The sequence below is a fragment of the Cricetulus griseus genome, chromosome 4, assembly GCF_003668045.3.
Source record: "Cricetulus griseus strain 17A/GY chromosome 4, alternate assembly CriGri-PICRH-1.0, whole genome shotgun sequence".
In the NCBI taxonomy this organism is placed as follows: Eukaryota; Metazoa; Chordata; class Mammalia; order Rodentia; family Cricetidae; genus Cricetulus; species Cricetulus griseus.
The window spans coordinates 44,154,786-44,298,964 of NC_048597.1; the positions used below are offsets into that span (position 1 = coordinate 44,154,786).

The following is a 144,179-nucleotide window of genomic DNA, read 5'->3' on the forward strand; positions in this document are numbered from 1 at the left end:
CTTACCTTATTCCTCTATTCTCCTTGATCAGTTTTGGCTCGCTATTACTTTCCTTCTAGCTTCTAGTCCCACCACTGGCTGATGAGCTGCACTGGAAGTGGGGCTGAGCTCCAGAGGACATAGTGGCAGCAATGTAAGGGGTGATGACTCACGTACTGCCCAAGCTTCCTTCTTAGTGCCAGATGTGGGGGCTCATATCCGGTGTCTCCATGAATAATGTTCTCTGAATTCCCTCCACAGCCAGATTTGGGCTGCAATTTGATTTGTTACTCCTCCCAGAGGTGACTCTCTGCATTTGAAATCTGTTTTTATTAGCCATTCTTGGTACTGGTCTTTAGATTACCAATGTTGCTAAGTCATTCTAATTGGTTCTTTGTAAAAAAAAAAAATCATGTCTTTAAATTTTATAATACATTTTTTTCCTTTTTTGGCAAAGGTCTATTCTACTAGTGCAGCTTTCCTTCCATATATAATTCAAATATTTCCAGCTCTGAGAGTAAACTTTATCTTTCTGAGGCATGTTCATAAGTAATCTCATATACTTATGTGATAGAAACATAGAAACTTTATAGCTACCTTGGACTTCTTTCCTTCCACCATCTAAATTCAACCAATCCTTTTCTTGTATTCACTTAGCTGATTGAATTCAGGTGATTCATTTATTCACTTAAGTGATTCCTCAGTCTAGTTAATTCTATTTCCAGAGGTAACTCCTACCCTCTGTGCTCATGCTCTCTCTAGTCATCAGGTATAAAAGATTATAAATGGAAAACTGATGATGCTATTTCTCAAGTGAGAATTCTTTAAAGGGTTGTTTCCCATTACTGATGGCTGATACCCAAAATGCTAAGTATGACTTTAAGAACTTCTTTTACCTGGATCCTTTCTGCATTGCTAGGCTTTCTGTGTGCTATTTTAAAGATTGTTTTATTTTTTTGTCTCTGCAGTATCATTCTTGTATATAATATACTGTGGCTAAAGGACTCCCCCCCCATACATACAGATCCTTTCATTTCCCTGAGCAAATGGCAGTGGAAGGATGCTCTAGTAGAGGAAGACATCTTCTTCATTGATGTAGTCACTGGTGAGTTACTCATACTCCAGTGAACAGCTTCTTACAGTCATGTTCCTGAGAGAGGCCCTGGTTAAATCCAGTGAGTCATAAGGTGAAAATGAATAGGCCAAATAACACTAAAATTGAATAGAACAGAGACTTTGGAGAGGGCAGGTTGGTAGGGGTGAGAGGAGGATAAGAGTAGGAAATGTGACCAAAGCATAAATGTATATACAATTGTATACTTGTATACATGAATACAATTGCCAAAGAATAATAGTGAAAATAATAAACTATGTTATTATTTTATGCTGGATAGTCATTATAGAGCAAGAAAAACAATATCCAATGACTATTTGGCCAAGCAGGATACCATATGGACCAGGGAACTGCTTTTGTCCCTGAACTGGTGCTCATAGCTTTTCCTTATCTTTCCCAGAGATGCTGTCTGCTTTATCTCTGCTGGAGCTACATAGGCACATGCCTTTCTAGAGGGGCTGTTAAAAATCTCTGTTGATCAAACCACTTCTTGTGTGGCTCCAAAGGCTCCCTAAGAATCAGGAAAGGATAAATGACTTTTTACTTTCAAATTCTTCTGCCAGTGCTGCCAGTGTCAGATATTAACAGATAGTGTTGGCACAAGAATCTGTAGATTTCAATTTGTAGACTTCTAGCCCCTATGATTGAGATGAGAGCACAGTCAAGAATAGAGCTGGCAGACATATGTTCCTGCTCTTAACTTTGCAAGCTAGTCAAACTCTTGCTGTCTGTACATCAACTCTTTCATGATATGATCTTATACACCAAGTTTTTGTTGTTGTTGAAGAGTTAATGCTAATGTATTGTAAACATCCTAATGCAAATAACAGTTCATCAGTAAAGCCATTTTAGGCCCACATTAATCTGGATCCATCAGTATATACCCTCTGCCATTCTGTCTCTTATCTTCTAACATGGATAAAAATGACATTAACTAATGAATTACATAATTATTCATTTAATATCATTCCATGCTAACCTGAAAAGTCATTGAATGGAAGAGACTATATGTCTTATTCATGACTGCCAAATGAAGCATGGAGAGTCTATATTAAATATTGTTGAATACATGAAGTGTCTCTTTTATCATAGAATTTGAAAGAGTAGTTCTCTCCTTCATTGTCAGTGGTCCTTCTAGGGACAAAACATTTACTAGTTCGGAACAGTTACTTATCATTAGGCAAAAGGGTCAGTTCCTCAAGGATTTCCCACATGTTATTAATTCAGAGATAGAAAGGATCTATTAGTTTTTCTGGATAAGTTGTATTGAAGTTAAAGTAAAACATCTGTATATTTTTCAGGAACCTAATATGTTCCAAAGTGTAACTCACTGTGAAGATGGAAACAAAGTATGGAGGAAAATTCAAGGAGTTAGACCACATTTCTGTGAAGGAAACATAGTATGAAGAAACAAAATTCAAGAATAAAAGCAAATCCTGAGATTTCCACACATCTATTTATTGATCATAGCAATGCCAAAAGCTATTTGTCATTTACATATATTTACATATATGTGAGATATTTACATAAAAATGATATTTTCCCACACCAAATGGTAGCAGCTAAACTTGAAGTTACTGGTTCACAAAACAAACAGAACTCATGGCCTTGAGGAGCTGCCTGGTTGCTCTCTAATTTGTTGTAATCATGAAGCCAGCTGCTTTGGCTTGCCATTCCAATAAGAGAAAGACCACAGGGCAGCTGAACTACCAGCCATCAGTTACCTTTGAGTCTGGTTTCCAGGTTGTGACATATTGTGAAAATTTTAGTACTTAACTGATCTGTTTTTAAGAGGTGAGTTTGCACAAATGCTCTTCATTTTTCCTCAGTTGTAGAGACAGTAATTATCCATGGGGAATGACTTGTGGGGATAGTGGGAAATGGTGTTCCCAGCAAGGAAGGTTTCAGTTCCTTCAGAGAAGGGTTGCATGTTAAATAGAAGGCCATAGCTAGATCATCCAGAAACATCTCAATATTTTTCCAAGGAATTTGAGAAAAACCCGAACTGACGAGAGAATATGCAGGATTGAAGAGAAAGAAAAAAAGTTCTGCGTTGATCTGCAAAGATCTCAATTATGCTCACAAGAGTGCATAGCTTTGAGAAACTGAAGCGGGAGTGTGCTAGCACAAAATTGCAGGAATTAAGCCTGGCATAAAGTTGAGATTTTTATCAAACAACTTGACCTAGGGCAGGAATGTTGACTGCCATTAGTGAGGGGCAGCAAAATGCATAAATTTTGCTGAGTGCATTTTTGGAAAGTTTGCTATGATGTCGGTTCTGGACAGGAAGACAGAGAAGCAAGAACGAGGTTAAGAACATGGAGATTCGTCAGAAGGCAAAGCACGGTAGATAGAGAGCAACTCGACACTGATAATTGATGGCAAAAGGGGAAGTAAGTTTGAATACAATCTTAAATCAGAATTTTTTGCTAATCCTAAAGGTTCACACAGTGAAAAGGTACTGAAGCACTAAAGCTAAGTAGTGTGAGAAGCAGCAGAATAACAGAGTGGGCTACGGACGAGTGCTGTAGAAATAGACTCAGCCCTCTTCTAGGAAGCATGAGTTGAAGGCCATGAAAAATAAGCCAGAAGCTCTCTGAGGATAGGAAGCATAAGATCTTAAACTTCTGAGACACTAATTCATGCTTCATTTCATTTTGAAAGGAAGGAAAAGCAAAGGCAAAGCCATGAGGATGCTTGTTCCCAGTGGCATGATGACCCTAAAGGGGTCAAAGACAAAGATGGCATAGAGTATGCTGATAGATAGTTGTGGTTAGAAACAAGCTGAGGTGCCTGTATAAAAAAGAGGTGGAATAAAAAGAGGTGGAAGGTGCAGTAATATTAGTACTGATACGACATTCAACATTGAATTATAGTTTTGCAGGTTAGTTAGTGCAACAGGGACCATACATGACTAAAATCAAGGTGGGAGGAGATGTATATCTCTTTGGTAGTTCCAGGAATAATGCTCGTTTTGCATTCTCAGTCTTCTAGATAGTGCACTATTTCTTGGTGCATAGTCTCTTTTCGTCAGTCTTCAAAGTGGGGACACAGCCTCTCTCTGATCATTCTGAGGCATCGTCTTCTGTCTCTTGTCTTCTGACTTCCTTGACTTTTAGGACCCTTGTGATTACACGTTGCCCACCCGGATAATGCAGGGGCACAAAGCCAGCAGTAGCCTGAATTCCAACCAGTCCTTTCATCTTTGCCATGTGTCCTGATGTGTTTCTATGTTTCAAGGATTGTCACGTGAACATCTGCAAACTCCCTGAAGTAAATTGATGAGTTTTGTAAATCATAAAGATGCACATGATTATTAACAATACTAGGTATACAATATCAGAGCAGTTTTTAAGATCTGAATGGCATTGTTGGGAACAGGAACCTGAACATAAGTTCTCCTAGTTTGTTGTGATCAACAAGAAATTTCCAAGTTTATGTTCAAAATGCCTCAATGACTAACAATAATACTAACAATCAGAATGAATGTCTCTTGGGTTTCAGACCAGTTCTTAAGTTGTTACCTAAACTAAAGCAGGCTTAATACTTGGAGGAATGAATAACTGTTTTCCTTACTTTCACATGAGGACACTGTTGTTATCCAGTCAAGGTACCAAATGTTGTTATTTTGTTTCAGGCGATGAAACAGGAACCACAAAACTCAACAGAACCCACGTGGAATTTATTGGGGAAAGGGAACAAAGGGAGGGATAAGTGTTGGCTAACAGGGGATGGAGATAAAAGGGGAAAGGAAAGGGAAGGGGGCAAACAGAGATGGAAGGGGGGAGAAGGGGAGGGGAAGAGGATAAGGGGTGAACAGGTGGGAGGTAGGTGCTCACTTAAAAGGGAAAGCTTGCACATGCGTACAGAATCCTTAGGCAGCTACATAACACATAACACATGACATAGCCACTCAACACAGGGCTCTTTGAGCTGTCTAAGTATCTGCCTGAATACCAGTGTGCACAACCTGCCAGTTGTCGCAGGGCAGGGTCATGGTAATGCCAGGATACCAACAGACACTAAAGAGAATTAGTAACTTACCGAAGACCACAAGTGTGAGGCCATGAACTTAATCCCTTGCTGCAACATGCTTTTAACATCAACTACAATTGTGTACCCTTATGTGCATCTTTCTGGGCTGGTATGCATGGAGTCACTGATGAATATTATTATATTATGAATTAGATATCAAAGGACAATTTAGAAACAATGCTTTAGCTTGGACAGAAACTAGTGAAATCCCAAGGGAGAGCAAAGTGGCTTTTCATTACATAGCCTATATGAATGGATGATATGACAATGGGCTTGTTCTTTCAGTATGATTGAAACACAATAGCAAGAGCACCGACAGGTCTAGTCTTTCTCTTTTTGCATTCCATTGAGAAAACAGCAATTAATTATTGGCAGTTGGAAAGAAATTGAATAATATGTGAGATAGCTAATTAAGACTTTAAAAGTAATAAATTTTACCCTAAACTGCTTAACAATGCATGAAACCACCCATTGCATGGCTACAGTTTTTGTACTTTGTTCCTCTCCAGATTTTCCACTACATTCACTGGTTCAGTGATCTTCAGCTATCCCCCACCTCTACACACATTTTCTTGCTTTCAGTGCATCCCCTTTTGTCCCCTGCCCCCTCCCCCCAGCAACATTTCTTTCTTTGTCCCTTTGATTATTTCTCTCTACCATCTGGAGTATTATTTCCTATCTACTCATAGAATATTCAAGCCTCTGTGCAGATCCAGAATTTTGTTTTAAAACACTATAAAGTTTTTCTCAATTATTTGTTTTGAGGCAGGGTCTCCTCTCTCTCTAGACCATGCTGACCTCATATTCACAGGGATCCACTTCACCTGCCTCCCAAGTGTTGGGATTAAGGCCTGTGCTTCCACACCTGTCTTCACTAAACTACTCTTTGTTTCATCTGAGTGAAGTTCATTCACTTGCTGCTTTTCAAAATTCTCTTGCTAAATTCCTACTTGCAATTTCCCCCACATGTTCCTATGCCCCATTCATCTTCACCTTCACATTTTTCTGTCACTTCCTTAGCAAATATAATCTTGTCATTCTCTTACTCAAAATTCTTAATTCGTTCCTATGGTCTCAGATAAAATCCAGTGTTCTTTACAACATTTAGAAAATCCTAACCAGGTGTGGTGGCTCATGCTATCACTCTTGGGAAGGACTGCCAAGGCTAGTTAAGCCTGGGCTACAGGGTAAGAACCAGTCTCAAAAAATCCCAACCCCAACCCAAACCAACCACCCAAACCAGACAGAAATCTCTGCCAACCTCAATTCATTTTAATCTTATTTAGTCTTATTATCCCTTATATGCTACCCTCTAGCAGCACAGAAATGCTTAACATATAATGACAATGCCACATGTCTGTAACTTCCTACTGTCACTCCTCTTTTTGCTACTTTTATCTTTGTGACAAACTCCCAGCTACACTTTAAGACTGTCCAAACATTGTTTTTACTGTTAAGCTTTACCAGTCTTTTAAAGGTAGGGTTTTGCCTTTCTTGTCAGTTCCCTTTATAGTATACATCTTTAAGTGAAAACTATCATTAGTGTTAGAGCTAGATAAATTATGCCTGTTAATTATATTTTTTATTATTTAACACACCAATTTTGTGGCATAGTTCTTCTTTCTGCTTTCTCCTTTCAAGATATATTCTTTGGAATGCTAGAGTAGCAAAGCATAATTACGGTCTACTCAGATATATGAAAAATGTTTGTGGTCACTGTTGGTTGGAGAAGTCCAACTGTTTTCCAAATAATCTATTATTTCCACAATGATTCATGAATGCAGTCAAAATGTATAAATGAAAGAAATCACTGAACCACATAAAATGAGAAGTGTGTATTTGATTTTTACCATATCTGGATAAAAAAAAAACAAAAGAACTAACCTATGTTTTTATCATAGTATCAACCTAATTCCACTGCTCTCAAGATTACCTCTGATAAATGTAGGGTACTTACAAGGAAATGGAAACTGTCTTGTTCTTTTGACTTGTGGCTTTTATTTACATCTATTGGTTTATTGATGGATTAATGTTGGCTCTGTGATATTCAAACAGTTTTATGTAGAGAAAAACAACTGTTATAAGTTAAGATGTGAAGAAAAACTGTCACTTGAGGTCTAACCAGGGAGGCAGAAGCTATTTAGCATAAAGAAATTAATAGAGGAAAATACTGCACAGGGGTTTGAAGAAGTCTCTACATTAAAAAAAGAGGAAGTGAAATCTCCTAAAGTCAGGGGCTTATCTTCTAGGAAGGAAGTTATTATCGCCTTTAGAGTCCTAGGAACAAAAGTGGAAGCTTGTTCTCAGAACTCAGAAGTCCAGAGAAAAACATGCTGAGCTCAGGACTGGTCCTTTGAGGAATGGGAACAGCTTGTCTAGGGCTAGTATCTTTGGAAGTCTGTGAAGAGTCTGATATTATAGTTTTAAAAAAAGTCTGGAAGCAAGTCTTAAAGACAAGTGTGATAGTGTATAACCACCAAGGTGATGCTGTTAGGGACAAGAAATGAATGCAAAAAGACAAGCCCTGGAATCCAGTGACTTACTGGTAAAGGAGACATGTAGACTGCAGAATCCCAGCCTTAGTATTATAGCCCCAGAATGTAGAATTTTGTGAATATACAGTGGAGAGATATTGGTTGAAAACACAGCACCAGAGCTGGCTAAATTATTAAAGTGCTTGCTGAGCATACAAGAAGACCTGAGTCTAGATCTCCACCACTGATAACAAAAAGCCAAGAACCAAACTCTTTGTCCCAGTGCTAGAGGAGCAGACACAGAAGATCCCTAGACCTTCCTAGTTAGGCTGCTTAGCTTTAGATGAGTTCCAGTTTAGTGAGAGGTCCTGTCTCATTAATAAATAAGTATTAAAGAAGATATCTAATTTTGACCCCTGCATCCACATGCATACACACACATGTATATATCACCCCAAATATAACACACACACACACACACACATACACACACACACACACACACACACAACACACACACACACACACACACACACACACACACACACACACACACGCATCATTAATGGCAATTAAATCAAAGTCAAGCAATGGTCAGAACAATCATTTTCTAGCTTAAATATTCAACAACGTGATCAATACATGTTAAAGTCTTGAAAAATTGAGTATTAATTAATTATGTTATGCCACATTGTTATAGTGATCATTGAAACATCCAATCTGGGATCTGCCAGGTATTCTTTTAAGTGTTTCTGTATTGGTAGTGAAAAAATAGGAAGGAACCTGTGTGTCCTTATAGAACTTTCATTTTAAAGGGAAAGGATGATAGACATGTCTGGAGAAAATAAACTGAATTAAGTAGACAGAATGGTATGGAGGTGGTCCTCGAAGAGCACAATGACAAAGTAAAATCTGAGCAAACTCCCAAAGGAAATATGAGGGGGGAAACAAAATAATGATCTTTTTAGTTAGAAGAACTGAATTTGATAAAACATGAGATTGAAACTTCTCAGAGTGGTAGACTCTTTTGTGGCTTACTAGCTTGTTGGTAAGCACTTGCCTAAATCTTTTTCAGAATCCTGGGAGTCTAAAAAACTAATATCACCTATAATGTCATATAGGTGCCAATGTTCAAACATTCTATAAATCATTGTTCATTTCCTCCACTAAGGAAAGGTTAGGCTTCTTTACATAGGTTAAACTTGCTTACGGTAGGGACAATTAGTTAATGCATACACTGTCCAACCTGTTCTACAAAGGACTGACTTCGTCACCGAATTTTACTGGCCTCAAACTTTTGAACCAATTTAAAATCCCCAGCACTTCACATAATTACTTCATTGTTAACACAACAATCTTTGTTTTTTAGTTAAGAGTTAATGAACTCCGATAATTGGCAAACAGCCTTTAAAACTAAAAGTGGGATTGAACCCCACCAATACTTTATGTGAAACAGTGAAACTACTGTTGGCATTAGAATTGTGTTACCTTTACTTCAGATGCTTTTCCTAGCATGTAAATATATATTTCAATATACAACGGTGTCAAAAATCTTAATGAACTGGTTATAATTAATTTTCAACCATATTCTTACTGTGAGTTTATCTGTAAGAGAAAATTAAAATTTTTATAAAGCCAGTAATGGTCATTCTAGTTTTGGGGGTTAGGGAGTTTTACTACAATATGTAAAATCTTTTTGTGTGCCTAGCAATAATTTCCATGAAGAAAACTAGAACTCGTTAAGACTGGACATTTAGTAGGCAAAAAATCATATTCCCTAAATACAGTTTTTACTGAAAAGAGTGTCCTGAGGACTCAGTTGTGCCCACTGGAAGACAAGAAGGCAGTCTGGCAGAAAAAAATTAAATAAAACTCACATGTCTGGCAGGGTTTGCAGAGCACTTAACCTCTGTGCCTAGGTTCCTCCAGCTGTCAAGTCGGGATAATAGTAATTGCCACTTTCTGTGTGATAGGAACATGAGCTTTGACATCTCCAGCTGAAGATGCCACATCGACACAAATTATTATTATTAGAACATAATGCATGTATTCACATAAAAACACCAGCACAATGCTCTTTTACTCATTATATCATGTCTATAAGTACTGTTGCTCCACGTTCCTGTTTCATTTTAGGTGAGAGAATATGATCACAGCAAGCCACTATTCACTGTCTACATATGTGAGGAAATAGTTTAGAAGTTCCACATCACCCTTGAGATATCCTCAATCTGTTAATTTCTTATGGTCTTTTCAGCAAATTGCACAATAGCCACCCCTGAAGCCTTTGGCACCTTTTAAAATGTTAGCGAAATTACTTTTCCTGGAATCTGGAACTATCAGGAAAGACTGGGGGTGGGGGGGATGAAATTGGCTAACGATATTAAATTTTTGGTTGTTTAACATTTAACTGAATCGCAACATTGTGTTAAAGTGCTATCTAAACAGATAATTAGCTAGTAGTTGCAGCAGTGGGCTCTGTCTAAATTTAGCAGTGAATTTAGATTTAGGGAGTGTGAAACTAGGGAAAGAAATGTTCTCAAGGGAAACAGTGGTGTCAGCACAGCTGAGGAATGTCACAATAGCTACATTTTGTCAATTATGAGCATCATCAGGGGATCTCCCCAGCAATGCAGGGCACGGTTTATTCATAAGTGAACCTTGAGGATATGTGTAGAGAGTAATGACTGCATGAAGATGGGGCAGGAGAAAGAAGGAGAAGCAAGGGATGGTGGTAATGAATAGAAGTTGTCCTAGTGCTAGGAGACAGGTGAGGAGGAAGGGGAGCCAAAGGGAGAGAGACTGAGAGGCTGACTGGATACAAGGCTATGTGGACATGGAGGTGAGTAAAACATCATAAATCAGTGATTCAAAGTCTGAGCACAGCATGCTCTTGGGGACAAGGCAAGCTTTAGTTTAGTTGCCACAGGCTCATTTCTGGGTGTCTTTCTCATTCTTTAGAGAGAATCTGTGGCTATCTGGTGGGGACTGCAGGACCTAGGTAAAAATTAATGGTGTCAGGCCTTAGGACGGTGTCCTCCGCTTCCACTGCCCCGCAGACAGCCAGAACCATCCATCCTTCCCCTTCTTCCTACAGAGAGCTACAGTGGCTGGGGCTTCAAGGTCAAGTCACTCTGGCTGTGTGTGGTGAATAGATGAGGAGGGCAGGGAGACAAACATTGGGTGTTGAGGGAGGGTTATGGTGAATCACAGGCGTTCCTCTTAAGGGCAAATGTTTAATACTTCCTGAGGTCACTTTTCTGCGAAGAGCTCAAAGAGAAACAAGCAAGAAAATAAAATTACAGTGCGAACATGCAAACAATCAAAGAAAAAAAAAAAAAAAAAAAAACACGACCGCACTCGAAGCCTTCGGGTGGGAGAAATCCATGGCCTCCTGTTGCCGGTCGCCTAGCGCAGAAAGTGGACAACCCGGCGGCCCGAGAGAAGCAAGAGCTAGAGAGCAAACCTTCCGGGGCCCCTTAGTGTCCTCCGCCAGCTCCGCTGACCCTTCCACCAAAACAGCCCTCCCAGAGAAAGGAACAGGCTAAATGCCGTGGCTAACGCAGGCCCGGGACAGCGGAGAGCCGGGATGCCCCGGGGAGGAGGAGGAGGAGGAGGAGGAGGAGGAGGAAGAGTGGTGTGGAGTGTGTCTCCTTTCAGTCCCGGTGCCGGGCTGAAGAGGGAGAAGGCTGGTCCAGCCGGCGGCATCCAGCTTCCCAAACAGGCATCTCCCGCTCAGCCCCTGGAGAGCGGGCATCCGAATCCTGCCTTCCCCGCATCCCCCCCCCCCCCCCCCCTTGTCGTCCCTCGTCCCGCTGGGGAACCCAAGCACGCGGGAGAAAAGAGAGCCAGGACTGGGAGTCCCACAGCCCTCCGCCTGGGTGAGCCTCGCTCGGTGTGCCCCGGCGGCCCCGGCCCCGCGAGGGGCGGAGTGGGCGAGACCATCTCAAGCTCTGCGAAGGGGGAAGACGAGGCGGGGCCGAGGGGCGGGGCCGCCTACCCTGGTCCAGAGAGCTCTGCCTCGGGAGAAGCCTGGTTTTCCAAGTGGATGAAGTTTCTTTTTTTTTTTTCCTTTTTCCTTTTTTTTTTTTCTTCCTTGAAGGGGGAGGAGCGTGGGGGGAGGGCGGGTGGGAGGGGACTCCGCGGGCGGCTGGGCGTCCCGGCAGCCAGGCGGCGGGGAGGGCGGGCTTCGTCCCGGCGGTGAGGGTCGGCGGCGGCTCCCCCTCCCGCAGGGCGGGGTGGTGCGTTCCGAGTTCCCAGGAGTTCGCGGCGGGAGGGGGACCGCGGGGAGGGGAGTGGCGGCGGCGGTGGCGGGCGGCTCCCGCTTCAGCCTCGCAGTGGCGTCGGCGACGGCGACGGAGTCGAGGCGGCCGCGAGCGCTCGGCCGAGTGGCGGCGGGCGGCGACGGCGCAGGAGCAGGGGGTTGAGGACACGCGCGCTGGCCTTCCGCGCCGCGGCCGCCGCCCGCCGCCGCCACCCAGAGCCTGAGGCGCCGGGGCGCGGGCGAGCGGGTGGGCCGGGGCAGGGCGGGCATGGCGCGGACCCCGGGCCCGGCCCCGTTGTGTCCTGGAGGCGGCAAAGCACAACTTTCCTCGGCTTCTCCTCCCGCGGCCGGGTTGTTGCTGCTGCTGCCGCCGGCCCCGACGCCGCCGCCGCTGCTGCTGCTGCTCCTTCCCCTGCTGCTCTTCTCCCGGCTCTGTGGTAGGTGAAGCGTGTGGGCGCGGGGCAGAGGGAGACGCGGCCGGGCGGGCGCGGGCCGCTTGTCCGGACGGCGAGGCGAGGCGAGGCGAGGCGAGTCGAGTCGAGGCGGTTGTGCCGGGCGGTTGGCTGCGCGAGCGGCCGCCGCGGACTTTGCCTGGAAACTTTTCGCCGCGCCCCCGGGCGAGGCCCGGGAAGGGCAGAGAGAGCGAACGAGGCGCCGGCCGCTGGCTTCCCGCCCCCGAGGCCGCGCGGGTCGTCGCGCTTGGGCCCCCGGGGCCGGCGGTGGAGCTCCGTGCGCGGAGCCCCGCGCGCCCCGGGAACCGTTACTTCCGAGCTGATGCGCTGAGGAAGCGGAGAGCGTGGACTTGTGGGCTGAGGTTAGGATGCCGGGATGCGCGTTGCCGCCTCCTCCTTTCTCCCCGATGAAACTTGAGCCGAGAGTCCGGAAACCCTTAGGACACTAGCCCTGAGCTCTGAAGCCTTCGGGTCCACGCCTCCTGGCCTCCCGGAGAAGGAAGGCACCATCTTAAAACCCACCCTGCGGCAGCATCCCCCTCCAGCCACATTTGTGCCCTGGCAACCTTTGGATCTTTGGGTTGAGCCCAGATGCTGTCCACACTCAGCCTTCCAGTTGCTGGACGTCCCTCACGCTGCCCCTGCTTAGTTTAGAGAACCTTGTTCTCGGGGACCCAAGATTTACCTTTTAAATACGTATTGCATCTGCTGTCCCCTGGCTGTTGAAACAGGGAGCCCCGGGCTTCTCGCGTGTGTCTTTTTTCACTCCGTGTTTAGGAGCTAATCCCTTTGTAAGTTCTGTTCCCGTGATCTGAGACTAGTTTAGAGACCTACTTTTAAAGGATGATGGAAAAAATGATAAATTCACTTTGCATGCAAGAGAAGTAGGCGCGATAATCAGTGAATGGCACTGATTTGGTAAAATACAGCTACCAGTCTAAGGAGATTAAATGTCTGGATAATATCAGAATGCTGCAAGATGTTCATTTGAGGATTGCTTGATGGGAAAGGTGGAGGGAAAAACTTACTCAGACACTGGTTCTCAGTGCATCATTAAATCTTAAAGCTGATGTTCTGCCAGTATTTATTTAAAAAGGAGAGACACGTACAAATTTCTTTAGATACATACAAATGTCTGCACTGGAATGCAGAAGAAAGAAAATCGTGTTATTGGTAGGTGAGTCAGGGTAGTTGGTTCTGAGGGAGACGAAATTATGTTGAGATTGAGTGCCACTTACAGACTGAGAATTTCAATACGTTTCCAGTGCTGTAAGGCAAGTTTCTGATCTCCATAGAGTGCAGTGTGATAACTGGCATCCTATCCAATACACAGTTTGCATGCCCCTGCTCTCCAGATGTTTGGTTCTAAGACATAGTTCTTAGCCCTGTTACCCCCTTTTAAGTTAAAATGAGATTCTAGATTGAATTTGTACGTTGTTCTTATGTGCCATTAAGGAGAATTGTAGACTGTGCTTATCATTTTGGGTCCAGGATACTGCAAGTGGGGGATGATAGTATTGAAGGAGTATTTTTAGGTCTAGAGGGCTTTTGGTGTAAACAAAACCCAATGGGAGACTGCAGCTATGTAAAAGTTGATACTGAAAATAGTGTACATTGGAAATTTTGTAGTGGCAGTGAGTAGGTTAGTTTTGGGAAGAAACATTAGTTTTTACATGGAAGGAGGAGGTAAGTTTCAAGGAAAACTTGTATGGTGTTCTAGTGGAGAAGGATGATGGATTGTTTTAGAGCCGTATAAACTAAGAAGTGTACTGTGATTTAGAGGAGGTGTAAGATGGAGTTTTTAGAGTCAGCTCTGCTTGCTGTTTGTAGACGTAAACAGTAGTTATGTTAATATGCATTGCTCATTTAAAGGGCTGCCTTTTGGGGTTTCTGTTAAAAATACCCTAATTGGTGAGTCCTTCTAAGACTTAAAAAAATGAGCCTTTGTTTTAGAATGCAGGCTTTGAATAGAGCACAGTTGTCTTGACTTAGGGATGCTAATGAGTATAGTAACAGAACTTTGCTTCATGTAAGTGCCCCCCCCACCTGTTGATCTACCAATGACATTAATATTAACATTTCATAGTACTAACAAGATTTGGCTCATACTTATTCTCAGTTGAGTAGACTAACTTTTAAGAGTTGAAAGATTTTCAGACTTTAAAAAGATGACCGATGACCCTACCTGATTGTTAATCAGAGTGCTGTTTGTCTTATCATTTGCAGTTTTGTTTTTCTATATTATTTGAATTTGAAGAACTAAACTTTTTCTCTCCTGGGGTAGGGAGCCAGGGTCTGTCTCACTCTGTAGTTGAGATTGAACTCAAATTCCTGATCCACCACTTTTACCTTCCTAAATTCCGAGATTATAAGTACTCAGTACTCAGACCCTTTTCTGATTTGAGAGCTAAGTTTTTAAAATGAGAGCTTCAGAGGTGGAGAAATTGCCAGTTGTTTTCTTTCTTTCTTTCTTTCTTTCTTTCTTTCTTTCTTTTCAAATTCTAACACTTTTCTAGTTATAAGGTCCAAGGGACCAAGTTTTATGTGACATTTGACTCAACAAACCTAATGTATTTAATTCTGAAATTTTATATTCCTTTGTGATGATAATTACCAATTGATTAATTATCATGTCTCACTTTTTGTTCCTACATGTTTCCTGTGAGGTTGAGAATATTGTGTTAGCAGGAACGTGGCATTGAACAATTAGAAGATGGAAATTTTGACCATTCTAGGGCCCCATTTGTCTTTGGGATTTGGCCACAATGCCTCTGCTTTTGTACCAAGACTTTATCATATGATAAATGTTTAGAAGATGGTAGAAAATAGGCTATCATATAGCACAAATCTTTAAAAACACTTTGAATATTTTAGGCACTTTATAAACACTTGGGAACACATGCTTGGCAGTGTCTTGCCCTCAACATGCCTGAAGTATTCTCATGGACAGAAAGAAAGTAGATGATTTCAGGACAGTTTGGTGTTTCTGTAGAAATGTGTATGGTGTCCTGTAAGTTTCTTGGGATAAGAGAACATAACTCCTTAGGGGGAAAAAAAAATCACTTTGTTGTTTTGTATACGTGTGAAGGGGTGTATGTTTATAGTGTGTTCTACGGATGGAATCTAGGGAGTTGCATATTCTAAGCAAGTACATTTACCACTGAACTTTAAAAATCCTTACTTTAAAAATAACTTAAAAAAATCAATTGAGTCAGATCTTCTTGAGATTAGACAGTTTAATGGTATAAGATGTCTGTTTCTCCTTTTTGCTCACTCTCTCACTGCAGTTTATGGCTTAATCACTAAAAAGTCAGTCTGATTCTGAATAAAGACTGCCACTTAACTACAAGTGAATCACTGGCAGAGTATTTCTATTACTAATAGGGTTCTTAGGATAGTAAAATAATAAGCTAAAATACTTAAGAGCACATGGGTGTGGTAGCTCCTGTGTGTTAGCTTTTATTACATTGTACATCCTTGCATAGGTGACTCTTAATCCTAAGTAGTTGAGTTTTCTAATTGACACTTTGCTCGTTCATGACTGTGTAACATAATCAGTAGTCCAGAAATATTTATGAGATATACTTTCTATAAAAGGTAGCTATTTCAGAATATTAAAATATAGCCAAATTAAGTGTGTACTAGTGTGGAAACTACTTGAATCTTCTCTCAGCAATGTTAAATATATTTTAAGATTTGGGAGTTTTCCATAGGGTCACCTAGAAAATTAGTGATTATATTGAACATGTGGGGCTGGAGAACAGAAGGGAGACAGAATTTGACTCTTTCTATCCATACCATTAAGTTAGGGTCTGTATGAGTCTATATTGTAAACATGAATTATTGGAATGTCGACCAAAGTTAGAAGCAAATAAAATAAAAGCTTGTCTCTATAGCATCAGAAATAGGCATAGCTATAGAGTTGTATGCATGGACTTGTATAATGTATATTTATTGGTGTGCCTTATTTATATCAGCCTTGTTTATATTATGATGATCTCTTATTTGAAATGTTTGGGATATGGTATGTTTTAGATTTAAGATAAGAAAATTAGGTTTTATCTTATGTGGATAATTTGCTTGACTGTCTTTATGAATACCATGTGTGTTTTCATGGAGACCAGAAGAGGTCGTCAGACACCCTGGCACTGGAGATAAAGATTGTTGTGAATTTTCCTGTGGATGCTGGGGACTGACTGATATTGCATCCCCTACAAGAGCATCAGATGCTCTCAACTGCTGAGCCATCTTTCTGGCCTCTGAGAGTTGAGTATTGGGTTATGCTTATAGGTAATGTGGCTAGATGCCATCATGATAGCACTGAGATTCTAAAAGTGAAAAGTTCTCCACTTTCATATATTCCTCATACACTTAGCTTAAGGTAATTTTATATAATGTGTTCAGTAACTTTGTGCATAGTATTTTATTCCTGAGGTATCATGTGCAAAGATTTTTTTTTCTGTTTTGGTGCATTTTGAATTGTAGTTTTTTGGTTAATGAATAGGGCCAACCTATTCACATTTACACACACAGGCATGCATACACGCACGAATGCACCAACGCACATGCATACTTAGTAGCTTACAAATTCTGGTATTCACCTTGCATCTGTATAGTTAGAGAAATAAAACTTTTCAGTTATTACTAGTCATTAAAAACTAATTGAAGAGAAGCTAGCTATTAGCGTTTTATTTAAAAACACAGTATTTGACATGCTGTAATTTATCTATTAAAAGTAGTAAGTCTATTTCTATAGATTGTTGTATTAACTCTTAATGTCTTTCATAAAAGTTGACAGTAAGGGCTATATAGTTTTCAAAAGAAAAGACATTTAATAATTATTGTTAGTATGTATATTGGGGTAAAATCAAATACTGTTATTAAGACAATAATGGAATTTTAAACATTCTTTATACCAAGCATTCAGAAAACACTTTACTATCCAAACACTATTAATTTGTCTTACTTTTGGTTTTTTAAAATATATTTTTGCTTAAAATTGCCTTTTAATTCTTAAACACATAAACTTTCCTGGAATTCATTAAATTTGTAATTTTACATTTTTAAAATTTATTTATTTTCTTTGTTTTTGGACACAGTCTCACTTTGTAGCTGTGGCCAGCTTGGAACTCACTATGTAGACCAGGTTGGCCTTGAACTCAAGAGAACTTCAATGTACCTCTGCCTCACAGGTGCTGGGATTAAAGGCATGTGCCACCCCACACATTATGTATTTTTCTATGCGTATGTATGTGTGGTATGCATGTATGTGAATGCATGAATATATGCAGATGGGTGTGTATGTGGAGGCCAGAGGTAGAGATTGGCATTCTTCATCTGTTCTCTGTGTTATTCATTGAGGTCTCTCACTTGAACCAAGAATTGGGAGCTAGGACTGGTCTGGCTATCCTGAGATCCCCTTGCCTTTTCCTCTCAAGGCTGGAATTACAACCTCCCTTCATTTATGTGGGTGCTGGGCATCTGAACTCGCATGCAAGCACTTTAACAATTGAGCCTTCTCCCAGGCCCCATACAATTTTTCTTGTTTCTAGTAGATTCTGACAGTTTAGTCATTGATTTAATGACTTTGATGGCTTTCTTACAGGCCATCAACTTAAAATTTTAGTGAGTGGTACCTCACATTTGTCTTGATTCATCTATATTTTACTTTCTGTGGTTACCTTAGAAAGGATAATGATTTATGCTTATATTGTGAATTTCATGTGTTTGCTTTAACATGGTGTCAAGGAGGGTTATTTTTCTTGTAGGCTTATTGATTGATTACCGTCATTCTACTAACTGGGTAAGTAGGGAAGAGCTGTTGTATTGTGAGTAAATCCTAAAATGGAATAGCAGATGTATAAAAACATACCAGCTTGTAATTGGATTGAATAGCTAAGAAATGGAAGTATAGATTTCAATACTTTATGATTCTTTCTCTTTTTTTTTATGGTTTTTCGAGACAGGGTTTCTCTGTGTAGCTTTGGAGCCTGTCCTGGCAGTCGCTATGGAGACCAGGCTGGCCTCGAACTCACAGAGATCTGTCTGCCTCTGCCTCCCGAGTGCTGGGATTAAAGGTGCGCGCCACCAATGCCCCGCCTACTTTATGATTCTTTAGGCCAAAAGTAATTCATGCATGTGATTCTATAGATTAAAAAGATAGTTTTTTATAATGTTATTTGGTTTCCTTTAATAGTGCTTTAAAAAGGCATTTTCATAGGTTGGCTATTTAGGTTCTTCCCAGAAGAAAGAAATAAAATGGCTAAATTAAGGAGAGAAGGCCAGTATGAGTAACTGCTCAGATGGTCAGGCTCAGTGAGAGTGGAGTGTAGAGTAGAGTATGGGTGGTTTCCAATCTCAGTCACTAGGGAACCTTTCTAAATCCCACTGCATGAGACTCCACTGTGGACATGAGGTCAGCACTTTTCAGGAGGGTTGGAGAGCCTGGGGTTCTGAGGTATTTTGAAAGACACCTTCAGATTCTTCTCCCAGATTATTCCACTTTGTTTACTAACTTACCACATGTGAGCACTTTCCGAAAGAAATACACTGTATTTTCTTGTTCACTATTTTGTACTCTCTTGTGCTTGTAATGCAGGGACACTCAAATTTCTTTACTTCAAAAGGTTAGCTAGCAACAAGATCAAGTTTAGTCCTAAGTAGCATGTGTATAGTAGAATACAATAGGACCACATAGTTTTGTTTTCCTAATATTACATTAAAAGCTTTAAAAAGCAAACATGACATGAGATAACAAAATTCCATTTCAGCATATAATTGATAGTAAAATTGTAGATGTTTTGTTTTGTTACAGTTTTTGAAGTCTTGTTGGCATTTTACACTTACAGATCATTTCAATTTGGATAAGCCATACTTAATGCACTTAGTAGTTCGATGCTTTGTGGCTGCTGGCTACTGCATTGAAGCACTAAACTATAAATTGTCTCTGAGGTAGGTTATGCACTTTGGATTTAGAATCACATTGTTCTACCAACTAAGAGCCTAAAGTGTATGCTGTAAGAATGGCTTTCCTCATTAAGGCATCCCTCGGCACTGCTTACATACAGTGCGAATATAAATCCAGTTTTAGGTTTAGAATAGTGTTGATAGTTTTCTATGGAACATTCATCTTTGGAAGAAAATACCATGATTGATGTATTGGGAATGGGAAAAGGTATATACTATGTATTAGTACCCCTCACAAAAAGTCACAGTGTGCATTAGATTATTAGTGGTCTAAGCAATTGTTTTACAAAATATTCTATTTTAACTCACTTTTTGTGAAATGCTATTATTACGTTGTAAAAGGTATGCTATACATAACCTATTATGGGAGATAAGAAACTGTTGGGGAGTACTTTAAAATTGAGGTACAAACTAGGGAAGAATGATAGACCTGGCTTTGTTAACTTAGATATTTTGCCATCGTGGTTTGTTTAGTTTTGTGTGTTGATCTCTAGTTAGTATTCCCATTTTGAATTTGAAGAGGCTCAAAATTTACCTTTTGGAGAAATAGAATTTTCTTCAGTGGTACTGTAAAAATCAGCTATATATCGTTTAGCTACAGTGATGTAGTTTAAACAGCTTTTAGTGGGGGCATACCTTTATGATGTGCCATGAAAAAGGTAAACTTATAATTGATGGCATAGTATCTTATAATGGAAATATAAGCCAGAGCTGCTGTTGAGAAGATGATAGTACCAAGTGAAGAATATAAATAGGCTCATAGAGCTAGCCCTTCAACTCAGTAACTAAGGAAATTACAATAAAGAGTGAGCTGTACTCTGTTCAGAGAAAAAAGTATTAATGCAGTATTGGTAGACTGTGACAAGATCAACTTTATACACAAATTATTTCTGTGAATTGGGCATGATAGAAAGGATTGTCTTTAAATAATATTTGGACCATTGCTTTTGAAGAGAGAATAAAATTTCTCAGGTATAGTTAACACCGAGGTAGATTAAAATTCATTTCAAAATGGTCTTGTCATTGTGGATTCAGTTTGATTTAAACTGGATATAATTGTTTATAGCTTTAAGTTCAGCTGGCTAAGAAATCTGTTAGATCTTTTAGAAAAAAAAAATTTTTAAAATGCCTTTTACTTAATGTTTTTGAAGAGCTTATGGCTCAGGGGGTAGGGTGGGGAGTATTATACACAGAACACTTGAACCTTGGTTAAGTATGCTACATCAGCATTTTTTCACTAATTTATAAGTCTGCTTGTGTTAATAGCTAGCTAGCATAACTACTCTGAATCTTTGCAATTCATATACATCTTGAAAGAGATGAGCAAATAACCAGATTCTAGAAACATGGGAGTTATGCATTGTATTTAATAGCAATTGTCATATTAGCTTCCTCATTCTTAATAAGCAATACTCAAAAGGAATAAAATTTGACACAGAAATGGCAGTAAAGTTGCAGTTTGCAAGTTTTCTTCTGTTTGTTGTATAGTAGTATAATGTCAAAGGTTTCATTTTTTGTTTAAGCTGCTACAGACCCTATAGTTGACTGGTCTTAAAATTTAAAAGGTATATCAAGTCTAGGATTGGCAATAGTAATTATTACATCTTCCTTAGAAAAATAAGGCTTCATGGTTAAACATATTTTTTTCTGCATTTAAGAAGATAGTTCAGAAGTTAAAATGTCATTTTCATAGTTTTAGTGAGAAAACTGGAAGTAATTAGTATTCTGGTACTGCATTGTTTATCAAATTTATGTATGTATACACACATACATGGATCTGCATGTATATGAAAACGTTTGCACATATAAATAACCTGCTAATTTTTAAATAACATTCCCAAAGTCTCTTGTCCTCCAAAGCTTTAATTTTGATGATATATTTTAAGAGGCAGGTTTTCTTGGAGGACACTTGTGTTGCTCTGCTGCCCTCTACAGTCATCTGGAGCAGTGGCTGTGTTTGTATCCATAGCTGTTTCTCTAGGACGTGGTTAGATAGTGCCCTTGTTGATTTGTGAGCTTTAAGTTTCAAGAATGGATTGAGTAATATTTATTGTTTTTATGATAAGGCTTAGATAATTTTAACATTTGATCTTGTTATGCAGACATTAAAGGGCTTAGAAAGGAGTGGAAGGTAGATGTTGGTCACTGATGATTAACCAAACCACAATACCATAGAAATCATGCATGTGCTATGGTGGATTCAGGATAGCTACTCTTAGTCTTATAAACTCAGTAGTCAGACTAATAAAAAATTCATGCACATATATGCACAAAATGTGACATCTGTAAAAACATACCAGGTAGAGCTTATAGTATGATCAATAAGTAGAGTTCAACTGGGTAAAACTGTGATTTCACACAGGAAAAAGACTTTTCCTTCCTTTTGTTGGACATAGAGCATCCCTTTGTAATACTGCACTTACAAATGTACAGTTTGTTTCTTTTACTTTTTGCAGTGTCTGGGGTCAAATGTCAGACCTTGAACATGTTAGGCAAACACTTTCCCACTGAGTTGTATACACTTGACCTGAGGGAGGGAGAGAGAGAGGATAGAGAGAGAATTAGTTACTTTATACCTGTTACAAAATCTGCAAAATTGACTAAATTATATTTCATTCACAAATTTCTGTGAAAATCAAGTTGCACTCTAGATCTACACAAAACCAGTGTAAAGTGCTGAGGGGTAGGACCTGATGGTACAGGTCTGTAATCTCAGCTACCCAGGAGGCTGAGGCAGTAAGATTTTAGTCACAAGTTCAAGACAAGCCACATAGCAGCACAGTGAGACCTTGTCTTTAAGGAAAAGGTGAAAAGATATTTGAGTATATAGCTCAATGGAGTGCACATGTCTAGTTCAGGAGGCTTTTATTTCTGTCTCCGGTACCATAAAAATAAATGAAAGCTAAGTGTGGGATTATGAAAAGGAATATTTTTTTTTTAATGCTGATAAAGGAAGACTTGAAAAGGAACTAACATTTTTAGCTGAATTGTGAAGGAAAATTTTACATTTCCCTTATGAGGGAATCTAGTGAGATAGAAGATAGTTGAAAAGATCACTGGTAAGAATTCCAGACAGAATTAGTATTACTGTGTCATTCAGACATGAACCTTATAGAGGCAAGTGATTATTTTTCTTGGCTGAGATTAGACTGGTGGGCAATTAGGAACTATGGTGGTTTGAATTAGAAGTGTCCCCCATGGGCTCATGTATTTGAACACTTGGTTGCCAGTAAATTTTGTTTGGGGAAGTTATGGCAACTTTAGGAGTTGGGGCCTTGCTGGAGGAAATCCGTCACTTTCTGTTCCCACTCCCTCCTCTCTGTGTATAGATGGAAATGTCATCAGTTGGCTTCCTGCTCCTGCCACCATGCCATTCCTTCCCTGCCATTATGGACTTTATTCCTCTGGAACCATTAGCCCTAATACACCAATTTCTTCCTCAAGTTGCATTTAGTCAGAGTGCTTTGCACAGCAAAGGAAAAGTGACTAATTAAGAAATTGGGCCGGGTGGTGGTGGCGCACGCCTTTAATCCCAGCACTTGGGAGGCAGAGGTAGGTGGATCTCTGTGAGTTCGAGACCAGCCTGGTCTACAAGAGCTAGTTCCAGGACAGCCTCCAAAGCCACAGGGAAACCCTGTCTTGAAAAACCAAAAGAAAGAAAGGAAGGAAGGAAGGAAGGAAGGAAGGAAGGAAGGAAGGAAGGAAGGAAAGAAAGAAATTGGTACCAGAGGAAGAGGAGTGTTATGTGAAGAACCTGACCACATTGTTTTTAAGTTTGGACTAGCTGTTGAATGCTGTAAAAAGAGCTCAAAGAGCCATTGTTATAGGAACCTGCAAGACAATAGTGCTGGGCACCATTGGACAGGGAGACCTGGTCTGTGAGGTTTCAGGGGAGGAACAAAGACTCTTGTTAGCAATTGGGGTACTGACCATTTGTGTGATACTTTGGCAAATTATCTGGTTACATTATGCCCTTGTCCTGAGAACTTGTCCTGAAGCTAAATTAAAAAGTAACAGACTAATTTGGCAGAGAAAATTTGAGGATAGTTGGTTTGGTGTTGAGTCTGTGGCAAGATTATTACTCTTAGGCAAGTCTACATTGAAAAAAAGCATGTGGGGAAAAGACAAAGGATGGTTTGAAGAACAAAATATTGGGAAGGTTAGTATTGCAGTACAGTCATGGGCTGAAAAGGCAGTGCAGTAATTGTTAAGAGATTAGGGTCTTAAAGAGGACTCTTCTCTGCACTAGTGTTTCCTGAGGGCATGACCCCACCCTACTAAGCCTCGAACTTGTAAAAAAGATCCAGGGGTTTTTCTGCTCCTAGAAAGCCATTGCATACAGAAATTTTCTGTTCATCTTACAGAAACTGCTGTAAGTGTGGTCCCTGTGGGGCACAGTCCATCCCAACTTGGCAGTGTCATACACATCCTGCTGTTTTTAGAAACAAAAAAGATGAAAGACCAAGAGTAGTAGATCCTTCCTCTGCAGTTTGAGAGAACCATTGAGTCCAAGCAACATATGACAGGTTGATTTTTCTTATTCCCTACTTCAGTATGACTATATAAGTTACTTGTTATTTACATGTGTAGATAATTCTGTTTCCAAATAAAGTCACATTTACAGTTACTAGGCCTTAGATCTTCAGCATATAATTTTCTATGGCACATTGAACCCATAACAAAAGCATGATAATTTTTGTTTTGATAGTATGAACTGAGATTTGGGGTTGATTCAAGTCAAAGTGCCAGATAAATACAGTATTTTCAAGATACTAAGTGTGAGCTGGCTTGGACAAAATTTCAGACAGATGAATGAGGTGTTAAAACTTACATATGTAAGTGTGCAGTTAGATGGACTATAATAGAGTCAGTATATCCATGAAACCATAACTCTTGGCCAAGAAATAAAGCATTGGCAGTATTCCAGAGGTTCCTCTCTTTTTTAATCATAAATCTCAAAAAACTAACCACAATTCTGTTAACACTAAATTGCATCTAAACTTGCACAATACTTTTTTACTGATACTAGTGGGTTGAACCACATTATTATATACAGAACAGTTTTTTTTTTTAAACCATTGCATATTGCTCTTTGTCCTGACTGTTGGAAAATTTATTAGGGTTCTGATGTTCCTTTGAGTTGTTTTCACTTTTAAGGCTTTTATGAAAAGTACTGCTCTGAGCATCCACATTCTCCTGTTGTGGCAGTAGAATTTCTGGGCACACTTAAGCATCCTTTGCTCTGAAAACTCTTATCACAGTTTATACTCTTACCAGTGGAGTATGAGAGTTTCCTTTATAATATCAGAGTTTCTTTTAACCATCCTCATTGTTGAATAGTATTAAGATATGAGTTTAATTTGTATTTCCCTAATGTCTAGGGTCTCAGGAGTATGGACCATGTGAATACTTATTTTTGTGTGTGCTAGATTTGAACTCTGTTAGCTTTATGTATTGCAAAAACATTCTGTGCTTTTCACTTACTAATGTCATCTTCATAAATGGAAGTTTAATGTTTGTTCAGGTCACCAAAACCAAATGTTTTTCTCTGATATAGTACCATAAAAGATTTGCTTTTAGTGAAGTGGAATTTACTTCTGTGATTATAATATGTATTAGGTCCTATATTTTATTTTCTGTTGGCTGTCTACTGTCACCATTGTCTTGTGGTGTGTATGATCAGTCAAGTTGCTCTGTATACATTTTTCACTTTAATTAGACAACTAAATAGTGGTAATTTTTTTATTATCAATATAAATACATATGAACTTAAATGTAGGAAACTTACATTTACGACTATTGTACCCATGAGCATACTTAAAATCACTTGTGAATTTATGAAGAGCAAGTTGAACATATTTAAAGTTTTCCTATGACTTCCTCACATTGTATCTTTTTGTTACTTTTTGTTGTATGCACCATGATTTTTTTTTTATTATTGCTATTTTATTTTTCAAGGCAGGGTTTCTCTGTTTTAGTGCTTTAAAAGTTCCTTGATCCTTCTTTATTTTTCTTTTTAAATTTAGTTTTTGATATTATAACATCAATTCCCCATCTGCCTTCCTCTCTTCTGGACCTCCTGTGTACCTTTCTCCTTGCTGTCTTTAAAATTCATGGTTCCTTTTAATTTTTGTTGTGTGTATGACGTGTGTGTGTGTGTGTTCCTAAATACATAATAAATATCCTAAATAAATACAACCTGTTCAGGCTGTATAATGTTACTTGTATGTATGTGTTTTCAGGCCCCAGGGAAGAGCATATCTACTGATGCTTTCTTATTTAAAGATTTTTGAGTGCTCTATCTGAATGTTCACCTTTGTTCCAGAAGAGGGCATCAGATTCCACTATAGATGATTGTGAGCCACAGTGTGGTTGCTGGGAATTGAACTCAGGTCCTTTGGAGGAGTCAGTACTCCTAACTGCTGAACCATCTCTCCAGCCCCGATGCTTCTTTTCTTAAAAGGTATGTTGGAAAGTTTCTCAGGAATTTGAGACTCAACCTGTTTTCATACTAAAGACTGTAATTTATTACAGCAAAACAATAAAAGCATTATTAGCAGTGGGTTATAAGGCAATCTGGGGAAAACCAGGCAAAAACTTCTGGAGTACCCAAAGTCCCACAGGGTGCACTTAATTCTCCCAGGAAAAGCTGTGATGGCAAATATGAAATGTCGCTAACCATTGAAGCTTGTTTGCACTGGAGTGGATTCCTTCCTTAATAGATGCCCAAATTCTGGTGTGCTTCTTTGCTGAATAGATGCCCAAATTCCAGGTTCAGCTGGGAAGCGGGTTGGTACACTGTAGAATCCAGCTAGTTTCATCTGAACCTCAAATAAATTTATGAATTCTTCCTGTTGCTTTGTTAATACTTGCTCTTATGTTTCAGTGGGTTTTTTGTTTGTTTTGTTTTTGTTTGTTTTTGCTGAAGCTTTGCTAGTTAGGTGGTGAGATTGATGTCTTTTAAGTGGTAAGATAAACTTATGTATTCAGTGTGTCACTAGTGATAATTTAGAGAATCTGTGTTTTGAGTACAGTTTAGTTTGGCATTGAAGCACTAAACTATAAATTGTAAAGTGTGTGTGTGTGTTTGTGTGTGTGTGTGTGTGTGGAGAGAGAGAAAGAGAGGGGGGGAGAGAGAGGGAGGAGAGAGAGGAGATGTGAGGGTCAGAAGACAACTTTATGGAGTTGGTTCTCTACCATGTGACCTCTGGAAGTTCACTCAGGCCATTAGGCTTGGTTGTAAGTGCTGTTAGCCACTCTCGGGCTTGCTGATCTGCACCATAGTTCTGCACCAATAGTTTGATATCTGAAAAGTATACCACTGAGCTGTGAGCTCAGAGTACTTTGGAGATTCTGCCTTAAGCACTGAATGAAGTTTTTAAGATTATTTGTTCATGTTAACCTGTTTACAAAACTTTGCATTTAATCATTCTAGAAAGCTAATATTTATAAAACTTGAGAGTAGATTAGTGTCCTGAAAGCAATGGTTCTCCATAATGTTTGGTGTTAATGAGATGAAAACTGCCTATTTGTGGACTACTGTTTTTCCTTTTACCTTCCTTACATTTAAGATCATAAATACAGAACCAAAATAGGAGGTCAGAAGTGAATTCCAAAATGTGGTTGAAAAATCATTTGGATGAAAATTGCTTACTGTTTATAATTATGATCACTAAAATATTGTGTTTACACATTTTACTATGAGTTTGTAACTAATTTCATTATTTAAAAATATAACAGTACTGTGAAAAAAATCTTGACAAGCTATTTAAGGAAGGAAGGAAAGAAGGACTTATTTTGGCTCCCAGTCCCATCGTGGTTTGGAAGTTATGACAGCAGGGCCTCAAGGAAGCTCATCGCATTGCAGAGTCAGGAAGCAGGGGAGATGATGCTGTTCTCAGCTAATGTTCTCCTTGAACAGTCAGAACCCCCAGCCCCTTCAATGGAATGCTACCATTGACATTTAGGGCGGTTCTTCCCTCTTCATTTAACCTAATCTAGGTGATCCCTCATAGACATGCCCATAGACTTGTTTCTATGGTGATTCTACAACCTGTCAAGTTGACAGTATTAACCATCTTAGGAGTCAAAACAGAGTCTCAGTAATTACTAAAATCCATTCACATTTGCCTGTGGTGGAAGTAATGCTTACTCGTGAACCATAACCTTTCCTTCTCTGCTTTTGTGATTGGAAGTCACCGAACTTTGGAAAGACTGGATAAGTAATCCAGTTTCTCTTTCTGCAAACTTTCCAAGTGTTCTCTTACTTAACTGTGCACAACATGAGGAGGGTGGGAAAATGTCCTCTCAACTCTAGGAAGCTGCTTTCCTGACTCTGTTTTTGCTTTGAACTGGCCATAATGAAAAGAACACCTTACGACACTGTAAAATAAGTTAGATCATATGCCCTGGATAATTTCCTTTTTGGTATTAACAGTTTACTTTTTAGAAACTGAATTTTATTTCATGGTATTTCATGAACTATTCCAAATTTTTCGAGAAATCAAATATTTATGTAGTAGGAAAATACAGACATGTTCTCAGAGGTAAATGAAGTGTTTGTAGTTCAGAAGCATAAAGTAAATAATTTCAGTAGTGAAATAAATTGGATGATTGTTTTTCAGTTTTCCTGTTAGTATTAGTGAAGTGGAAGCCTTAAGTGTTGTCATGACTAAAGACTGAAGGGTTTATTATATGGAAATGGTAAAGTTAATAAATAGGCTTTATACTTTTATTTTGCTAATTAATTTTAAATTTAGCATAGGAAGAATTGATTTCATTACTTCATACATGAATGCCATTACACTTTATTCATATACAATGCCCCTCCTCGGCCATCCTTCCCCTTCTGATTGGTCATCTTCCTTCATTAGTTCCTCTTCCTTTTCATGTCACAAGTGTCCCAGTGCTGTCTCTTATTTCGTCCTCTTTAATTTTTTTCCTCTCTAGTCAGTTCCCAGTCTCCTTTCTACTTTGCTGGTGTGTGTGTGTGTGTGTGTGTGTGTGTGTGTGGTGTGTGGTGTGTGTGTGTGTGTGTAAGATTATAACTGTGTGAGTTTATTTGTGGGTCCTTCTGTTTTACCCCATTTATTTAAGTGTCTGTGCCACTGGCATGCTGTTTTTGTTTCTGTGTGTTTGTTAGACAATCTGATGTCAGATATTCTGATAGCCCCAGAGTTGCTCTTATTATTTAGGATTTCTTTGCCTATTTGGAGTCTTTTGTTTTTCCATGGGAATTTTAGAATGATTTTTGTAATTGTGTCTAAAAGACATCACTAGAATTTTAATAGAGATAGCATTGAAGATAGTTTTTGGTAGCATAGCCACTTTACAATATTCTGCCAATTCATCAGCATAGGAGTCTTTCTATCTTTAACCATCTCAATTTATTCAGTATTATGAAGATTCCATTGTAGTGATCCTTCATTCCTTGGTTAGGATTGTTTTATGTATTTTATGTTTTTGGAAGCTGTGCTTAATAAGATCATTTGCCTTTGTAAACTATTTGACATTTTTCTCTTAGAGATAGATGTTTTTGGATATTTTCACTGCACTGTGATGTAAAGTGTTTCTTCTATGGTCAGGTGTATTTGGGATTTTAAGTATCTTTGGGAAATTTCTACTATAATCCTATTTAATAGATTCTGTGTCTCTATTTTTTTTTTATATCAATACTTAACTCCTGCATTCTTAGGTTTGAGCTTTTGTTAGGTTTAGTCTTGTTTTTGTTTGTTTGTAAACACCTGACTAATATTGTCTTGACTTCATTCTTTTTCTTATACTTAATCTTGCATGTTGATGCTTTCACTGCTTATTTTTATCTTTCTCAGCATCTCATTGTCCTTGCTGAATTTTTCTTCCATCGTTTTAAATTTCTCCTTCACATTGATGATCTTTTCTTCTCCTTTGTTAACTTTCATGACTAGTGTTCCTTCATCTACTTAGTCCTCTGTGTGATCATTGAGCCTTTTTTATTGTTAAATTTGTTCTTGGACAGTTACACACACACACACACACACACACACACACACACACACACACACACACACACACACACACACACACACACACACACCAACCAGTCTGATTACTCTTATTCCCCACCCTTTCTTCTGTCTCTCTTATCAAACCCATGCTAGTTTCTTTTCACGATTCATGTTTTGTTTACCACTAAGTTTAACTAGGGCCATTATGTGTGATCATGAGCTTGGAACTATTCAAATAGCTACACAACTGAAGACAATAATCCTTCTCCCAGCATTTATCAATAACCAGTGTTTCAGCAATAAGGTTCTGTTTGTGCTTGACTGTTAACAGGCCAATTCTTGTGCAGGCCCAGAGGAGGTAGCCCTTTGTTGTGTTGAGTTCATGATTACATTGACTTTTACTGCCCCAAAGATGGCTTTTTTCATCCCTCTCACTATCTTTTGGTTCTTACATTCGTTCCATCTTCTTTTCATCAACTTACGTAAACATTCAAGGGAGTGATACAAATTTTATGTTTAGGTCTGTACACTTAGCTGTCACTCTCAACCCCTTAAGCAGCCATGAGTTCCTCTATTTCACTGCCATTCACTATAAAGAGGCAATCTGATTAAGGCTGATAGTAGCATTTGACTGTGGGTGTAAACATGAGTATTTAGAAGGCAGCTTGATGTTATGCCTGTTTAGCTAAACAATAGCAAACCAAGGATGTTTGACTTCCTAGTCATGGGGTTTTGTCCAGGTTTATAGTGCTATGTATGGATTTCCTTTTGTGGAGCAGATGTCAAATCCAGTGAGAGTTGTAGGCTATTTCTAGTCATGCCACCACTGCACAAGTAGGCTTATCCAGTCTGGGTAGTTGGTAATTGCATTTGTATGATTCATAGCCAGATATGAATGAGCATTGGGGCCTCTTCTCCGCCAGCAGCCTATATAACATCTTGAACATTATGAAAGCTGCCAGAAAGAAGGAATTATTCAATGCCATTCCTAGCTAATTTCTTACATCTAAGATGTGTTGTGTCATCAGCAATAACATCTTACTAATTCTGGTGAGAAACTAAGAGAAGTGCCAACCTGCATTGTTTGGGTGCGCAAAGGCCCTCCCTGACCCTCAGTTGTCATATAGAGATACGCTACAGTTGGCACTGGAAGTTTTTAGTATTAACCGTTACACAGCTCTTAGGAGCAGAATTATCAAGATGTGCAGTTTTTATCCTTCAAATGCTTTTGTTGAAATTGTATTTTCTTAAAACTGAGTCACATTGAATATGTAGAATCTGTTTTCTAATAAGAGAAATAAATAAGGCATAGAGGTGGATAGGTGGGAAGGGAAAACCTGATCAGAATATACTATGTCAAGAAAAATTATTTTCAAAAAAGGTAGCATTTACAGAACACTGTTAAAATGAAATGTTCACATTAGAATCTACTCTTTCATGTACAAAGTCACATGCAGAAAACTATTAAAATCATGATAAAAGCAGAGAACTAAATAAATGAGACTTCCTACCTTCATGGATAGGAAGACATGATATTGTCAAAATGTTTGTTCTTCACAAATTGATATACATATTCATTGTAATCCCAATGAAAAAGGCTTGAAGTTTTATTACAGGTACTGACTGACAAATAGGTTCAAGTTTATATAGTCGTATGCTTTGTTTTGTAGATGTCTGTTCTCAAGTTGAGGAAATTCCTGTTTGTTTTTAGTTGGGTGTTCCTCTTTATTGCTGAGTGATATTTCATTGTGTAATATATCACAATTTGTTTATTTGTTGATGAACAATGGGACTATTTCCATTTGGGGGCTGTTTGGATTAAGTTGCTGTGTACATTTATGTAGAAGTTATAGTCTGTGGATAGAAGCTATCTGATGCTTCCAATGTGTATATAATTTTCATAGCCAGCCAGCATTAGGTGAGGGATTCCATTTCTCTCCAGCATTTTGAGTAGTCATTCTTTTTAATTTTTCTAACAGTAGTGAGCATAGAGTGATCATCTTATTATGATCTTAGCTTGCATTTTTCTAATGTACTTTTGCATATGTCTTTGGTGCTATTTCTTTTCAGCTGCACTTCTAAAAGTGTTGTCTTTTAAGCTGTGGAGTAATTGAGTTTGTATGTAGTTTGTTCTAACCAGATACCCCTTTTAGATAGATATTTTGTAAAGATCTTCTCTTGGTGGCTTGTCCAAGCTTGTCATAAGGAACAAAAATTTATTGGTGATGTTCATTAAATGTTCTTGTGATGGCATAGCTAAGAGATTATTGCCTAACCAAGATCACCTTTGCATTTCCATGTAAATTTTATAAACATCTTGTCCATTTCTCCTAAAATTCTAATAGCATTTTGATTGCATTGAATGTACAGATAAATTTAGAGACATATCTTACTATACAGTTTCTGACTCATGAATAGAGTCCATCTCTTTACTTAGATCTTTACATGTCTCTTAACATGAGTTTTCAGTTTCAGTTGGTACAGTGCTTTTCACACTTTTGGTTAGATTTATCCCCTTTTCTTCTTTTGGTGCTACCACTGACAGTATTTAAATGTTTATTTTATTTTATTTTTTTGACTTCTCATTGTTAGTTTTGTAGAAATTTAGTCAGTTACATATGTTACTCTTTTCATAAAGATGGCCATTGCCTTTGCTAAATAGTCTCAGTGTTGCTTGTTTTGGTAGATTAACATTTTCTATATAGATTTTGTGTATGTGTGTGTACATGTGTGTGAAGTAGTTTTATTTATTTCTAATATTGATGTCTTTTGTTTTTCTTGTTTGATTGTTCTAGCTAGAACCTTCAGAACTATTTTGGTTGTACAGGAAGACTGCCTGACCCAGTTTGGTTTTTCTCTTCTGGTGTTGTAAGCTTGAAATCTTTTCCATGTGGCAAATTAAGGCCAGACAAAGTACTCACTGTGTTTATTATCTCTCAAATGGAGTCTTAGTATTCTCAAAGGATTGATTCTGGGGCAGCTTACTTTTCCCAGGAGACCTCTAAATTCTCAGATGCTCAAGTTTGAGGTGCATATTTCCATATACTTGAAATTATTCTAAATCAGTTACTACTAATACAATGTATGCAATATGTAAATATTTATTATAGTATATTATTTAAGGAATAATGGCAGGGAAAATAGCTTGTGCATGTTAAGTATATAGCATCTGAGTGAGATGGAGGCAAACAGTAATTAGAAAATGAATGCTGAGGAGATAGTGAGAACCTATGAAGTGAAGGAAGAACTCTAACAGAATATCCCTACATGTCCTTCACTGTCATGGACTTTAGCATAATGTTCAGTGCACAGCAAGGTCAGTATTTGCTTTTGGGACTTTTTTTTTCTGTCTCTCTCTGAATATTTCTATCCACAGATAAAGAACTCCTGGGTACAAAAGGCCCATTATATTTTTACTGTGAACTACTTTCTGAAATGATGGTTTCGTTCAGGAAGGTGAATCCTTTTGCTTCTTTTTGTATGAAAGCAAAAGTCTCTGGCTGTATTTTAAAGGTATCCCAATCAGAGTTTTATGTTCATCACAGTTGCTGAAACAGTAGTTACTTCCCAGTCTTCCTTTCCATCTATTAGTAACATTTAGAATCTTTAGCACTGGTTTTTAGTTGTTACTTAGGTTGGTGTACAGAATCCTTACTCTTCCTTCTCCCCTACTCATTCTTCTGTCATCTTTGTGGAATTCTACTCTTCTTTAAACCTTTCTGTGCTTTAATAGACCACTGATAGTCTTCATGCCTCCTTCTCTTTGCTTGGTATCTGATAAGTGATTTTTAAGCAGTCTCATGTCTTCAAAAGCCTAGCTATTGTAAATTGATATTATGAATTTGCATGAAATCTGTCAGTTTGTCCAGAATAGCATTTTGTTAGATTTAGCTGCTTTTCCACCATGTCCCTCTGGTTATGAAATGGGCATCTCAAAACACAAGAAGTCTAAAACCGTGATTTGGAACTGTCTTCTTGCTCTTCAAAGAATTACCCTTGCTAAATCTGTTTGATAGATGGATCTCCTCTCCTTCTACATGCACTGACCAGAAGTCATGGAGTCATTTTGCCTTATCTGCTGCTTTTACACGCTTGCTCATCCTATCTGCAGTGCTTTTCAGAATGTACTTCAAGCCCACCTTCTGTATTAACTGATGAATAACTTCTGTGATTGATATTTGCTTTGTTTCAAGGAATGACCAATGTATAAATGTAACTTAGGACAGTGCATATTCCTGCTAGAAATTCCCCAGTGGTTTCCCATCTTAGTCAAGACAAAAGCCAGCTGATCTGATCCCTGCTCCCTTGGTGGTTTTATTGCCTGTCATTCTTGCACCCATGTACTCAATGAACCTGAATTGTTCTTTTATCTCTTTCACTTTTTAAAGTCTATACTACAGTGCTAACTTAAGCCTCTTTTATCACCCTTATCACTCATCTTTCCTAAAGTGAATCTTCTTGCCTTGCTTCATTTTCCTCCAAAGTTGTATTTAAAATGTGTGTATGTGTAATTTTACTTAACATTATTTCTGAATCAGAAGGTAGACTCAGTAAAGACTGGGGTTTCTCTGCTCTGGTGGTGTTCCCAGTGCCTAGAAATGTGTCACACACAAAATGCGTTTCAGATATACTAATGAATGAAGGAATGATTGGTTCTCTTAATTTTTGTATGTGACACAAATTTCTCCTTAGAATATAGAATATAACCTCAGAGTTCATCTTTTCTAGTAATGTCATGAGAAAAAAGAGATTCTTTCATATTAAAAGAATATTTGAGTTTGCAGTGTAAAAGTAGTGATTTAATTCACTTTACTTTTCTAATATTTCTGTTTAAGTAATCGGGGGATTTTTTCTTTTTTTCTTTAGAAACAATCATTTTACGTATCAACCCCCCCTCCTGTTCCCTTTCCCTCCCATCCTCCCATGCCCCCGACCAATCCACCCCTAACCCACCCCCACCCGCTTCCCAAGGACTGTGAGGCCATGGGGCATCATCAAAGTCTGTCACATTATTTTGGGGGAGGGCCTAGGCCCTTCTTCGTGTATCTGGGCTGAAATATTATCCCTCCATAGGGAATGGGCTCTTGAAGTCCATTTGTGTACTAGGGGTAAATACTGGTTCCACTGTTAGAGGTCCCATAGACTGCCCAGGCCTCCTAACTGGCACCTATATTCAGAGGGTTTAGTTCAGTACAATGCTGGTTCTCCAGCTTTACAACTGAGGTCCATGTGCTCTCACTAGGTCAGGTCAGCTGGTTCTGTAGGTTTCTCCAGCACAGTCTTAACTGCTTTGTTCATCCCTCTTCCCTCTACAACTGGATTCCAGGATTATGGCTCAGTGTTTAGCTGTGAGTGCCTGCTTCTGCTTCCATCAGCTACTGAATGAAGGCTCTATGGTTGGCATTTAAGGTAGTCATCCATCTCATTATAGGGGAAGGGCTTCAAAAGCAGCCTCTCCACTACTGCCTAGATTCTTAGTTGGGGTCATCCTGTTGATTTCTGAACATTTCCCTAGTGCCAGATTTCTCTTTAAACTTATACTGGCTCCCTCTATTAAGGTATCTCTTTTCTTGCTCTCCTCTGTTCCTCGGTCCCAGTCTTCCTGATCCCTCTTGTTTTCCTCCCCTTGTCCTGTTCTCCCTTTCTAATTTTTTAACCCTTCATCCCCCTCCCTAGTGCTCCCAATTTGCTCAGGAGTTCTTGTCCCTTTCTCCTTCTTCCAGGGACCATGTATTTTTTTCTTAGGGTCCTTCTTGTTTCCTAGTTCCTCTGATTGTATGGATTGTAGGCTGGTAGACCTTTGCTCTATGTCTAAAATTCATATATGAGTGAGTACATACCATGTTTGTCTTTTTGTGACTGGATTACCTTGCTCAAGATTCCATTGTTCCATTGTTTTTTCTGCTGAGAGTATTTCATTGTGTAAATGTACCACATTTTCTCCCATCCATTCTTCAGTTGAGAGCTATCTAGGTTGCTTTCATGTTCTGGCTATTACAAACAATGGTGCTATGAACATAGTTGTACATATGTCCTTGTTTTATGAATATGCACCATTTGGGTATATGCCCAAGAGTGGGATTGCTGGATCATGAGTTGGACTGATTTCCATTTTCCTGAGAAACCACCATATTGATATCCAACGTGGCTGCACAAGTTTGCACTCCCACCAGCAATGGAGGAGTGTTCTTCTTTTTCCACATCCTCTCCAGCACAGAGTATCATTGTGTTTTTGATTTTAACCATACTGCTAGGTGTAAGATGGTTTTTCAGTTGTTTTGATTTGCATTTCCCTGATGGCTAAGTATGTTGAGCCCTTTCTTAAGTGTCTTTCAAGCCATTTTAGATTCCTCTATTGAGAATTCTCTAATTAGTTCTGAACCCCCATTTTTTTTCTCTCTTTTTATTATTATTCAAGTTAGGGAACAGGCTTGTTTCACATGTAATTCCCCTCTCCCTCTCCCTCTCTCTCCCCTTACCCCCATTCCTTCTCCCCCACCTCCAACCTACCCCCCACCCCATCCACCCACCACTCCCCAGGCAGGGTAGGGCCCCCAACCGGGGCTCCACCAAGTCCACCAAATCTTCCTGTGCTGGGCCTGGGTCCCTCCCCATGTGTTCAGAGACAGAGTGCATCCCTTCAAATGGGATGGGCTCTCGAAGTCCCCCACATACACCAGGGCAAAAAGCCAGTCCACCTCCGGAGGCTCCCAGGAGTGCAGAGGCCTCCCTGATGGCATCCATGATCAGGGGGCTGGATTAGTCCCGTACTGGCCTCCCAAAGAGTGTCTGGGGTCGATATGCTTTCCCCTTTTCAGGCCAACTGTTTCTGTGGGTTTCTCCAACCTGATACAGACCCCTTCGTTCTTCATTCCTCCCTCTCTTCAACTAGGTTCCAGAATTCAGCTCAGTGTATTTCTGTGTATGTCTGTCTCTGCTTCCATCAGCCACTGGATGAGGACTCTAGGATAGCATAGAGAGTAGTCATCACTCTCATTCTAGGGGAGGGGCTTCTAGGCCATCCTCTCCTCCACTGCCCGGACTGTCAGATCGTGTCATCCTTATAGGTCTCTGGAGATCTTTCTAGTTCCAGATCTCTTCTCGGACCTATAGTGGCTCCCTCTGATATGGTATCTCTCATCCTGCTCTCTCTCCTCTATTCTTCCCCCAACTCAATATATCTGCTCCTCCATTTCTTCTCCTCTCCTCTTCTTCTTGTGCTCTTATTGTGGCAGCACCCACTCCCCTACCCTCATGCTCTCAATTAGCTCGGGAGTTTATGCCACTTCCCATTCCTGGCTGAACCCCAATTTTTAATTGAATTGTTTGGTGTTTTGGTGACAAAGGCTGAAGAACAAGGGAACTGCTACCTCTTCATACTTCCACCTGGTCCTGCACTATAATAGGCAGTGCATGTGCCCAGTTGTTTGCTTCTGAAGAATAATCCAAATCATTGTATGTTGAATTTCATTTTCTCTTCAGCTGCACGTTTTCAGATACCTTGTATCTGGGTACACTAATACTTATTGAATGACTATTCAAATATACAAGAATATGCAAAAGTTAACATTTTTGTGGCTGTAGTGCTTTCATGGATCAACTGGCACTCTCCTGTCTGAAATAATAGCGCATTCAACTTAATTAATTAACTAATGGTACAAAGCTTAACTGGTAAATGATGAAGTAATATAGAGCAGAAATATATATTAGTATTTAGCACAGTTTTCATGCCAGAAGCACTTATGACGAAGTTAGAGTTCTTGGTAGGAAAATGGACTGTTGGCTGTTCCTTAGATCAGACTCTAAACTTAAAGGTAATAGTAAATTTTAAATAATTGAGATATTTCATAATACGCATTTGTGTTTTACAAGGAGTCCTCCATTCTTTAGTTAAATCTAGCTTCATGTGACAAAGCAGGAGCTTACTAAGAATGAGCAGGGGAGGCCCTAGGAAATGAGGCCTCTGATAAGGAGTTTGGCTTAAGAATTGGAACAGAATATATGCTCCTCCGGGTTACAAATGGGAAAATCTGATTCAGAAGAAGTTTTTAACCTGTGAGTTTAATCCTGAAATGGAAACATGTAAAAGTTGTTTGCAAAGAAGCAAAAACAAAACAAAAGTACTACGATTTTAAACTCAGAGTCTTAAGGAAAATCAAAATTTCAGTGTTTGGTGGGTAGTGCAGAGCCTTCTCAGAGGTTTAAGGCTTTAAACAAAGAAGCACCAAAATTAATCTTTGTATGTGTACCCTATCCATTTTATTAAAATATATGATCTTTTTCTCTTGCATTTATAGTCTGTCTTATAACTTTCTTGTGGCCACTAATAAAACTGATACAAGTAGAGGATATACTTGGGGATTACTTTTTCTAACAGAGTATATCAGTATATCAGACTTTTTCATGTCTCTTTTTTATCTTTGTTTTCAAACAGTTTTTATTTTATTTTATTTAAATATTAAGTACTGTGCATGCTGCCATAGTCTTCGTGAGTTCATATGTGCATTTAGAGGGCCTTATTTCCTTGGTGTCTTCCATCCTCTCTGGCTCTTAAGATCTTTTCATCTTCTCTTCCTTAGTGTTCCCTGGGCCTTGAGGGCTAGGAATCAATGAAAATCCATTTAGCACTGGGTGTTCAATATGTCTTACTCTCTATTCACTATTGTCCAGTTGTGGTTCTCTGTATTTGTTCCCATTTCCTGCAGGATGAAGCGTCTCTGATGATGGCAAAGGAAGACCCTGATCTATGAGTATAGTAGAATGTCATTAGGAGTCATTTTATTGCTGTGTTCCTCATCAAAACAGTCATATTTGATTTTCCCCTAGGTCCCTGGCCTATCTAGTATCAAGTTGTTGGCCACCCAAGCATTGGTGGGAAAGGGTTCCATCTCATCCAATGGGCCTTAAATCCAATCAGATGTTGGTTGGTGAGTTCCACTACTAAAACTTGTGCATCTTGCAGGCAGAACATATTGTAGATGGAATAATTTGTAGTTGGATTGGCGTTTCTTTTTCCATTTGGTAGAGTGTCTGTACCTTCCAGTGCCATGAACATTATGAAGTCTCTAAAGTAAGCAGCAGCTCTACATTTCTATTCAGTGAGTTGTGTAGCTGTTATCTTCAGCAGTAGAGCCTCACCATCAGTTTGTGGATAGCCAGTAGCCTTCACAGTAGCTTGGGTTGTTTGGCCAGCAAGTTGATTAGATGCAACCCATTCCCGGAACTGGAGGCTTGATTTGGTAATGAGAGATGTCCAGCTGGGTCTCTTGTTTCCCCATTATTTAGCAATTCCATTTAGATTGCCTTCAGTTATGTATATATCTTAATAAACTACTACATTAGACTTCCATATAACTCCTCAAGTGGCCCTTAGCTTTAGCTGACCCTCCCTGTATTCCTTCCCTCACTACTCTTCCCTCCCTTTTCCATCTGATTGTCCTGTTCCTGTCCCCCAATAAAAATCAGTATTCGAGACCTTTTCATGAGTTTGCATACTTTCTGGCTTAGTACCTGACCACCCTTGCTGATGCTGAAATACCTGCCTGACTACACCCTCCTCATGCTAAAATACCTTAGAGTACTGCACATCATACATCTTGAGCTAGTTATTGGTAAGTTGGGGGCTTCTTGATAATGAGCAACAGTTTAAAGAACACCAAAACATTTTCTTTCATGGCTTTTTAAAGATATTGTTATAAATGATCAGTTCCTTTCTATAATATCAGTTACATGTAAATATCAGTTCATTAATCTAAGGCATCTGTTTAAAGGTACATTTTCCATCTAATTTTTTTGCAATATTTTCCCTATGAAAAGAGAGAAATAATATTGCTTAAAAGTGTTGTCTAGGACTGTTTGAAGAAAGCTGGGTGTGGTAGGGCAAGCACTGTGGGCTGTAACAGGAGAGTCATAAGGTGGAAGGCCAAATTTTTCTAGAAAACAAAGAAAAATTGTGTTTCAATACAATTTAATACTATTTTAAAACTATTTTTATTCCTTCTGTTAATGTATATTTAATTAAAATGTTAGAAATTACATTGTGTTAGTTAGTTTTGCAATTTATATTTTGAGAACTTATTTTGGCTTCATAGTTTTTGTGTTTCTTTGTCGGGTTACGTGTGTTGATCTCTATGAGGGCAGTTCCTTTATGTTTTAAAGCATTTATTGAGCAGTGTCTTCATTACAGTGATCCATCTGTATTGGTCTTCAGAATGATCATGATTATCTATGGCTTTTACGAGAAGTTTGGTGTCATTTCAGTTTAAACCAACCTGTGGAATTTTTCTTCACTCAGCTGAAAAAAATCAGTTTCATATTTATATTAAGCATTTCTTTAGTGTTTTCTGGATGTTGGTCTATCTTCAAAGATTGTTTTTTATACAGAATTTTGGCATGGAAGAATATTAGAAACTACTTTGATATTAGATCTTTACACAAATAAAGTTATCTATTGTTACATTAAAATACCTTAAAATTTAGTAATTTTGAAATAACATTCAGTCATCTTAGGTTTTTTTTGAGGTGGGCACATCTAGACATGGTTCAGCTGCATTCTAGTTTAGAATCTCACAATGCTGCAGTCAAGGTGGCAGTTAGGTCTGAAATCTCAAGTGAAGTCTTGATCTGCTTTTTGGCTTGCCTCCAGAGTAGTCCCCATTCTACTGAGCTGTTGAATGATTTGATGGTCATTTTAGTTCTGACTTCAAGATGAACCTGGATCCCAGCTCTTTGTAGTCTCTTATGGGTGTGTCTGTGTGTGTGAATGGGATGGGTGGGTGGAATGTGTGTGTCTGCAGAGAAAGAGGGAGAGTGACTATGTTAGCGTACATTTTCCATTATCAAAACTACAGTACATGTGCTCTGTGTTTCCTTTATAGGTGCCTTAGCTGGATCAATTATCGTGGAGCCACATGTCACAGCAGTGTGGGGAAAAAATGTTTCTTTGAAGTGTTTAATTGAAGTGAATGAAACTATAACACAGATTTCATGGGAGAAGATACATGGCAAAAGTACACAGACTATTGCAGTTCATCATCCTCAATATGGATTCTCTGTTCAAGGGGACTATCAGGGAAGAGTCTTGTTTAAGAACTACTCACTTAATGATGCAACAATTACTCTGCATAACATAGGCTTCTCAGATTCTGGAAAATACATATGCAAAGCTGTTACATTCCCACTTGGAAATGCCCAGTCCTCTACAACTGTGACTGTGTTAGGTAAGTGTGCTTGAGTTGTGTTTGATTATTATGATAAATATTATATTAAAATGTTTTCAAGAATATAAAATGAGGCTTTTTGCAAATTTGATATAAATTGAAAACATTCAGATATTCATTCTCAGATTCTGTCTTAATGCTGTATATTTCTAAGTTCTCTTAATATAAGCAATGTCTACCCATCTGTAATGCTGCATAGTTTTAGCTGTTTTTTCATAATAGAAGGCACTTTAATTATATTAATGGATGTGATTTTCATCTGGTCATGTTAATTTATACCTATAAAATTCCAATTCTTGAGAAGCTGAGGCAGATTATTGCCATAAACTCCAGGTTAGCTGGGGCTACAGCATGAAATCCTGTTCTTAAAACAAAATCTGAACCCCTATAACCTTTTTATTACTTCATTTAATTTTAAAACTTTAGTTATATATTCTTGTTTAAATTGTTCCTGGTTTTTTTTTTTTTGTTGTTGTTGTTGTTATTTTGTTTTTCTCCAGTGATTTGCATTGGCCTTCTTGGAACATTTTGTCACCTTTTATTTCCGCTTTTCACAATGATTTTTATTCCTGCCGTTGAAGGCTTGTGTACCTATATGAATTACACACTGTTTTCCATATTGAATTATATTTCACTGTTTCCTATACCATTAGAGTTTATGTTGAAACTTTGAATAACCCTGTTAGATTTGTGGTAATAACTCCCTGAAGTAGAATGTAAAACAAGTGGAAATGCAGAGGAGTACTGTGGTAGTCATTGATCTGGGACAGAGAGAGGAGTAACAGGAATCTGCAGCTGATGGGGAGGAGAGATGCTGCTCAGCTCCTTTCCTCCTCCAGAAAGCCTCATTGCTCTGCTAGAGGAGCCAACACCTTCTCCAAGTCCAGTTAAAATTTCCTTAGGAAGAAACAGGGTGGATTGGTGAACATAAGAAGTATTTTATAAAAGGAATGGTTGTTAGTCCTTAAGTAATGGGTAGTTTGGGTTTGGCATATGGAAGGAAATTTAGGGAAACCTTCCACTTGGATTGAACAGAGAGCCAAGTCTGAGACAGTGCAAAGTTACGTTAATTCTCAATTGTTGAATGTGAGAGCTAAAATTGTTGAGAACTCTTTACTATTCATCATAGAGTGCTTTGCAGATCCATGGTCTCCAACCCATCAAATGCCAGTAACACTCATTGTGATGAAAATCTCTCAACACACAAATGTCCTCTGGGAAAGTATAGTATAGAAGGAATTGATATGGTTGGAAATGGGCTTCTGGAAAAGTAATTTGTCAGTTGAGCAAAGTATTTGTATGAAGTATAAGACACTTTAAATCTGGAGCATATGAAAATAACTTGAATGAATGGGAAAATTGATAGTTTTATTGTAAATGGAAGCTTGTGCTCCTGCCTCATCTGTTCTCAAGCCCTTGCTGCTTAAAGTTAGTTAAAATAGCAAGTAAACAATATCATTAAAAATTGACTTTAAATATACCTGTTTCTCAAGAAAAAAAAAAAAGCTTTAGTGAATATTTTTTTCAGGCTAGCTCTTCTACTGGGTTGTTTGGAATCCTAAAGTATACAGTGAGAAGTATGACTACATTAATACTGGGAGAAGATGGTGTTGAAAAAACCTTTCTCTGAAAGCTGGTTCATCCTGGAGATACTGAATAATTAGGAAGAAACATTGTAATGCTCAGATGAGATTTGGTGTTTATAGAAGGGAGAGATGGCTTCTCAGCCTTTGGGCTAAGATCAAGTGAAGCAAGAGGCAAAATCTTCAAAGTGTAGTTCTGTCCAGTATGGAATGTCTTACTGCATGTGCTTTGTATCTCAAATATTTGCACTGTCAGAGTAGTATTAAACTCAAAGTAAATTGTGTTTGAAGAGCCATAGACCCAGTATATAGTACATAAGTGGGCTGAACTTGAGAAAATCTTGGCCTAGTTAGTTTATAGGAGCTTGGCATAAAGGAAGACATATTTCTGGAGGGGCTATCTTTAGTCTCAAAGTATTTCTCCATGAATAGTCCAGATGTAGTCTGTCCTCTACTTGAGGCCCACCAATCTTACAAGTGAGGAAGGTCAGTCTTCAACTCCCTATACAAATAAAACTACAGAAACTCATGTCTGGGGTATGGCTCAGTTGCTCAAGTGCCTTGCATACATGATGGCTGGTTTGGGACCGTAGCTCCATATAAATTGGTCATAGCATGGGGGCAAATTCTTGTAATTCCTGCATTCTGGAGGTGCAGACAGACAAAATGGAAGCTCAGTCACAGCAGGCTACAGAATGAGTTTGAACCCAGTCTGGGATGCATAAGACAGCCTTAAAAAGCATACAGATTGATCTATGCACACATAGGCTGCTGGAATTACCAGAGACTTTTAAACAATATTGCTTGTACCATTTGGGAAAATTTATCAATCTATAAATTTATGTAAACAACCAGACACAAACTAAAATCACGTAGTAGTTGGCCTCAAATTGGAGAAAGAGTATTTCTTGGTACATAAATAGTCAACCATCAAAGTAAATAATAACTCAGTACATTTGAATTAACTTTTTAAAAAGGACTAGTGAGGATAAAACTCAATGGCAGAATATCTACAGGATCTTGGTTCATTTCCTGAGCATCTCAAAACAAAGTGAACAGTAGAATGGCAAGCTGATAGGAAATAATCTGTGCTACATATAATTTAGAAGAAACTGTTTTCCAAGATTTCTGTACAACCTTCACATATCAGTTAGAAAAAAGTAACCTATATATTTGTCAGAAAAAGAAGTCGAAAATGACTCTAAAACATACAATACTCTCTACCCTCATCCATAACCTAAGAAATTTAAATCTTAATGATGTGTCATGACATATATGAGATTGGAATACTGAATAGTTTAATAACATTAGTTGGTGAAAATATGGATTCATATCTTAAGATTGCAAGTTAACTGGCACCTTGAGTAAGTTGAGGTGAAGTTGAAAATAATTATGCTAGAAGCAGTTCTAGTATTTGAGACAAACCAGAGAAAGTTGCAGATAAATATATTAAGATACATATATGAATGATGGTTATAAAACTAGGAAACATAGGGAACAACCCTAGTGTCTACCAGTAATAAATTTTGGTATAAATAAATGACTTACTATATAAATAAGTTCTACAATAATAAAAATTCCACATGTATCTAAATCATGGAAAAATAAGTAGTTGAAGTGAGTTTAAAAACAACAAAGCTAAATAAATGAATCTATTGAATGCAAAGTTGAATCAAAGAAAACATGCACAAATAATGTACAGCAGTTCTGTTTTATACTCCAGGTACTGGTAAAGTAAGACTGTCTGGTTTGGATTTGCCTTATTGATTCTAATGAGAAGATATTTAAAATTTCATTTACCAAGTTAGAGTTATGGTTCTATATTAAAGTAGATAGGATAAGGCAAGGAGAGATAAGGAACTTGTGAGTTGCTCATGTTCTTAGTTCAGATGGTGGTGGTTACCTGAATATTTGCTATCATTACATATGTTTCTTTTCTTTTCCCTTTGTTTCTCAGTGAGGAGGTACATAAGGAAATACTAAAAGCCTTTAAAGTAAAATATAGAGCAATAGTAGGTATGAATTAGAGATAGAGCAAAACCAGGAACTTATTTATTTAAAGGTTATTTACTTTAAACTTTTTGCTTAGAATGAAGGTATATATATATATACCTTTAGAAGTAATGGCTTTAATATCATGAATGAAATTATGATTGGGGTCATAGAAATCTTTTAATTGGGTTGTATTTCATTCACCTCAGAAGGTAAAGCTTTATCAGGGACAGCTATGATAATTTAAAACTTAACCTCTTATTTTGGGAATGCCCTCGATGTTCGCATTTAAAAAATAGTTGTATGATTTTATTTGTATGTGTCCCTATTATGAAATATTTCTAGATGTGGCTAGAACAAATTGTAAGTACTTAACTGAAGTACAACTTTTTCTTTTTTTGAACAGTTGAACCTACAGTGAGCCTCATAAAGGGGCCAGATTCTTTAATTGATGGAGGAAATGAAACAGTAGCAGCCATTTGTATAGCAGCCACTGGAAAACCAGTTGCACATATTGACTGGGAAGGTGATCTTGGTGAAATGGAATCTACTACAACTTCCTTTCCCAATGAAACAGCAACGATTGTCAGTCAGTACAAGCTGTTTCCCACAAGATTTGCTAGAGGAAGGCGAATTACTTGTGTTGTAAAACATCCAGCCTTAGAAAAGGACGTCCGATACTCTTTTGTACTAGACATACAGTGTAAGTACTGCCAGTGTCTGCTTACTCCACATATAGTGTAAGGGCACACCAGTGTCTATTTTCAGCTTAAGCTACACACCAAATTTTCTCCTGTTTGAGTTCTTGAATACTGAAGGTGCAGACATTTCCACAGCAGAGTTGCTCAACTTAAAAATGTTTAACCGTGTACTTCAGAGGTGTACTACTTAAAAGATAAGCAACTTTATTGTTTTTAACTGGGCTGCTAATCCTGCCCTGGGTCTTAAGTTTTTTCAGTGAGAATCCTTTACTTGGAAGGCAGAGTGAGTTCCTGGACAGCGTGATCTATACAGCAAGTTCCAGGACTGCTTCAGCTACACAGAAACCTTGTCTGGAAAAACAAAATATTACTTTCCAGATAAATTTTAGCTAGTTTGGAAATCTGTCTTTCTTCAGTATTGTTCTAAGTTGATCTTAACTGATAGCATCATACAATTTTTAGGTAGTTAAAATATTTTAAAGCTATCATTTGTAATGATAAAAATTATATACAAGAATCAAAGCTGCCTACTTTGTACTTAAAAGTTTTGAGGAGTTTTTTCACCTGTGTTTATATTTTCACGTGTATCTACAGTTCACTTTTCAGCAGTTTCTGGTTTTGATGCATTGTAATTTGTTTAGAATTTTAAATTTTTGAATAAAAATGGTGGTTGCTTTCTCTCAGCAACATTATTGTCTGCTCTCATTTCCATACATGCAGATTGAAGTCTTCTGTGTTAGAGTTTTGAAGTTGTTTTATTATTGTTACATTTTTGGTGAAATGCCATGCTTAGTAGTTTAGATTACACTGCTCATTACACTTAAATAAAATTGATTATGCTGTGCATATACTAAAGGCCCCTTAGACTGCAGTAAATAAATAGTTTTATTACCATTTAAGCCCTAGATGTTTATTGCACTTGTATATAGTCTCAAAAAATGTGTGCCACAGTTCTACATGTGCACTGAATATTGCTTAATTATAATGTATGCATCTTATTTCTCTTAGATTAAACTTCCTTTTCAAGACAGTTATATAAGGTACTTGGTACTAAGACAGTACCTTAATGTCATGTCTCCTTATTTAATTAAGTACTATAATGTATTTGCTTTGTTTATAAGTCTGTATCTTTCATAAAAGGACTTATGACGTCTTACATTCCACATCCCTGCTAAATAAAGCCATGGGTGATTTTGTTTATCTGGTATCTGAATACCATCCATCCACCCACCCACCACCCATACATTGTCTTAGTCAACTACTGTTAACTGAGTATTGTCTTCCTAGGTGATTATGCTGAAAGTAAGGAAAATAATTTCCATTCTTCTAAAGCTTATGCATTGCACTAATATATTTTCATTGTATAGTGTATTTACTCCTGACAGATGATGATTGTGATTGTGTTCATTGATTTTATAGATGCTCCTGAAGTTTCAGTTACAGGATATGATGGAAATTGGTTTGTGGGAAGAAAAGGTGTTAACCTCAAATGTAATGCTGATGCAAATCCTCCACCCTTCAAGTCCGTGTGGAGCAGGTAATACAGAATTAAATCCATAGTAGATGATTGTTTAAAGGAGAGAAGTATTCTTAAATGTATTAAGATTGATTTTAATCAGTGCAGTGCATAATTAATAGCTGAAGAAATTAAGCAGTATTTTTCAGTATTTTTCTACCCTCTTGGTGTCTCTTACCATCCTGTCCTCGAATTTCAGTTCTTTCCTGGCAGCAATGTTAGAGATTTTAGTGTTTTTCTTTTTTTCCTCTAATTGCTATCATAAGTCTGATGAAAGCTAGTCAGCAAAGAGGAAGTTTCCACTTCAGTTTCAGCTTGATTTCTCTGTATTCTATAATTAGGATGTATGATATCTTCAGCAATAGAGTCTTATCTAATTCAGATACACAGCCAAACGAAATGTCAAGAGGTTAGATTGTCTGGGGACTCTAGTTCCTAGCTAACTATAAAGAGGCATCTCATATCTAGCACTGGGATTGTTGTTTAGAGATTCGTGGCTTTTTGGAGCAGCACTATCCAAGCCCTTCAGGATGGCTCTTTTCTAACTCTCTCTCTTGTTTTTGGCCTACATTTAAATTAGTGAGACTCCTTATGGCTTTTTCATATATGTTTCATTGAGATTACTCCTTCCTGTCATTAAGATAAACCCATCCTTGATGCATCCCTACCTTCCCTACCCTTAACTTTCTTCAACTTTCATTCTCTGGTGTTCCTTCTGTCTACTTGCATATCACCCATGTTCTACTTCAGCCCCTTTATGGCACACCCAACCCCAGTGGCCCTTTTTGACTTTTCCTGGTACTCCAGGTTAAACACAAATCTAAAGATTGGGTGCTAGGGTCTGTATACAAGAGAGAACATGGAGTGCTTTGTTTCTTGGCCTGGATTACCTCACTCAGTTTTTTTCTAGCTTCATTTACTTGTAAGTCTTATTTTCTTTACAGCTGAATAAAATTATATTGTATCTATCAGCTACATTTTTACTATCCATACATCAATTGATGAACATCTGTCTAATCTGATTCCATGTCTTAGCTGCTGTGAATAGACCAACATTAAACATTTTTGAACAGACATCTCTGTAGTAGGATATAGAGTCCTTTGAGTATATCCCTAGCAGTGGTATAGCTGGGTGATATGATAGTTCTATTTGCAGCCTCTTGAAGAACTGATTTCCATAGTGGCTTCATTGCTTTACACTTCCACTAACAGTGACTAAGTGCCCTTCTTTATGTACATTCTTGATGGTATTTGTAGTCAAGTGATTTCTTTTACTTATCTTTATTTACTTTTTTGTGTATGTGCTTGTATATGTATATCATATTCATATAGGAGCCCAAAGAGGCCTGTAAAGGGCATTACAATCCTCAGGATCTGTACTTAGACACTTGTAAGGGAATATATGGGTTCTAAGAACCAAGCACAAGTCTTCTGCAGGAGCAACAAGTGCTGTTTCTTTGGTAAAACACCCTATGCAAAAGTAAATTAGAGGAGGAAATGTTTTATTCCCACTTATAGGTCACAGTTCATTGTTGAGGCAAGTTGGGGCAGGAATTGAAGCAGAAATCTAACTTTGGTGTACAGCTCAGTTCTATCTATCTAAGGGTGGTGGTGCCCGCAGTGGGCTGGGCCTTCCTATATCAGTTAGCAGTCAGGTAAATGCCAAAACCTTTCCCCAGTCATGCCCATAAATCCAGTCTGATCTAGGCAATCCCTCAATTGTGGTCTCACATGACTTACCCGACTGACAATTAAAGCAAACTAGGACTGACTTAACTCCATAGCCCGTTTTTAAATTAGATTATTTTCTTGATGTTTGTTTTATTTTCTTGTGTGTGTGGTATATATTAACTCAGTAGATACATAGCTGACAAATATTTTTTTTTTCCTGGTATGGGCTTTTCTTTGCTGTACACAAGCTGTTTAATTTCATGAGGTCCAATTTGTCAGTTGTTGGCTTTGTTTCCTAAGAGACTCAAATTCTGTTTAAGAAGCCCTTGCCTATGACTGTATCTTGTAATGTATCACCTTCCTTTCCCTGTAGCAATTTCATAGTTGCTGGTTTTATGTCTTTTATCCATTTAGAGTTGGATTTTGTGCCAGGACTGATCTACAGATGTAGTTTCCCTCTGCAGTGAATGTTGTTGAATATAGATCTCCATGGCTGCTCAAGGTGCTGAGACCAAGAGATAGTTGAATGCACAACCTTGAATAGGACATTTAGACAACCCCAACAAATGCTCGGGGAATATTTTGAAGAGTGGTTGGGAAATGAAAAGCAGAAAGATGGGGAGAATAACTGGCAGCCTATTCTGACCCTACTCAAGATTTGACTTGTCACCAATCAGTTGTTCATCAATAAGGGACTCATGGAACCCAGTCCCTGCTTACTGAACTATTGGCTATCCTGTATTCTGGGGGAAAAGATAAAATGTGTTGTCTTCAGTTAGGTTCCCACAGATGAGCCCAGTAGGCCCCAATGGATAATTACAAATCCATGGTCACACCAATAGACATGCATAAGACAAGTAACTCTTGAGGGGTGGAGGCAGAAGATTTGGAGCTTCAGAGTTGATAGACGACAGTTACCAGAATGCAGTGTATATATAATTGGTAAAATTGTGGAAGAAACTTAATAAAAGCTATGAAAATCTTCCCTCTTGTTATTTTGACCTATGTAACATACATAGATTAATTTTCTAAAGAAGTGGGTGTACTTATTGCACTTGGATAGTTCATCTTCTTTGAAATGAAATTTATCTGTATTCACAATTAATTATATCCAAAAGATAGGGAGTTTTATTGGGCATCTTAAAAGTTTAGCAGGTTAAATAATTGTCAGTATTTGCTATTTTAAACTATTTAAAATAATGTCATGCTTTTTAAACATCTAGGTTGGATGGACAATGGCCTGAGGGTTTATTGGCTTCAGACAATACTCTTCATTTTGTCTCTCCACTGACTTTCAATTATTCTGGCATTTATATCTGTAAAGTGACAAATTCCCTTGGTCAAAGAAGTGATCAAAAGGTCATCTACATTTCAGGTAAGCTATTGCCTCTTAGAGCAGTTAACGTAGTGCTAGCCTTATAATTACAGTATAATACTGTGCAGTAAATTTTATGCCCATAACATTGGATTCATTGATAGTAAAAAGCATTTAAAATATGTATATAAAATGCAGTTCTTTAATGAAATGTCAAAATGTGTATGCAAAAAGTTCTTCATATTTCTTTGACTAGTGGCATGCCTTTCTAAATTCTTTGGTGTTTAAATAATGAACAGTGGTTTTTTTTGTTTGTTTTGTTTTCTTTTTCTTTATTTTCTGCTTTACATGTAATTGTCTGATAAAGTGGGATATTAACTTTGTTAATTTGGCTTCAGAAATAGCATTGTTTGCCATTGGAGACGAGATGGCCATTTTTCGTTAATGAGGGATGAAAAGTAAAAATACTACGGTGTTTTAAGTGAAATTTGGTATTTTTTTGTCAAGTTTTTATTTTTTCATATACTGGTTGTTTCACTATGAAAGTTTTGTTAATTTGGTTCAGTACAAATTTGAGCATTCACAAAATATAAAAACAGAATCTACATTTTTTATTAATAACTATAAATTACCCATGAGGTACTAATGTAGGAAAAATACATTAAATATTTGAGTAATTCTTAATGATCAAAAGGATATAGCAGTCTTCACATCTGACATATGGGGAAAGAGGATGATCAAAAGGAGGACTTTGAGATGAAGGTTTGTATTATGGGATAGATAATAATAACGCTCAGTCTCTTCAAACGTATGACTAACTTACGGATTTTACAAAGCGTTTTGCTGGTGCTTTCAGTGCTGTGACCCTGTGCTTGTCCCTAGTGTCATTGGAGGTTAGGAGTGTGCTTATGTCAATGCTTACTTGCCCTCCAGGACAATCAGTGGATTATTGCCTAGCACACAGCAGAGTTTTCTTTCTGTATGATCCTCTAAAGGAACCTGAAGCTGTGTACATCCACATTCAGCTCTTTAGTAACAATACTCTGGTGGGCAGTTGATTAAAGTATGAGTTGCTTTCTTTCCTTAAAGGACAGTTCATTTGCTTGTGAGTTGTCATATTCACTCAAGATAGAGCCCTTTTTAGCAACTTTCTTTCCACTCTTTGCTTCACTCAGTCTATCAACAAACCTGTATCTATATGGGTATGGAGTATTACCCACTCTACACCTCTCTTCTGCTATTGCTGCTTTGATCCAGAACAACCAGAACTTGTAACCTATAAAACTGTTTCCCTCCCTCTGTGGCCCTGTCACCCTTCAGTATGTAATCAGATGAGCAGCCAGTCATCCTTTTAAAGGGTGCATTAGATTATGCCACTCTTTCTTGAAGCCTTTCCTGAATTTTACTTACCCCTGGTAAGAACCAGATGTGCACAGTGAATAACATCATCGTTTATATTCCTTGCTCACTGGTTCATCCATACTGGCCTCCTTTTTCAGTGAATCTAACAGGTATGCTTCTGCCTCAGAGCTTGCATTTTCTATTTATGTAGTCTGAAGTAGCTCTCCACTTGCTTTCCAAACTGTCATGTCACCCAACAAAATCTGCCTTCTTTCTATGATTCTCCTTACCCTTTTACTATCTCCTGTCCTCTACCTTATCCTTCTATTTGGTACTTGTCAATACAGCATACTATACATTTTTATCTATATGCTTATCTATTTTTATCCCCACTAGAAGTTAATTCTTAAAGGGCAGGGATTATTTATCTATTTTAATCATGGCTATTTTGCTGCCATATCCAATAATCTATGACATACAATAGGTTTTTGGTGCATTTTTGTTGCATGAGTGAAAAAAAATAGATTTAGGAAAGAAATAACCTTATTTTCTTTGTTTAGGGAACTGACTAATCCTTTTTTAAAATTAAAACTTAGTGTTATAAACTGGTGAGAAAACTTTGAGTAAATATAAAATGTCAGTTAATTACCTTGGAGTACCATTGAAGAAGATAACATTGTATGAGATGGTGTGTACCAAGTCATGAAGAATTATTACCTTTCTATACATAGTGTACGGTACTGTTTTCTGTGCCAGGGCTATTACTTTCTCTATTGCTGCTTATATTATGGTAAGCATCCTAGATGTGCTGATGCTTTTACAGAGGCTCCTTGTCATCAGTCTACTGGGTTTTTATCAGGGTAAGAGGCTGTAATTGACACAGTGTTAAATGAACATTTCAAATATATAACCTTATGTCAAGAGTCAAAGTTTTGCTTAGAAAAATAGAGTTAGCAACTCTGCAATTGTGGAATTAGGAAATTATTTTTACTATCTTTTATGTTCTCACATTAAAGGCCATCAGGCCTTGCACAGAAGTTCATGGGCTCATGGTGTAGTATTCAACTTAGGTTGCTGCATTGTATTCTAGCATAGTGTCGCTCTTGTGGCTATCAAGTGGTTTTTAATCCCAGACTAGCTGAGTGCTAGAAATTATATTTTTCTGGTTTGCTGTTTGCTTATACTTTCACATAACTGACTTATTACTTCTCTGAAAGTAGAACAGCAAATTATGACAGTTAACATCCTCACCCCATGCCAAGCATGCTTACTCCTCTGTGAAACTAAATTTCATATTATTGATTTGAGAATCCACGAATAAATTCAAGAATCTACAAATGACAATTTCTGACTTTAAGATCTTTTTAGTTTAAACAACCTACATATATTAAGAAATAAGTCGATATATGTAATTTCTAACACAGTTATCAGTAGACTGAATTGTACCTTATGGCTACAAGGACATTCCCGAATGTATTATATTTTGTACTATTTGGCAGAACTAATTAAAAGTTGGTGAAACAGACTTAAAAGGCCCTTCTTTTGGTGTCAATTTTAGAATTAATTGCAATTCTTTTTAATCTGTCATCTTCTCATATGTCAAACATCTAACAGAGAGTATCTGCAAAGTATATAGCAAAAAATGTCTGATTGAAACAATAGGAATGATGATGTGATATTAAATCACTATTGATAAGTAATTGTTAATGATTATTAGAACTTTTGACTCCATGCATGAGCTATGATTCATTCTAGATTAAAATAAAAAGATAGGTCTGCTATATATTGCCATATGTCCATTACTTAAAATGTTCAATGAAGTGTTAACTCCCTGTAGGCTTCACATGGCTATGCTATCTTCAACAATAGTTAAGGAGAACAGTGAACTGATAATTATCTAGGGCCACTAAAAAAGGCTACTAAAGTTTTTTATGTATTTTGTTAGATTGTTCTGAAATTTTTATTTTGTTAAATATGAGAAAAAGATCAGGTATCAAATTGTATACAGTTAAAAAATGTGGCAAGTTGAAATAAAAATGTCAAATTTTTATCAATGTAACATCATTGAGTTTCATATTTTCTACTTGGTTGGAGCTCTGATGTATGCACTGCTCTAAGAAAAACTAGGGAATCAGGAGCTGTCATAAGCCTTGGAAGTCTCTGTGTTACAGACAGGTATAGATGTAGAAGTTTTAAATAACTAATGTAGGCAGTTTGTATTTTTATTTTGATGTGCTAGTACATTTTCTTTTGCAATCATTACATATGTACCATTGAGTAACTTGGCCTCCTTGTTGCTCCCCTGAACAAATAGCTTTTCTCAGGAAGCAGTGTAGGTGCTTGTCTTATCTGTGTAGTACCTCAGCTCCTCAAAGCTGGATCATAGGAAGGTTTACTGCTTTACACTAACAGAATCCTTCAATTTCACAATTGCTTTCTTCAGAGTGAACTTGTTCAGCAAGAGAAGACTGTTATAAAGTCTTCAAAGTCTTCCTAGACTCACATACATCTAGCACTTGATAGCACCTGGCAATAGCTTAAAACCATAGAAAAAAGACTTCTATGGTATTTGGTAGTTTGTTGGGTTTTCTTTTTTTGTTTGTATTTTTTTTTTAATACTGTACTTGCTAAATTTTTACTACATTCTATACATATGGCATTCCGTGATGAAACCTGTTTCAGTAAGTATATTTCTTTAGCTTGTGATGTTAGAATAACTTACCCCATGTAGATTTAGTATTTTCTAACAATCATTTTAAAAAGCTCTGTCAGACCCACTCACATAAAAATTAATTTTAGGAGATTACCATTTGGGTCATTTGTTTTTATCTATGAAAAAATTCACCATTTTTATATTCATCTTTTCTTTAAATTATAGAATTTTATATAATATGGCCTACAGATACTATTTAATGGACAATTAACCAATCTTTAATTTTCACTATTTATGTTTAGTTGCTTTTTAATATTAATGTCTACTCTGTAATATAATATCAATAAATGGTCCATTTGCATCTAATATTTAAATTTAGAATGTTCTCTCTAAAATATTAGCTATTCTCTTTGACAGTCTATCTTGAAACAATGGCATGGAATTATGCAAATATAGTAGAAATTCTTTCATTTTATAACTTCATGTATATTACCTGTTGATTGTTACAGGCAATTATTACATTTTTATTTTGTGTCGGTTAGTCTCATTTGATAATAGCTCATTTGATTGACATTGTTTTCAATATATGCGCTTTGATTTTTAAAATTATCAAATAATGATCTTTACTATTACATACCATTCATATAAAAGTTGTAGTACTTTTTATTTAAGAAAAATATTTTTGAGAGAATTAATAAACCAACAACTTATGTAGTATGCTCACTTAACAAGATTCTATAGTTTTTCATTCTTTTAAAAGATAAGTTCTGATCTTATAAAGTAAAGATGCATATTAAGAAAACATTTCATTTTTATTGTCATTTTATTTCCTTTTGCTACTGGCTAAGAACATATATTTGAATACTTGATTTAATTGAATTTTTGTCTGATTATTCTTAAGCTGGCCATGTATATATCAGTTAAGTAACAATCTGCATTGAAATCATAACCATTCTTTAGAGAACAGTGTTACTGGGATGTAGATTGAATGCCTTTAGACTCAACGCTATCGGTTTCATTTTTCTCCCGTCATTGGCAACTGACTAAGTGTCAGTTCTTTTTTTTTTTTAATATTAGTAAGTAACACTACTTTCTAATCTTAAATTAAGAATGAAAAACTATTGTTACTGTGAATATGTATTCATTAACTACGCTGCCTTTTCAACTGCTGCTGAATCAGCCTCATTGACATTCTCTGCCTTTCTGTGTCTTGTCTATCTTTACTGTTTCCATTAGATCCTCCTACTACCACCACCCTTCAGCCTACAGTTCAGTGGCATCCCTCAACTGCTGACATCGAGGAGCTAGCAACAGAACCTAAAAAATTGCCCTTTCCATTGTCAACTTTGGCAACAATTAAGGATGACACAATTGGCACCATCATTGCTAGTGTAGTGGGTGGGGCTCTCTTCATAGTGCTTGTGAGTGTTTTGGCTGGAATATTCTGCTATAGGAGACGACGGACGTTTCGTGGAGACTACTTTGCCAAAAACTATATTCCACCATCAGACATGCACAAAGAATCACAAATCGATGTTCTTCAACAAGATGAGCTTGATCCTTACCCAGACAGTGTAAAAAAAGAAAACAAAAATCCAGTGAACAATCTAATACGTAAGGACTACTTAGAAGAGCCAGAAAAAACTCAGTGGAATAATGTAGAAAATGTCACTAGGTTTGAAAGACCAATGGATTATTATGAAGATCTAAAACTGGGAATGAAGTTCGTCAGTGATGAACACTATGATGAAAATGAAGATGATTTAGTTTCCCATGTAGATGGTTCCGTAATTTCCAGGAGGGAGTGGTATGTTTAACAACCACTAATGTGACTTCACTGTGTACAATGTTTCATTCATACTAGTTGATCATTTTCAGATTGTTCATACTTTTTCTTGAGGAAGAATAAGCTTTTTCAACTTGATTTCGAGCTTACTTTTTATATTCTGATCTGACAAATGAAAATGTAAAATCTGGGTTCAATGTATCTGAGCTGCTTTACAATTTTTTTCACTGCTGTACTACTGTCTCAAGATTTAAATTCTAATGCAGAGTACTTTATTGGTCTGAGGCACACAGGTAAGAAGAAATGTCAACGTTAAATGTATGATGTTTTTGGTACAAAAATTAAAAACAGAAAAAAATGAAACTACCTTGGCATTGTGTATTAAATGTTTACCTAAGACTATAATCTCAAGTATAATGTTTCTGTAACATAATACCTCTCAAAACGTATCACCACTATGTGTACTCCATCAAAATTGACAGTAAATCTAATTCAGAAATGCTTATATATTTTTAGTATGCTAAAATTATTCATCCTGATGGAGTATCTTTCATTTTCAAACATTATTTTCTAAGTTTCTATATAGATAGAATCTTTACCTCTGCATTTTAATGAGCCTTGCCATAATTTCTGTAGAGTGGCTTTTCAAAGATATTTTGTTGCACTAAAACTGTGGCCATAAACTCAGTGAATATGTGTAGAAGAGCATAATTAGCTGGTCAATATTTTTGTCCAAAATACATTCAAGAATAATAAAACATATGCCTCCTAACACAATAATTATTAATTTTTTCATCTCTGGAAGAAAATTCTTAAGTTGTTTTGTGAACATGGTATATGAAACATTGACCTTATTTTAGTGATTTATTTGCTAAGTATGAGACTAGTGATGAAAATTGGTACACAGATAAGTACAGAGAGGGTATTTGAGTATTTTCGTGTGCCTGATTTAGACATGAGCTGTTTCAGCCAGGAATCTATACAAAGAATTTTCTAGATCATCTTGTTTTGGTTATTTAATGTTGGTGTTCAAACGGGTAAATGTAAAAGCAATTAAAATAAACTTTGAATTGTGAGGTTTAATTAGACATTGAATTACAGAACCAGTTGTTTGATAACACTTGCTGATGAATATTGGCAATCCATCCCCTTTTTCTCCATGTCTTCTTAAATGTATGTATATGTTTCAAACTTTTTTTTGTTTTGTTTTGTTTTCTTTTCCAAATTAAAACTGGAAATGTATCATGGATTTTTTTGGGTTTATTTTGTTCATTTGTTTCACATAGCTCATTAACTATACTCTTTCCAGTATCATGTAACTTCTGAGATATGTTATATAAATCATCAATTGTTAATCTTCTTTGTATGGTAAATTAATTTGCAGTATTCAGTTCTAAAAATTGTGATAATGGCAACTGTTTTAAGGCCCAAAGAATGTTTTTCTATTGATTGATTAGGAAAGAGGATGGTGTAGAACAAGTATCTTGTCAGGACAGTGAAGATGTTAATAGAATCGTAATAGATAAATTATTTTTTAATAAAAAGCAAATTAGATGCCCTTCACCAACCACCTACTCTCAATCATCTTTCATTCATATATATATATGTATATATATATATGGATTTTATACATATAATAGAATTTTATTCTATATGTTTCATATAGAAGACAGAATTGTGGCATATTCCTAAAATATTGCAAGTAGTGAAAGCTTTATTCTGAATGATTAGATATAATTTTTCTTTAGCACTGTTGTGAAAATTAGAGACTCTACCCTGACATGTATTATAAGGCAATAATATCAGATTAAGAAATAGTTAGTTCACCAATATCTCATTGAAAATATGTTTAATCACCTAATGTACAAATAGTGAGACACATTAGTTCAAGTCATTGGAAATACACTTCCTTAGTAATAATACACTGTGGCAAAACTAACTTTATTTCATTTAAGTATGAGTAGTGATAAGAGCCACAAGAAAGATAGGCCTAAAATTTCTTTCCATGAAAGATAAGAATTTATTGCTCTTTTGATTGAAAATTTTATTTTGAGAAGTGAGGTTTTGATATGCTGTGTGAGTGCAAGCAGATTGATCATATTTAGGATTCTATGTAAATCTCTACTTGAATATATAATCTAAAAGAAATTTGTACTTAAGAACTATTTCTAAAGTACAGATACTTACTGATGATGAACTCCCTTTCACATTGTGTCTATTTTGTGGCTAATTTTAGGCGTTTTGTATGGTTTTGTGGGCAAAAGGCAATCTGGAAATCTATGGGGTATTTAATACAGTCTGTATCCATAATCTGGATCATTTGGCATCCTGGGGGTGTGGCAGGTTCTAGGAATATTACACTGGTGCTTAAGGCTTTTATGAAGCATTGCACTGTTGTTCATAAAGCTTTATGTATGTACACTGTACATAGGGAAGTTGTCTGTGAACATGAGTATTCGCATGAATACAGTAATGTACACAGTTGATTGTCAAGTATACAAAATCATATCTCCTTGGAAAATTTGAAAGATTATTTTTACCCTATAGAGATCATGTTTACTTTTATTACTTTGATATGTTTTGAACTGTTTCTACATTTTTATATTTACTTCATGTTTTCTTTTCTACTTGTTAAAGTACTTCAGTAATACAAATTGTTTTTTGTGTAGATTTTATTAAAACATAAAAGCTTTCATAAGCTAGAAGTTAACTGTAAACTAGTATTTGATCGAACATTTAGTATTTAACCATGTGCCTGATAATAGATGTGTGTGACTGTGCCCATCCCCTGTCACACACACATACATACACACACACACACACACACACACACACACACACACACACACACACACACACAGCTCTATATAAAGAAATCGTTAAGGTTTTCTAGTAGTGACTACTGCTTCTGCTAGTCATCCATGTGTGAAAAAGTTCTAGGAAAAAGCTATAGCTACATGTTTTACATTAAGGGATTATAGGAATTAGATAAGTACAAAATTTGACAAAATGTAGCCATTTCGTATGCAACAATACTTGATGTGATTTTGATAGACTGTTAAAGTATATAAATATAATAGGTTATTTATATATGGAAGTAGTCAACATAAAATATGAGAAAGGAAAGAATGGTGCACATAGTGAATTTTTAACCTTACAGGGTCTAGAGTATAAATAATTCCCTCTCCCACCCCCACCCCTCATCCCCCCCACACACTTTTGTGTTTAACTGGAAATGGCCTGTCAAAAAAGGATGGGACATATTTCTCGCCTTTTTTTTTTCTTCATTCTGGGATTGGGTTTCATTTTTCAGTTTTAGTTTTTAATCAATAATTCTCTCTGTCTCCCTCTCTCCCCTTCCTCCCTCTCTCCCCTTCCTCTCTCCCTTCCCTTCCTCTCTCCCTTTCCTCCCTCCCTCCCTTGCCTCCCTCCCTTCCCTCCCTCCCTCTCTCCCTCCCTCCCTCCTTCTCCTTCCTCTCTCTCCTTTCTTTTTAAACCAAGTTACTCTCTTTAGGTGTTAGCTCTCATTGCCATGTAGTAATCATAAAATAAAGCTTAAAAAAAACTTTTCATTGATATATTTCTAAAGCAAGATGAAATTCTGTATTTTCTTCATCTTCATATTTGCTACTGTGCCTGTGTTTGTATGTTCATGATGTATAACCCACTTTTATTTCAATTAACAGTTAAAATGTAATTAATAATCATAGGAATTAGGATCTACTTCATTTCTCTTCCCAAACAACTAATATCAGGTTAAAGATAGAGTTAAGTAAACTGACAGTGCCTATAAGTGTACATGTTAGCCATACTGACATGTTAGCCATTATACAGTTTGCTTTTAACATATATTCAGTAGCTATTTTGTATATTCATCATCAGTGATATTCAGAAACATTTGAAAAGTTACATCTGTACCACACATGTGCAACCTGTTTGTCTTACCTTTCCTTAAACACTCTCTACAACTGTTACACAGAATTTACAAGTTATTAGGCATTTTAAATGATCTGAAGATAAATTGTTTGTAGGAGGATATATGTTCATCTAGTAGTTTGCTAGGGATTTGAACATTGCTGTATTTTGGCATCTTTGGGATCCTGGAATCCTGTGCATAGATACCAGTTTGTTTTCATTTTTGAGATCAGCTCATTTTAAAAGATACTTAGATTGGCTTTTAGTGGTGTTTACTTACTGCTTATGAATTGTTTTGAGTAGAAATCATACCTTATAATCAAGTTCCTGTTTACTATTTGTTATTTTTAATAATGGTATATATTTTTCTAAACAATGTTTGAACAGGCAGCCATTTCTTAAAGTGGCATACACTTTGGATTGTTTTGTCCAACTTGTAATATACAATAAATAATTGATTCATGAAAGTATCCTTAGGGTAGTGTCGACAGTATCCCAACTTCTAAAGTTTTAAACATGTCTCTGGTTACATGTCTGTTTTCTTCTGTTACAAGAATTTTAAAACATGAAGATGAGTAATGAAACTAAAGCTACTTTTACAAAAGGTTGTACTGTATATATTTTATGTAGGGGTCATTTATTGAAGCTTAGCAGGAGTTATGCTGTTTCACTTTGGAAGAGTAAAGCTTATTTGTTTGTGAAAAGAAAGTAGCATTTCACTATCATAGCTGCATACTACGACAACAGCAGTGACACAGTGAGCATTAGAATGGTACCATTACATCAGAAATAACCCTTAATGCTTGAGAACAATCCAAAGGCTTATTTTTTACATGTATATTATCTCTCTATATAAACATCAGTACAGAAATTACACCATTCCAGTTACCAGAAATGTCTCAGGGAAAACCTACTCGTGGGGATTTTTTTTTTTTATTTTTATTTTAAATCCACCTACTTTGGTTATTACCAGTTCACTGTTATAATGTAATTTAAACCCATCACCACTCCTGTCACTGTCAAATTGACAGTAAATCATTTTGCATTCTAAAAGATAGATTGTTCTAAAAACTGGCCATAGTATCTTTTTAAAAACTTTTCACAATATCTTTATTATACCAAAAATGAACATTTCTCTAATTTCAAGCAGTAAGTATTCACATTTCTATCAAGTTGTAGCAGTTTTAATTAGGATCCAAGTATGATCTGTCATTGCAACACACAATACCTTCTGTGTTCTAGCCCACATGCCAGAAGTTTCTTCCATCTTTTGTTTAGTGTGTTTTCTACAAATGGCTTCATTTTCCTACAGTTTCCCTGTGTGGATTGTCCATTGTACCCCGATTGCATCCTCCACATGTTTATAAGTTTGGAGCCTTGCTTCATTCAAATTTCATTGCATGAGCCAGGTTACTTCGTAGGAGATGATGCATTCTTCCACCAGGAGATTCGTACTCATAATACTTGCTTTTCTGCTCTGACACTAGCAACCATTTGGTCCTAAATGCTGAGACACAGTAACAGTGGGCCTACTCATATCCATATAATATTAACTGTGCATTACCTTGTGGTGGTCCTGATACATGAATAGTTCTGTCCATGTTTCCCCTTTATTGAAAACTTCCTTTTACCCCTTTCCACATTGGGAGGCCAGTCCATGTAAGTGTATCTCAAATGATATGTTTATGATACTTCAACAGAATAAACAAATGCCAACCATGGTTTTTTCTATCACCTTGTATGTTTACAGTTTATCCTTATTTTTGCCTATCTTTTGTAGATCGGTGAAAACTCTTGATTGTAACAGGAGCTAAAAAAGAATTAGTGTGTATTCCAAGTATATTTGTGCTACTAGAGCAACTCAGTTGTATGTATTTTAAAATAGTCGGAAATGGACATTTTAACTCTGATCAAATAATACTTTTCAATGTTGGTGTCATTGTCAATATTTGGGAGGCATAATGTGCTTCATTTTTAAAGTTAACTTTTTTTCTCATAAATTGATATTTAAAAATGATTAAATGTGCTTCATTTTAAAAAATCTTGGTTTTTAGACTTTTTGATTCAATAATTTAAAAAGACCTTATTCTGTGGTACATATCTTTTGATACTTGGCTTAATGTGTTCTCTCAAACACAACTTGATTCACATGGCATGAGGGCATTGTTGAGAACATGAAAGATTTTGTCACAACTATTAGTTTGAGAGCTTGACTCTGTGTGCAAGATGTCTATTTTTCTGTGTCTTGCCAATTGCAGTGAATTCACATACTTTGTTCTTTCTACCCTCTGTAGGTTCATTGTTAGTGTAATTGAAACTTAAGAAAATACAAATCTATTTTAACTGGTCTCTTGATACACCTGAATTATATTTGGTTGATTTATCACAACTCACTAGGTGGTCCTGGTTTTACTTTCATACTATAAATAATGGTAGAAGTTTATGTACTGCTTTTATCTGAATTATGTGATACCTTCATTATGCCCCTTCTTTTGTAGAATAGTGTATACTAGTTACAATGCTTACCTACTGTGTATCACAGACAAATTTTGTTAATCTCAATTTGGTTAGGTGCTCACCTGACACTTGGGGGTACAGTTTTTCGTGTTAAAAATGAATACTGGGTCAGTCAGCCGAACTCCCATGTGTCATATGCGTTGATTATACTGAGAAGAAACACACAAGCAAAGAGCCTGAAGAAATACCCCAGTTCACATTTGTTGTGGAAATGTTCCTTTCTTCCCATGAACAACTGACACTTGGATCCTGTCAGGCTGGCAGTGCCAATTCACGTATTTTATGCTAGTTACCATTTGTTTTGTTTTAACCATTGTTGCTTGTTTTTGCTTTTCCTTGGAAAGGAGGAGGTAATTTGGTACTAGTTGAGTGTAACAACTCATTCTAGACAAGCTCTACCACTGAGTTATTAAATGTGTTTTAAATATAAGTTCTATTTCTGTACTTGTTTAGACTGCATATTTTATGTATTTGGAACCTCATCTTGGGACTGTTTCTTTCTTGTGATGATCAGTATTATCATCACAGTCTGATTCACCCTTGTATTCCTAGAGATGGGACAGTGCTTAGCTCATAGATACCTGATAATATATTGAATAAATAGCTAAAAATGACCTGAGCTAACTGTGGTCCTTAGGGAAAAATATTGTGAGATGAATGTAGCATAGATACATGCTTAGCCATGGTGTTGAAAACATAAAGGAGCTGTTGCAAATGAAGACTGGAAAGTTTTCAGTGGAGCTCAGAAGTCAATCACATGCTTGTCATGTGCACTGAAAACTGAGGGATTACGTATTGGAAAATGCAATTCTGTGTATTATGAGAGTCAGTGTAAGATTCATAATCAAAAACAAAACTAATTGTATTTGATATCTATAATATTTACTATGTGCATGTTTTCCAGAAAGGTCAGTGTGTATTGGTTGATAACTGACTTAAGAACATCTGTCTTAGAATGTATACTTAGTATCTATAATTACAGGTGATACATTCTTGATGTGTGGGAGATTGTCTTTTTTCTTTTCTTTTCTTTTGGGGGGAGGTGGGAGTGTGAGTTTCCAGTGGACCTGTGGTTGTGTAACTGCTAAATAGCAGCAATCTGTTGTTCCTAGAGATTCATACTGCCATTCCATGATAAAATGGTAACACTTATTTTCTGTCACTCTAAACATTGTAGAACATCTTCCTAGGTGGTCACATGCTTCAAGTCACTGGCTTAGGTTTAAAAGTGCCAAGTTTCACTTCCTCACTGAACCTTTGCACTTGTGTAGAATAGTTTATGTAGTATATGTATGTTTATCTAACACAGTGGTAGTATTTTTGGACCAAATTCTCAAATTTCCATCAAAATATTTGAGTTTGAATGCAATAGATATTGCATCTTCCTTTGTATTTCATTCTGACACTCAACAACTTATGTCTTGAAAGCCTTGGACTATCCTTAAATATACTGTGTCCTTTGCTTTTTCTTAGTTAGTAGAAGAATCAGGAAAGGCAATGTGAAGTATAACATACACATTTAGCATCAATTTACCTATTGTGAAGTGAACTATTTTTGTGATGATTGTGGGTTGAAAATCATAGTTTGCACTCATACTCAAGAGTAACCAGGGCTTTTAAAAAACAGTTTGGAAGTACTACTGTTCTGTCCTGTGAGCATCATAAAATAAAACTCACAAATTAAAATTCTGTGTACTTGGGCAAAGTGATAGGGACATGCTAGTATATAATAAATAGCAAATTTGACAGTTGGGACTTGTATTTCTGCCTCTTCTTTCAGGTGGTTGGCCTTGGTTGGTCAAGTCCTTAAAATGGACTTCAGTTGGCCAAACACTAAAGACAGAGTGAACTCATCAACATCATGGTTTGGTGCAGTGGTTGAAAATATAATTTATATTCTGAAGAAAGTGGTTATATAGAATGATTTCAAATCTCAGATTTACAAGCAGGAAATGCTCTTGCCTGCATTGACAAATGTGAGAGCTAGCGATTAGACTGATAAACAGAAGTTGAAAATCTGTTGTGTTAAAATTGAAAGTTGTAGTTTGAGCATGATTGCATACTGTGCCCACTCTGACTTGAGTTTATGGATTGATTGACAGTTTATTCAAATGGAATACTTACACTGAGGGGTAAGAGTTTTAGTCTAAATGAAATGACCCACTAATAAACTTGTTAATTTGCTAAAGAAAACTTTGGAAAGTAAAGCCCTTTCACCATGTAAAACCGCATGTGCACAGGACTGGTCTTGAACTCAGACATACACCTGTCTGCCTCCTTAGTGCTGCAATTAAATGTATATGCTACCATGCCCAGCTACAAACCATATTTTAATAAAAATAAAAATACTTTGATAGGTAAAATATTCTAGTGCTTCAATTTCATTTCAGTTTGCCATGTCTGGTCTGAAGAATAATTGTAAGGATTTAAGACATGTAACTAAACCATTTTAATGAAAACAGCCCTTAATTTTCCATAGGGAGCAAGAGGGCAAGGCTGTATTAGCTGTTGCCTCCCATCCCAACCCCCAAATCAGAGCAAGAGCACTGGCTGGAGACTTGTACCCTACTTTTCCTTTTGTTCTCTACAGCTCATTAACTGGATGACTGTGGGCAGGCTCCTTTAGAGTCTTGTCTTCATTTTTAAAGTGGCATTTCTCGTTGTCTACCTTATTGGTTAGAAGAGTAAAACAAAATCAAGTTTATGGGTTAAGGGTGTAGTTCATTTGCTGAGCATGTACTTACCATGCACAAAACTGGCTTGGTTCCCCAGTAGCACATAAACTGGGCATCGTGGCAGGTGCCTGTAACCCCCACTTACAAGGTTCTGCAATTACAATCATGAGTTTATAGTTACCCGTGGCTGTACAAGTGCCAGTTTGGCCTGAGATACATGGAACCTGGTCTCAAAAAAATAAAAAGTGGAAAATTGGTGTGAGGAACCTGTAACTTACAGAGTCTCTCCACAAAATTGGGCTGCTGGGTTTCATATGGCTAGAATTAAAAGTAAAACATTTGAAATCCATCTTTTGAGTTAATGAATGATATGCCTTTTAGAATTTTTAAAATATACACTATCACTTTTTATATCTGTGGTATGCTTTTTTGTTTTTTGTTGTTTAGTCTTTGAATATTATTTTAATAGTGTTTTTCTTTCATTTTAATAGAATAAAATGGTAAGTGTGCATTACTGGTCAACTGATGTTTTTATCACCTGTTGAGAACTTAAGATTATCTTCATCTTTTTATTTATCTTTAGACATTATTTGATTATAGAAAATAGATTTATTCAATAATGCCTGATTGGAGATGTTCTTTCCATAATTTGAGTAAAGCAAACCTGGGGACTTAATGAAAATAGAAGGGTATTAACATGATTTTGGGTGCTTTAAACAAATTGTTGGGTAAATACTTCAAATAGCCAATTGAACACTGTAAAAGTTAGAGCATGCAACTTTAAGAACTCTTTAAAGTTGTTTGAAAAGTCTAATTTTTTGTTACTTAACAGACATCCCACTTAAGCAGACCTCATCCATAGCAGTGGCTGGAGCTGTGATTGGAGCTGTCCTGGCCCTTTTCATCATTGCTGTCTTCGTGACTGTGTTGCTAACACCGAGGAAGAAGAGACCATCCTATCTTGACAAAGTGTAGGTGACAGTTTTGCTTGTGTTCAGCTGTGAACATCCATTATACATTAGCCTGTATGTCCACCTTTATGTTACTTATATTTGGTGTTCAACAGATGGAAATAAGCATAGTGTTGGACCCTTGTTAGTCAACTGTGATTTCATCAGAACATGTTAAATTTCATCAGAACGTGTAGTAAGAATCTTCACAGGGCTGCTAGAAGCAAACGCATTAGGCAATGCCTCATTCACAGGCATTATATATCTTTCCAAATGCATCATATTGATAGCTTATTTTGGCCAACCTAAATAGAATTCAGGTACTAACTACTGATTTCAGTATTGAAACATCTTAGGCTTAATTATATGTCTGCCTTATATAGAGATACAACTAAACTACCAAAAATTATTTTTAGAAACTATCATTTTTTATTTTTATAATTGTAATTAGACCAATTCTAAATTAGAAATAAGCTTCTTTTACATGTCAATCCCAGTTCCCTCTTCCTCCCATCCTCCCCTGCCCTCCCCACCCCCTATTCCAACCCCTTTCTGGCATGAGGCTGGTATTCCAGTGATGCATCCCTTTGTTTCTTTAAAATGCTTTGGGGCATGACTCCACTTCTTCGATCTGACACAGTCACTGCACTGCTTTCTGGGTTGTAAACCCTGTCATAATGGACTGACAGCTGTCATCATCAGCAGGTCACTGCTGCCATAGCTTGGGTTTTCTTATTTAAATGGTGCTATAAATTTTTTGCAGTTTTCATTAGAGAAAAGTTACTACTTATGAATAAAAGATGGTAAAGTGCTGCTTTAATTTGATAATGTAAGATTGGACTTCTTTTATAGTAAACTTTTATGTATTTATTGAATTATTTTCAGTATAAAATACTTTATGCCCATATTGAGAACTGAGTAGATCATAGCACATTTATTATTTTAGCATCGGAAGATTTCATTTATCTTTTAATATACATAACTTTTTATTTCATTTGCTAATCAAGAGTACTGGAAATACATCTTTAGTCTTCAAATCATTGAAAGCTATTTGTATATGAGAGATTGTTTTCTATAAAACATAGAACTATAGACCCATAAATGTGTTTGTAAACATCTAACTGGTATTGAAAATATGTGTAAATATTAGAGAATTTTACAGTTGAGGTCATCAAAAATATATTCTCTAAGGAAATCCTGGTTCCTTTGTCTATTTCAGATGGCATGATTTATAATGAATTGTATCTGAAAAATCTTATGGGATAAATGTTCTAAAAGTGAATAACCACCTTTTTAAGATGTATTTATTTTCGTTTCATATGCATGTTTGTCTTTGTCTGCATGTATGTCCCTGTACCATGTGCATCCCTGATGTCCATGGAGGCCAGACAAGGTGTCAAATTCCCCTGGCAGTAGATTTTTCAGATGATTGTGAACTTAATGTGGGTCCTGGAAACTTAACCTGGGTCCTATGGGAGAACAAGCACTCTAAACTGCTGAGCAGTCTCTACAGCCCCAAGGCAGCCCTTTTGAAAACCTATCTTGGAAAGAAGTTCCAAACTCTGATGTGAGCTTTTGTCAATCTTCTGAGTTACTTATATGACCATTTGGAGAAACATAATAATACACACATTGGGAGCTGGAGAGATGGCTTAGCGAGCTAAGAGTGCTACCTGCTCCTGCAGAGGCTCTTGAGTTTGGTTCCACGCATCCGCTTCTGAAGGCTCACAACCACCTGTAACTTTGGCTGCTTGGATATGACCTCCCTTCTGGCCTGTGGGCATCCACATACATGTGACAGACATGCAGACATATGCACATAGACATAAATAAAAAAAATCTTTTTAAAATCCTCCTTTAAAATGTTTGTCAGCATAATCAAAGTGAAAATATGCCAAACTTAAGGTGGATTGTGCACAAGATACTTGTTTAATAATTTTAAGTGTTACAATTTGAATTGCTTCTTTATTGTGAACAAGATAATTTGGTGTTAAGTAGTAGAAGCACTGATATCTTTTTATTTCCTGACAGATTAACAGAATATAACTTAATTAAACATGTAGAGTAGAATAATTATGTATTATTATAGTATGAAGAAAATGTCCTTTAGATTTGTGAGAACTTTGTTTTTTTTGTTTTTCCTCCCGGAACCCCCAACACTTCTGTTTAATATATTGAACACAGAATTGATCTTCCTCCTACACATAAGCCATCCCCTGTCTATGAAGAACGAGTTCCTTCCCTGCCTCAGAAAAGCCTTCTGTGTCAGGTATGTGTTTGTGAAGACACTTAACATCACCTGAACTATCTTCTAAAGTCTGCTCAGCTGTTTCGGTGCATGTCTACAACCCATGCACCTGAGAGTCTGGAACAGGAGAACCAGAAGTTTAAAGTCATCCTTGGCTATACAGTGAGTTCGAGGCCAGCCTGGGCTACAGGAGACCCCATTGCAAAAATTGAAGTGAATAAAATTTTTTAAAAATCTATTGAATTTGTATTAATTTTTCAAAATATTGTCATTATCTATTTTGTAATGACACATAATTAACATGTTCAAGTATTCCTCTGAAATGTATGCATGATCAGACTTTGTGTAGGAGTTAGTAAGAAAAGTGATGGCTAATGTACTGTACTTGCCTTTCATTAGAAGCTGCAATTAGAGACTGGTTGTGAATTCAGTTGTCTTAACCTGTAGATTTATTGTAAAAACTAGGCATTTTCCTATGAATAAAAAGTGGAGACCTTGAATATATTTGGTAGACTGTTGTGCTCTTCTTTGAGCACCACATTTTTCTCTTACTTCTTTTCTGTATGAAAGAGCTCTAAATTTTAGCATTTCTTTATTGAGAAATGGGTGGTATATATTCCAGTTTAAAGTACAATGAATATTGGATCCTTATGCTACATTTGTGGTGACTTTTAGCATTTATGTTATAATCAGTGTGCAGTAACTCTTGTGCAAGTTCAACATTGCCATCTTTTGTCTACTCCTAAGTTAATATTTTTGCTTGATGTTTGAGAAAGATTAGATCAAATACTTGAATTCTTCTGTTCTCAACTAGAGTGTTTTTGTTCTTTGTTTACTGTTCATTTTGCTGCCATTTTCTCTGTTGCTCATGTAGTGTATTGGGTTCTCTGTATCTGAGATTTGCCTCGAATAGTTTATTTTCCTTAAAATGCATGCCTGGATCTTCACCCTGAATTCAGTCTGAATATATAGAATTCTGAATTTGGTGGGGAAACTGCGAAGGAATGGCTTTGTGAAGATGTCCTCAGCTTCTGTTCCTTCACTCATCATATAGTCAGTGTGCTGTTAGCATGGGTGGTGCAGGCAGGCATGTGGAGCATCCTGCCATGTACTGCCCCTGGCAGTGACTCCAGCAATGTGACATGGGATGTATCATCTTTCCAGAGCTCTGTTTCACACAAAGTACAGCCTTTGGCAAATAAATAAAAGTAGGAAACAGTGTAAAAATGCCTGTGGAGACCTTGACAGAACTGCTATATGATAGAGAAGGTTCCTACCTTTATCTGTGGGTGCCCACTCTTTGTTCTGAGAATTTTGTTTAGGATATTATTGTTAGTTTCTTTAGAACAAGATTAATTGAACATAATTGAAGTGTCAGGAAAATCAGTTTGTATGTATAATTTGTATTTTCAAGATGACTGTTTATGAAGGCTAGAACTAGAAAAAGTTATTTGGTTCAAATCCTATGTATTGGGTGGTAGTTAAGAAACTATAACGGCATATACACTATAAGACACTGCATAAAAACTTACTGAGTTCTTTGTATATTTTGGAGATCAGCCCTCTGTCAGATGTGGGGTTGGTGAATATCTTTTCCCAGTCTGTGGACTGTTGTTTTGTCTTGCTGACTATGTCCTTTGCCTTACAGAAGCTTCTCAGTTTCAGGAGGTCCCATTTATGAATTGTTGATCTCAGTGTCTATGCTACTTGTGTTATGTTCAGGAAGCTGTCTCCTGTACCAGTTAATTCAAGGGTATTTCTCACTTTATCTTCTATTAGGTTCAGTGTGTCTGGGTTTATGTTGAGGTCTTTGATCCATTTTTACTTAAGTTTTGTGCAAGGTGAAAGGCTTGGGTCTATTGGTAGTCTTCTACATGTTTGCATCCAGTTATGCCAGCACCATTTGATGAAGATGTTCTCTTTATTCCAGCGTATATATTTGGATTGTTTGTTAAAAAGCAGGTGTTCATAGGTGTGTGGGTTAATATCAGGGTTTTCAACTATTCCATTGGTCTACCTGTCTATTTTTGTGCTAATACCAAGCTGTTTTCAGGACTGTCTTGCATGACTTGAGCTGACAGTGAAGCAGAGGGCTTCCAGGATGGCTCAACTTGGGAGGTATGAGATAAATTACTCAGATAATAATTAGAGTAATTTTATTGTAGTAAGTTTAGTAACAGGAATAATCCTGAGCAGAAATGAAGAATGACATTGAAATGTAGTCAAAACCTTTTGTTAAAGGAAATTTGATGGGAAAATACCTTGTATAAAGATGAGTAGTGTTGGCCCTTAATAAGTAAACAGCCCAGTTAGCATTGTGATTCTTTTTTCCTCATTCAAATCAAGCAGTGAAAAGCACTAGTCACTAATGTTTTCTTCTAAATATTAAGCCAAATCTATACAATATAGGAGAATCAGAACTTGTGTTGGACATGAAATCAGTCATATTCTTCATTCTTTTAAAAATGCATTTAGAAATAGTTTAAGCTTTAGTAAGATAATTTATTATGACCCCATTATACTATCACACACTAATTGTACTGATATTTGTTTTGAGTTTATCTTACATCAAAATGCAAAGTATATAACTATTTCTTGGTTACTAAGGAATCTGTGAGTTTGTGATGGCCATGCTCTGATCTTATCAACTTAAAATTGATTAATTTCTACTTGAAGTCATTACTTAGTGAAATCATTACTTAGCTCTAACAACCAGGCCTGGTTCTACAGGTCTCATGTTCCCAGAAGGCTAACCTAGCTTTAAGGAAGAGCCTGATGTCAACATTAAACACCATTCTCTCCTCAAAGGAGATAGGAGACAGTTTATTCTGGATCCAAATATGAATGTTCATAGCCCAGGAACAGGGTAGCCTCAAATGACATGCTCCAGTGTAGACACAAGGTATAGAACAAAAGAAAGTCTTAAATTGAGGTACATTTTCTTCTTATACATTGGTGGAAACATAAAGTAGTCAGGCCACAACAGAATGCAGACATCCCTAATGTGCGTGTCATGTGCTATCTGTTCATACCTTTTGAATTGGTGGATGCTAGCTAATGGTCTGTTACGTTAATGTTTTGTACGAACTTTGACAAGATGAACTCAGAAGTGGCAGTGAATGTCTGTGAAGGGGACTAAAGACAGCCTATGTATGATAAGGTGGCTTTAGATTTGCAGCATTCTAACAATCAAACTGTAGTCAGCATTGTTGAGTCTTTGAGTGTGAGTTTCTGAGAGTTTCAGTTTATGCTGACCTTTTTCATTGCTGGTTTTGGAAAGCAGTGATTCCTTCCCGTGCACACAAGTTCAGTGATAAGCAGTTACTTTGTTGGAAGTACATGCATTAATCCCTGAGAACTTTTCTCCCAGATACACATTTTTTTTTTTTTAGGAAAATGAAGCCTGGTATTGTAGAGAGACATTTTCTTGAGTGAGAACTGTTTTCCTACAGAGAAGATGTCTGAAGTGGCAGTAATACATTTTTAGGAAATCAGAATCAATGTTTTGTGTGAAGGCAAAGAGCCCTTAAGTCACCAGTGTGTACTCTTCATAGCTGAACACCTGGCAGAAGTGATCTTTATTTATGAAGCATACAAGCTTTCAGCATTAAATTGTGTTTTACAATTTTATGATAGTTTATTTTCCTTATATGTCTCATACAAAACTATACTCATCATATAAAATATAAAATACAATCTTACAGAAATTTAAAAGATCAACTGTGCAGATCTTTTTCTTCATTCCAGCATCCTCAAAGTTCTGCAGACTACACTGCTGTTGAAGAGTTAAACAGCTCACCACACTTCAGTCCATGACTTGACTTTATACATGTTCAGATTTTAATCTGTGAATGGTTATTTTAAAACATAGGTGGAACAATATCATACAACTATTTTGAAATTTTTTCTTTCTCTTATTTACTATGTCTTCCATGATAATCTATTTTTCAGAGTGGCCTATGCAATTACCTTTATCAAAATCCTCTGAATTACTAAATGAGCACTCACCAACACAGTTTCAGTTGCCTTGTATTGGAATCTTTGGATTTGTTAACAGTTGGCATGCCCCTGCTTTCAAGTCTAAGTTCTGTTTTTGTATCTCTGTCCCACTGTGGTTGACTTTCAAAATACTCCATTACATTGACACATAAAATTCATCCAAGGAGATCCTTATTTTTGTTTCCGAATTATAGTGAAAATACTTGACGCATTTTGTTGTGCTTGTATGTTTATGAGATTTATGCCAATAGGTAGAATCATTTTTTTTAAAGAAGAGGCATATTATCAGCCACAGTATCAATATATATTCTTACAGATAGCATGCAAAACCTGTTTGCCTCTCTGTCCTGTAGTAGGAGGTGTTCTGTGGATGTTCTAACTAAACATTCCGTGGATTCTTGGATGAAGTGGGTCCTAGTTACTGGTTACTGAATCACATATTATATCTTCCCCAGTTTCTACATTGTATTTTGAGCTTTGATTGTTTCTGCCTCATTGATTCTGATGTAAATATAGTCCTTTGTCTTACATAATTTTCTGTTTTTAAATGTCATAGTGTTGTGTAGGCTATTAAAATTTTTTTCCAATCAGATCTATCTCTTGTATTTAGTGGGAGGTTGTTTTTGATCTGAAAAGCTTTCCATTCAGTCTCTCTTGGCCAGAACATATTTTTTTTAATCTTATAAATCTGTAATGGTTTATGTTTTATTTTAAAACTGAGATTTTTGTGGTGTGTGTGATTTCAAGTTGAGACCTGTTTAACCAGCGAGATCACCAGTTGTTCAAATTTTGGAGATCTTGTCTAATTACATTATATTTTTGTGTTCTCCTACTAAACCATATGTTGGTGATATGATCTACTATTCAGTGGAACAAATTCCTTTATCAATTTTCCTTGCCAAGATATTCCTGTTTGTTTGTTTGTTTGTTTGACTTTATGAATAACTTCCCAGACTTCATAAAACTATATATTAAAGTTAGGGATTACTCTAATGAAACTGACAACCGTGGTAATACCAATTCAAAAAGAAAATGTCATAGGCTTTCACTTTGGTGTTTATTTTTGTATAAAATTTCTTCTCCAGAGCATATGTTTTATTTTCTCTTTGGGTTTATTGTATACGATTAAGCATTTTGATTGCCAGTAGTATTCTCTACCCCTGCCTCTACCTCCATGGCTTCTTCTTGTTCTTGTTCATGGAGTTCCTATTTGGTCTAAATAATAAAAGGCCAAAGTCAGATGTAGAGGAAAAATGCTGAGAGGTCAAAACGAAGGAGGAGAAAGCCAAAGCCCACCTTCACCTTATTAGTTTCCCAGCAGAAAAGAGAACAAGTTCCTGTTTCTTCCCACTTATATCCTCTTTCCACCCAGCCATCTCACTTCTTGTCTGTCTGTACAGACCTCCTGACTTTTATGGTTGGCTAGTAGAAAGCTCTATCCTCTGATCTTCAAAAAAGATTTATTTATTCAAGCAAGATATCACCACATCTAATAGGGAGTTGACTAACATGTACAAAGACTCATACTAAAACCACGTAGGGTTTTTGATAATTATTCCACTGATGGCTCTTCTACCATATTCTTTGATTCAGGGTTTCTTAGTCAATCTCAGAACTCTCTAATTTGACTGGCTTCACTAGCCACCTTGCTCTAGAATCCAGTGTTTGTCGTTCAAGTTTCAAATTACAGGTGAGCCTTCACAACTAGCATTTGTGTGGTTACTGGATTTTGCAAGTTGATTTTTTGCCATTTTCCTGAAATTGTTGTTTCTAGAAATATCCTGCTGGACTCTTGGGCATCATTTATATGTAATATCACATTCGTCTGCAGCTACAGATGATTTGACTTCTCCTTTTGTGGTGATATTTTGTTTATGATCTAATAAATAAAGCTTGCCTGAAGTTCAGAGTGCAAAGCTAGCCAAACTATTCCTAGAGGTCAGGCAGTGGTGGCACACACCTTTAATTTCAGTTAGCCATAGAAGCTGGATGATGGTGCTACACTCCTTTAATCCCATCACTAGAGAGGAATATAAGGCTGGTAGAGACAGAAGTGCAGAGTATTCAGTCTGCAGTCATGCTGAGACCAGTATCACCCCTTCTGGTCTGAGCCTTGGCAGAAGTAAGAATTCTTAGACTCATGCCATGTGGCCAGCTCTCCCATGCCTGAGGTGAGGATTGGACCATCTCTCTGGAGTGCTAGGGGTCAGCTCTACCATGAGAGGGCAGTGCCAGCTCTCCTGCTGTAGTGCCCCTTTAGAGGGCAGGCCCAGCCATCCCAGGGCCAGCAAGAGAAAGGGCTGACTCAGCATGGCCCTTTCAACAGGCATTGTTCCTCTGACCCCTCTGTAGTAACCTGAGCCATGGACATCAACTCTGACCCTGGCTGCTGTTGGGTCATGGACCAGTAATTCTTTTGGTCAGTCTGATAAGTATTTAGAGATTCTAATAGGGATGTATTTATATTTTGCCTTAGTTTTAATTTGCGTTTATCTTCTTTGGTGAAGTGCATGTTCAAATATGTGCTCAGATTTATTGGATTACTTATCTTTTTTTTTTAAATCTCCCCACTGACATATACACACTTTATCTTCTTTCCAATCCCTTTGCCTTCTTTCTCCTTCTCCTCTGTTTTGGATTGTATTCTTATTGTTGAGTTTGAGCAGTCTTCATCAATTTTGATATAAGTCCTTTCTAAACAATTTGTAAATATTTTCATTCTCTTAATAGTAACTTTTGAAGAGCACAAGTTCCCTTGAGTTGAAGGTGTGGAGAACCTATTTTGTCATTTATTGTTCTACTTCATTAAAGCTCTGTGGCTAATACATTTTATGATATGCCATTGTCCTTAATTTTTCCTTTGTGAGCATTCTCACCAGTTAGGAAATTCAATGAATTTTTTTAAGTCATGAAAAGTCCTTAGTGTCTGCTATTCTCAGGAATCACTAAGTATTACACTTACTTCTTGCCTGAGCTCTATAAACATTAGAGAAATAGACTCCTCCATTGTATTTGGTGGCTCATGGCACAGAAGTGCACCTTACCTTTTACATGTTGTATTCATTTCTATGTCAGGTATAGAATTAACACAAGTGATAGAATAGTAAAAATTGAGAAGAGGAAATAAGTTTTGACATATGAATGAGCACCATTTTAGAGTCATGTCAACTCTAGTATTATATAGGACCCATGATGCTAATCACAATCAAGATTCGTCATCATCTTAACTTCCTGTCATTGTAGAACTAACACTAAGAAAGTTTATTTCAGACTTACTGTCTGTGTGTAAGCCAAAGTCAATCTAGGGAGCCTGGAGTGGTGGTTTCCAGGCAAAGATTCCACATTCATTGGCTTTGCAGTATTTTATTAATGTGGAAACATTCCCAAATACTGTTAGTGTTAGCACATTAATATGTGGCTTTTATTGGTTTGGGTTTGGGTTTCGTGCTGGGGTTTGAACCCAGGGACCCTGTATATACTGAGCACATACCGTGTAGTACTAGGAACAGGAGTTGAAATCTTACTACAATTCTCAAGTTTGTCTCTTCTTGACTTGTAACTAGATTGCTTCTGAATGGGAAGTTAGTTGGTACTGTTTTAAAAAAGAAATATAAATGTTTGGCTACATACTGATTCCTTCAGAAATATATCTAACAGTGGTTAAATTATACTTTGTGTAATTAATGATTGAAAAGATCTGTCTTCATTATAGCCATCAGTATCCAGGATCAGAATGAAGCCAATAATTAAAAGCAAAGCATCAGAAATCAACCTTTTTAAGTCTGTCCTGACCAACTCAAAGAGAACATCTACTTCACGTTTTCTTAAGATTCCTTACTCTAACTCCATGTGGTTCTGTCTATATTATAACAGCCTCACCCTTCTATTTGAATTTATCACCAAGTTATAGGAATGGATTTTTTTTAAGCCACACAACTACTTGTAATCATATATTTGGATCTTTTCTTGTTCTCTCTCTTCTTATTTAGCTCTAGAAGAGGAAACTGTGGTTATTCATACAGTTCATAACCTATACCAGGGTTATCCTAAAGTTGCTGCCTTACAGTGACAGTGAAGTTAATTGTTCATAAAATCAGTTACCTAATCAAGATGAACATGATAGAGATTTGGGATGGAGACAGGGGATGGAAATCTATTTACACTGTCACTTTGTACTTCTCCCTGTGCAATTAATTTCTATGCAATTAGGAAATTGTATAGCATATGGTTTCTGAAGCAGAAGTGGTAGTAACTATTGAAATAGGTGCTAGTTTCTCAGTCATGCCAAGTTCAAAGCTTTTATCATTGTCAGTTCATAATAAGCAGAGATTGATCTCTGCTTTTTAATATTACTAGTAATATTTTAGAGGTGGGGGATGTTTTTGAGACACATGCATCCCTGGCTGTCTGGAAGTTGCTGCTCTTCTGGTCTTCTGTTCCTCCTGCCTTCATCTTCAAAGCACTGGGGTTACAGGTGTGCACTGCGGCACCTGGTCTTATGGATCTAAGGTAGATTCTGAGTATGGTATCCAGCCCAAGGCCTGTCCATACAAGGAAAGCATTCTATGAGCTGAGGCACATCCCTAGCCTCCTAAAAATATTCTTAAACACCACATAAGCCATTTAAAGACTTGAAGAATTAACCCAGATGTAATTCCAAGACTGGAAACAAAAGAGAAACCTTTAATGGCTCAACTCTACTTGGGAACTCTAAAAGTATTATCTGAACCAATAATTTACTAAGTATGGTTTTAACTTTTAAGGAATTAAATTTAGACTATTTTTGCTTGAAATACAGAGCATTAAATTTGTGTAGTTTATTTTAGACTTGTGTTAACTTCACACTACCCTTAGGGAACTTTAAGTCCTAATTAGAGGTGACTTGATTGACTCATGACTCACCAGTAAGAAACTGATTGAAGTTAAATTCTGGAAGCTAAGTAAGGTAAAATTTCTTCCTGGATTTCAAAGAACCTAATACCTTTCCTTATCAAAAAGCACTCATGATCCTTTTTAAGTGGAGCGATTTTATTTCAAGTTCATAAATGTCTGAATACAGAAGTGGGCTGTTTTTTGTTTTATTTGATATTTAAGTGTGTGTGTGTGTGTGTGTGTGTGTGTGTGTGTGTGTGTGTGTGTGTGTGTGTGTACACATGCAAGATCATGGATGTGCTCCAGTCTATATATGGAGGTCACAGAGGGAAGCATGGAGGAGTCAGCTCTCTCTTTCTACTACATGGATCTCAGAGATCAGACAGAGGTCCTCAGGCTTGGCAACAAGCACCTTTACCCATTGGAGCTGCTTACTGGCCCCAAACTGGGCTATTTTAAATGTTCAGAACAGATTGATTAAGTTTGAGAGGTTTGGGGGTTTGTTTGTTTTGTTTTAACAGACTTCTCTGGTTTTGTTTGTTTGTTGTTTGTTTTTTTGTTTGTTTGTTTGTTTGTTTTTCAAGACAGGGTTTCTCCATGGCTGGTCTCAAACTCACAGAGCTCTGCCTGTCTCTGCCTCCCAAGTGCTGGGATTAAAGGCATGGGCCACCACCACCCAGCTAAAAGATAGATGACTTATAAATGAAATTTCATATGTTATCAGTTTTATTTTGAATGTGGCCATCTTGGTTTAATGACAGCTACAGTTGTTCTCTGACCTCTGCACACATACTATGACACTATCATGCCCCATCCCAATAAATAAACATAAAAAATGCCAGCAATTAAAAACATGTTATAATTTTCAACAAAGCCATATTTCAAAATAAGAATTAAAGGTGTCAGTCAGCACCTCAAAAGGGATTGATTCAAGGACTCTACAGATACTGGTGTGCTTAGAATCCTGACATGAAATTTAAGAAATAGGGTGTTGCAGATCTTCCAAGTACTTTAAATCATGTGTGTCCCACCTGTGACCACAGAATCAACTCACTGGGGCTCATAGATACAAATTGAAATGACAGTCAAGGGACCTGGACGGCTCTGACCTAGGTCCTCTGTATATATATCATATATAGTTTGGTGTTCTTGTGGGACTCCCAACATTGGGAGAGGGGTTTATCTCTGAATCTTTTGACTGCTAAGGGGACCCTTTTCCTCCTACTGGGCTGCCTCATTGAATGTTGTTATGAGGGTATGTCCCTAGATTTCTTATGTCATTTTTTGTTTACCCCTGGGAGGCATGGTCCCTTCTGAAGGGAAATGGAAGAGGAGTGGGAAGTTGGGAGGGAGAGACTGGGAAGAGGAGGGATGGGAAACTTTGGTCAGGATGTAACATATGAGAGAAGAACAAATACGTAAATTAATTTTTTAAAAATGAAGCCATCTCTGGCTTGCTTAGTGTAATGTGTTTATAAATAGATGTTATTGTATGGTGTTTGAAACAATAAGAAGAAATCAATGTGGATATTGAGGCATTTATAAAAAAAAATTGTACTGTGGAAATTCCTTTAAGATTTTCAGCCATAGTTGATTGACTCTGTGAATGTGGAGCCTGCAGAAAAGGAAACTATACTATACTATATAACTATACAAAATTAATTTCAATATACATAATGGTTGAGAAATCTTTAAAACACCAAAATGTAAGAAAAATTTAAAGATAATCCAATAGCTAGAAAAACTAAGAAACATTTATTTAGGGTACAATGGTCTTGACCAGTTTATCTGTGTGTAAACTGTCAATAGTTATTCATCTATAAACACTAAATTATTCTATTTTCTTAAATGGGTTTGGGAATCTTCCACCTATTACCCTTGGTAACCTGTCAGATGTGTTTCCATAGCTACTAAGTTAGCATGCTACAAATTTCCTGCTCCAGAGCATGGTGGTAGACATAGTTATCATAGTAGGTGCCAGCGATATTTCTTATCATTGATTACATTTGATGTGACATGGATCCAAATTAATTTGTTTCCTTGGTAGACCAAGATATTCATGTATTCCATCTCACATACAGTAGTTTACTTGACCTACTAGCATTTCCTAAACTGCAATTGTGTTCCAAGCAAGTAATTAGCCTATCAGTGAGTCAGTTTTTCTTCTTTTGAATCTTATTTTACAAATAAATTAGGCCACAAGCTACTGTTTCTGTGGCCAGGAAGATTAAAGGATTATTTTTTTTTCAAAAAATACATTTTTATTATTTATAAGGGGTCTTATGCCATGGCCAACAAGGAGGAGATAGCTCTCACCACCATCTGGGAATTGAACTCAGGTCATGAGGTTTGATGGTAAGTGCCCTCAACCACAGAGCCATCTTGCTGGCCCTAAAAAGTTAGTCTTGCAATTCAGACTAACATCCTTTTATCATTTAATGAGTTAATAAAACCGACTACTTGAAGGCGGTGTTGCTTTTCAAAACCATTGGATGAGTTAAGTGTCACAACCAGCCATTGTTCCTTTTGTGTTACAAATATCTGTGTAACACATTTACATCAGGATCAGATTCTTTGACGATTTCCATGGCAACCAAGCAGTAACTTAGAGTTTCTATCAAATCATTTTAGTCCGACATCTGTAACTTTCTAAGAAATCTTGCTTAGGTCGTTTAACATTTCTAAGAAAGACATTCTTGTTTATCTGTCTTTTCCTATAGAGCCAAACACTATAAGACAGTTGCTTTGTATCCCCTTGATTTGTAGAGTATAATTGTTGTATTATTTTGTGACACAGGACTAACCTGAAGGTGAAGATGTAGGAAGAGAGGTTCCATGAGCACTCACTTTACAAAAGACTTTTCTAATGAATAGGTTTACTTGTAAAGGGGGCAAATGGATCTCATAAGAAGTGATGGTATTCATGTCTGTAACCCTAGCTGTAGGTAAAAGAAGCCACTTCTATATTTAGAATAAAGTATTTTTAATGCATTTATTTTTTTTAATTCACTTATTTTTACTTCTGTATGTGGATGTTTTGTCTTAAGGTAAGTGTATCACATGCATGCAAAGGTGTGACAGAGTTGGTAGATCTGGAACCTTAGTTACAGACATTGTTAGCCTTCATGTGGTTGTTAGGAACCAAAGTCAAGTCCTATGGAAGAGAAGCCAGTTCTCTTAACTGCCCTAAAATTGAGTTTTAAAGGCTCCTTCTTGACTTACCTCTGAACTTTTTTTTTCCTGTGAGGAAATGATACAGGTTTTCTCATATAACCAAATTAAGTTATAAAGACAAAAGGTTAATTTTGTCTCACTGTGGAGGAGATTTGGTTGCCTGCTTGGTGGTAGTTCCCATGGCATTCTCCTGAAGTGGAGAGGGTAGTAGAAGAGAACTTCTTTTCTCATGGACAGGAAGCAGAGGAGAGGGAGTGGTCCCATAATTCCATATCATGCCTCCAATTAGCTAACTTCCTCCCACTAAGCTACCACCTCCCTATAGCACCATCCTAGAGACCAATCCTCTAACACACAGGCTTTCAGGGAAATTTGCAATCCACACTAGCACTGTTAGCTCATGAGTTAGCACCCATACTCTTAGCAGGACTAGCACTACTATACCCATGTTTTTATTCTGCTTAGTTTCAAGAGCTGCTGCTGATCGCATATACTCCTAGGTCTTCCTATAGAGCAATATAACACAAACAATGCTACTTCCAGCAGGTGGTTGCTTTTTCCCACCCTTTTAAAGAACAAAAGAACTTTCTTCGTAAAATGCAATTTATGCATTGATTTATGCTTGGTTAATCTTCTACTCCTGAGATAACCCATCATGACCAGGGGAAGCAGGCAGACATAGTGTTGGAGCAGCAGCTGAGAGCATACATCTGATCCAGCACTAGGCAGAAAGAGAGAGGCAGCTAACTGAAATGGTGTGGACTTTTGAACTCTCAAAGCCTATCCTCAGTGACCTCCTCCAACAAGGCCACACCTCGTCATCCTTCCCAAACAGTTCCACCAACTGGAGACCAAATATTTAAACATGAGGCTATGGGGCCTATCTCATTTCAAACCACTATAATTTACATGTTTGATTCTGTTCATATAGATAACAAAAGCTGAAAATGCACATCAAATATCTTGACCATAGCTTTAAGAAAAATGAGTATTATGAAAGTATAAAATTAGCTAGCTGCAGAATGTTTCTTTCAGTAAGTGTAGAATGATGTGGATAGGTAAAGATATTCAAAATAAAATACTTAACATTGTGGTAGTTCATGTTTTAAATTTAGAGGCTTTTTACAGAAGGTAATGATCCAACTTCAGGTGTTTAATGGGCAGTGGTTTTGTAAGCTGTCACTCTTATTAAAAGAAATGCCATGTAAATGCATTTGCTTGAAACTTTAGAAAAATGATGGAGAATATTAGCTCTTTGTATATAGAAGCTGAGACATTGCAGTCTATACTCAAGAAAAGGTAGCTACAAGGTTGAATATGGTTGCCATGCTTCCTTTTTACTGAGATATGACTGGATATCCAGTGTGTGTTTGCTTACACCAACCTAACTAATTGTACTAGAAAACAAAAACATGAAATATAAAAAGCATTAAGTTGGGTTTACACTCAAAAATTAGTATTTTAAAGGCCACCCTTAAGAAAACAAAAAGTAATCCAAAGGTTAGGAAGAATATTATATCAGACAAAAAATACTAGAATTACATGTACTCATATGTCAAAAGAATTATATATGAAGTCATACAACTCAATAAGAGAAAGACAGGGTGACCCTGCTTTTAAGAAATGGAAAGAAGATTCATGTAGCTATTCTTATAAGAGAAATAAATCAGTATATAGTAAATACTGATATATTCAGCATCATTAATCACCAGAAACAAATTAAAGTGAAAAGCCAATTGATTTTAATGGGTGTCTATGTTACTACCAGTTAGATTGGCTAAAACCAAAATGATTGACTGAACTAAGGGTTACTATCTTAATAGTGACAAATGGTTTACCTTTGTAAGTTTGCTCTTCTGTTCATTTAGTTTATGAAACAATTTATAGTTGATCTCCATTATTATTAGCCCAGTATGTGCATTATTATTATTTTCTGTTGTATCTCAGAAAATTGCATGTAATTGAAGCCCATATGTCAGTGTTCTTAGGGCATGTAGGGACTAGTCTTTATTGTCAGCTTAGATTTAGACTATTGTAGAAGACTTACCTCTTAATGTGTCTGTGAGGCATTGCCAGAAAGATTTAACAGAGGAGAAAGGCCTCCCCTCAATGTGGGTCGCACCACCCCATAGGCTGGGCTCCCAGACAGAGCACCAGCATTCATGTTTCTTTCCTGTGGATTCGGTGTCACCTCATGCTCCTGTTTCCCACCACATTGGTCTTGATCCCCTTCAAACCACATGCCCAAGTAAACACACTTTTCCTTCATTACCATTGTCAGACAGAAAAAGTAACTAATAGGGAGGTTCCTTGCCCCTTCTCCCATTATGGTTCTTACATCAAAGACCTATCATGGTCAAGGCTTGGGCTCCACAAAGTGACTCCATTCTCTACTACTGATGAAACCTGTCCTCATGACCTCATGGCAGTTTCCTATAATTAGCTGACTATTGGCACTCCGATTTTTTGTGTGTGAAGTATATGCTAGGATTGCAGACAGATTTGCCAAAGAAGAGACTTAGAGCATATGGCAAATCTGAACCATGCACTGAGTCAGATACCATTGAGGTCTCATAAACCAGTCTTTTCTTCAGGTAAAAAATCCTCTAACACTGCCCCACATCAAAAGCTAGTCGCTGTGCTTTAATTAAAACATTTAGAATAACATTTTGCCTCCCAAGTCATCTCAAAAATCATGGACTGAAGAGAGGGTTCAGTGGTTAAGAGCACTGGCTCTCCTTCCAGTACTAACATGGGGCTTCACAATTATCTCTAACTTGACTTCTGAAGGATCTGACCCCCTCTTCTTGGCTACTGTGAGCACAAGGCATCCTTGTGGTACACAGGCATATATGCAGGCAAAACACCAGTGCATATAAAATAAAGTTGCTAGATAATTAGAAATAGTTTTCTTTCAATTTTTTTAAGGCCGGGGATCTATGTAGCCTAAGGGTGACCTTGAACTTCTGCTCTTCCTGCCTCCATCTTCCAAGTGCTAGGCTTAAAGCATGTACCACCACATTTAGATTTTGGTTTGGAGACCAAACTCAAGGCTTCCTGCATGCTAGACAAGCACTCTATCAACTGAGCTACATTCGCAGCCCCTTCCAATTTCATGAGTCACCATTGTCATTGTTAAAAGTGTTAATAATCTCTTTGGCATTTTAAGCTAAAATAATAGAGTGTATGTATATTTTTGAATCCATATGCTGTTAGTACATACGTTAAATGCTTATAATAGCCCTTCAGAAATTTTTGTATACATTTCAGAATATTTAAAGTTCTCTTACTGACTTTTGTCATTTTTAAAACCAACCTGAATGTTCCTTTATGTCCATTCTTTATATAACATATCTTCCTTCTATGGACTGTCTATCAAAATGTGGTTTAGTATGTATCATGTTACATTTTTTAAGAACAAAATAAAAATAACATTAGGGTAGTAAATGCTAAAATAATTTAGTTATATTCCTGTTTTGTAATCCTTGTACTCCTAGCTAAATGATCTACTTCCACTTGTGTGTGTGTGTGTGTGTGTGTGTGTGTGTGTGTGTGTGTGTGTGTGCGCGCGCGCGCGCAATGTTTCAATGTGTTACCAACTTTTCATTTACAATCAAGACTCTGAATTTTATAATTATTATTGACTTTTGCTAGGATGAGAAACAGTGGAACAAGCTCAAAGCAAAAACAGGAGATGATGTGACCTAGCTGGTTGGTGTTCAGAAGTGGGAGCTGGGCTCTCCTCTTCATTTAAAGACAGTCTTCTGCAATCTCCAACCCTCTATTAGGTAACAGCAACAGAAAGTCAAGGAACTTCCTTAAAACTGACGTGGATGCTTTTTCCATGTGTGTGAGGTAATTAATTGGCTACTTTGCACAAGCATCCCCTCTTGTGCACAATGGTAGACTCTAATTATGAAGTAACAGATTAATAATAATTAAAGTATTCTTCTAGAACAGTATTTTGGAAATTGCCTGGTTTTAGTTGCAGCTAAATGTATTAAATAAAATAACTTTAAAGTCTCTTCTAAGATGAAATTACACACATAAAAATATATATAATAAAAATATTTATTTGCTTATTTTTATGTAGACTTTTAAATAATTGTTATGAAACTTTTTAAGGGATCCTATTTCATTTACTACGATAACCAGTTTTTAGCTATCCATAGTGAGAAGACACTAAAATACAGATAATTGAATTCCACCGTTAATCCAGGAACCAATAACCTGAATTCATCCTCCAAAGGAGCTCTTCCTGAGCTACTGCACATGGCTCCTGCAGCACTAGGATAAGCTTGGTTATTCCAAGGGAACCAACAGTCTCCGATTTTATGAGCTTATAGAAGACAAACATTTATTGCTGTGCCCCAGGTCTGCTGCAGTTCTTGGCAGTGACCCAGGCAGCTTTCTCTGTTACTTTTGCAGCCACTAGAGACAGAGCTGTGGGGGAGCTTTGCCCCATGATTCAATGCAGCTTTAGGTGTTTTCTTCTTTAACCTGCTTGAGTAGTTCGTACTCATCACTTAACTTCAAGAGCAAGAGAGAATGTCATTGAAATTCCTAGGAAGAGAAGGGCCCTATATAACAGCAAAGAATACATCTCTACCACGATCCTTCTCTGATCCTGGTCTGTTTTATTTATATATATATCATGATCCATGAAGAACAAAAGAACAGCCCGATGGTAAGTTGAGCTATCTCCAAATGGAACTCAGAACAACTTATCCACCCATTTTCGTTGTAGGAGTTTCGAAGGATCTCATCCATCTAGAATTGGGGCACTGCAGCTGCTTTCCCAAACTGGAATTGAGGGAATCAGCTTTCTCATGTTATGCCTGTGTTACTAGAGGTTGCTATCTGAGTTGGTTATTTTCAGGTGTTTCATATCTTATTCAAGAAGCACTCACATTGCAAACTGGCAAGTAAAGTTTATTAAAAAGCCAAGTGATAGTCCAGTTCAGACAGACTGCAAATGAGGTATATTCTCAAAGACATCATCAGTTGTTTTCTGAGGCTTCCTTTTAAAAGATTCTGAAGCAAGAAGAGTTGGTTGCTGAAGGGTGAATGTGGATGAATTTGTTTGGATTGGCTAGCTTGATTGTGTGTGACTTTGTTTACTGAACATGTTTCTTCCCATGATGCATCTGATTTTAATCATATGCATGCCTGATTATGCATAAGCATAAGATGGTTAGCAGGGGTTTTTCCTTACAAGTTCACTCAGGACAGTTTGCCTTATTGTGAACGTATCTAGAATTAGTTCAGACCATATCAGTTCCCTGCCTCCCATATCCTGATACGTCCTCATAAGTTTGAATAGGAACTGGCCACCATGAGAGGAGTTACAAAGGCTACCAGGAAGTAGTGACTTAATCCATCATTTAAAGTGGGATGTATCTGTGGTTTGATGCAAGTGTGTTTCCCTGAGTTGCTAGTTCTATCATTTAGAGAGATGTGTGCATAACCTAAACCAAGTAAAATTCCAGGTTACTGAGCTATTCTTGGGATTGCCTACCTTGGTGATTTTGGAACCTACCTGATGTTTATCTGATCTGAGATCCTCTGGGATCCTGTCTAGGTTAATATCTGCCTTAACAGACATCATGTTCTTTATTTGGCATGGGAATGATGGAAGGTGGAAGTAAAGTGAAGATGGGTTGGTGATAAAAAGGACAAAGCATTAGTTATTCCTCTACTACCCTTCACTCCATCTCTCCTACATGACTACACTCATGCACATACTATCATCATTAACGGGTTCAGAATATTTTTAGAACACTTAAAGAACGGATCAGTAAGTGATAAGGGAGAAATTGTAGCAGAGAGAATGGGGAAATGGATCTGATCAAAGCATATGATATAATTATGTGAAATTCTCAAAAAATTAAAAAAAGCTTTTCTCATATTGCTTTATTGCAAGCAATACTGTATACTGAGTATGACTTAGATAGCAGGTGCTGTTGCTAGTGCTTTGCATAAGCTGTCTCAGGTCAGAATTACTGTCTTCGTATTGGGAAGGAAATTGAAATTCTGAGGATTGTTAAAGAAAACTACTCAGCAATAGATGTTAAAGCATGCCATGGACAGGTTTATGTAGAACAACCAGAAGAGAATGTGACGGTCCCCCTACAGTAGTATGTACAGGGGAGAGAATTAGCATAAGTATGAATACAGTAGGGTAAATGAGAAACATAGGAACAGGCTGGGGTCACTGGATGGAAAATTACTGCAAGAAAACAGGGACAAGGAAGATTCTTGCTGAAGTCAGGCCTGCCTGATGGATTAAACATCACCTGGAAGGGAGGGCAAAGACCTGACTCAATATCTAAGTTAACACATTAGAACAGTGGTTCCCAACCCTTAATACAGTTCCTTGTGTTGTGGTGATTCCAACCATATAATTATTTTGTTTCAACTTCATAACTGTAATTTTGATACTGTTACGAATCATAACGTAAACATTTTTTGGAGATACAAGTTTGCCAAAGTGGTCATAACCCACAAGGTTGAGGACCACTGCATTAGAGGGTAAGAAATTTAGCCTGATTGTCTGAGCAAGGATGGAGGAGAACTGGATTATATAGGACTTGCACAAAGGAACCTAAGATAAAATTCAGAAAGCAGGCTCAAGTTTAAAATGTCAAGCTAGATCTGTTGAGTCAGTTTTCCCAAGGTCATCTCTAATAGATAGTTCCAGAGCTTGAGGTTTTCTTTTCCTTACTACCTACTAACATATGTCAATCCTAATTATAGCATCTACATATGTCGAAATTTTAAATGAAAGGTGTTATTCTAAGTGCTTTAATTGTATTAACTCATAATCCTTATAACCACCTCGTGTAGCACAGACCATTGTTTTAAGATGAGTAAGCTCCTAGAGTTACACCATCTCATCGTCAGTTACCTGGAGGAGTGGGGTTAGAACACTGGCCAGAACCCACTCTATATATAACCTTGTGAGTCAAGGAATACGGATTTAGATTCCTGGTTTAGTCTCCCACAGGTAAACCCTGAGAAAAATGCTTTTACCTCTCAGGAGCTTTGTTTTGTCATAGAAGAAGAGAGGGCATTTGTTTCTCGACAATTCCTGAGGTTCTTGCACTGGTGTTTTAGAATTGCCAAGATGGAAAGGTCAGGGTGAGCGGGCACCTTCTGATTCATCAGCTGAGGACAGTTTGAACCTCTGCTGCTGTGCATTCTGTGCCTTGTGAGTTTGTGCCCAGAAGACATCCAACTGCTGCAAGTTAATGCATGTCCTTTCCCAGTGTATCAGGTGCCTAGCTTCTTTATGGGACATAGCTCGTGTAACTCTGTGTGTTGGCATTGAAAGCTCTTTATACAGGGATATCATATGACCCTATTGTTCACATGGATTGACCCTCTTAAGAAAAAAATTTCTTAAAAGCAACTGACATGTATGCATATAGACATATGCATTTAGTGTGTATATGCATATATATATATATATAAAACACTAAAATGTTATTGTATATATTTTTTTCTTAAAACAATTCACATGGTCATCCACCTTGCCTTGGCAAAGGTGTGTTGTACAGATCTGTAGTGAAGTACTTAAGGTGACTTCTTTTTTTATAGTATTTCACAAAATAAGAAAACATTTAGGTATTTTTCTGGATTTAGTCATTTAATATTTTGTATCTTACTTTGAACTGAATACAGGTCACCTAAAATATTTAAAAGTAAAGAAATTTATGGAGCTGGAGAGAAGGTTGAACTATTAAGAATTTTTAGCACCCACATCCATAGTCTCCCAACTGCCTGTAACTCCAGTTCTAGGATATCTAATAGCTTCTCCTGGCTTCAAGGCACACTCACATATGGTGCACATAAATACAGACATGGACACAGACACACATGATGTACATACATGTGCACTTATGTATATTTATACGTAAATACCCAGGCACTTGAAATATATGAAAAAAAGAACATGTGACAAAGATGGGGATTTTTGTTATAGGCCTAATTTTTCTGGATATATGACCTCATTTTATGAGCTTCTTCATGCATTCTACAGTAGATGCTTACATCCTAAACTCTTTCCCCTTGTGTACGTGGCAGCTGTTTCTTGCCATGATCTTCTGTCTTCCTTTCCTCATACCCTTGCTCTTACACCTCCTGCTTAGCATATGGAGCTGCTCATAAGCACACACGTCAAACATCACGCATGCCCCTTGTTACTGTGATGCAGAATACTAAATGTTGCTAAGTTAAAATACATTGAGATACCATAAACATGCTTACATTTTTGGATTAGGAATAAAAATAAAACCCTTTCCTCCCATGTTTCCACATGGAAAAAGTCTAAAGTTAACCTGGATTTTATTTGACACAAAAGATAACTGGATTACTTGGCTTCATTCTTAATGGTCCTGCAATATTCATTAGAAACTTCTCCACCCACAAAATATCAGGTGGGGCTGTTTCACTTTCTCCTGTCCCGTTGATCTGCCCTGCTGTGTAAAGATTGGCAGCTTTGTATTTTCTGTGAATTCCAGGGTGAAATTCTATACCACTTCTTTGTATTGTGTTCTCAAACTCCCTAAAGCAGGATTTCAGCAAACCACTCCAAGCTATTTTGAGCGAAAGGTGATGAATTTTGTAGCTTTCAAAGTCTCTTACATTGTACGTGATCTTTTCTTCCCTACTACAAACAGCTTGCATACAGATGCCTTATTCTGTAGGGGGAAGAGAATGGGAAAGACTGGCCAGAGGAAACCACAATGCCCTCGGTACACAGGTAGAGCCCATTCTCTTTGGTGCATTACCTGCTCTGGGTCTCTTGAAAGAGAGATCATCACTCTTCTTTGGTTCAAGATGCTTTGTCTCCATTAACAAGGCAAGTTGATTTCTAGACCAGGGTTTTCCCCTCCTCTTCACATGAGCAAGCTCCTCAGGTGATAACACTTAGCCCTCTCCTATTCTGACATGTTTCATACCGTTGGCAGCTTTTACCTCTTCTGGATCTTTCTTTCACTTGTAATCATACGTGATCTTTTTCAGCAGGGTATTTCTATGGGACCCATAAAGCCTTGTTCCTTTCTTTTGGAGCCTGACAGCCTTAGACCTTCTACCCCTCCTTTTGAGCCTCACAGTTATTTCAGTGTCTGTAACACAAGCCAAGAATTTCACACCTTTGTCCCCTCCTCAAAACCAGTCATTTCCCCAGCAGCCAGGCCCCACAGTACTCACTCTCTCCCAGCTGACCTGGCATCCTTCCTCCTCCCTTTGCACCAATTGTGTTCCTTGACAGAACTTGACTCTGCTTACACAGAGGTTCAACTGTAGTAATAGCTCTGTTATGCACACCCGAATCCTTTGACACACCGATTCACACTTTCGACCTGCAAAGCTTTATTTAATAGAATAAAAGGTTTGCAATTGTCAATCCTTTTTTTTTTTTTTCCATGTGCCTTGGGCTCCTGCTTCCGTGGGTTAGTTTAGGTTTTCTTACTCTTATTTTCCCTTCTCCAGTCTCAGCTGTTAGGTATCAATTCCTGCATTCTGAAGGATGATGGGAATCTAGTTGCTTCTGTTTACACCATTACCAACACCACCACCATCTTCCATATCAAACTAACCTCTAAGGTCTTGCTTTCTTTGTTGCCCCAACCTCATATGTACACCCATATGCTTCTGGGGACTTGGGCCTCAAAGCCTTTCTCTGTGTGATCTGACCCCACTATATCTAATCCAGTGCTTCCAGCGCTCCCCTTGTGACCTCTCTCTTCCTCCAATGGGTCCTTGCTACTACTGGTCAGCCTCCTCCTGGGATTACCTTATACCGTGTTATGAGAAATAAGCCAGGAACAGAAAGGAAAATATTACAGGTTTAGAATCTCAAATGTAGAGTCTAAAACAGTTTGGCCTATTACAAGTAGTTGAAAAGAAGATACCAAAATAAAGTTTGATAAGAATGTGTTCTAGTCCCCTAGAGAACAACAGAGGAACTACAGTTTGTAAGAATTGTTATATGTCTGAAAATAACTATAAAATTGAATTGTTTGAAGGTTTCAATACAAAGACTAATTATCCTGATTTGATTGTTTTGTATCCATGTTTCTAGTTATCAATTACATCTGGCCCTAATAGTTTCAGATGTTATGGGCCTACAGTGTTCTGAGTACTATGATAAGTGAGGAAAAGAAAGAACAGAACATTGGCATATTGCTTCTGTCCAAAGTGTCTTTCTTTACTAACTATTTAAAAGAAGACCCACATGAATCAGACTAATTAATTCCTGGTGGTCACAGGCCCATGAGTTAGTCTGAACACTCTTAATAGAGTGTTACAAATGTACAGCATTGTAGGCAACTAACTAAGAATTGCCAAGCTGCTCCCCTTTCATGACTTTTCACAGATAATAAAAAACATTTACATCCTATCTCAAGCCAGATTTCCCAAATACCCAACATTTGTCTTTCATGCTATCTGCATGGGGCTGAGGGACAGGCTATTTCTGTTTCAGGGTGCCTAGTATTGTCAAAGGGGATCTTCCAGGTGTGTCCAGTACTAACCAGACTTACCTGCTAGCTGGGGATATTCCAGTTTGTGCAGGGAGTGGGGTGCACTAAATTCCACTAAGCATTTTGCATTGCTGTTCAGAAGTACATTAAGTTCTCTGTTAAATAATGTAAATGCTTATGTTCTAACAGAATGACTGAGTCCTTTCCTCTCAAGTAATGGATTGTCATCTTGTAATGGCATTTACCAGTCCCAGACTAAGTGGATGATCTTATTTGCAGTGTGGCCTATTTTAGGAGCCAGTAGTCAAATACTCCAACTCTATTTGGTCATATGAATTATATATGCATGAAAAGAAAAGGCTTTTAGCTGTCATTTATTCTTGGCATGCAGGATTTCTTGCCTCAGTAATAATAACATCTAATAAAGTAGTATCGGTATGTAACAAGTATGAATATTGTAGGGTGGATGAAAGGTAAGAAAAATACTTACACACTCCTGTTGTTACTAGGCAGCAAATGTCCCCTGGAAGAACTCCTCTCGTTGGTGTCATTGATTCCCTTCTATCCTGAACCACCGGTGTATGTATTTCCAGTCACTTCTTCCGTCTGCTTGTACTTAACTCCAGCACAAGGTTCCTTTCAGTAGGAAGTGACATCTAGTCTTAGTACCTGTTGACTCAGGTCCATGGGCACATGGACAGGAGATTGAATGTGAGGTTTAGTAAGGGTGATATTAATGAATTAACAATCTCTAGAGAGGAATTGATGTCAGTTCTTATTTTAAGTTAGAGAATTTTACCATTCTGCCTAAAGCAGATATAGCTTCGAGCATATGCTTCACCAAGAATATGATTAGCAATATGGTATGTACTCACTCATAAGTGGATATTAGAGCAAAGGATTACCAGCCTACAACCCACAACCCCAGAGAAGCTAGGAAACAAGGAGGACTCTAAGAGAGACATACATGGAAACCCCTTTCTGAGAAGAGGAAAGAGACAAGATCCTCTAAGTAAATTGGGAGCACAGGGGGAGGGGGAGGAGAACATGTGGGATCAGGAAGACTGAGTTGGGGGAAGAATAGAGGAGAGCCGGGAAAGATGCCTTAATAGAGAGAGTCGTTATGGACTTAATAAGAAATCTGGCACTAGGGAAATCTCCAGGGATTCACAATGATGGCCCCAACAAAGAATCTAAGCAATAGTGGAGAGGTTACCTTGAATGCCTTCCACTATAATGAGATTGATGACTACTTTAAATGCCATCATAGAGCCTTCATCCAGTAGCTGATGGAAGCAAAAGCAGAGATTCACAGCTAAGCACTGAGCCAAACTCCTGGAATCCAATAGTAGAGAGGGAGGAGTGATGAGCAAAGGGGTCAAGACCATGCTAGGGAAACCCACAGAAACTGTTGACCTGAAGCAAGTGGAAGCTCAGGGACCCCAGTCTGACAGCTGGGCAATCAGCATAGGACTGAACCATGCCCCCTGAATGTGGGTGTCATTTGGGGCCCTGGGTGGTCTATGGGGCCTCTGACAGTGGAACCAGTATTTATCCCTAGTGCACAAATAGGCTTTGGGTGTCCATTCTCTATGGAGGGATACTCTCTCAGCGTAGATACCTTGGGGGGAGGGGTCCTGCCCCAAATGATGTGACAGGCTTTGTTAATCTCCTATGGGAAGTCTCACCCTCCCTAGAAATGGTTAGGATTCATGGGTGAAGGGGCATTTTAGAATTGCATGTGACTAGTTTGCTTGTAAATAATTTTCTATCTGTTTTTCTCATCTGTCCACATTAATTAGGTACTTGCTTTGCATACATATTGCAACTTAAATAAACTTTTGCTATCTCGTGTATTTTAATGCAAGGATTGAGACTACAACCCAAGATAAGAAGTTCCATTAAAATATGTCTTATCAAATTTCACTTTAAAAATTAAAATCCAGAGTGTCTACTCAGCAGAAGTCATGCGCTTACTTAACCTTGGGCAGCAGGAGCACAGCCTTGCTTCTGGATGAGACATTTACAGCAGCAAAGCTCCTAGAGTCCTGTGACAGCTTCAGAAAAGTCCCATGCCACCATATGTGATAATGTACTTACTCTTCCATACTGAAAATAAGCCTCATGATTTAATATTTGAAAATATTACCATGAGGGCATTTCTTCATTTCATTAAAATCTGTAATATCCTGGGTCAGGGAATTGGATATTGAACTTTAAGATCATAACTCTATCTCTTCATGGTATAAGCCAACAATCCAAGAGAGAAAATGCCCCCAATCTAGTTGTTGTAAAGCATCAGCCTATAACGTATATATTAGCAGATAGCCACTCTGTGTTTACCCCTGGATGGGTCTCATGATTGTTGATGAAATGCTTTGTTTGTTTCTTCTAGGCTACCACTTTTGTAGCCTAGTTAGGTGTTGTGACATCACTATGCCATAGCTTTTATCTGATTAGATAAAGATGAACCAGAAGAGGTGGGAAACTGGCAAGCAGGACTGAGCATTTTGTATCCTTCCTTGAATTGTTTGCCATCTCCCTTTTCATGGTCTTGTCTTTTTATAGTCAAATTAGGAAAACTAGGTATTCTAGAGACAGGCAGTTTCATATGATGGTTAAAGATACAGATTTGAATATTACACCAAAATGAATTTAAATCTTAACTCTACAAACGTGGGCATGTTTGGTCATTCTAAGCCTCAATTTCTTCATCGGTAACATGGGAACAATGATTATATTCCCTACATTGTAAGAATATGTACATTTAGATTTTCTTTGCCAAGGCCTGTCTGATAGTAATTGTTGGCATACATATGTTTTCAGGAAAATACACATTAAAAATTTTTGGAACTTTTATTTGAAACCCATAGTCATGAATTGCATTGGAGAGGGCCAGAGTAAAGGAAGAATCCTTTGCATTCCTTATAAATTACACATGTACAATTACCACACCCAAGGCTGGTGATGTCTTTTTTTTTTAATCAAGGGTCTCTCCTGGTTTTTACTTTAATAATACTCTGTAATACCAAGAATTGAGAACCTGTTTTGATGGAGTTGCCTCCCTGTTATCTCCCCTGATGTTTACAGAAAATAGTTGAGAACTTAAGGTTTCTAGCACTAGCTGTCATCTAGTGTCCCAGTCATCTACAGGGATCCCTTACTAGGGGTGGGACTCAGAACAGGTCCTGTGTGTCAGAGGCAGCTCTGCAAAGATATATTGAGCCCTGCTCCATGTCAGAGCCACGTGAGGCTTGAGAGAGCCTCTTCTGGGCTCTGACAAAACTAAGGAGAGTGCTGATAAAATGAGAACTCCCAGAAAGTATATAGGAGTAAACCTTAACTACCAGATGTTTGGAAAGAAGGGCTATATGCAAAGAAATCCCAACTATTTGAGAGTCCAGTCCACATAGACTTCACACAGTTAATGTGTGCAATGTGGGGTATCTGCAGTGAGCATGATTGACTGCAGACACTAAAGAACCAAGAAGTAATTTTAATTAAAAAAAAGGGAAAACTCCAAACTTAGCAACACAACACCTCTCCAAGAATATTCCATAAACTTTTCAGAAGCCATACACTTCAAATAACCTCTGTATTTATAAAAATGACATGGAAAGTTGAAAATGAAAGTTAAGATTGGGTATTAAGTGGTCTCTGAACTTGGTGGTTAATTATCTCAGGTCAGGTGGTGGTGGTACACACCTGTAATCCCAGCACTTGGAAGGTAGAGACAGGTGGATCTTTGTGAGTTCCAGGACAGCTAGGTTACACAGAGAAACCCTGTCTCAAAAAAAAACTAAAAATTAATAAATAAAACAAAGAATATCTCTCTGGTCTTGATTCCAACTTGTCTTAACAAAAGTACAGTGTTGTCCTCTTATGATCATCCATGAGCACTGGCAACTGAAGCCATCCAGTACCTATGATACTGATGGTCTTTTGGAATAAGAAGAGACAGACAGTCTGAGTTCCCATTTGGGTAATTGTCAAGAAAGCATAACAATTACTCACCTTGTTGAAGAGGTACCTGATTAATGTGAATGCTGCTTATCCGTGTTTATGGATATTGCTCCTTCAGGATGAAGAGCTTTTCAGTTCAAGTCATTCTCCTGCCTCAGTTTCCCAAGTAGCTGAGATTACAGATGTACTCTACCACACCTAGCTAGGTTTTGTTTTCTTTCAGTGAGGAACTTAGGCAAGAGAATATCATATGTGTCTGGACGTTATGAATTATGTATGGTAGCTAGTGCTTATGTATTTCTATTAGCATAGAGAAACCATCTGCAAAGATTAGCAACCCCATCATCAAAATACAAATACACTTTCAGATACATTAACAGAAAAATTTCCACATCAGAGACAAGGTTATAACTGAGAATTCACTGTATTGTGGCAGATGCCAGACTATGTGAATAACTTCCCACTCTATTTCATCTCTTCAATTGAGTTCCTCCTTAATGGGATAACTATGATAAAAGAGAATAAAGCTTTTAAAAAGCCAGCTTCATTGAAGTACAACTTAGTAACAATGCTGCATTTTAAGTGTAAACTTTGATAAACATGGCCAGGTGCCTGCATTCTATAACCCCTCCCCCAGCCAAGACCATTTCAGTGACCTGAAACATGTCTCACATAGTGTTCATCGTCACTGCCACCTTTCACAGTGCTCCTCTATCTCCAGCAAGGCCTGGCCTGATTTCTCTTGCAGCACATTAGGTATACCTTTTGTCAAGATCCACACATGAGAAGGAGTCAGTGTGCCCCTTTATATTCAATACTCTTGATCAACATGATGTTTTTGAGATTCATTCACATCAAATGAATATATACCTTATTTCTGAGTAGTGCATATATGTGTGTGCATATATATATGTATATATATATACATATATATGTATATGTATATGTATATATACACACAAACTTTTAAACTCAATTGTTGAGGACTGCTTTGGTTTAAAGTCTGGGATTTTAAAGTTTGGAAATAAACTGTGGATAAAGTTCATTAGCTGATTTTCTTATGGTGTCTTTGGGACCCACAAGATGACAATCTCACAAGAGGATTTAGTGTGTCTTCCTTCTCCCCATTTGCTGAAGGTATTAGCCTGTCTTTGAATGTTTGAGTGAACTTACCATTGATTCCATCTAGCTAGGAGTTTCTTATGCAAAGGGTTTCTTTGGTACCTTGAAGACATTTGTCTCTTTCATCTAGGTTGTTGAAATATTAGGATAAAATTGTTTGTAACTGGTTTTCAACCTTCCAAATGCTGTGACTTTTTAATATAGTTCCTCATGTTGTCGTGACCCCCACCATAAAATTATTTTCATTGCTACTTCATAACTAATTTTGCTACTGTTAAATGAACTATAATGTAACTATATGATAAACAGGATATAGAGAAGACCATTCTTCTATATATATAGAAGAACCCCTGACATGCAAAGCTGTTCTTCACTCACAGATTAAGAATTGCTGGTTTATAATATTTTATTCTGTTTATGTGGGATGAGTGCAGTAATGCCAATTATTTTCATTTTTATTTCCAAATTTCTTTGTTTGCTGGGGTTTGTTTGTTTTTGCTGGGAGTTTCTAATTTTTCAAAGATGCAGTTTATGGTTTTATAAATTCTCTGATTGTTCATTCTAATTTTCCATTATTACTGTTTCATTCCTTCTTCCCTTAGGTTTAATTTGATCTTTTGTTGTTGTTGTTCCTTAAGGAAAGACTGTAGATGATAAAGATGTTTCTCTTTTTCTAATACAGACTTTCTAGTATAAGCATTTAAAGTAGAAATGTTTTGGTATGGACACTTAAAGTACAAGCAATTCTTTGGTTAAAAATCCCACAGTTTGACAAGCTTATTAAATTCAGAGTATAAGGCTGGGAAATGTCTCAGTTGGTAATTTTACCAGTGCAAAGACCTAGGTTTGATTCCCAGACCCATAAAAAGGGGTTACATATGGTGGTATGCACTTGTAATCCCAGTGCTTGCATCAGGGAGAGAGGTGGATCCCTGAGGCTCCCTGGTCAGCCACCCTGGTCTAATAGATGAACTTCAGGCCAATAGCAACTTTGTCAAAAAGAATGTGGACAGTGTCTCTGAGAATGATACTCAATGTTGTCTTCTGACCTCCAGATATGCACCTCAACAACAAATAAATATGTAAACACACACACACACACACACACACACACACACACACACACACACACACACACACACACACACACACGGGGAGGGGGGGGTCGTCTTCGGTGTTGTCTAGTAACCCTAATTGTTTTCTTCTTCAATCAATGAATTATTTAGAAATATGTTTTGTTGTTGTTCTATTTTTTTAGGTTTTTTGGGGGTGGGGGTGGGGGGTGGGGGTGGTTTCAAGGCAAGGTTTCCTTGTAGCACTCAGTTCCATTCTGGAACTTGCTTTGTAGACCAGGCTGGCCTAGAACTTACAGTGATCTGCCTGTCTTTGCCTCTCAAGTGCTGGGATTAAAGGCTTGTGCCACCTTGCCTGAAGTATTTTTTTAAATCGATAAATATTGTGAGAATTTTTATTATCAATCTCCCATTAATTCTCTACCAATGTATACATACATATCTCCAGTGAGAATTAATGGCTATAAAAATAACTATAGAGTTTTAGTCACTCCATGTTGAGACTTTAAATCCCAGCGAATGATGTGTCTTACCACACTGATGTAAATGTCATTTTGTATGGTTGATTGCAGTCGTCTACAGATGCCGCTTAGGTCAAAGTAGTTGGTAGAATTATTCAAGTCTTTCAGCTACATACAGATGTTCAGTTGATAAGAAAGGAATACTTGTTCCAACTGTATATGGGCTGTATCTGTCTCTCCCTTTAGCTGTCAGTTATTCATGTACTTTGTAATTCTCCTGTTGGGAATATATGCATTGAGAACTGCTGTGCTGTCTCTTCTCTATACCATGGGCCATTTTTATTACTATCTGACAGATTTATACATGCATATAATAAATTTCAGGCCTTTTCACCCCTCCCCCTTTTCATCTCCACCCCTGTTTCTGCTGAAACACTTCTCAGCAGCCTCCTACTTGCATGTCTCCTTTATATATGTGTGACTCAGTTCAAACAGGGTTGCTTGCATGAGCTTGGGTGGGAGGGGTTTCACTGAAGCATAAGTAATTCAGCAGTGACTAACCCACTGAAGAAAGCAACACCCCATCCTCCAGCCACCATTACCTGTCAGTAGTCCACAGGGAGTGGGACTTCTTGAGTTCTATTCTTACTCTCTGTCTTGCTTTCATAGTGCCAGAGTGTTCACTCTATAAGCAGGAGCTCATGCCTACCAAAGTACTGTAAGACCTCCCAGCTAAGAACCTATGGCCGGGAGGTCATAAGCCTAAGGGAGAACCTACCTCTGCTGAAAGTGAGGCCTCATGACTCTTCGTTCCCTACTAACATATGAAGTGTGGAGGGGCCCAAAGCCAGAGTCAAGTTCATGCATTTCAGCCATGAAGACACTGTTGGCAGCAGTTTTCCCCTTCCCTGGCTCTTAGATTCTTTCTGCACCTCTTTCCATGGTGTTCCCTGAGCCTTGGGAATTCGGGTGAGGGTGACACAGATGTCCCCTTTGGTACTGAGCACTGCACAGTCATGGGTTCTCTGCACTTTGACTAGCTTGTGAGTCTCTGTTCACCACTGTCCACAACAAAAAGAGGCTTCTCTGATGAAGGCTGAGAGCTGTACGTATCCATGAATACAAAGTGTTTAAAAGGCATTTAGCAAAACAGTGGGAGAAGGCTCTCCCTATGTGGCTCTCCCAAGCCACAGTCTCTTAGCCAGGTTTACAGTACCAGGCATGCCTTCCCTTCTGTGCAGGGAGTCTTTGAGCATTATGAAAGCAAGCCAGTAGAAAGTAAGCTTCCAGCTTGATTTTTCCATGCCCTGTGACCAAAGTGTGTGTAGTGTCTTCAACAATGAGGTCTCACCATCAAATCTAATGTACAGCCAACAGCAATGGCAATAACCCTTATTGGTCTGGGCCCCTCTGACCAATGACTTGTAACACAGGCACTCAGCTTCTTATAAATAAACTATGGCCTTTAAGAGCAGTGGAAACACTGGTCTTTCCAGCTTCTATGAAAGTTCTCCTTTATTTTTAGTCATTTTCCTTGTCCTGAAATCACTTGGCCTGATATTGGAATAGCCACTCCAGTTTTTAAACGTTTCTAATGCTTTTCTAATGGCTTATGTTTTCGTGGTAGGGTTTTCCCTTCCTTTGATTTTGTGGGAAGGAGAGAGGAGACAGTTGAAGTAAGCTCTTACTTTGTACCCCAGGCTGACCTTGCTTTTGCAGCAATCTGACCTCAGCTTCTCAAGTGCCAGGATTGCAGGTATGAGCCCACACACACTGCTTCCTTTTGCTGTTAACCTCTTTGTATCTCAAATAAATTCTACATCAGTCACGTGCAGTCAGATGAGTGTACTCACTCTCTAAATTCTTGCCTTTTATTGCTATATGTACTCCATTCTTACTTCTACAGTTAGCTTTAACTTTGTCATATTACGTTATTCAATTTGTTCTGTCAATTCTTTATCTTGAATCCTTGCCCTGCCTTTCCCCAAACTAGATGAGTCATTTGGTATTAACTTCTCTGTTGAATTATTAGTTATTTTTGTGATTTCTCAAGCATTCAACAAGCTCATTTTTTAACTTATTGCCCTAGTTAGGGTTTCTGTTGCTTTGATGAACACTGTGACTAAAAGCAACTTAGGGAGGAAAGGGTGTATTTCTGCTTCCAGTTCTCAGGTCATGCTCCAGCGCTGAGAGAAGACAGGGCAGGAACTCAAGGCAGGAACATGGACACAGAAACTAAAGCAGAGGTCATGGAGGAATCTTCTCCCTGGTTTGGTCCTCATGGCTTGCTCAACCTGCTCTCTTAGAGCATCCAGGACCACCATGGGCTCTGCCTGCAGTGGACTGGGCGCTCTGACATCAATCACTAATTAAGAAAATGCCCCACAGACTTGCCTACTACCTGCCAATCTCATGGAGGCATTTCTCAATTATGCTTCTGTCATTTTAGATAACATGAGTTTGTGTGAAGTTGACGAAAAAAGAAAAAAGAAGTAAGAAAAAAAATGAAGGAACCGTTCCACACTCTATGTAGCATTTACTTTTGCCTCTTATTCCCTTATTCTTAGAATAATAGGATAACTTAGTTTGTTTTTCATGTGTTATAAATTTGCTAATCAATTCTTACTGCATTTTTCTTAAACCATAGTGTGTGCTCTTCAAATGTTAAAGTTCTGATTGGAGTCAGTTTTCTTTGGCTTGGGGACTCATTCTGTAACACTCCGTGATACAGATGTTTGAGTACAAAGTGTCTCAGCTTTAGTTTGTCTGGAAATGTCCTCATTTCATTGGCTTTGTTTAACATTTCTCTGAGGCTTGTAATTGATACTCAGCTTATTTTTCTCATCACATGCATTAAAATTATATTTACATTGCCTCAGGTCCCCCATGTTTTCCATTATTGCTGATAAAAAGTGACAGATAATTCTTGCCTATTTTTTGCATATCTTGCATCTCATTTTTTCTTCTAGCTATAGCTTTGATTATATCTTTAATAATGAGTTTTAGCAGTTTATTTTGAAATGTGTTTGGGTGATATTACATATTTTAGTTCTTTTTGAACACATTGACCTTTCAGAAATGCAAATTTGTATGAAAATTTTGCTAGCTCTATCATTCCACTTGTTTGCATTGGTAGTTTTGTGCATGCTGTATACACTCACTCTTCTTAAACCATGTCTGATCTGCTGTGAGGACATCTGGAGAGGCTTACCATTTTAGGTGATAATTGTTTTAGGTTTTGAAGCTCTCTTTGATACTATTTCATCGTTATTAATACTTTTCCTTGTAGCCTTAAGCATATTTATAATAGCCATATTTTTTTCCCTCTCCCTCTCCCTCCCCCCACCCCTTCCTTCTCCCCACTCCAACCCGCCACTCCCCAGGCAGGGTAGGGCCCCCAACCAGGGCTCCACCAAGTCCACCAAATCTTCCTGTGCTGGGCCTAGGCCCCTCCCCATGTGTTCAGAGACAGAGCGAATCCCTTCAAGTGGGATGGGCTCTCGAAGTCCCTCCCACCCACCAGGGCAAAACGCCAGTCCACCTCCAGAGGCTCCCAGGAGTGCAGGGGCCTCCCCATTGGCATCCATGATCAGGGGGCTGGATTAGTCCTGTACTGTCCTCCCAAAGAGCATCTGGGGTCGATATGCTTTCCCTTTTTCAGGCCAACTGTTTCTGTGGGTTTCTCCAACCAGGTACAGACCCCTTCGTTCTTCATTCCTCCCTCTCTTCAACTGAGTTCCAGATTTCAGCTCAGTGTATTTCTGTGGATGTCTGTCTCAAGTTTCACTGTGTAGTTTGACTACCATGGAACTAATACCCTTCTTGCTTTGACATCTCAGGTGCTGGAATTTTAGATGTATGCCACCATGTCTGACTTATGATGGATATATTGAAGTACTGGCCAGAAAATTGTACTCTATCTATCATTTCCAGGTTAATTTCTGTTGATTTACTTTTTCTACTTTTTTCATGGTCATTAGATATTAATTAGGAGTGGACATTGTAAATGTTACATCAATTTACTTAATTTTAGTGTTATTCCTTAGTAAGAATTGGGTTATTTTCTGGCAGTGTTAAGTTAAAAATCAACTTCATCTCCCAGAAGCTTATGTTCAGTTTGGGGGAGGTTGTTCTAGAAGCCTATCCCCTAAGTGTAGTGGGTATTTGCCCTGCCCATGACCTTGGGCTACCTGGTCTGATAGAGGTGGAGCTTCTTGTTTGGTGATTTAACTCCTTTAAAAGTAAGAGGAGAGCAGTATTAGGCTCTCTTGTGTACTTGTTGGAGATCTGATCTCAGTTTCCAGTGCAACTGAGTCAGCTCTCTCCTTAACTGTTATTTGTGACTGTTTCCACAATAAATGATATCCTTTTATTTGGGCTAATGCGGACTCCCTTACCATCGCCTACACCTAAGGATGACTGTATCTTGTCTCTTCAGTGTTTTGAATATATGTTTAATATCTGTTGAAATTTAGTCCTTACTGTATTAAGAGAGTAGAAACTTAATACAATTGTCATGTTAAGAGGTGGTTTTGAGAAGTGATTAGGGCTAGATAAGGCCACAAAAAAAGGATCTCCATAACTAAACCCTTTACAGGTGGCTTTATAGTACCCATGTGTGCACTCCCTCTCTCTTGCCATGTGATTCCCTGGGTTAGCCTAGGACTCTGTCAGCAAGAAGTACAACATTAGATATAGCCCCTCCCAGGACAGTTAGCCAAGTAAATCTCCATTCCTGAGTTAGTAACATGAAGTAAAATGAAGTAATTCAGTATCACGTTGAGATGGGAACTTTTCTGCTTTGGCTTGTTGGAAATTTAGCATCTCTCAACTTTAATAGGGCTCTGACATTGATTACAATTACAGCTCCCTACTAATACCTTTTTCTCTAGTACTCATTCATTGTCTGCTCCATGTATGTGAAATGGATTGGCAAAATGAACTTCCCCCCTGCTGACATCTGAGCCTTTTCTTCCTGGGTCTCATTTTCAGTTCCCTTCTCCAGATTCTAGACTTCAACTTACTTATAAGTGGAACTCTGCCTGGTGAGCTCAGCAAGACACTGTCATCATCTTCATTTTTCCTCTCTGAAGCCAACAGAAAATCAGAGCTATCAAAGGGTCACTGTGTGTGAGTGTGCGTGTGTGTGTGTGTGTGTGTGTGTTTAACTCTCTGGGATTTCAGCTCTATGCAACATAATTGTCTGGTGTCTGAAACTCTTGTTCCATTGACTTAATACCATAAACCATCATGGAAACTTACTTAGCAGTCTATAGAAAAAAATATTAGGGCAAGCTATATCAATAGAATTGAAGTTCTTTGCACTGTATTGATGTAAGAAGAAGACAGGATGGTAGCAGACATATGGCAACATATGAAGCCCAAGCCAGAAGAGTTCTGGAGCAAGCATCCTGCTCAGAAAAAAAAGGCTAGGTTTTCTGTGCTCCCAGAGTTGTCTATTTTGTGGAAGTCCATTGAAAAATATTTTTTTCCATTCATTTATTTAGCTCATAAATAAAGTCATGCACAATTATGATACACAATACAGTATGTTCACAATGGCATGGCTAAATTAAACCAATTAACATGTTATATCACACATATTCATCATTTTTGTTTTGAGAACACTTAAAGTATACTATCTCACAACTTTTAAAATATAGCATATTGTTATCAACCATATTTATCACGCTCTCAGTAGACCTCAAGACTTCACAGAGTCCATGCCTCTTGTCCAACTGCAGTTTTATATCCTTAAACCAATCGTTTCCCATTGTTAAAAGACACACATTGAAGCCTAATAGCCACAATTCTGCTCTCTGCTCCCATAAGTTCATCATTTCTAGGTTACACATAAAATTGAAATTGTGTGACATTTGTCTTCCAGTGTGTCACTTATTTTTTTTTGGCAAGCATATAACTTTACTACTTACTAAAGATGAAATCAAATTGGCATGCACAGGTAAGCACTCACTGAAACACCTTGGATTCATCACATATTTGAGTTTCAATTAGCATATATATATTTGCATATACACACACACACACACATATATATATATATATATATATATAGAGAGAGAGAGAGAGAGAGAGAGAGCACAATAATGGCAATATGTTACGCATCAATAGCAGCAACAGCTTTTCCAGGTTCTGCAGTCATTTGAACAAAATTGTAGAGTAAATTTATAGTATATCCTAGATATTAAACCTGAAACTGATCAGAGAAGAAAAAGGAGGCATGGTTTCTGGGGTCAGCAGTGAACTTGGAAGATAACAAAAAACTCTAAGACTGAAAAGGAGAGAGAGTAATATAAAGTATGTCATCTTGAAAGGCATCGAGAGCAGTAGATAGCACTTTGTTCTTTTCTTCTGTGAGACAAGATTTCATGTAGAATCAGTATAATTAAGTCATGTGTTTATTACAATTTCTTCATATAATCTGTACTCTTTCATAAAAGATTATGAGTGTGCGTTAAAATATGTAGTTATATCTGGTGTGCTGTTAGTGGCAGTGAAAAGTTACCCAGGGATGTGACAGAGAAGTTGAGCAAATGCTGGGACTGAAACAGCAGCTGTGGAGGACAGAAGAGCTACACACTAAGGGTGAAGCTGCCCATCTTCACTTGCAGCCTTGGGAACTGGATGGCCTTTCAGGAAGAAGGGCCAAGACCATGGTATCCTATTCAGGTTACCATGAGGTTCTTGAAATGTTATGTCTTTGAAAATTTTAAGGACATTGAACTTGCCTTTCTCTTTTATGGTGGGAAAAACCTAAACAGATTGCATGCTGAGTAGAAGAGTCAGTGATAGAATGATTTGGAGGTGAAGTGTCCCTGACACAAAGGCACATGTACTCAAAGTTCAGTCACCAGATGGTAGACCCAGTTATTAAGGGACCATTAGATTATTAGGCCAATTGATTGATTAGTTAGTATTGAGTTGTTATAAAAATGGAATTGAGATGTAGAAGATAGGTCTTATTGTAGAAAAAAAGTGTCCCTGGGGCCAAGTTCTGGGAGAGCATATTTTGATAACACACACACTCTCCCCTGTCTTTTTTCTCCCTTCTTGGCTGCCATGGTGTGAGCATCCTGCCCTGACACACACTCACAGAAGCATAATATTCTGTCTTGTGCAAGTCCAAACCAAAAGTTCCTGCCAACCATGGACTAGACTATAAGCCAAAATAAATCTCTCCTCTTTGAAGCTGTTACTGTCAGGAATTTGTCATGGCAGAGAAAAGCTGAATGGGACTGGGTGGCAAGAGAATGAAGCATGCTCCAGAGCCTAGTTCTGAAAGTGGGGGCAAAAGTTCTCACAGGTGTGGGAATTTCTTCTGGATTGGAAAGACCCACAAATAAGATGGGGATATAAGATGTCTAGTTTTAGCATCAAGATAACAAATGATGGCCCAGGCAGAAAACAGAAAACATTGATCTAGGTGTTCAATCCTCAGTCAGAAGACTAATGTGATCATAACCAATGAGATGGTAGCAGAGGCAGTTCTGGATTCTCTCAGAAAATCCCAGAAAAAGTAGGAGGCAGTGGCTAGCAGCTAGAGGGCATGATAGGAAAAAAGTTTGAAAAGATGGGAGTGTGTTTTTAGAAAGACAATTGGGGGAGCACTGGAGAGGCATGGGTTTGATGCCCGGCACCTACATAGTGGCTCACAACTGTTTGAGTGGCAGAGCACAGGGGATTTGGGGTTACCATGAAACTGCTCTGTATTTGATGGTAGAGTGGTGCATCCATGGCATTAGACTCCTGTTAGCAGGCAAGTAAAGGTGCACTGCCAATAATCAATTCAAATTTATATTTTGGACTTCTGAAAATAGGAGTATGTACAAAACTCAACAATTTTAACAAATGAGCCACATTGAAAATGGAAATTAAGCCAGGTGGTGGTGGCACATGCCTTTAATCCCAGCACTGGGGAGGCAGAGGCAGGTGGATCTATGTGAGTTCGAGACCAGCCTGGTCTGCAAGAGTTAGTTCCAGGACCGCCTCCAAAGCCACAGAGAAACCCTGTCTCGAAAAACCAAAAAAAAAAAAAAAAAAAAAAGAAAGAAAGAAAATGGAAGTTAATCGTGGAGGTTTAATATGGAAGGGACAGCAGAGGCATGTGGAAACTGTACTTCTCACTCAACTTTTATATTAGCATAAAACTGACGCATGAAAGTCAATTGATTAAATTAAAAGTTAAATTGGTGTATTCGGTATTGCAGACTTGCAGGTCTCCTGAGGTATAGTGATTTGATGATGATTAAAGTTTCAAGTGTAGGATAGAGTCAAGGCACTTCCTTTCTTATTCAGATCTGTGTTGTCCAGGGTTTCCTATCTCCTACTGTAGAAAAAGGTAGAAATTCTATACTAGTCATAAGGCAAGTGGTTCTTTGACATATTTGTATTGCAGCAAAATAGAGATTAGCCTCTGCAGTTCCCTAGCCCTGGCAAGTGTAATGCAGATATTGTTGCTTATGATGTTCTATTTTTGGCTTCCAGGAAGTTGCTTATGCATTTCATTGATGACATGGGAGAGGCTTACCAGCATGGTGGGAAGATGGGGATGAAATGTGTTTTCTGGTCCTTTTAAAGTTACCATTCGGAATTTTGTATAAATTAGAGCAGCACATCACTCCTCAAACCCTTGCAGCCATACTGTGTTCCTTATGGGGAAAGTGCTCTTCCTGATATGGCCATCTCACTGTGATCTTGTAGTTGAGAAGAGACCTCTGTAGCCTCTTCAGTAAGTTATAAGGCAGCACTAACCCCATTCCTGGGAGCCCTGCCCCCATGCCCTTCTTTCTTCAATGTCCCACCTCCTGATTGCGTTTCAACAAATGGATTTGGGGAAGGGCAAACATTCAAACCACAACATTAGACAGGAGAAGCGAGCAATTGCTGGAGTTGAAAATTACAAGTGTCCAAGATGATAAAACAAGGCAAACTGTGATGTGGCGAGGCATAAGAGCTGTGCAGAGAACAGTGGAGAAATTGTGAAAGGATTGACTGTGGCATAGAAAGGCTCCATGAAAGACAAGAGTAACTGTAGTCAGGCCATGTAGAGAGAGAGTTTCAACTACCAGAACTTAAGGGGCAAACCTTCCAGACCAAAGGGACAGCAGGAGCAAAGACCTGTTGGTAGACACAGGACATTCAGTCTTCTTCCTATTATATTTGCATAACATCTCCTACAGGCTAGAGCTCAAAGCAGGGGACATAAGCCTCAAAAATGCAGAATCTGACAAAATTATGCTTGAGTAAGCAGTCTACTAATGACCTTAATCACGATAAGTCTCAGATTTAGTACTTGTAAAATAGTATTGATAGAAAAACACACTTTGAATTTCAGAGGGAATAAGAGATGGTTTATTCTGGAGTCAAATATGACTGATCAATCAATGAATGTAGACCCGAGTTCTTATGAACATGGTGTTCTAAATGTGGAAGCCGTAACATGAGATTTTATTGGTTACAGAAGAAAGTTGTAAGTCACAGTATTTGCCAGATGCATGAGTTGGTGCCATATGTATGCAGTTTCAGATGCTGCTTGATGACAGTCCTTAGCCCTTGGGTTGCGGGAAGCTAGTGGTCTGCTCAGAATACATTTTAAAGGTTTTGATAGTTACCAGGATGTTAAGTCAGATAGGGGTGAGCACAGAATGGCTTCCAAAGTGCCTGAAAATAGAGGAAGATAATTTGGCTTTGGTCTATAACATTTTAACTCTTATGACATAAGTGTGGTGATCTCCTTGGCCCCAGCAACTTCAATTCCCAATGGAGACCAGCTTTATAGAATTACTTATACAGGTTAGATAAGAGTATGCTTACAAGACTCCTGAGAGCACTCTGAGTCTCATTCATACAGGGGACCGATGAATGCTATTAGATGATCTGATGGCTTCCTCCACCTGAGGGTGTGACAGGACTTTACAAATGCTGTGACACTTGAATAGGGGCCTAATGTAGCAGGCACACGGATCTGAGAAAGATCCTTTGCAGCTGAGGTTATGAGTCAAAGTGATGACTCCCTTTACAACCCAATAGGTAGGAATCAGTGAGATAAGAATGGCCACCGATAAAGGCTTATCATTGCTGGTTCAGCCCACTAGAACCTGATTCCAAATACCAGACTGTTCCACTGGGGAAAGAGAAAGCTGTGGTGCTAAATCTCTCAAGTCATATAGTCGCGGAGTTTGCCCCAGCTCAGATGTTCTGGATATTTTTCTCTCTAAAGAAGCCAAGAGCCAGAGGAGAAGGAGGGAGGGGAGAGAGCTGGGGTTTTCGTTTGTTTGTTTGATTGATTGATTTTTTCCATCCTCCTGGAGAATATTTTTGCTTCGTTGGTAGACATTTATCAAGACCTGGTTGGCTCCTTGAACACAGGAGTCTCCCAGATATTGGTTGATGTGTTGGTTCTTTACAGAGTGTATCTCTTAATGTCTTCCAGACTGAACACTTGCCTTTACAGACTCAGTTCAAAGAGAAAGGAGCTGTTGGTCTTCAGTCCTCTGTAAGTAAGGCTCATGTTGTACCCACCCAGGTACATTTGAAAGTCTCCTCAGATATCCATAAAAGTTCATTTTATGTATCTCTCCCTGTTTACATGCATGTACATGACTTGATAAAGTCCTTGAACTTGCTTTACTCTTGCAAGTAATCTAAAAAACACTTCTAAGTAATCTCAGAAGCATTTCAGTCATCTACAGATGACTGAAATGCCCAGGCAGAAGGGGCCATGTCAGAAATACCAGAGAGTGTCAGAGGAGTTCATTCCAGAGTAAGTGTCAGCTGTGGCTCTAGGTCAAATCAGGAGGAAGGTCGAGAGGAGAGGCTGTTGGGGAAGCATTTTTAAGTCTCCCTGTGATCCAGCATATGGTCAAATGCCAGTTTATTTTGCTGTGTCCATTCCCTAATTCCCCAATGCTGAATCTTGATGTTTATTTTTTGTTTGTTTTATTTAATTCTCTGACTATCTTATGTATTCCTTCCAAGCTGGGGCTCTTTTTGAGATGCTCCTGAAGTTCACAACCAAGCCCTTCTTTAGCTGACCTGGATGGGTTCCAATTCCAAATTTCAAAACCTAAAATTGCTCATAGCCCCATTAGTTGAAGCTTGTAGTTAGAAGTCACCATGCCTCTTATTTTGTTATGGTGATCACCAAATGACTGGAACGCGGTGAGAGTTGTGGAGCGTTGCCTTGCCATTCAATTCCTTGTGGGGAACTGAATCAAGGACGTGGACTTTAATGAATTCAACTTTTGCTTGTTTTTGCCAATGTGCTAAAAGAATGTAAACAGTTTCTTCTGCTAATGTAAACAATGTTTGAATTTTTAGGACGGACTAAATAGCAGAAGATTTGACTATGAAGATGAGAACACAGCACTAGAGAATGAGAATCAGCAGATGTACCCCCTTTACAACCAGATGTGCTACCAAGACCGAAGCCCTCACAAACATCACCCAAGCAACCCCGAGAGACTCTACATCAACCCCCGAGAACATTATGTGTGATTTTCCTCTTGTAGTAATGGGTGTTCTAACAAATGTTTATTCGTAGACTTGAGAGAGAAACTGAGGCATCTAAGCAATTTCAGTCTGAGTGTGTTGGAACTCTTGATGAATGACTCTGAGCTAATAGTGGATTTCTTAACTTCATTAAGGGTTTCTTAACCACCAGCTGTGTTTGTGAACTTGCCTGTAGCTTTGCATCTCTGTAACTCTAGTGTTTAACTACTAACACTTGGCCTACAATGGCATGTTCATTTGAAATCACGGCACCTGCCTGTGAAGACTTCAGGGAAAGGCCCCAGCTGCTGGCAACCACACTGCTTGGGTCTCAGGCAGTGCTTGTCTGTAATTTAAACAGGTGAGAAAATGAGCTCCAAATCCAGTACACTAATTATTAAGCTGGGATTTAGATTTCCCTAGCATCTCAGTACTATTACAATACCTGTATACAGAGGCCAAGGAAAGAGGCAGACTGTCCCCTCGGCAAACAACAATAACAAAGGCAGTGAGAACCTTCAAGCCTCTGGGTGCTTGTGAACCAGTGCCATGTGTCCTTCCTGGCTATTAGATTCCAAGGGCTCCAAGGAGCCCTCTGTCCTCTGTCCCCTCATGATCAGTTGTGTATGCACAGTCTTCTACTTTGTCCTTGTTGCTGCAACCTGTTTCCTACCTAGTAAGTCCTAAAATCCCTGCCAAAATGGGATGCAGTCCTGTTAGTTTTGCCCTTCTTCTTCTTCTGAACATAACAAGCTCAGCTTTTACTTCTTAAGTTGATTTCAAGCCAGTCTCACTCCACACAGGCTTTTGCTGGCTGGTCTTCCGGCATTCTTCATTTTCTTCCATGTCTTATCTACCTCAAAAAAAAAAAAAAAAAACAAACAAGCCTGCTGAAAATCACCATGAAATAACTCCCACTCCTAAAAGCCAGGTGGAAAATCTGAAAACCATTCTTTGTAAAGCTACTTCCATATGACATGTTTGCTAAATCTGCATGTCCTCTATTCCTCCTCCTCACGTCACCTGGTCAACAAGCCTAAAGAGATACTACAAAGCGAATATTACAGCAGCCTCTCTGCCCAGGTAAATGGTTGCATGACAAAGCTGTTATGCCTGCTCGTATCTGCCTGGAGTCCTCTCATCTCCCTCTGCCCACTGTCTATCACTAAGACTGACAAGGGTCACGGAAGGAAACTTAAAGGCTAAAGGATCATGGGAACATCTTAAAGCTAATGTCGCTTTACTGTGTATCCTGGGTAATCAGAGCATGTCACAGGCATTAAAAGTAAAACACTATGTACTTATTACATATTAAGGAAGAGTCATATAAACATCAAAATAAATAGTATACATTTCTAGCCTAAACCACAAGAGGAAATGAGCACATTACCAGATTTCTAGTGAAATACCAAAGACACTTTATTCATGCTACACTGGCCTTGGTTCTCCTTTGTTTCTTTTTGTTGTTTGTCAGGCTTTGTGAGATAAGCCATAGAGGTGGTTCTGCTATAGTAATATACCCACCCAACCCACTCCCCGTTACCAGCAGTTCTAGGAGTAAGAATACTCAAATTCTTTACTTCTTGGTTTTGGATTAGCATTTTTAGAGGTTATGGCTCCAGAGCACCTAGAGTTCCACTGGTCTTTGCCCCACCACCTTGCTACTACAGGGTTAGTTTTGCCTTCATAGCAAAGACAATGGCCAGCCTCATTGCTCAGGATACCAATGCTAAGTCAATGTCATTACAGTTGCAGGATTCCTTGTGATTGGTTTCCAGTAGTTGGATGGTGAGATGGTGTAATACTAAGGTTTTCCCTGGCAGTGAAACATTTCATTAGCTCTCAATGTTAGTAGCCAGACGACAGAGCGCCCCTCCTTTAGAAGGCTTTAAATATCTGAACGCTGAGGAGAGTAGCTAGAGTCCTGCTGGGAAGCAGGTCACAGAGTCCACTTCACAAAAGCGCACTGTGGACACAGGGGAAGGGAGGAATGTCATCCTTTGTGACAGAGAAACGGATCTGAGAGCCTTTTGTCCTCTCCTTAGCACCCTCACACGAGGAGCTCACTGTCTACCTTTCAACAATTCTTGGAATTGTTATGAGAAAGTTATTTTAGCGTGTGGGTATTCTCATGCCGCCAGCTAGTTCACTGTCAACTGTGCCTTTCTGTAGCTATGAAATTTCTTAGACAAACTGCTGTATTTGATAGTTGTTAGCCCCAGACATGGGTCACATAAGCTTCATAATAGCTTCTCCTAGTGTCTCCTGTCTGCTTTCTATTGAGAGAGAGAGAGAGAGAGAGAGAGAGAGAGAGAGAGAGAGAGAGAGAGAGAGAGAAAAGAAAGTTAGCCAAATACAGAACAGCTTTGAAGGGGTTTGATTAACCCGTCCCCTCAACCAAAAAATGCCATCCAAAATTAGAATGCTGATCTCTGAATTTGGAGCCTAGACTACTTGATGGTGCCATTTAAATTTGGAAGTTAGACTCTAAAGATCAGCGAGGTTGAGGGACACCTTCACAGCTGGTCATGCTCTCCCCATAACTGTTTTGTGTAGCATTTTTCCATGCACTGCTTCCACTCTGCATTCCAAGGAGGCAGAGGCACTGCTAACCCTCACCACAGCCTGCAGTGCCCATTTCACCTGCCAGCATCGTGGCTGCAGGAGCAGACCGCCCGATTCTTTGCATCTCACTCCAGGGAAGCAGCATCTGTACTGGCTAGCATCAGCCTGACTTAATGAAATCAGAATGCAAACAGCAGTATTGTTTTTTGCAGAATGCAATTTTGCAGAATGCAAAAGCAAAACATGCTTTGCCGGGTCTCCTATATGGATGGATTTTGTATGCTTTAAATTTAGAGACATTTCTATGCCCTTCATTGTATATGAAACTCTTACCTGTGCCAGGTATCTGTATAGCAGGTGCACATGTACACTCACACACACACGCACGCACGCACGCACGCACGCACGCACACCTAAAGAAATGCCCAGTGAGTGACCAGGTTCTCATCATTATTTCCTATGTCCTGTTCACTCAAAGAAACAGAACCAAGTCCTTCATCCCAAGTTGTGTTTTGTAGCCCTCTGAGTTTCAAAAAATTCATCTGTTATTGCTTGTCTTTTCTTGCATTCACTTGCCTCCTGGTGCTTTTCTTACTATACAATACAGACTGTCTTGGAATTAGAAGATCACCCATTGTTTTAAGAATCAACAGTCTATACCCAGCTTTACTTAGAACTCTAAAAACTTAAGAAAACAACTTAAACTGGGTAGAGTATCAGCTGTCCCTACCTGTAAATCAGAAACCTTCCCTGTTAGTTTCTCAGAACTGTGGTAAGAATTAAACTAGGGAATGGTGGATGAGAAACTGTTCTCTCCTAACTGAGAAGTAACTATTACTGCACTATTGCATATTGAACTTCAATGTCCAGTGCCTTTGCCAATATTTCGAGTACTGGAATGTCCCAGGGAGAAGGATTCAGCAGTGTGGAAATTTCAGTTTGAAGTATAACCAGTTACAACTTCAGGCATTTCATTTACTATAATTAGCATTTATCCCATAAATTGTTTACTATCTGGGCCATTGAAATAGATCCTTGGGTAAAGGCACTTGCAAGTAGAAGGAGAGATAAGGCCCACAACATGGTCCTCTTACCACCACTTAAGCTCACATACCCCATGCACATGCCATAATAATAATAAATAGTTTTAAAAGGTTCATCTGCCAAGCTTTAGCTAGGATTGAAAATACGTATAATTAGAATTCACCATTGCTTCTGTTTTTCAAATAACTGTTAATGGATATATTTTCCAAGTGTATGGCATGGATTGGGTTCTAGGACCAGTTCTTTACATGAATCACGGGATAGGTCCCATGGCAACAGAAAGGTGTGTGCTTTCACACCATACAGATGTAGGCTATGCAGATCATCAGCTGTTACTTCTTTTAATCCTGCTTTGATTGTTGGGGAATATAGTTGTCTTGGTTTTCTTTCAAAGCAGAAGTGTAAGAGCCTACAGGGAATAAAACTATAAGAAGCGTTAGAGGAAAAAGCAAGCACGCATGCTCACTTTACTCATCTGTCCACTAGCTTAACCTGCAGTAGATAAGTTAAGCAACAAAGGCCGAACAACCAGGTCAGTTGGTTTGGTTTTACTAGACACAAACTTCTAACATACTCTCCCAGACTTAATTTGACATGCTTCTTGCTGTTTGTTCAGTAAAGATTCAACTCTCAGGGAGGTAATGTTCATACAGAGGACAGCTGAAAGGAAGCCAGAGGAGGCTAGCAAGGAGAAAGATCAAGATGCCAGGGTCACCACCTGTGCTTCTCAGCTCTGTTTGTTGTTGTTGTTGTTGTTGTTGTTGTTCTGGTGCTCAAATGGCAAGGCCAGCCCTTCCTTCATCCTTGGGTCATTTGATGACTCTAAAAGAACATAGGACTTTTATCCCCATTAAGCCAATAGCTAATGTTTGCAAACCCAGTCAACTATAGAATGCAACTACAGTAATCTTACAGCTGATATATGCATGGATTTCTTCTATTCAAGAATATTCTATTCTGGTTTTTGCCATCTGTTAGGCTATTTTGGTAGCCTTTGGTAGACAGATGTGTAAGGACTGTATTCCTCCTTCCCAACCTCACTAGGTAATGCTTTGCACTGGAACCGGTTCAACCCAAGTACTACATCATGTGCGTTAATAAACCAGGAGACTCCAGAATAGTAACCCAGTCTCCAATAAAGCTGAGGAAACCCCTACTCTGTCCTTTGAGGCAACACAGCTGCATCTTATATTTAAAAGAGCTACCAGAAGTAAATCCAGTAATGTTCTTCCTAATTTGGTTAGCCAGACCATGTTCTGTTTGACCTCTACACACCAAGTTAAGTCAGGACTCCTCAGTCTGTTGGGCTTGTTCATGGGAGAGCTGGCCTTACAAGATGTGAACCAATCCACTTATCATTAACACCACCAAGTTGGCCACTTGCTAGATTAACAAAGTCTCTAGGATTGGACTGCAAATAAAGTGTGTGGTAACAGCCTTGGAAGTAACCAGAGCTTCTGGCAGTCTCTGGAAGTTGTGTGTTCCTAATTAGGGTGCATCAGATATTAATCAGCCACCCCTAGAGCTGTAGTAAAACTTATTGGCATGTTCCAAAATAGCTTTAAAAATTAAGTTCAATGTAACAGAATTGGGTGAGATTTCTCATGTTTTCATGCCCTTACCCTGCAGTGGGATAGGGCTATTTACTGTTTGAAATCAAGAACGTGCTGGAGAGTTGTGCTGACATTTGTCCATAGTAACAACTGTATTTTTAGGATGGACTGTCAGCCCTATGCAGATTTATGGAAAAAAAGCAAAATATCTGTGAAGTGACCACCAACTGGCAGGCTTCTGTCCTCTTGTGCTACAATTCCACAGTGGATTTGTCACAGTTGCCACAAGCAAATGTTATATAGGGGGTAGGTCACTTGGATATGAAGAGAGATGCTCTTGGTCTTAAAGTTATTACCAAGGTCTAATTACTATCCCCGACAATCTGGAGCTTTCTGGGGTAGTTCAGTCTTCTACCTCTGTAAAGGTCGAAGGCCACGCAGTTTCCCCTTTATGGGTTTAGCCAGAATATTTCTAAGATCAGATCTCATAGGCACAACACAGTGGTGGGTTTTGTGATCTACACTGGATTGAGTTTATCTCCATGACATGAAATTTGGCTGTGAAAGGTGATTAGAGGAGAGCCTGAGAGAAATCCTCCCTGGGAATCCAGAACATCGGATTTACTACAGTGACTCAGAACAGGCCTGGCCTACCACAAATGTTTCTGACAGCCATGAAGAGTTGGGTTATTTGTCTTCCTCAGAGGTTAATTTCCCTTAATGACACACAGAAGATCTATGAGGTCTAGAGTGACACACAGTTTTCCAAGTGAACGAACACCATTGTTTTGGTTTCCAATACCCCTTTTCAGGAACAGGCGGTATTTTTAAATCCACCCTAGTGTATTGATCAAACTAGAGTCCTCTCTGGAATCTTATGAGTAGCCTAGTATTCATTATATTTAACTAGATGTCAGCGGGTGTTTGTTCAGTGTGAACTAGTTTACTCCAGCCCACACCACTGCTCAGTTACACCCCTGTACTTTCATGAGACATAACTGCAAAGATTCCCTTGAACTGAGTGTTTCAGTGCCCAGATGAGTGCCCATCATCGTTGGATTCATTGTGTACTTGAAATCCCAAATCCTCTGTAAAATATAAGTGGCTGACATGGCTACTAGATCCCCAGATTATTCCATTTGTTCATCTGTAGAAGTTCTGTTGCTCTTCTACCCTCTGTTTCTACCTCACAGCCAATGCTATACAACAGAACATCTCCATCCCGTTTGTTGTCCATGCGGTCCTCCCCTCTCAACACCCTCAGCATCTCTACTTCTCAGCTTTGTTCCTTCATGCCGGTGCTCTCTACCTCATGGGTTGTACCCATGGTAGGGGGGAATAAGATGTCAAAGGCTATCTTCAAGAGAGATCCTTCTTTCAAAGTGATTTTACAAAAGCCTCCGGGCTTAGAAATGAGAAACTCTCTAGCTATTATATTTTTCTATTCTTGTTTTGCTATTTTTACCTCTGCAAAGTGATCTCCATCTGAAAAGAGGCTTTATCCTGGTTTTAACTTTCTTCCTGGTAACCCCCTCACAATGAAATATCCACCTTGTCTGTGCTCTGAACTTCTTCTTCTGACCCAAAACTAAGTCTCTCGGTAGAAATCCCAACCCTTATACTGCTATTAAAAAAAAAAAATCATAATGTCTGTTGCAGAGAAATCTCTCGCTTTTCCCACGGGAAACCATCCAGGCCTCACAGCAAACCTTGCTTCTTCATATGTAAACTGGGGCTAATCCATTTGTTTCGAAGTACATGGGTATTGAATCCTGGCTAATAAGTGGTGGAAGCATTTTACACATGGCTTGTGCTTCATTAATGGATAATGGGTAATCCAGACAGCCTTCAAGTAGGAGTGAGTCTAGCTGGATTCGGAGTCCCTTTACTCCCACTGTTTGCAAAAGAAACATACCTTGCTGTCTTTTTATGGTAGAAATCTGTTGCTTGTTTCTTTTAATTATTTTCATTCTGCTGTGTAGAAAGAGTTTTATGCTGCGTGTTCCTGCTTGTGAGAAAAGACCCAAGTTACAAATTTAAGCATTAGATCTGAAGCAGTTAACAGTGTAGTTGTGTGAAGAAAATTCTAGCTCAGATATTGTGAAATACAAAAAGAAACAAATACCAGCTTAGACTTCGATATTGTATTTTAAATTGTAGATGGTAATGTGGGTTTTAGACAGTCCTTAAGTTTCCAGAAATTGTCTTTTATTTTTGCAATTTTGGACTATACTGTGGCTTTTTAGATATTATAAATAAAGTCTTTTATCATTTAAGTTTTTATTTCTGTTATCAATAAATCAATTACTAAAATGCATAGGAAATCACTAACCTAATTATATGACCATGGAATGTACAAACTGATAACAATCTGAAACATTTCTATGCTTAAGGCATCCTAGAAGATTTTAAAAATAGTGACAAGAGTGATGTGTGCTTCAAACAGTATGAAAGGTAGAGTTGCTATTGTAACTACTTATAAAACTCACGTGATATTTTATAGGCTTATTAAAAATAATATATAGCCTATAAAAATATAGTGTGGTTGTGTACATGTGAATGCAGATACTGTGGGGGCTATTAGGCATCAGATGCCACTAGACCTGAAGTTCTAGACAGTTGTGAGCAGCTCTGATGTGAGTGCTAGGACCGGAACTAGGGTTCTCTGCAAGAGCAGTATGTGTTTTTAACCACTGAACCATCTTTCCAGGCCCCATAATACTTTTTTAAAAAGAAGCTACATTTATTCCAGTCAGCAAATAGCTCATCATCCTTGATTCTTTTAAGCACGATAGTTACTTTCTTGTACCATTGTAAATAGGCATTAAATGGTGCTATTTATCAAAAGCAAATGAACAAAGTGGGCAGCTATGGTGGATTCTAGAATTTTCCCTACTAGGCTCTGAAATCTCAAAATCTAGGAACCACATTTTAAAAAGATAACATTTTATTGAGATCCAAACACATCCTTAGAAAATTTAATACTTTATATTAAATTTCATAGGCTATAGTATATTTACAGAGTTGTGAACCCATTATCACCACAATAAAATTTCAATTTTGTTCATATTCATCAGAATAAACCTATACACATTAGCATTTCCTTCTAAGAAGCCCCTGACTTGGTCCTTGGAAAGCCACATTCTCCTGTCTCTGTTGTTTCTTGTTCTGGACATGCATACATGTAGCATTATGTAATAAGTGGTCTTGGGTTACTTGTATCTTTCATTTGCCTCATGCTCCCAAAGTTAGTCTTGTTCTCTCATTGCCAAAGCTGGCTCGCCATAACAGATTGTACCCATTAGCATGAGACATTTTCCTTTGGGAAATAATTATGAATTATTAATGATACTGCTGTGAACATGTATGTACAGTTTCCATGTGGAATGGTTTTGTTTCTCTTGCACACATACCTAGAAATGAACCTACAAACGCTCAAGTGGCCATTATGGTTTAGTTGTGGGCTTTTCCCACCAACATGATTATAGCAACCCTAGCATGTTTGTTGCTGAGCTTTTCCTGCTATCTCGTTTGTTTACTTATTTACTATAGTTCTGTAAGGGAAAAAATTCCATTCCTAATGCATGAGCAGTATACAGAAGGCTACAGATTATATGTGTAGACCTAGGGGACAAATGCATTCAAACAAGCATTCTAAACATTCTTTGTATGCTGAAGAACACAGAGGAAAGCATCAGCCAGTAACAGACAAAGCAGATTAAAGAAAACATAGAAGATAGAGTTAATAAGTCACCTCACCACATACTAAGCATGTGTATATGCCTATAATCCCACCACTTGGAACAAAGAGGCTAAAGTATCAAGATTTCAAGGGTATCCACAGCTACATATCGAGTTCAAGGCCAGTCCTGGCTATACAAGATACTGGCTCAAAAAAAAAAAAAAAATTAGGCTTACTTGGGGGGAGGGGACCCACTGAATTGTGTCAATTGCTGATTCCCTCAAGTATGTACTGTAACTGTGACTCATTTTAAGCTCCCAAGGTGATCCTGTTGAACCTGGTGTTTAGAAAGAATGCACCATCCACACAGGGAGCTGAAGTCAGCTGCCTCTGGCAAATCCCTGATGTCAGCCCCCGCCCTCTGCCTTCAGGATCCACCGTAGCCAGTAAATACAACTATTATCTGCACAGCTCGTCTAGATCTTCTGCAAATGCCCAAAGAAAAGGGAAATGTTTGCTGCTTTCATTGTATCATTGGACCATCACAACCTTTTACTGTTTCTCAGTCAGTCCTTGTTACCTTAGAATCATAGCCAGGTAGCCACAGGATTTTTTTTTAATCACATGAGCATTTATAGTCCTCAAAATGTAAGAACAAACAAAAATCTCCCGCAGAAGAAACCCAAAACAAGGAGGAACATGCTTGACAGCTCACCCCAGAAAACTTTCCTGAAAGTACATTTATCTGGAGGTTATATGGGTGGAAGACGACCATGCAAACCCAGAGGCAAACATGTTCCACACATATGGATCACTGGTGCAAGTTTAAAACCAAGAGTAAACGATAACAGAAATTCAAAGGACTTGTCTCAGTGGTTAGCTATGCATGCAATGCACGATCAGATGTTTGCACCTCTCTGCTTCTTCACTCCAGAGGTTCCAAGAAAAGACCTTAATTTTAGCCTCAAGTTTAGATTTCTGTTCCCACCAAAATGCAAGGGGTTGTGGGGACAGGGGGATTACCTTCTATGCCTTCAGAAACTGCTGCAAAAAGCTCTGGAGAAATTAGATGGTGAATCACCCAGAAAATAAGCAGTTCATAACTCTGCACTCTGCAATTCTAGTTTAATGTTTCCCCCTTGGCATTGCTTTGTGTAGTGTATCTAAGTACATCCATGCCTTCTTGCCCATGGTCTCCTGGACTCCTCTCTTCTTGAAATCCTTTCCCTCCTGCCAGTGGTAAGGCCCAGAGTTCAGTGAGGGTTCCCTCCTCTGCCCATCCATATGTCTGCTCCAAGCAAAGCAAAGAAAGCAACAACAGCTTTGCTGAGTAGAACTGTTCTGTGCTACCTCGATACCTTGGATGGGCTGGTATGGATGGTCTTCTTAATTGCAGAGAGGCATCTGGATATTGACAGCTCCCCATTGCCAGATTGCCAATTGGAGATTTCCCACACAAGCATATGAAGAGACTGGGACTTGAGCGTGCTGTGACTAATTGTGAGCTGAGTAAAGCAGCTAGCTCCGTGACTTCTTTTCCTGGCGAAAGGAAAAGCAGAGTCTTTTCTAACATGCAAAAGATGTCCTGACACAGATGTCCCCTACTGTGATCCAACAGACTTCCAGGATTTTCCTGGAATGATCCTTTATTCCAAAATCAGCCTGGTTATCCCCATAGGAACCTCTCAGACCTGGTACCATTGCAGTGGGTTCAATGCCCAGGATCTGTGTCCTTTACCCTAATCCAAACATTAGGGCTTAAGACGGTACTGTGAAAGTGGAGACTGCAGGACAGTGGTCCCCATCCTTCAGCCCATCCTCCTCACATTTCAACCTATCGGGTGTGCTGAAGTTGGATGTAAGAAACAGTGCCACTGTCCCCTTCTCTACTGTGGATACAAAGAACCCCACCCCTGCTCCTAAAAAGCAAGTGTGAGGTCCTCAGGAGAGCAAGGCAGGGCTGCTTTGCTGGGTAGAGAGGATTCCAGAACAGGAGAACAAGATGTCACTCATCAAAGGCCAGGTGGGAAACAGCTGGGCTGCAGCTCACCAGGATATGTGGTATGCAGTGGGAGTGGTGTGTGTGTGTGTGTGTGTGTGTGTGTGTGAGAGAGAGAGAGAGAGAGAGAGAGAGAGAGAGAGAGAGAGAGAGAGAGAGAGGGGGTTGGGGGGGTCACTTAAGCCAACTCTAGATGAACTTCTCTACTCAGAATATGCAGCTTGGGTTCACAGACAGCAAACATACAAAGATTTGGAGATGTAGGGTAAATATTAGGCATCTGTAGCTGTGTAACTTCAGACAGAAAATAGGACCAAGCAGAGAAAGAAGCCAAGTAACCCACTGAATGTGTAACTGCTGCAGCTGCAACATACACAGCTTATCACAATTGAGCCACAAAGCCCAGTACATCTCTGTCTCAATTAGCTGTTGAATATAGGTCACTGTGGAAGGCAAAGCAGCTGTCTACAACTAAGGAAGCCCTCCCAATACTGGCAGCTGGCTTTGCAAGCCTTCCCTTGAAGGAGGAGTCCCATGGTGCATCAGGTCTGCCTTAGTACACTCAACACTGACATTCATTTTGGGGATCTACTCAAGGTCACCACCTCCATGGTTTTGGTGGGACCATACTTCTTCCGATGGCTTTGGGGATAAGGCTGATATGCCGTGTCTCCATTTTCACGCTGTTTTAGATTCCCCCTATTCCCATTGATTGAGTAGATTTAGTAGTTGGCCAAGGAGCACAATGCTGTTTCTCACCCTTGAGCATCCTGAGCCCCTGATCACCATCATGTCTTTTGAAGATGAAAATTACTCACTTTATATCAGTATCAAGGGACACCAGGTAGACACTGGGGCACACATACTCTTCTTTCCATACTGGGTGACCACATCCTGAGACCTCCTACAGATTAGGATAACTTAGCTCTATCAAGTTGATGGGATTGCTTCTTTCTAGTTAGTCTCTCAGCAGATATATATTTAGTGCTGGAACTTTCACTGTCTCTGCTGAAAGTATGTGTACCCTCTGGAGATGACCCATGGAGCTCAGATCTCAGAAACACAAAGAAAGGTGTCAGATTCTTCAGTGGATCAAAGTGGTGGTAAGTGGGCGCACTCTTGGTCCCACACCTTCATTTTACTCCCATGGTGTCTCTTACTAATATGGTCTCATGTAAAGATCTTCAACACAACTGCATATTCTTTTCTGGAGGAAAGCACCTGTCTCTATAGATCAGAGCTTTTGTGTCTAAGCTGACACATCAATCTCCCCATCAATTGACACTCACAGTGATGTGTGTCAGGCAATTCCTAAATGTTACCTTATGTGAAATGCCCAGTGAATCTCACACTTTTGGACCTACTTTCATTTTCCTCACTATAAAAGAACCAGTATGTGTGACTCAATGTTGTGACACCTGTGGGACCATGCCAGAGAGCCACATGCTCTCTATATGCTTAAGCTGTGCTGTTTGCTGAAGGCTTACAAAAAGAAAGGTAAGTCAATACACAGGATGTGTTTATTAAGGTCAATCTATGTATCTCAATATAGACAGTACCAAGTTACCCTGTGTGTCTTCAAAAAGCAAGTTGACCTCTTATGCCGTGCTGGTGACACAGACATGCTCTTTGATGCTGCAGATTAGCTATTGGATGGAAGCCATAGTTTAGAAGTAGTGCTGAAAGTGAGAGTGCTTACTGCCTGCCCCATTCATAACACCTGTCTCCTCCTCCATGGTTATCCCTCCATGGCTTATCCAAGGCTAAAATGACTCATGACCACCAGGTGTGCTCTCAGCCTGCTAAATCATTCTGTCCAAGTAATTGTACTATGCTTCTTCAATTAGGTGGGTTCTTGTTAGTGGGTGTTATATGGTAAGATATCCTCACCCTTTGGGCACAATCACATATACCCTTCCCAGACTTCCTTGCAAACTAATTACACAGATCTAAAAGAAGTACTATCTTCAGCACAGTGACTGTAGTTGAGACCACCGAGTGGTTAAGTGTGAATCCTATTAGCTCTGGAAAATGTATGAAAATCAATGAAGTCTTCCTACATTGATCTGTGAGCTCTAATTAGGGACAGATGGGTGCCTGCTTGATGGAGGCTCAGGGGTATTAGAGAGTGGACAGTATACCTAGTTTGTTACCAGGGCTGTAGTTCTGAAATGTTAACATCCCATGAAGCCCCTAGATGTAAGTCAAGGCACTCTAGGATTCATGAGAGTTGGGGTTTTCAGATGTGTTCTTCCAGATGTTTCTGCCAGGGTTGCATTTTTTTACCCCAACCAAGTTTGAAGAATATGTCTTCCTTAGATAAGTATTTATCTATCTCAGACAATGAGTGATAGATTTTGTGCTGAGCTTGAGTTTCCATTCTTTTCTCTCCTCCTGAAGTAGGATGTGTGAGCCCCTTTGACTGTCCAGGGAAATCCTCTGCTTTTCATACCTAGCTGTCAGTTGGATTCCACATAATTATTCATTGTTGTTAGGATATCAGTTGTGGTTTGCAGCAATACTCACAGGATCCCACTGCCACCATTACTGTCTCCCTCTCACTTCTCATAGACCTCTCCTGCTGCCTCTACCATGGATGCAACATTTCATGTCAACCATCACTTTGGTGCCAGTAGGTGTCTGATCCCATTAATTTTTTTTGGTAGTGGGGCACAGAATAGGTTTTACTCTAGTACAGGCTGGTCTGCAGTTCCCTATGTAGCCCAGGCTCCCCCTGGTTTTCTAACTGTTCTCTTACACAGCCTCACAAGTGCTGGGATCACAGGCATGTGCTACCATGCCCAGCTCTCTGTTGTCCATCTTTTGTGAGTTGGGTCCTCATTGCTCATCAGGTTCCAAGAATTTAACTCCACAATTCCATTAGATTAGCTACCTTCTAATTGAACAAATTTGCAAGACAGGTTTTTATAGAAAACCTGTGGGATACGATTCAGCATGATGTCCACCATGGGTGAAAATCCGTGGGAAAAGGGAGTAAAAAAGAAATCACATGTTGTGTGATCCATCCATGCTATCCCATGTTGGGCTGACATGGCTAGGCTTTCTTACCTCTGCTTCTCTCAGTCACTGGATATATACCACCATGAGAAGGGCATATCCTGAGGAGAGGAAGCCCTCTGCGGTGGGTCAGCCAAGGAGTCTGGACACTGGGCAAGGGGATAGAAGTATGTTTTCTCATCTTCCACAACCAAATAGGAACTGGAGGAATCTGGAATTGCTTGCATTCTTGTAAGTGGTTAGCAATTGCTTTACAAGCTAAATGCATTCTTTAAATGGCAAAATAATATTTATATTTTCTCTGTGTAATTTTTCCCACTCAATATATATTTCTTTATCCCAAGGGAAATTTGCTCTGTTCCTTTCTGAAGTTTTCCCTGAAATTTAAATCTGTTGTTCTGAGAATAGTTTGAATTGTAGAGAGAGAGAGGGGGGAGAGAGAGAGAGAGAGAGAGAGAGAGAGGAAGAGAGAGAGAGACCTAGAGTCCAAGAAGTTAAATATAAGAAGGTGCAAATTGTCTTGTATTTCCAGCCCCAAAGCATGACTCAGCAGGTGTCTGCAAAATACGATACTCCTTGCTACTTTGTGAAACCTCGCACCTTTGCCACAACTCTAAAATTAAAGGGGTAAGCAGAAGAGGACAACTGCAAGAAATTCTGTGTGTGTAGCTCACCTGGAAGAAGCAGCAGCCATGCAAGGCTTTAGAAGAAGCTGATGGGAAGAAAGCAGTGATGCACTAGTATCATCTCTAAGGGTATGGGACTTTTTCTAAGTGTATTCTACCTGTCTGTTGTGTGAAAAGGAATGCATCATGGACTACTGCTTCCTTCTGTGTCTCCAGGCCATCTGGACCCCTTATCTGCAGATGGATGCTGACAGCAGGGTAAGAGTTCTCTGCAAAGCTGCCTTCCTCCACCTTGTTGTCCATGTGCAGGCACACCTTCCTGCACACCCATCCTGTTTGCTTTTTCTGTCGTTAATCTGATCTCATTTCTTGTCCCAAGCATGCTATGTATAGCATCACTTTAGGAAAAATAACCCACCCTATTACTGTTTTTTTTTCCCTCCCACTGGGTTTTCCTTCTCATATTCGTTTGCTTCTCCTTCACGTCACTTACACTGTATTGGGTTCCTTCGCATTGCTTACACATTGCTTTGTATGAGCTCTTTGGGATTTATACTTGTAAAGCAATGGTCTGCAATATCTCTCATAGAAATCTCAATGCCACTTGAAAGTGAGCTCTTGAAGGACTGTAGCATACTAATGTTAGAATTCTGACTAAATCGAAACAATCCTCTTGCAGTGATTATCAAACATAATTAAAAATAGAAATAGAAAAATGCACATTCTCAACCTCATTGGAAATAAATAGGAAAAGGATGTTGAGGTTTATTCATGTAGAGGGCTATTTAATGAGTCTGATTTATGTTTACTTGGTTCCAAGATGATCCGCCTTCCTAAAACCATGACCTCATCAGCTGGTGGTTAAGACATGTTAAGTGACTGCAGGGCTTTGCTGAGAGGCCTTGACTTTTCTTCAATTCATCCTGCTAATCATCCAAAGGCCCCAGTGTATTTAGCAGTCTCTCTGTGGTTTTACCCTTTTCTCTATTCTTACAGCTCCTCTCCGCTTGTCATCATAGTTCTTCCAATTTTTCTGTGACATTAATTCACTCATACAGTCATTGAATGAATACAGTGAAGTTTCTTCAAAACTCTGTTACAGACTCTTGAGAACATGCAAATGAACAGAACAAATAACAGTTCCTACCTCATGGGGACATTTGGAGAGAAATAGAGAATGAACAATTTAAAATATTTGCATTAATATGTTAGAATAATAACAATGCACAAACACCAAAGGGAGAGAGAAAGCAGAAAGTGTTGATGGGTAGAAGACTAAAATCTTCATAAGGGTGACCAGAAAAAGCCATTTATGGCTTGAATCTGAAATGTCTTCCGAAGGCTCACAGTTTGAATGTTTGATCACCAACTTGTGGTACTATATTAAAGTCTACAGAGATTTTAGAGCAGAAAATCTTCTTAATTCTGTAACCCTTTAACATAGTTGCTCACGCTGTGGTGACCCCAACCATAAAATCATTTTCTTTGCTACTTCATAACTGTAATTGTGTTACTCTTATGAATTGTAAACATCTGATATACAGGATATCTAATATGAAACCCTAAGGGCTCATGAACCACAGGTTGAGAACCACTGTTTTAATTCATTTCCTCATGGTGTTGTAACTCCCAAGCATAAAATTATTATGATTGCTACTTTATAATTGTAATTTTGCTGCCAATATGAATCACAATGTAAATATGTAGCTAGTTTTAAGTGACCCATGTGAAAGGGGTCTCACCCCACAGATTAAGGACCACTGATTGAAAATGTGAGAACTGGCTGGGGTTGGTTGAAGTAGACCACTAGGAGGGTCTTTGAAGGTTATACTTTCTTCTGCTTTGACTGTGCTACTCTGCTTCCTGGTCTGTGGTCATGTTGTAAACAACCCGATACCCTTATGGCCTGCTACCATGGTCGGAGTCCCTCTGGGCTGTCTTGCACGAATATTTACCATGCCCAGGATAGACTGTACTGACCAAAATGCTGAGCCAGGGTAAGCCTCCTTACTTAATTTGCTTTTGCCAGATAATTTATTACAGGGAGAAGAGAAGTAGTTATTAAAGTTGTTACCAGAGAAGTGGATCATTGCTAGGATAAGCCTGACCATGTTAGCTCTCAGGCTTTTAGAACTTGTTTATGGGTGGGGGGGTGGAAGAGTTCAGAGCTCCAAGCTAGGGAAGCCTCAGAATGGTGTATGTAGAGCTGACTTTCCTGATAAGAATCTAAAAGACCAAACTCCAATAGAAATCCAACCAGTAAATATGGCAGTCAAGATGTTTAAGCTGGTAGCAATGACTCTCAGGAAGTTGGGTGGCAGGCCATTCACACCACATTTGTCCCCTGTCCTGAGCATTTTAGAGATGCTTAACTCAAAATCAATGTGTTGGCTTGATAGAGAAAATTTGAGGGCTGCATAATGCTCCAGTAGTGACATGGTTGTAGCTGGCTGATTTTAACATGTTTTTAATGAGAATTCAGAGGGAAAAAGTTGAGCACAATGACATGAAGAATGTATTTGAAATGTTATTTGTGTGTGTGTGTGTGTGTGTGTGTGTGTGTGTGTGTGTGTGTGTGTGTGTGTCTGTCTGTCTGTCTGTCTGTCTGTCTCTTTGTGTGTCTGTGATATATGTGTTGTGTGGGTGCATATATACCACAACATGTGGATGTCAGAAAACAACTTAGAGGACTCTGTTCTCACCTTTTACCACACAGGTTCTGGGAATCATACTCAAGTCAGCAGCCTTAGAAGCAAGCACTCTTACCAGCTGAGTCATCTCACTGACCCAAAATAAGCTGTGTAGTAAGTAAAGGAACTTTAGAAGTCTTTCAAGTTTTAACAAGTTAACTACTGTTGACAAAACCATGATAGTTGCTAAAGACATTCCCATCACTGTATACTTTCCACTGAGGTAACAGGAAATGAGCCTAGAAGGTAAGACCCTGACCCTACAAACACTCCAGGATGTGAAAACACAAAGCTACATGGAAAATGTTACTTTAAAAAGAGGAATCTGGAACCTAGTTGAAGAGAGGGAGGAATGAAGAACGAAGGGGTCTGTACCAGGTTGGAGAAACCCACAGAAACAGTTGGCCTGAAAAAGGGAAAGCATATCGACCCCAGACGCTCTTTGGGAGGCCAGTAAGGGACTAATCTACATGTGAAACAAGCCTGTTCCCTAACTTGAATTAATAATAATAATAATAATAATAATAATAATAATAATAATAATAAAATTCTAAAAAAAAAAAAGAGGATTGTATATAAAATTGTAGAGCCACGGGGGATTTTCTGCTCCAAAATGACTGTTTATGGAAATGCTTTTCTGGATTCAGAAACCCCTGTCCTCAGAAGATGCTGTAGTCAGGGGACCCTGGCTACATCTCAGGCCACAGATTATCCATATTATGCAGATTTTGCAAGCATGCAGAATGCAAGAGTTATAGGGTCATGGATGCATGCACCTAGGTTCCAGAAGAAGCCAATATGTTCAAGCAATGTGTCAATGCAAGGCTCCTATTGCATGCCGAGAAGCTGTGAGAATTCAATGATGAAGTGATGAGGTTGAAGCCTGAGCTACAGTTAAGACACCAGGATGCCGAAGAGACCAGGAATATGGCACCTCATCAAGGAAATCTTCAGGTGCTAAATGGAGCCAATCTACAAGAGGTCATATGTGCTACAAAAGTCAAGGCTATAAGGACAGGGTTATCCCAACGTGAACCTGTTGGATCTCACGTGATGCTACCTCATGATTTGGATGCCAGATAAGGAGCTATGAGACATACTATTATCCCTGGTCCACTGTAAATAACTTCGTCTAATCTGTCCTTTCTGTATCTTCATTTGTCCCTTTTGGAATGGGAATGCTTATGCTGGAACTATGCATTGGAGTTATTCAGTTTATTATGTTAATTTTTTACAGGCTCCCAGCTAATAATTTGCCTTGAGCCGCAGAAATGAGTCTTCTTCTGAAGTTAGATGGGAAGAATTTTCCTCATGAGCTAGCCACTGACCTTAGGAGCCATGGTTGTAATGCCATGGTTTGACTCTGAAATGTACCCCACAGGCTCACATTTTGAATATTTGGCCTACAGCTTGTCTTGTGACTTTCAAGCTTTATGAGCTTTTAGGAAGTAAGGTCTGGGTGGCTGAAGGTGTTGAGTAGGAGTGGTCCTGTTGCCAGTTCTACTCTGCTTCTTGGCCTGTGGTCATTATGGGAACAAGTCTCTGCATTGTGCTTCCTGCCCTCCCTGGGAGTTGTTCCATGCTGCTTTCCCCACAACAATGAGTCTTGAGACAAAATAAACCCTGCCCCCTCACACTGATTCCATCGGGTATTTTACCACAGCAGTGAGAAAAGAATAGTTAGGCTCAAGAAAATAATACCTTCAAGAAGACCTGAAAAGAGAAAGGGTCGCACGATAAAGGGAAGAATTATCTAATCACAGAAAGCAGATGTATAAGTCAGCAGTCCTGTGTCAGTCAGGACTGTACCAATCATATTTGAGAAGCAGTCATGAGTGAGGAATACCACAGTTAAAGATGATACCTGGGAAGAAATTTAAGGCAGGCTCTGGAGAGGCATCACTTAGGTGGCACTGTATGGACTGTGTGAGGGTTCTAAAAGAGTGATGGTGTAATTATAATCTTACAGGTTCTTTTTGTCTGCCATGTAGAAATTGGACAAATGGAGTCACAGACAGCATCAGAGTACCCAATGAGGGCAATTATTCAGTCATTTAGCTGAGAACTTATAGCAGCTTACATTGCAGTGATAGCAGATAAATTGATAGAATTATTTTAGAGGCACCCTGCCCATGCTCTGATCCCATTTGTATTGTTTGTGACTGGACAAAAGGTGTTCTCCTTATGCCACTCTCTTACTCAAGAATTTGTAATCACTCCCTGCTCACTAAACTGTGTCCTGTTCCTTTCCCAGCCCTCTAACTCTTTTTAGCTGGTGCTCTTCCTTCACGCTTTATTCTCTCTTAAATCCCAGCTCAAGCTGTCTGCTCTAGCCATTTATGAGACTATCTTCTTTTGCTGCACACAGTGCCTGCCACCAAGTCTCCAGCAAGAGTCCACACTCTCCTCCCTGCCTGGCCTTTAAGTACTACAGCCTGCATTAAACTCCGCCTCCCTGATTCCTTTCTTCTTCACTTTCAAAATCCATGTTAGCACTGCTCTCCTCTGCTTGTCCCTCAAAGCTGGTTCCTCATCTACTGACATGGGAGCTTACACTACTTTTGCTTTATTTTCTAATTTGTGTTTCGCTGCCTTATCAAATCCATAAACTCCACAGAGACTGAATAAAGTATACTTTTGTAACTTGCATCCCTTCAGCCTAGATGAGGCAGGCAATGTGTGTCTATCAAGCATTTGCGGGACTGACAGAGTCTAAAATATGTGCTTAGCTTCAGGGAACAAAGGAGATCAGAGCATAATGACATGTATGCATGAAGACGCCATGATAAAACCCACTATTTTGCATACTCACATGAAAATGAATGAATTAAGTTAGTCTTTGCATGATGATCGGGCTAGCTGTCTTGACCCAGTAATAGACATGCTGGCACACATGCTGGTGCTAAGCAGCACCTGCAACTCCTTATTCATGATCATAACTACCCTTCCTAGTACATATTTACAGGAGTCACAAGCATGTGTATCTGCTTCCCAGAACCGGGACAATGATGCCTCACATATAAAAATCTATCTTCTCCAGCATACAGAATGAACTCTTTTAGGCTCTGGCTGCCATCTCTCACCCATTTCACCGTTTCTCCCTCGCTCTCTGCACTCCCCTCCTCCCTCTGCATTTTCTGGAGTATTTGTAATCATCGCTTTTAAGGACAGATCTCATCCAGACTTGCTGAGCTGCATGTTTATACAGACTCCAGGTTTTTCTTACCAGCTGTGGACATTTTTTGTAAGCTCAATGTTACCAACTAATTGAAACGACTGCTTCGCTCTCTCTCTCTTATTAAAGACATATTAAGGACATCACTTCAGTACCTCGGCCACTTTAAAGTCATCTAGTTTTACTAACAGGCTTAAAAAGAGGAAATAAAATGTGTTCTGTGAACCTTTCCTCTGCTTCCTAGCTCCACTTGAGGGTATCAAAACACATTTAAATTTAGCTGCTCATTTCATTTCTTCCTTTCATGAATGCAGTTTGTGTTCATTCCCTACCGGACCACTTGGGATATTTTTTTTTTCCTTTTTTACCTTTACCTTCATGTCTTCTGCAACTTGTCACTTGAAGTTTCGGGCTCTAAGTCATCTTGAATAGGAAGAAGGAAATGTAATACTGTGGATTTCGTTCAGGGTTAATGTCCCTCAAATCAGCCTTCTTGTTGGCTCTCATGATTTTCTGGGCTCCTTACTGCTCAGTACCATGAATTAGCTGTCACACATTCACCTGTGAGCAGGTTCAGTGACCAGTCACGCTACTTTCCAGAAGAATGTATGTCACTGGTGGAGGGGAAAGGTATCACAGGTCATAAGAATATTATTTTCCAGCCTAGGCCCTTCAAGTGAATTCCAGTAACTGGCTTTTTGTTTAGATGCCTTGGGTTTAAGGCCTCATTTAATAAATTGTGCTGGTCCTCAATATATTCAAAGTTTTCCTTGCCCTTGTGTATTCATTTCCTGGTCCACAACATAGAGTTCGGGGCCAACTTCTTCACATAGATACCCTGATCTAGCCTCATGTTTGGGTAGCAGTGTACTTAGCTCTTCATGCCCAATTAAGGGCCAAAGACAACTGGTAAGGATCAACTCCAGGAGCTCCTCAGTGCCAAATGGAGTCTTGGATAAATGGTGCCACCCTGTCCCCTGGATGACTTACTCTGCCTTTCTGCTTGAATACCTGTCCACATCTCCTTCTCAACAGGATGGCTTACCCATGATATATCTCACCTGTTTCTTTCCTAGCAAGCATCTCATTCAGACACCTGTTCTAGGAGAACTTTTAGTTTTCTTTCTATTTCAGTCTCTCAGCTTTCTTCTCATTAAGAACATCCTCAGTAAGTAAAAAATATAGTGTTTGTCTCATTCTCATCCATATCTCCTACAATTCCGTGCTGTCTGTCAGTGTCTTTTCAGTGTCCCAAGCCCTCTGCCCAAGACGTGGTTCTGACCTGTACCTGTTTCCTGCCATAATGTTTGGTCTTGATAACGCTCCTTCCTCCTCCCCCGTTTGCAGTATGGCTCTGGTATGTTGACTCCGCAAAGGCCACTCTCAAGGCTTCTTATATTTCTGCTGAAGCTCACATCAGTTTGCTTTGTTTTTTTTTTTCATTTTTTAAATTTGAATTAGAAGCAAGATTGTTTTACATGTCAATCCGAGTTCCCTCTCCCTCTCCTCCTCCCCTGTCCCCCCACCCCGCCCCAACTAACACTCTACCTATCCCATATCCTTTCTTCTCCCCAGAGAGTTGAGGCCTTCCATAGGGGATCTTCAGAGTCTGTCATATCCTTTGGGATAGGGTCTAGACCCACCCCCATGTGTCTTGGCTCAGGGAGTATGTGGAATGGGCTCCCAGAGTCCACACCTATGCTAGGGATAAGTGCTGATCTACTACAAGAGGCCCCATAGATTTCCAAGATCTCCTCACTGAAACCTGTGTTCATGGGGTCTGGATCAGTCCCATGCTGGTTTCTCAGCTATTAGTCTGGGGACCAAGAGCTCTCCCTTGTTCAGGTCAGCTGTTTCTGTGGGTTTCACCAGCCTGAGCTGGACCCCTTTGCTCATCCCTCCTCCTTTTCTGCAACCGGATTCCAGTTCAGTTCAGTGTTTAGCTGTGGGTGTCTGCTTCTACTTCCACCAGCTGCTGGATGAAGGCTATAGGATGGCGTACAAGTCCATCATCAATCTCATTATCAGGGGAGAGCATTTAAGGTAGCCTCTCCTCTGTTGCTTGGATTGTTAGCTGCTGTCATCTTTGTAGATCTCCAGACATTTCCCTAGTGCCTGATTTCTCTTTAAATCTATAATATCTCCCTCTATTATGGTATCTCTTATCTTGCTCTTCTCTATTCTTCCCCCGACTCAACCTTCCTGCTCCCTCATGTCCACCTTACCCCTCCTCTTCTCCCCTTCTCATTCTCCTATCACCCTCTCCCCTTCCCCCATGCCCCCAATTTGCTCAGGAGATCTTGTCCCTTTCCCCTTCTCTGGGAGACCATGTATGTCTCTCTTAGGGTCCTCCTTGTTTCCTAGCTTCACTGGCGGTGTGGATTATAGGCTGGTAATCCTTTGCTCTATGTCTAAAATCCATATGTGAGTGAGTACATACCATGTTTGTCTTTTTGTGACTGGGTTACCTTTCTCAGAATGGTTTCTTCTAGTTCCATCAATTTTCCTGCAAATTTCAAGATTCCATTGTTTTTTTTCCAATTAGTAAATATATTGTATAAATATACCACATTTTCTCTATCCATTCTTCAGTTGAGGGGCATCTAAGCTGCTTCCAGGTTCTGACTATTACAAATAATGCTTGCATCAGTTTTCATTATGAGAACATGGCACTGTTCATGAGAGTTAAGAAAGGCCTTCAGTGTTGATGTTAATGTTTTATATTGCCACCAGAGACCATGCTGAGGTCTGTGGTATGTGCTGACCCTGAAGGACATGTGGATGTCTGTAGCCAAGTTCTTTCTCTCACCAGCCAACTCCCAAATAATGACATGGAGACTTCTTGTTAATTATGAAACCTCGGACTTTAGCTTATGCTTGTCCCCACTGGTTATTATAACTAAATTTAACCTGTTTCTATTCCATGTTTTGCCTTGGGGCTATTTACCTTTCTTTCATTCTGTAAGTCCTGCTCTCCTTCTTCCTTTGGGCCTTGCCCCTGGCATCTCCTCAGCATCTCCCTCTCTCCCTCTGTATCCTCTGTGTCTGTGGAGCCTAGATTCCTCACTTACTCCTCCTTACTTTCTCTGCCTGGAAGTTCCGCCTACCTCTCCTACCTGTTCAATATTTTATTAGACAAATCAGGTGCCTTAGGCAGGCAAGGTGAAACAGCAGCACATCTTTACCTCAACTGCAACACATGTTTACATTGTTAAGCTAATATTCCACAACAGATGTCCAAGGTCAGTGCTCCAGCTAACTGTAAAGGACAAGGAAGTTTCTTCTGAGTGGTTTAGATGACTTCAAACTCACAGTTGACAAAGAGTGACATAGAAAGCTTCTGTGACAGAACTCCACTCCCACCTTCTTTCCCACCCTCTTTCCAAAAGAAGTAACAGCTTAGACAGAAGGCCATCAAAGAGAACTATGAAAAATTGTGATAAGGATGCCGAAGTGTAGACCTGAACAACTTATGGCTTCTGGCAGGCCGTGTGTGTGTATGTGTGTGGTGGGTACATGTAGGGAAAGATTCAGGTTTCTTTAAGGGACTAGAACTGGGAATGTGACCAAGCTCCAATGGGCATATTAGCAACACAAACTAGACTTAGCTTTTATTTTCTTCTCTTTTCATGGAAGGGAGGTCACAAAGATGGGTGGGCAGAGGTGGATGGACTACTTATTGAGTGTGATTGGGATCATTGTGTGAATTCCCAAATATCAATAAAATATTATGTTGGAAAAAATGAATGAATGAATGAATGAATGAATGAATAGATAAATAAATAAATAAATAAATAAATAAATAAATAAATAAAAAGGCCCCCTGGTGATGATTAGAAGATGTCCTACTCCTAGTCATCATCTTTCTGTTCTAGAAAACAATTAAGCATTAGCAACCATGAGCCTTTAAATTTCAATGAAATTACCATTTTAATGCTTATAGCAATAAGTTATTTTCAGTTGTAATATTCAACTCTGAAAACAAGGTAACCAAGTTGTTCATATTCTGCTCCTAGGATAGGAAATAAGTGCTTTGGTGCTAATTTTTAATTTAGTTTTTGAGAATTCCATATATGCATATGATACATTTTGTTTGGACTCTCTCCTCAATCTTTCCCCAACTGTCTCTGACTGTACCTCACATCCCTTCTCAAATCCACGTCTTCTTCTTTTTTAAAAAAAAAATAAATCTCTGAGTTCAATAAGTGCTGCCCATATGTGCATGGCAACCTTCCATGGACCAAACTCCTGAAGAAAATCGACTCTCTGACTTGTGGTTCTTAACTCCTTGCACCCATCTTCCATAATTCCTCTGAGCATTCAGTGCTGAGCATTCGTATTCACTCTCTGCACTTGGACTAGTTTTAAGGCTCTATTAACCACTGTCCTTTGCAAGAGGATGCTTCTATGAAGAAGGCTGAGAGCTACACTACTCTACCAATCTAAAGAAAGCATTTATTAGACAGTTTGATACTGTCTGTGTGTATTTAACAAAAATAGTGGCAGTTCCTCCTCTAGGGCCTATGACCACCCCAGCTACATATTCTCAACCAGGTTTAAAGGAGCCTCACTCATTATAACCCAGTAATGTTCCATTTAACAACATGCTTTGTGGATACAGTAAAATAATCAGACAAGAAATTATGTATGAAGGCATTTATTTAACTATTATACAGTGCCCTTCTGTTTTATGGGGAATTGGTTCCCCAAGAACTGTGTATACCAAAATCCACCAGATGCTCAAGCCCTGGCAGGAAACCATCCTGTGATTACATTTGCATAATATAGTCACATCTTCCCATATGCTTGCAAACATCTCTGACTTATTTTAAATCTAAATAGTATAAATGCTGGGTCAATCATTATTATGCTACAGTATCTATGGAATAATGATGAGAAAACAATGTCAATACATGTTCTTCACATAGACATTTTCACCAAATGTTTTTTATCTGTAGTTGGTTCAATTTGTGGTGTGTAAACCATAAGTAAGGCCAGCTGTATTTAAAAGAGCAAACACTGGGAGACAAAATGTCACCAACAGAGGAAAGCTAATGTATAACAATAACTTATGCAGTGTCATATCAAGGGGCCATTGAAATATTTTTTAAAAAATTGTTTAATGTGGGAAAATAATACATTGTTAAGTAGAAGCTGTAAAATTCAAAATATTATATTCCATGATGTTATGCCATTGTGCCATGGTGTGAACATGTGTTCTCTCTGTTTGTGTTTTGTAAATAAGGACAGGGTAAAACAATTAAAACATTAATAACACTAACTGCATTGTGGGGCTAGAATAGATTTTAATGCTTATTTTGTTCCTGTGGCTCCCCCCCCCCCGCCCCCGATTTTCCATGGTAAACATATATTGCTTTTACAGTCTCAAAAAGTTATTAAAAACATGAATATAGCTAGACTGGAGTTCAGTGTGGTTTTCAGCTGCTACATCTGTTGGTGATAGAAAAAAAAAAGGAGAATTAAATAAAGAAGCGTATCTGCCTTAGAGATAGCTTTCCTACCATATTGCTCCCACTCTTGGAAGAGAGCACCTTCCGGCTTCCCAGCATGTATGCATCAGTCTTACTTCCTCATGCTCAATCATAATATTGCAAGTTGTCTTTGTTGAGAGAAACAGCATGCAACAAAACTGCCGGAAACACTGGAGGGGCCACTCTCATCCGTCTGTGACTGGTGTCAGAGTTCCACAAGCGGGTGAACAGTGGAGCCCACTGCGCATGCCTCCTGAGAAGTGGGTTCTAGGGAGCAGTGTGAGGCACCTCTCTTTGGAGGGATGGCAAGGAACACTAGATGTTTATAGGAAATTTCAAAGCGTTTGTGAACTCTGAGAACACGGAGTGTCTTGAGACTGTTTCAAAATCATTTTACGTGCTTCGAGTGACTTCCTAGAGAAACTGCCCTGAAGTCTTTTGTGAGAGGGGGAGAATGATGGCTGGATATAGGAGTCAGGCAAGCAAGGAAGAAAGAGGCAAATCTCAGATGCCTTCCTGGGCTGGGCCACATGTGGTTTTGGTTCTCAGAGCCGCAGTGCAGCTGTACAGTGAGTGAGCCTTGCCTCTGGATACCGCCTGCCAAACCCCTTCCCAGTAACCCTCCCCACCGAAGGCCTGTGGACAGCTTTCCTACTCCTTGCCAACCTTTCCTGGGCTCCTTGTGGATGAGGGATGCGCTGGCCCAGCTCTGCGGCACTGCCTTCTCTTTCCTCCTCATCAGCACCGAATGCCCCAGCTCTGACTTAAGCATTCCCGACTGTGAAGACTATATTTTCCTAACCTCAAACTAGAACATGTGGCAGAAGGACACTTTCTCCTAATTTGTCTCAAAAAAAAAGCCTTTGCAGTATAAAAATTAGATCATGTTTAGTTATATTTAGAAAGGGGAAAGTTGTGTGAAGTCAAGCTTTTGCGGTACATCTGGTTTGATGGTCACCGTACTTAGGCTGAGGATCCCCGAGATGCCCTGAAGATTGAGCCAGTGCTTCCTGGGATTCCCCTGCAACCCACTCTCGTGATTCCAGCTTAAACTTGGCAGCTGTTCTCGCCTGGCAGCTGTTCTTCCCTTTGCAGCTTCTCCCCGGTGGGAACCTTGCACATAATCGCTTAGCCACTTACCAGCCTGCGGCTCAGCAACTTCCCAGCTCCAAGCCTCCTCCCAAGAGTGCTGCTGCTCCTTGACGTCTCAGCTTTTCGAAGTCTCCATGTATTTGATGAGCACTTAAAATGTACGATCTCTCCTATCCTGTTTTACAGTGGAAGTTTCATATTTTCGAAAGGTCAGCCAAAGACAGAGACAGTTTATCTCAAATTAAATACAGCTTGTATGGCCAAGTATTCAAATAGCCATTTCCAATGAAGGGGTGAGCAGAGACTGAAGAACTTCAAGGTTCTTCTCACATCCTCAAATGCTCTCGCTGGGTATGAAGGCCACTCTTCAGGGTAAGATTGGCTTAACCTCTGAGATCTCAGACTGTTTACCATGAATATACTAGAGTTCAAATACCCTCAGGTTGTTCTGATGTGACCCCAAATCTTTTTTTCTTTTTTGTGAATCCAAGTCTTAAACAGCATGAGAATGCATTTTTCTTAGAGATAAAGATGTCTCAGACTGTTCTTTCCAAGTAACTTGTTATCATGGGCACCTACAGTATGTCCAACTTTTGACACTCTAAATCAACATTGACATTGTCATCTTCTAAATTCACACTTGAGAACTGTATAATTGAGTCTAAAAATAACTAAATAATAAATAAATCAAAACAAAATCCTGTAATGGTTAGTAAGTTTATAAGTTTGTGTGTGCTTTAATGGCTGTGGTAGGCCAGGTGAGTGAAACCTGAAGGGCGTGGTTGATCAGCCTGCCGGAAGTGTTTGTGTGTGTGTGTGTGTGTGTGTGTGTGTGTGTGTGTGTGTATGTGTGTGTGTGTGTGTATCTGTGTGTTTACCTCATGCTGTCTGAGCTGATCAAGAGAGAACAGGGTTGTCACCATCAATTCAGAGTTGATTGATGACGTGCCCTAGCTATTGTGAAGAATTTGTGTTTCTGGCCTAGAAAAGCTGAGGAAGGTGTGGGCCTAAACCACACAGCACTGAGCCCAGTGTGGGGAAGCAGCAGAGCCACCTTTCTTCTGCAAAGGCAGACACTGTGATCACACGGGGGTTAAGAGGTGTTCTCTTAACATTGTCAAATGTTCTGTTTCATAAAATGGAAACTCAAAAGATTGATGTTTTCACATCAAAAGATGTACTGTGGCAGATAGCTTTAAAGTACACCAATGGACTTATCATTAAACACACAAGAGTGAGACTAGCTTCATTTGAAGGCTTTGGCCAAAATTCCTAAAGACAGAATCCTAAACGCCATAATCCTGAATGTTGAGATCCTGGAAACAAAATCCCTAAAATCTAAAATCCAAAATGATCAAAGCATCAATAAATCCACAAATCCAAATCTCAGAAGAATAAAATAAGCAAAAGTGAAATCCTCCAAAGCCTAATTTCCATTTCTAAGGGTTATTCAGAATGGGAAAGCCAAATCCTGGGACAAGAATTAGTACTTTTCAAGGAGCATAGAATGCTTGCCTCTCTTCTTCCCTGTGACTTCTGCCCCTCCAAACCATGACTGCCTTCAAATGCCCATCCATCATCAGAAATAAAGGAACTCTACTAGCTTACAAGTTTCTGCTAACTCAGAAGCTCAGGGGCTTTCAGAATTTCTGGCACATTTTCATTGGAGGCTCCTCCCTTGTTATGAGGCCCTGGGAAATGGGAAGCCATCTTGGCATAGGCAGACAACTGTCAAGATAGCCTTTTTAATAAATCTGACAGAAGAAAACAACACACTTCACTTTAACTGATGGGTGACACTTTCAAGAATGTCTTCATTGGCTCTTGTTGTTTTGCTCTATAAAATGTGTATGTTTTGTGACTTACGGAACTTGAAGATTCTAGAACTTTCATACTCATTTGTAGTGACGGCTGGAAAAAAGCACACATGGCATACACACTTCTTTGAGGATCTGATGAAATGTGGGGAAAACAAAACAAAACAAAACAAAATCAAAAACCAACAAAACAGATTTCTCTGGGATCCCCCAGACTGGCAGATTTGTAAAAAGGTGGGACCAAGTCGTCTACCAGTGAAGTACAAAGTGGTCTAGTTCATTGGGTGGAAGATTTAGATGACTAGCTTGGTCAGTTCATAGTGCAATAAAGAGAATGTTGAAATATGAGCCATTGACAATAAAGTATACATATATTTGGGATATGTATGTGGAGAGAGCATTATATAAACATCCAAACTTTGTGATTCTGATTTACAACCAACCAAACTGATTAATGCATACATGGATTGTTTCTTTTTTTTAATCAGGAATATATATATATATATATATATACATATATATATATATATATATACATATATATACATATCTGGCCCTCTTGTAAAGGCTTTCTTCTTTTTCTTTTAATCAGAATTGGGATTGTTGAGATTTTGGCCTTTCAGATTTCAATATTCAAATTTTTAATCTTTCAGGCTTATGGTTTTTGAGATTTGATCATTACAGATTTCAGACTTCAGGGATTTTTGTTTGTGTTTTTTTTTTGTTTGTTTGTTTTCTGATTTTTCATCAACATTCCAAATCATGGCATCCAGGAGTGTGGATCTCTTCTGGAGACAGAACAATGTACAATTCAGCCTGTCTCTGTGATCTCAAATTTGTCTTCTCCCCATTGTTCTTTCAAGACATTCAGGAGGCAAAGCTCGGAATTGGGTTTCTTTTTGGATTTTGTTTAAAGTCTATGAAATTGACTGCATAAGATGGTCAGAGAATAACTAAGTAGTGAGTCAACGCTACTCCCGTTTGATCTGAGAGTTCAAACATCTTCATTTTGAAAGGGTAGCATGAAAAATGAGATGTAAATCAGAATACGTCTCAACAACATATCTAATTGGACTGTATAAGCAACTATAAGCAGCGAAGTCACAAATAACAATGGTGTGCATCCAGTCCAGCTTTGAAGACCCTTTGGAAGAGATTTCAGAAGCAGACCTGGATGCCTGCCACCTGTGGCCCTTGGGCATTCCCCTGCTTGGGGCTTCTTGCCTCACTTGTGATGAGAAGAAACTGAATTGCAGACTTTGGCTTCACTACAGGTGCCTGCTCTGCCAAAAAGCAGCTGACTTTTCCATTGGCTCTGTGTACTGAATGAAATCTCCCAGATAGACAGATGGCCCGGTCAGGGTGGTATTTCACAGCAGCGTGTGTTTCTTTGAATAACATGTCCATAAACCTTTCACTCTGTGTCTCCAATTAAGTTGTGGCTTCCGGATGTTACCTGGGGCTCTCTATAAGAGAGGGGACTCAAATGTCAAACTTATGGTATAATTTCTATGGTGACTTCTACATAATTTCCTATGTTTGGTTATTAGAAGAACTGCAGCTATACATGCTTTGGATCTTCATGGGCCCATTATATAAAAAGCCCATCTTCACAATTCTGATTTACAACTAAACAGACTGATTAATGAATAGATTTCCATATCATCTAGTGAAAAAAATTACCACAGACTAGTACTTTGGAATTTGCTCTATTCTAGAATGTCTGAACTTCAGTACATCTTAAATAATTAAGAAGAGGTAGGAAGAGGTATCTGTCCTATGTGGTTATCTGCTGGTGAAGTTATTAACCTAAGTACTACTTTTCTAAGGGTAACCGAGAATAATACAGGTAAGATCAAATACTAATCAAAACAGGAATAAGATGAATAAAAATGGAAGTTAGACCAGTACGATAGAGTTCTGTATGATTTCCTTATACTTCAGTATTTCACACTTTCAGAAGATAAAACTTTTTGTCTCAGTAAAGCCATACACTTGTTCCTACTTGACATATTTTAAGAAATCCTCTACTAACTACCTCTCCTGTTGACCCAGCCATTTCCTGCAGGAGTGGAAGAACCATATTGTTGTGGCGAGGTGAGGTGGCAGGCATTGTGGAGACAACTTTCTCTTTCCTGCTTACCATTATGCTAAGATTATTTTTAGCAAACATTTCATTTTGAGATAATTACCTACAATTAAAGGAAACAACACACAGAATTCCCCACATCCCTTTCATTAACATTCTTCACTGGGGACATCTTGAAAAGCACGTGATGTGGTGGCACTTCAAAAAGCTGACCTCAACAAGATTCATTTTATAACAACAAGCACATTTTATAACTCAGCTCACTTCAAGTCATCAATGAGATCCTCTTGTCCCTACCATTTTTATTTATGCTTACCTTTATTTCATCTCAGAGCCATTTATTTACATGGGTAGACTCCCAATATTTAAATGTTTCTGGTAAAAACTCATTCCAACTGACTTGAAAATGTCCTAAGTTCTAAGATACTTATATATGGTGTATCTATTTGTTCCCAAAATATTCTTAATGTTTCCTCCATAAAAGATGCTAGACCAGTAGCAAAATAAGAAAATATTATGGCAAAAATTTAAATTGAGTCACAAAATTGCCTTTTTTACTGTCTTGTCCCAGTACAACCATCATCACATTAGTAGATATAAAAGTGACACAGTGCTGCTAAATATTTACAAAACTGTGTTGTAGCTTTTGCCAATTTCCCGTAAGTTTTCTGATTATCTCCAACTCCAAGAAACTATTTTGAAGACTTGAATGTAAAGTTGGAAAGAGGGGACCACCATAGACTGCGATGAGCCAGTGCTATGTCACACTAGTTCTAGGAACACATTGAACTCACATGAGGACTGAGAAAAGACTCCAGGGCAATATAACATTGTTTAGTAGGTCTGGAATCAATTCCCATCACAAAAGCAAACCAAAGCTTAGGTAGTAAAGAATGCTTGACAGTATATAGAAATATTGAAACTCGTTAACATGCATATGGACACTGGGAATTTTTGAATGATTTGTCTCCAAAACTTACCTTCTCACCAGTAAGCTGAAACGCATGAATGCTTTTCCAGATGTGATGTCCACTTAATGCCTGCTGATCTTTCTTATCTGTGCTCAAATGTTTCTGCTCCACCCCAAATAAACTCAAAACCGTTTGTCCTTACTATTCATCAGTTTTCACTATTTTTCTAAGCACTACATATGACTTCTCTCTCTCTCTCTCTCTCTCTCTCTCTCTCTCTCTCTCTCTCTCTCTGTCTCTCTCTCTCTCTCTCTCTGTCTCTCTCTCTCTGTCTCTCTCTCTGTCTCTCTCTCTGTCTCTCTCTCTGTCTCTCTCTCTCTCTCTCTCTCTCTCTCTCTTTCTCTCTCTCTGTGTGTGTGTGTGTGTGTGTGTTCTAGTTTGTGTTCATTCTTCCTAGACTGGACACCATGTGAAGAGAGAGACTTTGTCATTGCTTTCTGGTTCCAGCAGCACAGTAAGTAGATGGATGAATGAACTCCATTCATCACCATGATAGGTGCCAGCTCCTTTCCACAGTGCAGCAGCCCCCCCTCTGCTCACTTGACCCGTGAGTTTTGCAACCAAATGTTATCAGAGGACAAAGGAAGCCACTGCTCTTCTAGCTATTTTCACTGCAAGTCATATCCATACCAGCAAAATACTGTGTGAGATTGTCACTGGGGTATGGAGTCTTCGATCAGAAAATCACTTATTTTATTAATATTTATCAACTTGTTTCTTCTTGAACTGTTTCTTATGTCACTTGTGATCACCTATGATCAGTGCATTTATTCAGCCCTGGAAACTTAGTCTCTTTTTTATGTATTTTTAAATGGTGTCTGTGGTGTGTGTGTGTGTGTGTGTGTGTGTGTGTGTGTGTGTGTGTGTGTGTGTGTACGCACATGTGGAGGTCACAGGACAATTTTGACTCTGGAGTTGATTCTCTCCTTTCATCACTGGATCTAAGGATGAAATTCAGGGCATCAAATTTGAGCACTAACGGGCTTTTACTCACATCTCTTCAGTGTAGTCTTTATTCTACCATCAAATTATACTTGTGCTATTGATTCAGAAATAAAAGCCACTAAGTGGGTTTTGCTTCTTTGTTTTTATATCATGTCTATAAATTAAAAAATGAGAAAGACCTTTTTATAATCTGTTAAAATATATGTGTATATATCATTATATACTGTAGATATCAAATGCAGTAAGTATGTACATATAAAATATTGAATGCTGAAACATTGTGTATTGAGTAATAAATGAATGAATTCATACATGAATCATTTTTTAATGAGACTATGACAAACATTCTAGAAAGAAATCCTCGAGGTCAGAGGAGTTACACAACAGCAATGCTTAACAAGAGAAAAATAATCTATTGTTAAAAATAACTCCATAAAAATTAACAACCACAGAAATCAGAAAAGGAAACAATGTAATTAAGCAGAAAAGAAATTATAATTCATAAAGGTCCTTTCCTGTACACCTTCCAGAACCTCTGCTGAAAGTACCAATTTTCCTAATTACCGTATAATAGATTTAAAAATTTTTCAACAATAATACTTTATGTTGCTGTGGCAATTTGCAAATTATAAAGCTGTTTCAAAGATTATCACAATGATTACACGAACTAGATGTTTTCTATGCTTGAAGACAGGCTATATGTTATTGAAAACAAAGCAAGTAAAGATACTGTGGGTCGTAGAGTTCTATTTCTGTGAAGAGACAACACTTATAAAAGAAAGCATTTAATTGGGCTTGCTTGTAGTTTCAGAAGTTTAGTCCATTATCAGCATGGTTCAGAGCATGGTGGCACACAGGCAGACAATGTGCTAGAGAAGCAGCTAAGATTCCTACATATGGATCTGCAGGTAGCAAGAAGAGAGAAAAAGCTGCTCGGCCTGGCTTGGGCTTCTGAAACCTCAAAACCCACCCCCCAGTGACGTACTTCCTTCAACAAGGCCATACCTCCTAAGCCTTTTCAAATAGTGCCACTCTCTGATGACTAGGCATTCAAACATATGAACCTATGGGGGCCATTAGTTTTCAAATCACATTGTGTCAGAGTATACCACTTGACTCCCAAGATCCATTCAATGATACCATGTTGGAAGTGAATGCAGATTTCACAACTAAAAAGTCTACTTTTCTTACTCCCTTGTAACTTAATATAAGTTTGTGCCATGTTAGAATAATTTTTTGTTAAGCAACAATTAAGACAACTACTCTCTTTAAAGGAGGAGACACCCTTTCTTTATTTTTCTCAACGCCATATTGCCTGGAATGCATAAGTCAAAATGCACAAGTCAACATGAATGGAGCATCAGCAGCCACTTTAGACCATGAGGAAGAGGACCATTTTTTTTCCACTGTGTTGCCAATACCCAGCACAAGTGTGGCACAGAGTAAGTGTACAGCACATTGAATAAATGCACCTTCATGATTTCCTTTGTCATTCTCTCTCCTCCCTGATTTTGCTGTTGGTTGTTGTCTCGTGAAGGAGATTTGGAGGAACTATGATTCTATAGATACCAGTGGTTTATATTTTCCATGTCACAATTCATTTTCATAAAACTATATGACTCTCTTGAAATCCCCATTAGTGGTTCTTGGGAGAGTCACTGAGTAAAAGTCTTAGGAAACTCATGTATAAGAATTTGTTAGTAGAGACACACTTATAGATATATAAGTACTATACATAGACACACACACACACACACACACACACACACACACACACATCCAGTAAAATACAAACAAACAAAACTTCAATAAGTAAAGCCTGGGGAAAAAAAACAGAGGACCTAGGGGGACATAAATTCTGATTGGATCCAGAAGCAGAGAAAAATTAATCTTAGGTGGTACCTGAGGTGACCATTGGGATGTGATTCAGGTCTCTGCAGCCAGCACAAGGAGTAGGATTGGAATGAGGCTCTAGGATTAACAATAGGTACTTTAAAGCCCCTACAGGTGTTATTTAGTTTCTGGCAATTCCTGGGATTTCATCACTAATTTTACTTAAAAGCTCATCTCTGCAGCAACTGCCGTCCCTCTCTACAGAGTACTTATGGTATAAATTATACCAAAGCTTTGAGAGTACAGATATATACAGTATATGGCTAGAAAATATTCTTCCAAGAGATCCTTTTGAACATTCTAAACTCTCCATCTTCCCAAATCCCTTAATAAATTGTTCAGGCAAAATAACATTAACATAGCATCAAAGAGGTTTTAAGGCAATTTGAGCAAAGTAATAGCATATGGTGCCTACCTTAGAGGTTTGAAAGGACACTCAGCAATGTCCAGCAAAAATGGTCTGAAATACACAAACTTATTTTTATCAGGCTCCATGTGGGCTTATTGCTTAGTCTTTATAAAAGATGGATATTTAGTATGAGTTTAATGGTGTACTTTCTTGCAGTAGCTGATGCTGAGATTTCAGCGAAGAAATTTGGTGTTAGAAATATTTACTCTAGCACTGGCACATAAACCAAGAGCCATTAGAGTTTAATGCTTTCTCCCCCTAAACTTTTTATAGCCTTTCATTTTTTAATCGCTGCCAATCTGCTGGTTTTATTTCAAATAGATACTCAGACAGATGTATCATTAAATTCCCTCACAAATTACATACTAGATCATGCCGTTGTTCCATGCACTACCGAGGTATTGGAATTTGCTATAATCTGGAGTGTGGGGGGGTGATAAAAAAGTGACTGGAGAGCTGATTTTTCAGAGTTGAAAGGCTCTGTAATTTGGAAATGATTGCTCTGATTGCACATAGCTTGGTGGAATTCGAGTTGGCCTAGTGAGGGTGGCCTGGACCTATGTGCTCATCCTTGGGGGAGGGGGGTCATTGTGCCACAGTTTTCTTGGAAACCAACAGTAGAGGGCACAATAGAGTCTCTAGGGTTGGCTTTCTCATCTGTCAATCATCTCCTTACAAAGAAGGCTGAGGATAAATTCATCAAGTAATTATTAAATATCTCCTTTTAGTTGCATTGTGTAGTAGCTTCCAATTCCTGGGGCAACAAATTAGTACAACTTCTTGGCTCAAAATAGCCCAGATTTAGAATTTTACAGGTCCAGAGGCCACAAGTAAGCAATGAGTCTCACTGAGCTGAATTTTTGGTGTCAGCGGGGAAACACTCGTTTGCAGGTTTTAGTGAAATCAGATTTTCTGCCCTTTCAGCCTGCTTTTGGCATACCTTGGCCCTCTGACTTCAGGCCAGTAGTGTCACATGACCAAACCTTCCCTGACTCCAACCTTGTTTCCATCATCCACTGGTGAAAAGACCTTGTTGGGGACCCTGAATTTACCCAGAAAATTCAGGGTCATCTTCTCACTGCACACTGTAATTTAATCATAT

At 38.6% G+C, this 144,179-nt stretch overlaps 1 protein-coding gene across 5 annotated transcripts; it reads left to right on the forward strand.

Annotated features, from left to right (window-relative positions):
* The first annotated feature begins 11,842 nt into the window (after nucleotides 1-11,842).
* Nectin3 (nectin cell adhesion molecule 3) lies at nucleotides 11,843-115,455 on the forward strand. 5 transcript variants are annotated; one of them, XM_027412564.2, is made up of 9 exons: nucleotides 11,843-12,303; nucleotides 40,148-40,489; nucleotides 44,471-44,767; nucleotides 46,185-46,302; nucleotides 49,176-49,327; nucleotides 64,987-65,125; nucleotides 67,289-67,373; nucleotides 106,960-107,022; nucleotides 107,847-115,455. In XM_027412564.2, the coding sequence occupies exons 1-9, from the start codon at nucleotides 12,135-12,137 to the stop codon at nucleotides 108,021-108,023; spliced, it is 1,542 nt and encodes a 513-aa protein (XP_027268365.1). In that variant the 5' UTR covers nucleotides 11,843-12,134; the 3' UTR covers nucleotides 108,024-115,455. The 5 variants fall into 5 exon arrangements, with proteins under 5 accessions (XP_027268365.1, XP_035300412.1, XP_035300411.1 ...); XM_035444521.1 differs by lacking the exons at nucleotides 106,960-107,022; nucleotides 107,847-115,455 and adding an exon at nucleotides 69,406-69,435 and having other exon boundaries at nucleotides 11,859-12,303; XM_035444520.1 differs by lacking the exons at nucleotides 64,987-65,125; nucleotides 67,289-67,373; nucleotides 106,960-107,022; nucleotides 107,847-115,455 and adding an exon at nucleotides 54,498-56,296 and having other exon boundaries at nucleotides 11,872-12,303.
* The last annotated feature ends 28,724 nt before the right edge of the window (nucleotides 115,456-144,179 follow it).

Bases quoted from the DNA above. Each gene is read 5' to 3' on its own strand.
- Nectin3 (XM_035444520.1), top strand. From the start codon at position 12,135: ATGGCGCGGACCCCGGGCCCGGCCCCGTTGTGTCCTGGAGGCGGCAAA. The intron at 12,304-40,147 runs GTAGGTGAAGCG...TTTCCTTTATAG, and splicing joins GCTCTTCTCCCGGCTCTGTG to GTGCCTTAGCTGGATCAATT. The intron at 40,490-44,470 runs GTAAGTGTGCTT...TTTTTTGAACAG, and splicing joins TACAACTGTGACTGTGTTAG to TTGAACCTACAGTGAGCCTC.